We start from the raw sequence: 121,896 nt of genomic DNA on the forward strand, positions 1-121,896 counted from the left end.
GGCATCTAAAATTAATTTATTTGCAAGTTTCGTAATACATTAAATACACTGTAAAAAAAATTTCACTCAAATTTCACTCAATTTTACTCAATGATGTATTAATTTCTGTACATCCGATTAAGTGAAATTTTCACTATATTAGTATGAGTACAACTGAGTGAAACTATTGCATCAGAAATTAGTGAGTTTTACTCAAATTCGAGTTACTGCTAACTACCAATTGAGTGACTTTTGACTCTATTCTGAATATAATAACCAGTTTAGAGTTGACTTTTTCTCTAATATGATGAAATTTAACTATTATTCAGTCATTTTTTAGTCAGACTTAGTTTTTGATTAATTAAATATTGAGTGCAAAAATAAATCACTCGTAAATGATTAATTAATATATGTAGTGTTGAATTTAATTAGACGCTATACAGCGTGTTCTGCAAATGATGAACTTTCAAATTAGAAGTAATATTGTAAAAATAATGGCTCAAATCTACATTTTTTATACGAGTATATTAACCCTTGAAGTTAACAGATGAAAATCGGTATTTTGCAATAACTTTTTTGTAATTCGTTAAATTTGTATAATTTTTGGGTAAAAGCCATGTTATTTGAAATTAGGTCTACTAATGTGTACAATTTTCTTAATAAATGCTTCCATATTATTAACGTTTGGAAATGTTTTGCACCTCTATATTTTCTTGAAATTTGAATTTAAATGATCATTGTCAACTACTAAACAGTCATGGTGGTTTCAATACAGATTTGTTTTAGAGACAATAATTTAGGTCTCAATTGGTTCACTGATCATATAAATAAATTGCCATAAACTATATTGTATATTACAAATACGTAATTATAGATAACAATTTAACTATCTGTTTATTTAACCAAATATTAATCGAGGCTTAATATGTTGTTTTTAATTATTGTAATTAAATCACTGCATTTAAATACAATTTTCACTAGAATAACCAAATAAACCGTCTACTTGTCTAACTCCAAAGCACACCATACGCCATACTGCCATCCACCACGCCACGGTCACGAGATAACCTAATGAGTGCACCAAATACGACTTTACGTGAAGAATTTATTTAAGGAGTACCTATATTTGAGTGAAAGTACTCAGCTTTAGTTTAAATATAATCGCAAAGAAGTAAAATGATCAAAATGCCCAATATTGAGTGAAAATGTACTTAATAATTTCGCTCAATGGATTCACCCCGACCCTTTATTGTTTTCACTCACACCCATTTTTTTACAGTGTAAAAAGGAATTGAAGGGGTTGTTACCAAGTTATTTCCAGAGCAAGAATACCGAAATATAGCTAACAATAGTTTCATACAACTTTAAAACGGTTACTGTTATTCACTTTTCACTTCAAGTCTCTGAGTAGACATCAGTGATAGGTCGCGAAAATAAAAGCGATTATATTTTTTGCGAAATAAAAAAATAAAATAGGCTTGGTTAACTCTGAGGGGTTGATGCACATATATCTGCAAAATATATTTTTTTCATAATCAACTGATAGATACTAATAGGAGTTTTCTGGTTTAACACAGATTATAAAATCTATGAAGGAAAATTAATTTTATAAAAAAATGCAGGAGGCCATGGATTATTATCGTAATTAGTTCAACTACATCTAAAATACTACCTACTATATACAAAAACAATCATTGAAATCATGCGTCCCAAGTAATTTTAGAAGGATGCACTGCTCCTAATGGGTTCATAGTTTTCGAGAAAAAACTTTCCAAAAGATAAGGTGTGGTATGAAAACAATGAGGTGAACTGTTTGGAATGGTTTTCTCTCAAAGGCAAAAGGATATAAATACATTTTTTTTAGTTACGATTTTAGAGTTATCCAGATTCGTTGTTAAGCTAAATATTTAAATTCTTTACTATTTATATTTTTTCGCTTATTATTTCTCCAAATAACTATCAATGTAGACATGAATAACTCTAAATCCTTAGAGAAAAAAAAACTCATGGTTAACAGCGGTAATCCAAACACGCGTAATCCATTTGGCAAAAAGGGCATTTAAATAGGATCCAACCAATGAGAAGGTCCCCATTAATTTTTAATGTACTGATTAAAAAGACTAAAAATTGTCTAAATCGAAAGGTAAAATAAACATTATTGAACAGAATTATTTCTATAATATGCCGGATGCGCCAGAAACAGTATAAAATTTTGAAAAATGTCCTTTGTCTTGTTGTCAAACTTAACAAAAAAGAAAGCAGGTTTTGGAAATGAATTTGTCCTATTTAACCACAAAATTTCATGAGTTATAGCTAAGCTAGAACTTGTTTAAAATAAAGAATAAAAGAAAGAATTGATGTAAAATGAAACATTTTATTTATTTTGAGCGTAATAGTGTAAGCTAAATCTTTAAATAACTAAGTCTTAAAAAGCAATCTACAATCGTGATACCTGTGTGTAAAGGTTAAATAGGTCCAAAGTTCCAAATAGGTTAATATTGATGTTTCTCATATATTCTTTAATAACTTTAACTGAAGATTTATTTTACAAGATTTACACAAAGTCGTATTATTTACTAACCACAATATTTATTTATCATTATAACGAGCGTTCAAATAAAAACGTGGTCAAGTTGGTTCTGAAAATTTGGACGTAGGGCGTAGCGTATAGCAAATGAACTTCATCTGTCAAAGCGCTATATCGCCGCTATCAATTTCAATATTTTCGTTTTAAAAAGCGTTTAAAATGGTGTTTTCTCAAGAACAAAAAGTGTTTATCATAGAGTCCTACTTTAGAAATGGACGCAAGATTGATGGAATATGGAAGTATTCTATTGAGGAATGTTTCATAGAATTTCAAAATCAATTTCCCGGCGTTGTTGAGTACAAAATTTTTCAAAGTGCAGTTCAGCGTTGTGTTAATGTTTTTCGTGAAACGGGCAGTGTAACAAGAAAAGAAGGAAGCGGCCGACCTAAAAAGCGGACTGAAGAATTAAAAGAAAATGTCCAACAAATAATGGAAAATGCGCCAAGAACTTCTGTACGTGTTTTATCACAAATGGTGGGAGTATCAGTCGGTACCTGCCACACAGTGTTAAAAAAAGATTTGCGTTTGTTCTCCTATCGTTTAACTTGTCAGCAAGAACTTCATGAAGTTGATTTTCCGCGACGGGCTGTATTTTGTGAATGGTTTTTAAACAACTACGGTGAACTTCATAATATCACCTTTTTTTCTGATGAAGCCTGGTTTCATTTAAGTGGTTACGTAAACTCACAGAATATGAGAATGTGGTCTTCTGAAAAACCAGATAACTTTTTTGTCGAGGGCCCTCTACACGCTCAAAAAATTGGAGTTTGGTGTGCTCTCAATCGAAGGAGGATTTATGGACCTATTTTTTTTAATGGTACTCTTACTGCGCAAAGGTATAGAGAAGAAATTATCGCTCCTTTTGTTAACCAGCTGGAAGAAAACGAAATTACAAACTTTTACTTTCAACAAGATGGCGCAAGGGCACATACGGCAGGCGAGACGATGAATATGTTGAGGGAAGTTTTCCAAAATCGACTAATAAGTCTCAATGCTGAACATGAATTTCCACCGAGGTCATGTGATATTACGCCGTGTGATTTCTTTTTGTGGCCTTACCTTAAAAACACTATTTTTGAACTGCCTATTCCTGATTTAAACCATCTGCAGGCTCGACTTATAGACAAGATTCGTGAAATTAACAATACCCCGAGCATCTTAGAAAATGTCTTTAATTCTTTGAGGAACAGGTGTGAAAAGTGCTTGGAACAAGGAGGGGGACACTTTCAGCAGCTGCTTTAATTTATTGTTATAACAAGGAGGGGGACACTTTCCGCAGCTCCTTTAATTGTTTGTTATTGTTATCACGATTATTCTTTAAAATAAAGTTATATAGTCATTAACGTTATTGAAACTGACAGCTGCTATACAGCTCGTTGAGAAATGAGGTTAAGTTGGTCGCTATAAGCTACTCCCTACGTCCAATGTGTCAGAGCCAACTTCGACCACGTTTTTATTTGAACGCTCGTTACTTAGGTAATTATACAGGCTGTTACAAATTCGCTTCTCACTACAGGGATCTCGAAAACGGTAAGAGGTACGAAGTAGTTTAAATGGGGACAAAGTTGCGTAATCAGAGGACCAACATTATGCCTATAAAAAATCAAGGCTAACATGATTAGTTTTTGAAATATTTGAAAAAAAAACGAAATTTTGGGAATCCGTTTTTGTTTCATTTCAGCCTGTATAATATGCTGCATTACTACGCCACAAACGAATGTGATGACGTATTTAATCAGATTGGTTGATTCAAATCAGATTATTTCTTAAAAACTATTACCGCGGTGATTTAAACAAATGTTTAGCGATTTATCATTGTTTTAGTGTCTAAAGATGGACGGTATTCGCTTGGCAACCCCGTGCGACTCAGTTTATGACTGGGATAGGTGGACCCAAAACTAAATCTACATTTTTTTTCTCGCATGCCGGCCCGGCCGGGCCGAAACGCGCCACCCAGGTGTGCCATGACTCGGGTTTGTTTTTCCTATGTGTGTGTTTGTTAATGACGCCGTGATGAGTGTGTTGGTCGGCCTTTGTTCCGAGGAGAGATGATAAGTGAAGGGAGCAGCGCGCATTCCTCTCTCTGCGGCGGTTATCGGGCTCCGGGGTGGCCGCGGCCGCTTTGCCACTCGGCCGCGGTGGGCGGCCGCCTCTAATAGCTCCTCCACAAATCAATCAGGGGTCCACCAGCTCGCCGCATTCCCGAATTCGGAGTCGGTGCCTGGCCGCGGCGGCCTGCGAACTATTCGGCTAATCGGTGCTCGGCTATTCTCATTCTGCCGTTCCTATCTGAATGCCATTGCAACTATTTTGGGGGAAACGTCCCGAAAGTTTTTTAGGCTCTGGCGTGCCAGCTCTTCGAACTGCGCCAGTTATCTTAAGATATACAGGGTGTCTGACACTGGTTACCGGTTTGTCTTCCACCTTTTCCAGAATTTCTTCTTCTTCCACAATGGGTGATCTAGCTGAATTTTAAACTGACCAGTTACTGGAAGACGTCTAATATTTCTGAGAGTAATGATTTGGGATTACGAGTAGACGATTCTTTCATGATACACGCATACGCTTCTATGGTAGTTTCCTTCACAAAAAATAAGTTTGGGTGGCTGTAAATAAGTGCTTTACCTAATTAACCTAAGTATTACAAGAAAAACGAGAGGAATTCGTGGATGAGGCTTTAAGATATGCTAAAAGTTTATGTGAAGAGCTTGAAATTTCTTTTGAACCCCCAAGACGAATCAGAAGGAAGCATATATTTGGGGACGGAAGTCAAGATGTTGAGTTATCATACGAAGATGACTTGAGGCGAACAATGTTTTCTTCAATAGACAAAGTAACTGCTGAAATTCGAGAAAGATTCCAACAACTACAGAATCTAGCGCAAAAATATGCTTTTTTAAGACCTGCAGTGATATTGAGCGTGAACGAACTTAATTTAGATCAAGCTCGTCAAGACATTAATAAAGAACCGAACCAGACTGTGAAAAAAAGCTCATTAAGTCCGGCTCTCTGGATTTATTAAAATATATTATTGAGTCCAAACTTGAAGATGGCTTATCAAACATTGTCATAATGTTGAGAATCTTTTTTAACATCTGCCAGTAATGCCAGTTGCGAGAGAAGCTTCTCTAAACTATTTGAGGCTATCAAATTTAGCTATTCTGGCAATTGAACATGACATACTTATTAATATTGACAATTGTATAAACGATTTTGCTATGAAAAAACACGAAAAGTACATTTTTAATTAATAAAAAAATTTAAAGCTGCTTTATTTGACTTTTACTAATTTTTTTGACTAATAATTAAAATATGCGAGCGTGGGCTTCTACGCCACTGGGTGTGCCAAATGAGAGACAAATCGAACTTGAGGCAAATAAGTTATTTAAATAGAAATATAAAAAAATTGAACTTTTACAAGCTGCAACTTGCAAACAATTACCGATTCGAAAAGAACGTTCATTACATAATGCTATTATTTTAATCCGTAGAATTACCTCCCGGAGTTTCCTGACGGACTTTCAGAATACCTTGTATATCAAAAACACAATCTATAAATGCTAAGTCAGTTTATCTACATTAGCATAATTTTAACCATTGAGATGATTGTCAGGTGAAGTTATATCATAAAATGTTGTAACGCAGTAATAGGAGCTGCGGTACCCGACGTGTCAAAAGCGCGACACAAGAATTAGATGGGTTCGATCTTGGTATACTGTTGACTCGATTCCCACTGCAACAGATCTGTACCTCAGATGTCTGCATGGAGGACGATTGGGGTATAAGATCTAATATTGGAAAGAATCTTCTTCGACTTTATTTAAAGTTTTGAATAAACCTAGAACCATTTTAAGATAAAATTTTACTTTTTTTTTGGTTTGCCGCAGCATAAGTAATCTAATTTAAACCAAATTCGCAAAATTCACAAATTAAAAATCTCTTATATTCTAAGAAATAGTATAGAATCCACTCAGATAATATAAGTTTCAAATATAATGATGCTCCTGGAAAAAAGCACACTATAATTTATGCAAATTTTAGTAATCAGTCTATCTTCAACTTAACGCAAACTGGCATTAATGCTCGTTTATTAAAAATTAAATTTGTGGTGGGCTAATGATAGGTTTGGCGAATTATACGACTTTATGCAGGGTCTGTCCGAGATTATACGTAATAAAAAATGACAAACTCTAAAGAACACATCAACTCGGCAACCCTATACAAAAACACAACCTATACTTTGCCCAATCTCGTACCGGGTTAGCTACCAAAAATTTCATTCGCAGTGATCGTTACAGAAATGTTTTAATATCATTGGAGTTTTATATAACAAAAAATGGCCCCTGAAATTATATACATCTCGGCAACTGCTTATTTGGCCGGTCATAAAAAGACCAAATTATATTTTACGTGGCCCATAAATAATGTCTTTTAACTATCATCGATCATTATTTTCAAATTAATATTAAGTTGAATTTCTCCATGTTATGCACAAATGCCGTATCGTGTGAATGCAAGATCGTGCATCGTCTAGGAATATTTGCTTATATTTTACATCTGTACATCGTGTGTATGACATAACTTGGCGCTATAGATTTTAGCCAAATCCAAATAATCTGCAAATATTTGACAATTTTGACATTGTCATATTTTGACGAATGTTTATTACAGAACCGCGACATCTGGAAGAGGCTTTAGTAATTGTGTTGACAGCAGTGTTGCCAATCATAGCGTACAATAAATAAAGTAATCATAACATAAGTAAATCTAAATAAAATCAAGTTTTTCAAAATATGTTTCATAAGAAAATGGTAAATCATCATATTTAAAACCTATTAAACCAATCTATTCCAAAACTTACTTTATTTTGTTGTAGCGACCTGTTGCGGAATTTTTATGGCGCCGTGGAGACTTTCTTATTTTATGATTGGCAACACTGGTTTATAAAAACAAAAATTATATAAAAACAATATTTTAAAAAACGACGAAATACTATTTATTGTTCAGTTAAAAGTGAGTGCTATGAATGACTTTAGGTTTTAGGTAAATAAATAAGTTGTACAAATAATTTTACATACTTTGTATTTGTAAATCGTTTTTTTCTGTTTTGATTCAAATTTTCGAATAGTCACATTTTGTTTACAAACAATTAGTTGTATTAATTTTCTGTGCCTCAGTAAACAATATTAAAATTGACAAAAGGATAGATAAACTAAAAATGTATCATAAACGAATGCTTTCAAGAGGTAAGGCATGTCAGTGCACGACACTTGTTGGAAATATACTAAATATAGCTTTTTTTGTACATTTTTAGTAATTTCTGATAACAGCTGTGGCATTCTAATATCTCTTCAATGTTTTAAATTTAGATACAAATGGTAAACTGTCATTAAAAAAGGACTATTTTATTTTCACATTTTAAATATCAACAGTTTTTTAACTATGAAAATTTAGTTTTAATTATTTTTTCCAGATCGAGTTAAATGGGTTTGGAAATGGATAATAATATGAAAAACGTTTAAAACCTTGAGAACAACAGGAAAAGAGTAGCTCATGGGTACCTACTTTTGTATTATTCATTTCTGGTAAGTAGTAATATATATTGAATAACAAGAATTAATCACTTACCTGCAAGGCAGTTGCTGCAAAATATTTGGTCAGGTCATCACATTTCAAATATCTAGTGCTAAATGTGAAAATGATTTATTTATATAGTGACGTAATTGGATAATTTCAAATTTTTAATACCAGTAAGAAAAATGCTCGGTATAATATACAATAAAACACTTTTGGGATCAGGAGACATTTATTCGTCAATATACACCTAGCTAAGGATTATTACATATACAAATTAATATATTAAATATTACGGCAACTAACCCTTCCACATATAAAAATCTATGTACAAAACAAGTTTTTTCATCGTAAGGCACATTTATAACATTTTCTAAACACATACATTATTCAAGGGTAACAAAAATTAGTATCGTCATTACCTTTAGATGCCCATCATCACAAAATTGAAAAAACAAAACGCAATACAAGTAAATTTTATACAAATTAATTCTAAACGGAAACGAAACTCTTATAACCAAAAGCATTAGTTTAAATTAATATTTCATTCACTTGTAAAGTCCTTATATTTATAAAGAACCGCAATCACCCGCCATTTTGATACAGAATACCTATTACTGTAAAAACTGTAATTTTAATACTAATATAATTTGCATAAATACACGCCAAATAGTTTATTATACGATAAACTAACTTTTTATCTAAGATAAATGGTGTTTTCCTATAAACAGCAGTTGCATTAAAAAAATTAGTAGGTAATAGTTAATATGTAACGAAATACTTAGAAACATCAAACACCAACTGACTTTGTCACACTCCAATTTTGGGACAAAACGAGAATGATTGCGGTACTTTATCAATTTAGGGACTTCAAATCGCTTGTAAAGTCCCTAGATTGATAAAGTGCCGCAATCATCTGTGGAATATACAGAAACATCAAACACAAAGCGACATTTGCCAAGTCACAAAGAGGAACAATTCTTGCGGTACTTGATCAATCTAGGGACTTTATTCACGTGTAAAGTTCCTAAATTAATACAATGTTTACAAAAGTCAGACACAAAGTGACATTTGTCAAGTCACTATTTTGGAGCAAATGGTTACGGTATTTGATCAATCTAGGGACTTTATTCACTTGTAAAGTCCCTAAATTAATACAGTATAGTAATCTGTGGAATATTTAGAAAAGTCAGACACAAGGTGACATTTGTCAAGTCACTTTCGGGGCAAATGGTTGCACTACTTGATCAATCTAGAGACTTTATACACTTGTAAAGTCTCTAGATTCATAAAGTATCACAATCATCTGCCATTTTGGAGCAAATTCTTTGAAATATAAGATTAAATATTCAATATATTTTTGTAGGATGTAATATTTTATAATAGGTAGAGTTTTGATATACTTAGCAGCTAATTATGAAACAATGTAGGGAATAGTTAATATGCAGCGGAATCTTTAGAAATGTCAAACACAAAGTGGTGTTTGCCAAGTCCCCATTTCAGAGCAAAACGGGAACAACGGTTGCGGTACTTGAAACTAGGGACATCATTCGCTTGAAATGATGACAGCCATCTATTATGTAATTTAAGTACTTCTAGTCAGTTCACTGTTAGAGATTCGCTAAGGCTATTATTTAATATAACATATGGAAATATTATACAAATGTCTTTTGTTTTGGTTTAGGATTAAAAAAATGTTAAAATGGCTAAATGAGCTAAAATAAATAAATTACTAAATCACCTTAAACCAATAACTTACACAAACATACATATTTATACACCTAACAATATACATATGTAGCAAACTAAGAAAAAGAATCGTTTTTAAGAGGGAATTTTAAAAAACTTCCTTTTAAACGAGCAAATTAATATATTTATTAGGGTGGCCCAAAAAAAACGAATATTTTTTCGTGTTTCTTGTGAAAATGTTAGTTTATCTTGTTTTAAGAGCTCCCTCAAAAAATCAGCTCAAAAAATTTTTTTAGAGGTCGCTCAAGATTTTTTACAAATTTCCAAAATCATCAAAAATTGATTTTTTTTCTCGTTATTTTATCATTTTCTAGGTTGAAAAAAATATCGATTCTGAAAATTTCAAATCAATATTTTCATTTCTAAAGTAGTGTATCTAAAATGTTTTCGAGCGGCCTCTAAAAATAACAACATGGAACACTTAAATTTTAAAAAATTTTAAAATTGTAAATTGATACAGTACTGTAGTAAAATTTGCCTTGAGAAATTTTTTAAGTGTCTTGTGATTTATTTCTATTCTGTTGTTCATCAAATTCAATAAAAAAATTATTAGTTCGTTGACATTTATTTTTAGAGGTCGCTCGAAAACATTTTAGTACACTACTTTGAAAGTTAAAATAATTATGAGTGGCATTTAGAAATTAAAATATTGATTTGAAATTTTCAGAACTGAGATTTTTTTCAACCTAGAAAATGATAAAATAACGGGAAAAAAATTAAAAAAATCAATTCTTGACGATTTTGGAAATTTTTAAAAATCTTGAGCGACATCTAAAAAAATTTTTTTGAGCTGATTTTTTGAGGGAGCTCTTAAAACAAGATAAACTAACATTTTCACAAGAAACACGAAAAAAAAAATTTTTTTTTTTTGGGCCACCCTAATATTAGTAGTATTTGATATTATAAATAGTTTCTAGTAGTACCTTAACCATGTTTTAGAAACTGTTAGACTAAAAACAGTGTTTATTTATCATAAAAATTATAATCATGAAACTAATACCAAACATATTAGCTAGAGATAATATTTGATTGATTTCATATACCCTGCATGTTATTTACACGATCTACCTTCTAATTTATTCCCTAATATTTACGACTTTAATGGCTAGCAGTCCGCTACGTAAATATGTCTTAGAGATTATTACGATTACAACAAAAATAAAACGAATCCCACATTGAAAAGATCGATGCCTCAAAATTTTACCTGTTAATGAGTATGCTCCATGCATATTAGACAAATATTGAATAAGAACACAAACGTTCTATGAACAGCATTAATTTACTCAATTAGTTTATAAAATGTTAAACTGAAATTGGGAAACATCAAAATTTCGTTGGCCGATTGTTGGTTTATTCTACCTCCATTTCTCTTTTCAAATTATCGCTAAGGAGTCATTTCTAGAAGTATTTTTATCTGTCTCCATTAAAAAATTTAATGAACAATTACTGATTTTTTTTTAATAGGGATATATTAAAATAATTTTAAAATACACTGAAATTACAATTTGTAAAAAATGGAAATAGAACAATACGATAATCAGCTGACGATTTTACTTTACTAAGATCCAAATTCGGCACTAGTTTTGTCATTTTGCCAATAAAAAACGTTTACAGAATCTTTTTTGTATACATGACTGTAAAAATGAGAAACATGACGTTTTAATACAATCCAACAATTTTCAGTTTTTCCCGGCTTGGTACCAAAATCTTAATTTTTTACAGTACAAGTTCCAAATGGTAGTAGAATTTTTTTCCAGTAAGTATATTTAAAACTGTTTTTAAAATTACGTATTACAAACAGCACAGGATTCAATAAATACATAACAAAATATCAGGTTCACTGAAATGCTTTAAATCTGTTTGGAAAAATTAAAATTTTAGTATTATATCTTCAACTGAAAACAAAAAAATTAGCCAAGTATTTAACAACGGGGTGCTACATTTTAAACTGAACAATATCATCTGAAACAGGTAGAACACCATAAGAACAATGACAAAACAACTTTAAGATCATCAAGACATTCACAACCGAAAAGAACACGAATAACGTTAATTTCGTTGATAATCGGAAGAACAGTTACATGACTCACTTACGTATCTATACTTTCGGGCGTATCTCCTTAAATAACCACTGCTGATATGCATTGTTAGTGTCGCACGGCATCAGGGAGAGGTGAGAGGTCTGCGGGTGCAATGCCATACATTTCTTATAGGTCCTGTGGAATAAGGTGTGGGTATTCTCGTCGTAGATCCATGGTCCGTCGGCGGTACCTAATCGGCAGAATGCCAGTTTTATGCCCTGAGCATCCGCCTCGATGCACCTTTCGCCGACGCCGAGCTGACCCTTGAGGTTCAGTCGGATCAGTTGGTTGTTGCCGAAGCCGTGACAGTGCTGGATCGCCATCAGCGATGGCGGGGCGTGCCCTAAAGTGTCCAAGCACTTGCTAACTGCCACCGATCTATATTAAATAATATTACATTAAAAAAAATACTAGGTAAGATTTTAGTCAATAAATAAACGGGTATTTAACAATTTTTTGTCCAATAAATTGATATATAAAAACAATATTTTCTACTTCAATACAATTGACCAAGATTTAGAAGAGATAGAACTGATTCTAATTTATTGGCCAATTTTAGGGATTTTTAGTGGCTTTTAATATTTGTTCAGTAGCACCAATTTTAATAGCTATATGGACGAGATAACAGATAAAATAAGTACCCAGTTTATTTACCAAAAGTAAAGTAGCTGACATATCTATTAAAATTGTAAACATTGTAAATTTATTGCATCACCCAGCATTGTTAAAAACATATTGTATGAATTAAATACATAAGCCCTGGAAAATTTTAATCAGATATATATAATACATTTAAAAACTTACCTTAACTCTCCAAAATGCACGTTTGGTGGTAATTCGGGATATTTATCCAGAACGTCGTAAGCCACATTCTCCATAAACCACTCGAAATTTTTGCACTTCAAACGTTCCTTCAAAGCCAGCTGTTCGCTGATATCCCCCATGTCTAAATACCGAGCAAACGGCTCGCGGGTATAAAAGAATTCCTTATATTTAGTATCGAACCAGGTTTCGATTACACGTTTATAATTAATGGTGATAAGAGGCCCTTTCTTTTTCTGTGCTAATTTCCCGAAGTTATAGGGCATGAAACTGCGATAAACGTGGCCGACTCTCGAACATGGGACCCATTCGATACTGCCACCACACTGCCATATTTTGAAACTTAACTCAAAGTTCTCGCCTCCCCACACCAGCAGACCTAATGATAAGACACATAGAAACATTTTAACAGTCATGTAAAATGGGGTAATGTTAAATGCAAACTTATTTATAGCCTTTGAATTCTTAGATTACAAAAAATATGTTTAATTGCGGCTGACAATGACTTAGTCATACTGCAAAAATGTACTTTTAAAGAATGTCGCAATAATTCAGAATTAACAGATTGTAGACTGTAATAAACTGTATTTTAGAGGTAATATCCAGTTTTAGGGGCACATTTTTTAAATTTTTGGACCAGGAAAATGCTGCTTCGTTTTTGACACAATGTTGTGTTACATCCTGTATATAAATACATCATAAGCACCCATACTTTAGTATTTATTATACAAATGTATTGTTTTTTAGATTAATTTAGGTTCATTTTATGGCCTTCAACTAATATGGGAAATATTTCCAATAAAATATTAATGTGGTTTAAATAAAAGACTATTTGTGAACTCATATTTTAAACAAGCAGATTTACAAATTTAAAATTAATATGGCATTTAAAATTCACTTAGTTCCTCTTTTGAATGGAATAATTTGAAATTAGATTTCTAACCTGGATCGTATGCTCCTAATTCCAAGAAGTACTCCCTGTTGATGGCGAACAGTCCACCAGCATGTGTCGGGCTTTTGTAGGGTTCGCTATTATATTTCCTCTTACTCAACTCTCTCTGGGGTACTTCGTTCTCCTTATAGAGCATACCCCATTCAAATATTCCCCTAAAATGCCTGTCGTCTCCATAGACTGGCCGATACTCAAATGTTTTATGATCGATTCCATCGATGACGGGTACAGTCATTACCGTCTTGTCGCGATAGATTGGAGCTAACAATGGGGGTAACCAATTCGTGTTTACCTCACAATGTGCATCTGAAATATTACACTTATGATGTGTGGAAATGTTAATAGATAAAAATGGATTAGGTATATGTATAGATTGGCCCAATTTCAATAATTTTAAATATTTTCTAGTACTTGTAGTAAGACGTCTTAGGCTTGATTTTTAAGAGAAACACAGAAAGTGCATCTCCGCATTTTAATTTTTATCTGTAGCATTATTTTGAAAAGGTTATAACTATTTTTCATTATTCGCCATTTTCTAAATAGGTCGATAATTTTTTTGGACAACTTCAGTGACATACATTATATTCGGCTATAATAACTGTTCTTTTTTTTAGTAATACTCCAAACATATATCTTTTTAAATTAATAATGGAATTGAGTACAGCATACATTTTTTTACTCTAGACAGTAAACGTCCCTTTACTTGCACTTCGCGTACTATTATTTTTGGAGACAGATAAAATGTAAATAAACAAGTATAAAATTATTACATGTTAAGTAATTAAAAAGTGTCATATATATTCGATTAAAAGTTAAGCAGTATATTTAATCGTAATATGAAAATAAATTATTCCAATAAACACTTACCAAGAAAGACAATGACTTCTCCAAGTGCCTCTTGAGCTCCTCTAGACCGAGTCCGAATCAAACCTTCCCGTTGATTATTTCTAATCAACCTAACCTTCCCATGAAATTGTTCAATATAATTTTCCAGATCAGATTTAAGATTTTCCTTGTCGCTGAAGTCATCGACTAACAGAACCTCTTTTAAAACGTGTTTTGGGGATCTGTTTAAAACAGAATGGACTGTCCTTAACAGTACTGACCAACCTTCGTTGTGAAATACAATGATAACACTAGTCGTCGGTAAGTTTTGTGGATAGTCCCAGTGTTTACATTCTGGTAGCCTTGTGTCGAGAATTGAGCGATCTAAAGAAATTTCGTCAGAACATGCCACATTCATGCCATACTCCGACTCGGATTGATCTGCATCGTTCTGCTGATCCTGGCGTAAGTGGTGTGGCTGTCCCTTCTCCCCAGGTCCATCTCTATCCTCAAGTTCTCGGGGTTCGAAGTTCCCCAATTCTTTAACTAATTTAGGTGTCTCTTTGTGTGACAGTCGTGAGGCTACTGAATTATTTAAACGGTATTTAGACTCCTTATCATATGTAAATAATAAATAAAACAGAGCTAATATGATAATTGCATATATGCCTAGTCTAATAGTTTTTGATTTTCGTCCTAAATACAAATGGAACGACATGATATTGAATATTATTGGTGAAAGTAACACTGAAAAAAACAAATAATTCAATATTAACCCAAAAAAATTGCATTGGTAAAACAACTAACCTAAATAACCGTTATTTGCAAATCCTTATGCATAAAATGTATCTCATATGTTAATTCATTCAGAAAATTGTCCAAAAACCTGTTAAAACATAAATGATGTCAACTAAACACGTAAACACTACCGGTGAAGTTCATTTTTGACATTTCCGTTTCAGTAGGGGAGATTTTTAACGTCGGAAATAATTGCCCATCTACCGGTTGGTAGTGACATCATCGTAATATTCTGTTGGCCGTTATTGGCGATAACGGTATCGGGACTTTTTCGTTTTTACATATGTAGGGAATTATAATTTTGTAATAATATAAGAAATTGCCGAAATTGACTTGTCAGCACATATTCAAAATCATGTATCAAGCATACCTACATATAAAACCAATGGTATAACTTAATTTTAAATTAGAATTTAATAGACATCAATGTTTCCATCGAATTTTTTTCATAGAACTGTTAACATTTTACTTAGGCAGAATTAAGAGTTATGGATATGAAAAGCCTTATCTAAGTACATTTTTGGAAAAAATACAGTTCTATGGTTGGCCATAATCATCACCTTGTGGCTAACTGAAGGTCCAAAAATACTTTCTCTTGGAATTTTTTTGAAAAAAGAAAAAATCTCAGTCCTGTACTGTGATAATTTCTGAACTATGTCCGCATTCATTTTATTTGTACACCCCGGTCATTTGACATTTTCAAAAAGAATGTATGTAAGTAGGTATATAATGATAATGAAATATGTTCTCATTAACATATTTTTTATTTCATAAAATTAAATTGCACACTGTTAAGTGATTGACACCAATACACAGGTACCCGTGTTGGTGACGTATTTTACAGTTAACAAACCTGCGAATATCTGTGACATGGAAAAATATGGATATATAACAGCATACAGTTTACAGTTATAAATTGTGTTTTCACTCTTGAAATGACTGAGACTGACTTATGAATATAGTGTCAGGTTTATTAATAATTCAGGATGCATTAACTATATAGTCACTTTATTTCTTTGGTTATATTTTAACAGATTTCGGTCCAGCATATTTTCATTGTCTTTTTCTTAAGAATAACCTTGCGAAATGGATGTTTTTTTTTGTCTTCATATTAGTCTGCTTTTTATTCATCAAACTATATGAAATATTTTAGAAACTATTCGACTTTACTTCAACTAAAAAATAGCAGAGAAACTTTATTCGTTGGACATTTGTCTGGAGCCCAATGAATTTTTAGTCAGTGGTAGAAATTTTCCTAGAACGAAAAATGAAATAAACAATATTTTCGGATAGGATTAATTATTTCTATAATTTGCCGGATGCGCCAGCGATAATATAAAATTTCAATAGTCATTATTTTTACGATCCTCAAATAACAAAAATTAATTTAAAATTAATTTGGAAGTATTGAAATAGTTATTTTCCAGATTTTCCTATAGGAAATTTTTTTAAATCAAAATCATTGAAGCAAATTTTGATTTCCCAAAAAACGAGTGTCCAAAATCTAGGTACATGAAAACATCAAAATGAGACCCACTGAACACTATTATTATAGTGTGTGACTTTTTCTTTGCGTTTTATAGAAATAAAAAAAATTAAAACTACGCTATAGAGTTATTAAAGCTATTATATTTATGTACCTACATTAATATAAAAACTTTTATTCACTTGTTACATGGGAAAATGTATCCTGTATATTTTTCCGAAAATTACATTAGTGTCTCTCTTTCAGGAAAATACTCAAATATACAGTTTGTCCAAGATAAGGATGGGATAGCATTAGGATCTAGGAAACAGTAAGAGATACGGAGTGGCTCAAATTAGAAAAAAGTTATGTTTTTTATACCTAGCAATACGCCGTTTAGAAAATTATAAAATTCCGGGTAGTTCCGAAGATATCCGGAAAAACCCAAATTTTTAAAATCGTTTTATTTTTTTTCTGGCTTTATTTGAAAACGAATGTTAAAATAAATTACATATTTACAATGCCACTTTTTTCGCTTTATCCAGGGGCGTCTACATTTTTGCAATCCGACGTTTCGTCTTCGAGGGGCCATCATCAGGTTAATTTTTTTAAATACGTTGCTGCTATTTTTATGACAAACTCTAAAGTCATTTTTAATTCTGAATTAGACGATATTACTATTGTAATCAGTAAAAAGGTTTTTAACTATCATTTTTTTATCAATAATTTAAAAAGTTGGACCTAATAAAAAAATAATACGAATTTATGAAATGTTTTATTATTTCTAATTAGTATTGCTAATAGTAGTAAAAAAAATTGTTGGATATTTTGTGCGGTATTGACTTTTATACTGTTATGACTTCTTCCAATAAATATTTTGAAAGCGTTCAGAGCCGTACTCAGGAAAAATTTTAAAGGATAGCTAAAATAAGCTAAAAACCTTTTTATATTATTTACATTTACAATTAATTGTAATATCATCTAATTCAGAATTAAAAATGACTACATTTTGCCATAAAAATAGCAGCGACGTATTTAAAAAAAAATACCTGATGATGGCCCCTCGAAGACGAAACGTCGGATTGCAAAAATGTTGACGCCATTGGATAGAGCGAAAAAAGTGTAAATATGCATTTTTTTAATTCGTTTTCAAATAAAGCCAGAAAAAAATTAAACAATTTTAAAAAATTTCGGGTTTTTCTGGATATCCGGAAATATCCGGAATTTTAAAACTTTCTAAACGGCATATTGTTAGGTATAAAAACAGATATACCGAAAAAATTAAAGTTGTGCCAAATAAGTATTTTCAAACAATGTAAAATCTATAAAACTACAATACGAAGCCGAGATTATGTTACTAGTTGAAATATGAATACTTATTATTATTATTTTTTCTTTTTTGATAAAATAATATTGAAGAAGTGAAAAAAAATTATATCATTAATTTTAAACATGTGACAAAAAAATCAATTGTATGATTTTTATCAGTAGTTTCAATATGATAGAGAAGTAGCAGAAAAATACAGTACAAAAACGCGATACAAAATTTAGTGGAAATATGCAGGGAAAACTTTTCTGAGGCCCCCCACAAAAAAGGATATTTTTGAAATATTGCTTAGCTATTTTGGATTTCTGGTTTCAACAGGTTGTTGGCCTTCAGTAGCATTTTATGTGTGCCAAAAATAAATGAGTTCTAACAAATGGTTCGAAAGCTACAGCCAAAATAAGTTTTATTGAAAATTTAAAGGTAGGTATACCTACAAGTTTTGACCCATGACCTTTTTTAGTATGTACAGTTATGAAACACCCTGTACCTACGAGTAGTACGTCCTCCAGCCCTACTCACAGTTGGATAACATATCACTTATCTACATCTCTGGTAATTCAAGAACCAGTTGCAGTACATTATGATGGTATGAAATGTACGTTTTGATTTATTTTAAGAACACCAGTTATATACCAGTTAGGTAAACCACTATTGAATTTAAAACGTTCTACGATATTTCTAAAACAATTTCCCCAATTTGGAAACGGGAGAAGGACAACTCTTTGATATGAGGTAAAATCATGTAGAGGCAAATTAAAGATCATTTATATGATAATGTCACAATAAAATATGAGGCATGTGGGCAGCTGGTTTCTCCCTTAGACTAACCACTACGTCACATCACACGTTTCAGAATTTGCGTGTTCTGTAAGGCAGTGGCGGGACCTGGGAGATACAGTTAGGCTTTCGTAGTCTTCGTAACTCCTGAATACGTCGATTTGGAAATAAATAATAAAGTTGCAAAAAAGCTGAAAAGCAAGGTGCTTGTTATTATTGCTTAATAAGTATCATTGAAATAATCTAAAACTATATACCAAAGAAAATAATTGCTGTTTTTTTTTTAAAAAAATAAACTTGAATTTTTTTCAAATAGGAACATTTTTTCGCTACGTAAAAACCGTCGCTAAAGTTTGGCCAGGCATTTTAGTTACATCCTGTATACAAGGACAACTTATAACTGCAATCAAATAATTGTAAAACCATCCAGATTAGAAGCGGATAAAGATCATTCATGCATGTGGTAAGAAAAAATGAGGGATGTTTGCTGCTAGTTCCTCCCCTAGACAATCACTACGTCACATCACACGCTTCAGAATTTACGTGTTCTGCAAGGCAGTGGCGGGACCTGGGAGATACAACTACAGGTAGCCTTCTACATTCTCCGTAAGTCCGCTGAAAATATTGATTTGTTGATAAATAGAACAATTGCCGTGTTTCACACTATCCAGTATTCCGGTATTCCAGTATGTCCAAAACAAAAGTAGAAAGTGGAATAACACCTAAAAAATGTTTATCTAAAGAACAATTAATTAATTTATATTTTTGCTCAGCTGAAGGTGCTCATCAATAATATAAGTAATAACATTTATTAATTTTGTGTCTGATGAACATCTGATTGTTAATATTTTGCACATATTTCGAATAACAACATTTAACCAGCGACAGTAAACGCGGGGAAAAGAAGAATAATTTAAAATTAGAATTATTTTTCAGTTTAATTTTTTTATTTATACTATTAAAAAAAGAATATTGCAATGTTACAATGTATTCATAATCTATAAAAGATGTTACTGTTTGTAGAAATATTTATAAGTACCTATTCAAAATATATGTAGACATTTTCGAGTGGTATATTTTAATTTACCGAATATTTAATTTATTTTGAACAGTTAAAAGAAGTTTGCATCTATAATTTGTCCAATCTATATATTTTACAGTTGACACATAATTTTCTAAATATGGATTTATACATAGTACCCTAACATTACACATAAATTTAATAAAAGTTCAGATAACTTTTTTCAGAAAAGCTTACGATTATGTCGGTTTTAATTTTTCATTACCAATTTTTTTTGATAATTAAGTACAGATGTGTTAAATTTATGATGTCATCGATGGTTGTTTTAAATGGAAAGTGATCGTTTTTATACAACTTTTGAAAGTTCTTTGAGAGACTTTTCGGAAATAATATAAAAACACCCGTTTCTATTTAAAAAAAATAGTCGATGATGTCTTATATCGTACAAAATGGTCAAACAAAATTAATCAAGCATGCGAATTAAAGAATAAGCCATATAATGTCTTAAGATGGCGTCTTATTCTTACTGCCCTTTTACATCAGTGGTTAAAACAAAATGTCTGCTACTTGGTTATTTTTAATTTAGATATTCACTGAGCTGCTTGAATTAATTTTTGGAAGTAATAAAATATGGGAGATGTAACAACTGGAATTAACTGATTATTGAAAACGTGGTAAAACAACACAAATTTGGGATTAAATAAAAACAGAAAATTATACACAATAAATCAGATCAATCTCACCTTCGCCACTATCCACTATTGGAGAAGCAGGAGCAAATCGGAAATGAACAGTCACTAGACATGTATGTAAAAGAATATTTCCATTAATAATACCGCCGTAATAGACGCAGTTTGACTGAGCCAGTTCCGTTGCTGGTACAGAGTTCTAGTAAGTTTTCTGCTAACAAGCAAAATTTTTGCTTATTGTAGAAAACGCAGTTTACCGCCTGTGAGTATTACTTTGTTGCATAAATAAATTAAACAAAAGATTCCCAGTGCATTATTGCGGACTGACCTGAAAAACTTGTAGAAAAAATAATATACACACTAACACTACCCATACCTACGTAGGTAAATCAAAATTTTATTAGCATATAATTTATTTTTTTAAGATTGATACTATCAACGATATCAGTAAACACAAAATGATCAAACGGCGAATGACAAAAATGTTTACTTACTTTATAACATGCAATGTATTCATCGTTATCATATAAACTGAATATTATTTAAAAAAAAACTAAAGAAGCAATAATTTCCTGAAGAAATATATGTTTTTCTTCTGAATATATTATCACTAAATATTAGGCAGAAACTTTTGAAAAAGAAGAAGATGTGCGGAAAGAAATCCAGTCCAATCAATAATGTTTTTTTATTTCGTTTAGTGTTGATCAAATATTCTGAAAATCAAATTGAAAAATTAAATATATCTTGATATCTGTATTTAGGAGATTATTAAAAACCAAGTGCTCTAGCTGGTCCATGTACTTCTGGATGTATCATTTTCTTTAGAATTCAGTTAAATAAATACATACTTTCTTGCAATATCCTCATTACAAATAAAAAAATTTATTAGGATTGTTGTTGCACTCTGAAAATTCGAATTGTTGTGGAATTGTGGCAGATGCCAAAAAGACCAAGAAACATTTTTTATTTAAAATTGAAACTGTCAAAATAATTTAATCATTTTGTAAAAATAAATACTAATAATTACAAATTTCCATTAATTAAACTTGATCATTTGTATCTCGAAGATGAAGCATTTTTGGAAAAAATATTCGTGTGGAACACATTAGTTATTTTGAAAAGTAGTCACACATTCTTGTATCCCACGTTATATCTGATTCACCCTGTAAGAATGACATTACTAGAACTCTTATGAGACACCGTGTATATAAATACAGGGTGTCTCATGATTACTAACTGTATACATTGCGATGGCAGAGTGAAACAACTTACCAGAATAACAATTCCTGAATCAATTTGTGTGGATATACAGGGCGATCGATACATTTTCATTAAAATTATATTGTCTATAGCTATTGGACTATTTGTGAGAAATGATTTATGTTTGATATAAGCAAAAGACTGCTTGCCAGAATACGGAAATTAAAAACGGAATTTAAAAAGATCCTTTATTTTGTGACCAGTTAGAAACAATTCACTCTGTATAATATTTCCATTATTTCATATAGCATATTTAAAGTTCGGTGACAGAAAGAAGATATTCATTTTAGTTTTTAGTTGCACTTTCCTCTGCAAAGAAACGAAAATCAGTTCTATAAATTCTCTTTGCTAAAATAATATTGAAAATGATTTTTTATTCACATTTATGGTCAAGTGTAATATTAATACTTAATGTTTTTATTTTTTTTCATTCGTCTATGTATACTGTTCCTTTTATCTTCACCATATGTTATATACAGGGTGATTCACAAATGGTAACCAAAAATGAAACCTCGTATTTTTTGGTGAATTTTAAGGGAAGTTTTTCTTATAAAGTTTTTATCTAGGACGTTTCGTTAAAAAGATACAGGGTGTTAAACTTCAAAAAATATTTTTAATTTCTTTAAATAGTTTAAAAACTAGTAAGTGAAATAATTTGAAATTGGGCACTTGTGTTTATGTAAACATTGTCCAAAATATGAGGGCTTTTCCTAAAATTTACATGCTCCAGTGGCGGAGATACAGGGTATCGGTGCCATATTTTTTTAAATAAAATAGTACGCCACTGCTTTACGGTAACAATCATGATATTTTCGGATTCGTCTTTCAATTTTCTGCAAATTACTTCTCTCTTATGTTTTTCGAAAAAAAGCCTGATTTTCGAGTAAAACTTAAAAAACCAACTGAAAAAGTTTTACTTAAATGACATGACAAGCACTAATCATTCGGTTATTTATTCGAATAAAGAAATTAAAAACATCAGTCGTCATTTTAATGATTTTATTTGAGTAAACGCTCAAAAATACCTCGTTTTTCCACGAACACAGGTCCGACATCTTTTTAGTAACGAAAATGTAGTAGGTTCGAAATTTATTGTTGCTTGAATCTGATCAAAAGCATTATTTATTCTTTCTTCTAACTGCTCAGAATGGCAAAGTTGTTATCGCAGCCCACTATGTAATTTTAAAAAGCATTATATTTGAATATCGAAGTGTGTTCTTAGTTCGTTCCAAAGAATATGAGATTTCATTTTTGATCACCATTTGTGAATCACCCTGTATACCATATTCAATTCTATATGTACTTATACCTTATACCCGTCCATCATATAAATTTTCCTCTGTATTTTATAGGATGTTGACAAAATAGTTGTTGACCTTCTCTTATGAGAAGTTGATTTGAATTAGTCTTATTGCAAGAACTTGTTTTTGCATAAATTTGTTGATCTGATCTGAGGCTTGACTAAAATTTATATGGTATTAATAGGTATCTTAAACACCTAGGTCTGTAAATAATTTTATGGGGAATAGCGAGATGGTTGAATTGACGCAAAAAGGGAAATTGAGCATATTTACTAGTTTGGTATATTTTTCGAAAAAGGCTTAATTTTCTTATATCAGTTTTAACATTATTTGAGATTATTTTTTGTAGAATACACATTCGTAAGGCGTCGAATTTGACGATTCCATCATAATAGCGAATAGCAGTTTGAAATAACTTTGTAAGGAAAAAAGTGAAAGTGCAATTTACCATCCCTAAAACTACGCCCCTGTATTTAAAAAAAGTGTGGTGATAACACACACGTTTGTGTGCCTACATACGTTTGTTGGCAGTCAAATACTAAACCTGTATAGCAAAATTTAATTAAATCGCTTTAGTAGTTTTCTTATAAGTTAAAATAATTACCATTTTTGCTAAACTTAACATTGCAGCTAATAAAGTTTTGCCAAATAATTATGTACACCCTGTATCTCTAATTAGAAAATGATAAATTTTCTGTAAATCGATTTGAATCAATGTAGGTTCCATTTGCTAAATATCACAGGCCACAGGTTCTCTCGCAGGGCTCTGTATTTCGAAAGTGCCAAAATCATTTTTTTAATTTGGAATTTCCTAGCTCTGTCGCAAGATTTATTGCTACACCGAATGCCAGAGCTGCATAGTCAACAGGAAAATATTGAGTTACAACGGTGCAATGGTCGTTAACCTTATCAGCTTACGTACCAGTACAAAAAATATTGCCAATTTTGAAATAGTACGCTTGTTTCCTGTTGTGCGTTGACTAGGCAAAATTTATTTATGTTGAACCTGTATCGAGTTCAAAAAATTTACTGAAAAAGTAAACAATAATTACGTCGATAGAATGTTGCACATACCGTTCCACGTTTCAATGACATTTCAAACAATACTCAAATCGGAATCACTTTAAAAAGTTGCTTATTGGCGAACATTTTCGTAATCTTCAGATGTTTTTTTATTTATTAGATGTATATGAAACAATACAGTCCGCAGAGTAGTTATTTCCAATAGTGTCGTTAGTCAAAGACAATTAATGCTGTATATTATCGAGTTATATTTCAAAATATTTTTTCAATGCCAAAGGCCTTAAGGCTCTAAAATCCTTTACAACTTTAGTTTTTATCTTGTTTAATTCAGTTTTTTTCAGAAAATATATCTTAATTTTAAATAATTTTTACCTAACAATTTTTTGGTTCAATGCATTACTGAGAAATTAATACCTACAGTTCACCACATTCATTTCAATAAATTGTACAATTGTAGATTGCATTCGTACATCAGTTAAATGCAATATCTCTCGAGTATCAATAAATGAATTAGATAACGCAATAATCAATCTCAAGGTTCAAAAATATATAGTGGTAAGTTTTAATATGATATTGTTTATTCTCTCCCTTTGGTATTTGTCCAGCTGTCAAAAATGTTAATTAGCAACTTTTCGAAGTCGTCCGATTAATTTTTTCTATAAACATTTCAGAAAAGTTACTGTTTTTATTGCAATATTCTACTCGTACTACTTTGGAGCCATCGTCAGCAGAACTGACTCAGACCGCTATAAACAGGAAATAATTGATTTTCGGACCTACCTACTGTGGAGACTTTTGATCGGTAACACAAAACCAACAACTTACCACAATTTCAGGCAATTTGAAGGAGCCCGTGTGGGGTCCTTTTTGATTTACATTGATGGCAAAGATTCTTTAGTTATCCCTGTTAATTCAGTGGGAATAAAATATGTTTAGGAGGATAGAAACTATGTTTATATGAGAAATAATTTTATTGATTTAAATTTTATCAAATTTAATACATGGGTACTTTTAATAAACCTTTCCTAACTATAGGCATCGATTAAAATTATTTACAAACTTGAATAGGATACTTACATATTATGTAAAAAATCGTATGGCCTGCTAAATAGAGTACATCTAAAACTTACAAACAAAATTCAGCAGTAAATATTACTTGAGGTCCAAATACATACCTACGGTAAAAAACACTATGTTACATGTTTATGTTTAAAAATTATCAAATCAGTATACCTAAACCTACATTGCGAGTATTTTTAGTAGGTATATAGTTGGACCAATACTTACTAAATTTTGAGAAATGTTTTTCCAAGTTTTCACTTAATATACACATTGTTAGGAGTAATATTTTTGCATTTGAGCAGTAGAAAATAGTATAAATAGAATAACTTTCAGTATTTCGTTTCCTTACTTTCTGCCTTTTTCCATGATGTTCAAAGTGAAACCTTTGAAGTACATAGATCTTGACTAGTTAACCATAGTAACTGTCTCGTGATATTTCATTTTTCATTCCCAAGCAAAGTTTGGGTCAAATTAACTTATAAAAGCAGTTTTTCCCATAAAATACCAACCCAAGTAGAATCTGAAGTTAGACGCCAGGTTGCAAAGCAGTAGTGTTGCCAAAAACGAAATACAAAATTAAAAACAATCGTCCTAGTTTATGAACAGGAGGTGCAGCGTACTAGTCCGACTTCATCACAGTTCATACATTTTAAGGCAACGAATTCCGCTGTGAAGTGGTTTCTATGCACCGATTTCTTGCTTCCGTTACAAATCTGGCACGGCAGAAGTCTGAAGCCTCCGCAGACTTTGCAGGTCGTACAAACGTCCATACTCTGGAATTAATGAAAAATGTTAAGTAATACTGATCAAAATACACAATTGACTCCAATTTCAATACTGATTTTTTACTAACGGTAAATCTGGTTCTGTCGGTCTTTGTTTTAATTAATCTTTTATTTTAATGGTCTCTAACGACCCTGTGCTAAAAACTTTTAACTTTAAATGTTAAGGCGTACAAAAAGTAATTTTTTTTTCTCGAAATTGCAAACACTGTGAGGTGTGTTAGCTAAAATAAAATATCTCTTTGAATCAAACTGTAACGCCATTTTTTCTGAACAATTTATTTTTTGATATACAGGGTGTCCGTAAAGGTCATGTCAAAAATGAAGGAGTATACAGGTGAGGTCAAAATAGTTGTAGTACTTCATGAGCATTTTTTTCCTATCGGGCTTCCTTGTGGAGTTATTCGCCTTCAAAGAAAGAAGTTTGACAAACATATTCCAATTATAACTTCTAAGTCGTTACGTTACCATGACAACGATGAAATTTGGGTAATTATAGTAACTCATGGTATACTGTATACTCCTTCATTTTTGATATGATCTTTCCGGACACCCTGTATATACGTCATTATCTCTTTTATTAATTGATATACACAGTTAAATTAAATACGATTTTACTTAATTAAAAAGCTTAAACATAACAAAAATAAAAACAAGAAGAAATAACAAAATTAAAAATTAAAATTAAAATCAATCGACACTTCTACTACTAACTTCAACTTCAAAGGAGATATGTGGAGGTTTTTAGCTTGTTTACTAATATTGTCGGAGATTTATGTCATTGTTGTTACTATCATATCCCAATTGTTTAAATTACTACAATAAACTGGTGTGCTTTAATTTAACTGTGTATTGTGCAAAACCGTACTTATCTTATCAACTTCCACGTCACCTGTTACATGAGTGTTGTATAAAAATGAAAACGTAATATTGACAGTTATAAGGAAGCACAAAAAAACAAGCACTTAGGTAGGGAATGCTGGAAGGAAGTCTAAGTTAGTTGAAGATAGTCAGTTGAAGTGCGAACAGTGTGGAGATCGGCAGTAAGACGATCGGCGGGCAGTGTGACAAAGTAGTGTAAAATTAATTGTTTAAAGTGTTATTAGTTAGCAGGTAATATTCTTTAAGTACTTTGTTGTTAATTGTTCTATGTAATTTTGTGATTGTGATGGTTATAGATGTTTCATGATAATGATTCTGTATATGTTTGGCCTTCATTGTCTTACGCTCAGGGGCGTGTATTTTCCTAATATAAAGTTGTCACAATTATTATTGGAGATTGCTCATTATTTATTACATGTTAAAATATGTATATTGTCGTGACTGCCCAGATATAGCAATAGCAACTTCTTTGTTTCACATTTAACTTGTTTTATCATGATTAGGTTGTTCTTTGATTTCTTGTGCTTACTTTATGTCATACGTCTATACGAGCCTTGTTGAGTTTACTAACATTTTCGCCCGTGCGGAACGAATCTGGATTAAGCTCGATTGCCTCCCGTATGGGACTCCAGTGTTATGAAGGATCTTCCGAAATCTCAACTATAGCTGGATTGCCTCCCGTATGGGACTCCAGTACCTTCCGGCTCTGCCGGCTAACTAACACCAAACCTCTTCAGTTTTACTTGGAAGTGTGTATGACTAATATGAGGTAACAGATGACATTTAGTGACACATTAAATGAGACAGGACTTATTTATCATTAGCAAAGGTTCTTAATTTATACCTTTGGTTAGCGGTTGTTTTGCATACATATTTGGGTGGTAAGAGCAACGATCGTGGGTTTCTCTGCCATGCTCTTTCCCCACAGGAGCTCTAGGTGAGCCTGGCACTCTCCTTTTATGTTTAATGGTTGTTAATGTTTTTGTTGTTCTTTCTATTTGTCACATGTTTAATTTGAATTGTATGTAAATAAAGGTTAGGTGTATTTACTCTGCTTTTGTTTTATATAATTAAACCATACATCCCCTCTACAAAGTTAGTAGCCAGTGCCTTCCGGTCAATTAAAAAAATAGATACACACAACGTAGGTAGTCCTTATGACGATCACATATTTTTGGCCACAACTACGTTTACTTATTTTTTTTGTCGAACCTAGGGTTGTTATACTACAGTATATCAATTAACAGTTAACCAGCGTCGCTTTAAAATTTTGGGAGAAAAAATGCATTTCCTTTTTCGTCCTGTATACGCTAAACTCTTAAGTTTCAATAAAAACTGGTATTTCAGCGTTATAGTTGAAAAATAAACCTATAATTCGAAAAAAAGATCAACAAAATTAGATTAGCTGTTCACGAGAAAATCAACTTTGAAATTGGGCCCCATTTTTAGTAGTGTGTTAAATTTGATGAGTTTATTTCATATGCGTAGTAAATGTGAGTTGTGAGTTAGTTTATTCTGAAATAAAAAAAAAATGTCACCGTAGATTTGAGTCGAATGTTTTTGTGAATACAAAAAATACGTACCTAAAACTGTTTAATACCAATTTTTAAGTAAAATATTTACTAGGTAAAAAATCTATCAACAGTTTTTTTTAATTAATAAATATTTGAATATAATTAAAACCATATAATTTGTTAAAGCTAATTAGGTTGTCGAAATAATAAATAATTTGTAATTAATTGCAACTATTTACGTTTTGCATTATTTTGTAAAAAGTTATCATCGAGTCACTCACCTTAAAAGGTTTTAATATTCTTCTTAATTCCCCGGTTTCATTCAATCTTTCTATTGTTTCAGCATCCTGTAAACAACAAGAATATGTAATTACATAATGTGTACACTTCATCGAGAAATTTAAGTGAAAGACACTGCGTGAATTTTATTAATTAATATTTGTTGACTTTAGTTTCGTTTTGGTTATATAACTGATAATTAAAAATTTCAAATGATTCGTCATAGTTTAAAGCTATTGTAAAATTGTAAAGAAATTGGCCAGTCAAGTACTAATATCGTTAATAACGAACGTATTTAGTATTTTTTAAAAGCGACAAAATCTTCATTTCAATAGATATAACGTTTTTTTAAAATGAGGGCTTTAAGGACAAATGTTTATATTAGAAAATATTCCTAAATCTGGGCCAGTAACACCCTCCTTCATTTTCAACATGTCATTGTGCTACACCTTGTATATTCTTAAAGCATTACTAATAAAGGTGAAATCAAAATGCACGTCGCGTTCATCTTGACGATGCATCGCATCCTTCATTAAACACCTGTCCCAGATTGTCATACCCCGATGTGTTGACCGTCGACGAACATCTGCGGCACCAAAATGTCTTTGCATTGCATGCGCTCCTGGATCTCCGCCTGGTACTCCGAGCTCATGAACACATCCCTCTCCTCGTATTTCACCAGAAGAGTCCGCAGGATCTGCTTCACTTTCATGCAGGCCTGGTACGTCTCTCGGACTATGCCCATTGTCGTCGTGTACACGACCACTTTCCCAGCCTCTTTTTCTTTGTAGTTCTAAAATGAGAAAATTATTTAACAGTTTGAATATTCCGTTTAATAAAATGCACCAAACTATACAATTTTTTTATAGTCCTTTTCAAAACTGCGTAAAATATTTACAGTTCGTTCCTGGATTTTGGTTTTCATTTCTTGCGATTGCCAACATAGTGAGAAAAAACATGACAGAATTGCCTAGAACGGGGGATTTTCCTTCAACCGCAAAAAAAATTGAAAATTTGTTTGTTTTGGGGAGAGAGTCAGTTCTGACAGTCTGCCACATCGCTGTTACGCCCTGTATAATTGTTGAGAACCACTCATTTAATTGTAATTATTGTATCACCTCAATTCCAGGATTCATAAAATAATGGACCTGTTTTTTATGTACCAAATCCGGAAAGTTAACAATATTTTATACTGAACATTCGAACGAATTTGCGGCGCTCGTGCTAGAAGTCTGCCGTACAATAAAAACATTTTCCGGATATGTTACAGCAACCGTTTTTCTGCAACAAAATAATTCGAAACTAATTTAGAAATTAATTATTAAATTACCTACCGCTTGAATGATTATATTTTTCGCCAAATAATATTATTATCTGAACTAGTGCGAAAGATTATTATTATCTAGTTCTAGTAATAATTCTATATCGCGACGTTTCAAATTATAACTGTATTAAATATTAATTTGAAATAAATCATAATAATTGTGCCACATAAGTATTGCAGGCAATAAGGTAACTTTTACTTTCATATATTATTTTTCTTATGATAATACTACCCAATTACTACTAATGTATGGTTGTCAAATTTTTAGAGTGTTAATTAAGAAAAATATAAAAGATATACCCCCCAAAGTGGGGGCCTAAATTTCGAAAAAAATTAATATCTCTGCAACACTTAACCGTAGAAGAACCAAATTTGGTACATAATTTAGGTTTACTACTGGTCTTCTTGGACTATGATTTAAAGTTAATTGAAGCACTTAAAGGTGTTCATTGGGGATGACTCACCGCTAAAATTGTACCGAACTTTTTTTTATTAACTGAATTAAAAAATAGTAATATTAATTCACAGCATAATTGAATTTAAATTTTTTTTACTCTTGTTAAGTTTTAAAAAACTTAATAACAGACACAAGATTTTAACAGTGTTCATTAGAAAATAAAAGTCAGTAGTAGGCTTTATCTTTCAAATTTGACAATTGGCCAAATAAATTTTACTTCACTTCTCTCCTAATTCTACAAAAGAAAACAACTATGTACTTAGGTAGTTTTTAAATAATCAAATATTGTATTAAGTACATTAATTAAGAACACAAATAAATAATAAACATAATAATTGATATTTTTTCAACAACAAACAGAGGCAATTGTTGAAATAAAATATTTTTATTACTAACTGACAAGTTTGAAACATAAATTCATTGCCTACCACTGACTTTTCGATTATTTTCTAATAAACACTGTTAAAATCTTATTTCAGTTAATACGGTTTTTCTTGAAAACCATAAAGTATTTTAAAATTTAACAAGAGTAAAAAAAATTTTTAAATCAAGTTCTGCTATGAATTAATATTATTACTTTTCAATTCGGTCAATGAAAAAAAAGTTCGGTACAATTTTAGGGGTGAGTCATCCCCAACGAACACCTTGTAGTGCTTCAATTAACTTTAAATCATAGTCAAAGAAGACCAGTAATAAACCTAAATCATGTACCAAATTTGGTTCTTCTGCGGTAAAATGTTGCAGACATATTAATTTTTTTCCAAATTTAGGCCCCCACTTTGGAGGCTAATAACTCCTCGGGGGTGCAACTTTGTATATAGGTAAGTTTGGTTAAATTACAATGTTTTGGACACCTCTACATGTAGCTGCCTTTTATCGGTTCTTATGCGGCATAACCTGTATTTACACATGTTAATATTAAATATCTTTTCCCACATAACTAATTAACATAAAAGTGCTACTAATTTATAACCGTGTAATATAATATCAAAATGTGAGCACCAAATAGCTCATTCGGTTCAGCTGGTCTCTAGTTGTTAGGGGAAGTACTCCTTCGCGTTGCAGCAGTTCCTATTGAAGGAAAAAAGTTTGGTATAAAAATATTAGAGCAACATCACATAAAGTATTTACAGTTAAATACAGGTTGGAAGGTAAAGGAGGCGAGTGTGGGTACACACGTCTGCAAGTGACCCATTAGGGTATTAGGTTACAAGCGCCAGCCTGACACCAGATCGGTCTAACCATAGAAACATACACTATGGTCACGGAAAAGAACCACGGCAGATTGGCGAAAGGGACTGAATACGTATACTTGCGAGCGACTCCACAAGAGGAGTTTTCAGCGACAACATTTCTTTTCTAATGATTTTGGGTAAATTAAGCCAGTAAATTAAAGTAGAAACGGATGAACTGTGGTGATATACAGAATATCCAGAGCAAACAACCAAAGACATCCATGAGATAAATTTACGTTTATCAATATGTTTTCGTTTGGATATTCTTATAAATAGAATTGGACTAACTTGAACCTTCTTTCTCTGTACCAAGACAAACCTTATATCTTCAATATTAAATCAAAACCAATCTCTGAAAGACTGTAAATTACCTACCTTTCCAGTACTGTGAATTTGAAGAAACGTGGCAATCCCAGCGCGAACCCTGTTCTTAACACCCCTCACCGTCCCCTTGGCACTACGTATGGTAGCAGCACCGCCATTAAGCATGTCCTTATACCCAGCGAACGTCTCGTCCTCCACCACGGTCTGAGGCTTAACGTTAATCACGTGTTCGTTTATGTGAAAATTATAGAACATGTCAGCAGTAAACTTCTTTTCTATTTTCTCCTCCCTCTCTTCTTTCTTTCGTTCCTCGTAGGATTTCTCGATGATTACCGGCGGAGGTTCAGCGGGAGAGAGTTTCTTATTTCTCTGCCTGATGTCCTGAAGCAACATTTGAGGTAAATATGAGGACTTGTCTGATTCGGAGGAAACGACGGTCCGGATGTTCACTGGGGATATTTTGCCGCTGTTGAGGGAGTCGCAGCTGATGTTGCTCTCATCGTCGTCGCTGTCGACCTCAGCTCCGCTGCTGGAACTTGGCGCCCTCTTGTGCGACTCTGAAAGGAAACTGGCGTATTGAATTGTGAAATTTTACAAATAAAGTGGCGATTCAAAAAATACAAAAAAAACAGCTACAAAAAGCTTTGTTTTTGTCAGTGGATACTTCGATTAAATTTTTTACACCCTCTGTACTTAACCCCTTCAACTGATTTTTTTCATTTTGATATAAACCATATCTTTTCAATAATTTTGATTATCCTGTATCCCGAAACCGAAGTTCTTCGAAACATATGTTTACAGAAACTTTCTTTGTTCATTTATGACATAGGATTCGTCATTAGGGTTTGTCCAAACATTTTCACCCTGTACACTTACCTATTTTGGCTTAAATTTCTTAAAATGCATGCTTTTTAATTCGCAAGCAGCTGAGATAGATAAATAGGATATTGTCATAGACAAAATATACTTAACAGGCAAGATATAGATTCTGAAACGTTTGAATTAAGGTCAACACTAATTAATAAATAATTCATTAAAATGTTGTATTAGATAGTTGCCTTTTAAATTTAATATTTCAACACGTATGGGAACTAAACAAAAAGTAAATTTCTCAAGCAGATATGAAAACATTCATGTTACTAAAAAGTAACTGTAATCGCAAATCCCAAGAGTTTAAGCATTGTAATATAAAAAAAATATTATTAACCTCTTAAAGAGAATAAGATACATCTTAGTTGTCGATCAAATGAAAATTGTGAAGAAATGCAAAATGTGTTTCAAAATTAATAATATACATACGTATATGAAGTCTGGAGGAATTAGTAGACATTCCTCTTCCATCTAAGATCGAATACAATTACAAAGAGTGCATTATTTTCGTTCCATATCAATTATAGTTTGATTTTTAAATACAACGTGTGTGATGAACTATGCAACTGATCACTGGAAAATTGACACCACTTAACTTAATAACGCCTTAAAAGTATTGAACATATGACTCCACCACGAGAATTTGCAAACTGTCTCTGAAAAATACAAGAAGTACGTAACTAATTGGGGTTGTCTAAATCAATTCGAATACATTGAAATCGACCTTCATCGCTGTTAACTTTTAAGTTACCTTCTATTTAATTCATTGTTACATTCTTAACAAGGAATGTACAACTGTTTCAACACATCGGAAGATAAACTAGGTATCTAGTTGCTACTGGATGATTAGTGTAGAAAAAATGATCACCTATATGTAGGTACGTACAATAAAAAATTCCGTTTGATGAGATTTGTGATATAATAACTTAAATTTAAATAAAATGGAACTTATTTTGGTAAGTTGTTTTTGCGTAAGCAAATGTCATGGTAGTGAATGTAATCAACCACGAATCGTAGTAGAAACGATTAGGAAAATTCTCCACAATGATGATTTTCGTACTTTTAGATGTGGTATATCCTTTAAAGTTACAATTATTTAATAATTACCATATATGCAGGCAATTATTCTCTAAACGAAAACTCCTTTCAAATTTTTTATCAAATACATCGATCAAGAAATTGGAAAGTTATGCTGATATTGGTACATGAACTGAAAGGAATTATTATACATGTTTTTTACATACGTTATTCGGCAACTTTTATGCATAAAATTCATACAATCGTGTATTATTCAGTAGCAGTGTCTTTGGTTTATGGCTGAACGATTTCAGGACTGGTTGCCACGTCATCGGTTTTTGTTTTTTGACTTGATTTGCTTTGCGCATTTAAATACCAGACTCCAGAATTTTGTTGATTTTTCATTAACAGAAGTTTTGAAGAAATCGCTTTACCCGAAAAAGTAATAACAAATTATTAACATAAAAAATATACCTAACTGACTGCTTTAATATTGAATTGTCTAAAAAGTATCGTAGAAATTTGTATAGTCTTCCCGAAGTCGGGTGAACTTGTATAAAAACGCCTAGCGATAAAATTTAATGAGTTTCATAGGCGTCCCTAAAAAGTTTTCTCCTAAAGGTAAAAAATTATAATAATTTGTATATAATGTGTAGAAAATTTCTATTATATGCTCATTTGACCAACAACACTAATTATTTATGTCCTTAAACAATTTTATTATATCGATGGTAAATTTCGTTTTGTTCCGTTTCAAAAGGTCTTCAAAATGCCATGTTATAATAATATTAGTAAAAAAAATATCCCTCGTATTTCTCCCTGTCGCAATTAATATGTTTGATTAATAGAAGGTGTCTATAATAAATTAAAATTCCCTATATCACATCAAATTCCGCATTGCTGCACTGCATTGCTAGGCAATTTGTCAGCTACTTGTCAACAGCTAAGATTTATTGCCCTGCCGCCCAGTTCGGCTATCTGTGTACGCCGTTTGACCGCGCGCGCATTCTTCAACTGGGCGTATAAATTTCCATCGCCTCCACGTTTAGTTCGACCAGACCTGTATATAGGTATGACGCTAAATAAATATGGGAACAAGTTTTTCAAATATTTCAATGCCGAGTTGCTGCGTCAGCGACCAAACCTGGTATATACTGCCAACCTCTTGGTTGTTCAATTGAGATCGGAAAGACTATACCAGTATTCTTATGAGTAAAAGCGCTCCTTAAATTTGTTGCACTTTTTTTGGAATCACCCTGTATATTAAAGTACTGTGAGATTAAGTAGGTAGTGTTTTCAAATAAAAAGTTTGGACATTTAAGTGCTCCTTTTGTAAATTTAACTATGTACAATTTAATGAAATTGACATCTAATTGGATGTTACCAAGGGATTTACTTAAAGTTCATATTCCCATAGATATACCGAAGTGACTAAACGATAAAATGTTAATTTTGTAATTTTACTTTCGTACAATTCTTTCAAATATATAACCAAAACCCCTCTTCGCACAATTTCACATTTATGCTTATTAATTTTGTGATGATGGGTTTTGATTTCTTTTAAGTGCAAATAATTGAGGCACACATATCTCTTTTAAAATGTTTTCACATGTATGCCTACGAAAGTGTAGATAATTATTGGTTTGTATTCCGCAATCTCCTAATTGTTGTTTTCTTGTAAGACTAGTTTTAATATAAACATGTAGCTGGCTAAACAACAAAAATGGTAATGGATTTTTTTTACCGGGTTTGGTCTGGTAAGGTTCCATAGTAACAGAATGTTTTATTAGCTTATAGAGCGCGATTGATTCGATACACACATGCATGCTATTTTTATTTCTTGTAAGGTCTCTAATTTTTAAGAATAACTGTTACGGTTTCGTAAATACACATTTTTAATGTCATTTGTTGGTTCCAAAAGCGTACGTACGTCTTTTCTTAAGCAGCGTTATATAAGTGACGTAAAAAAAACAAACGTGAAATTGTATACCACAAAAGCAGATTCATCTAATGTTATTCTGAGGTATAATTGGGATATCTGATGCGATATTCAGTTTTGTCAAATACCATGACTTGTCTCTTAATTTGTTCCGCTTTCGTTTTGCATAGAAATTCAAGAAATGTCTGTCGGAACCGTTACTCATGCAATGATAAGTCCGTAGACCTTCCAGACATTCATCTTCGTTAAAACTGTAAAAATGAATATGAATAATATCTGAGAAAGCGTCAATTTTTCGCAATAGTTAGTTTTAATGCTGAAATTGTATTCCAGTATTATATTTCGAAATACTTCATTGGTTGGTATTTCAAAAACCGTCAAAAATAATTTGAGTTATACCTACAATTATTATGTTCTTGTGTAAATTTACTAAAATAAAGCTTAACTTAACAGTTAATAACTGCCAGAGATCATTTACTAATAACTATTTGAACATTTGCTACTTTCTGAAATTCAAATGATGTTTTCTCACAATTAGTTTACGGTTTCTGGAATGTAAATGAAACTTTCTGAAATGCGATTAACTAATCTGAATTACAAATAGCACCTACTTAAATATCTTTAAAAGTAGATGTATGGGCGGTTGCAATGAACTTCAAATAGTATACTCATGCATGTGTATAAGATTTTTTAAATAATTTTGGTTAGTATTTGATTCATCTGCCCAGATATCTTTGGAATGTCACCTACGAAATTCACGGTTAAGGATCTGAATAAGTTCAATTCAGTTTATCTATGTTTATGCATGTCATCCATCCTTACATAACGTAAAGTGATATAATCTATGTAAATAAAATTATTTACATTTAATCCCAACATGTAGGATGGTGGGGATAGTCTTTAGAATACGTGGAATTTATTGTTATTGTTATTGTATTGGTATCATTATAACGAACTGTTCGGAAAAAAACAAAGTAACTTCGGTAGCTTTATTTTAAGAAGTGCTAATGTATTATGAGTTATAAAAATGTTTATTGACAAACGGAAAATTATTTAGACGTCAAGAAATATTTCAAAATGGATTCTCGGAATATATTGTATTTATGTCTCTGATACTTCATCAGTGAAATTCATGTAATTTCTTGTTACTTTAACCAACAGCATAAGAAATTACACTTTTAAATCCAAAAATATTTGGAAACATTAGAGTGTACATTATAAAAATACTAATTGACGCAGTAGCAGAGATATTTTGTTTACTTTAGGTACTTTAGAAACATTGCTATAACGTCGTATGTATATGATTAAAATACATACTATTTTGCATAAAGAATCAATATTGATTAACTAGAAAAACTTGTAATATGCTCGTAAGCATTAGCATGTATTGTCACATTCAATTCCTACAAGTATGCAAAAGTTTAAACAAATATTAATAGATTTTTTTTACCTACTGTAAAGGCAAATACACGATATGTTCTAGGATTCTGATAGACGTAATCAATTTACGTTTCGTTGCTATTAAATCTAGTATATTGTAGATTTACACTCAAACGGTTACCAACTTCAAAACAATAATTATATCTATTAGAGAAGGTCCATCCAAATCTAGAAAAAAAAAATTCATTTTCCGAATAACTTTTCGGATAAAACCTGACAGATACCTTCCAATTCCGACGCCACTGATTAGTTTTTAAAGAATTTTTACATTTACGTAGCAACTATGAGAAAACTGAACTTCACCAAAGAAATCTATATCTTTAATGATTATTGAGTGATTAAACCAAAAACGTGTTTCACATCCAATCGTAGAGGTTGGTTAAAATTTTTTTAATATAGTGGCAAATTTTACAAAAAAATGAAGTTTAATTAGAAATTTAAAAAAAAGTCGTGAGAAAAACTGAAAGCGATTTTTGTAACTATCAGTTTTAGCTAAATGCAATAAGTATACATTTTTTGTAGATAGTTTTCTCAAAATCTCTGCCGATCAAAAAAGAGCAAAAGACCATATCTTATGACCCCCATTTTTAGGTAAAAAAAGCTTATATGTAAGTTTAGCTATTAAGATTCATTAAAATATCTTTAAAAAATGACGTAATTGTCTTAAAATATATCCTTAATAGGCCTATCTCTCCACCGAAGGTAACTAGATCTAAATCAGTTTATTTCCGCCCATGGCCCATTAGCACACCTTGTATAGCATTGCACTAGTGAAATGAACCCTGTTCTGTATATATTAACAAGCGTGTTCTCTAAAATCATAGTTACATTTTTATACTTAATTTATTTTCCAAGAGACAAAACGACGGTCCCCTTTCTAGACAAACGGACACAAGAACAAAAGAATGAGCGGTGCATTCCGCCAAATAAGCAACTACAATGCAGCAATTTGTACTAGCTCGGTAATTTGTAAAATAAACTAATTTTAATTGCCGCTCGTACCCCAAATATTTATTTTTCGAGGGCACATTTGCCGCACGAATTAAATTTGTGGTCGTTACCATTCCTGTGGGTAAAGAGGTTAGATATGTAACGGTGTCGTGGAATTGTTAACTGCAGTCGATTTGAATTGGTACTTATATAAGGGCATGTCGCTATTATTATCTACTGTTATTTCTATTTTATTAGTTAAGCAATGCTTGACCAAACTTAGAAGTGAATGTTTTCAACACACATGAATTACCCTTACAGTAACAATTCTCCATAAAGTGGCAAATTTACTTATTTGTTATATCGAGTACCCGCTTTTTTAAGTCATAATGGGGAGTAAGAATTAAGAAATCCAAAATTTGAGAGATGTTTCAGGTTTCTTCTCGACATCATTAAATTCTAAAGCTTCGGGCAAAATAGGCAGCCATGTATAGAAACATAATTTCTTTAATTAAGTTGTTACAGGTATTAATCTATGCGGTTGTATGACACTGATTTTTTGCCAGTAATACCGTTTGCTTGCCGATCTAATGATAACAGCTTCAGTTTCTCTTAAATAATTAATTAGCGATAAATAGCACAATTCGATAAAAACTGTCCTTTTCCTTATTACTATGCGGAGATATAAATAAAGTAGGTAACATTTCCATATAACCGTAAGTACACCTTTTACTGCTAAAATTTTATTTGTCTGGACTATTAAATGGTTTTTATTATTCAAAAGAGCGTAACAAAAATTTATTTAATAATTAAATGCTCCTAACATTTTAATTAACTGATTATATTATGCTAAATTACGTTAATACCCACTTCATTTGTATATAGAACATTAGAATAGTGATAAATCTCTTTTTTTTTTAATAATTAATCAGATTTCATTAAGTTGCAAGAACGAAAATATGTAAAAAAAATTTGAGAAAACATGCTTAAAATATTCATACTAGAAACTATACCTTTTTCTTCTCATATTCGTACGACTTAATCGACACGAAAGTGACATTTTATCTTCTTTAAGATAAGAATGCTATTTTCCGCCGAAATGGAACACCCTTTAAAGCTAAAAATATTTTCTTTACATAGCCCACACGATCCAGGCAACTTTTATTAAACCCATTTTTTTACAGTTGCCGAGTTACAGAAGAATCCCTCTTAGGTGGAACACCCTGTATGTCTAATTTATGTTTTAGTATTTTTTAAATTACTTAGAATACAATTTGAGAATCTCTTTTCTATTCAATCACGTAATTTATGTGTGAACAGTGTAGTATTTCTGTTAAACAAAAGGATCTCAATTATTTTCTGGCGATCAATTTCTCATGATTTTAATATTTTAAATATGCGAATATGCGACTGTGTAATTCGCAATTGATATTGCGGTTTAAGATGTAATTTTACCTCAATTCGAAGAATTTTATAATAAACATGCAAAAGGCTACAAAACCGTTATTATAGAAGGCAATGTATGTTTTCTTTCGACAAATAATATAACCTTTCGATATGAACTCACAGACAATGCCGAAGGACGACTAATAAATGTTAAACGTCTGGCTGAAGCCGATGGTAACCATTCCATGTGCTTGCCTCGTATGTAAGAGAAAGAGGCTTTGTGATCTCTCTCTCTCTTGTCATATTGGGTATGAGGTCATATAGAAAGGTGTTTAAATCAATATGGTCGGTCATGTCGATAGTTCAAATGCAATGAATTTATTTAATGATGCACATATTTACAATTTTCTTCTTTTTACAAGTAGTAACTGAGCTAACTACCAATTATTGAAATTTTTAACGTTTCCAAATTCCCATTAACATTAATTAAATATTGATTGGAACGCAATATGTACATTTTAGTGTTAGCAATAATAAAATGTGTCAGACAAAAAATATAATCATCACGGTACATTAAAAGTTAATTTAGAAGCTCAGTTATAATTAATGTTTCTCATAGCAATTGCGTTGATTAAAGACACAATCATCACCATAACAGACATAATAAGTCAGGTAATGCAGTTTTTTACCGTATAAGTTATGTACTGTTCAGATCACTTCTTTGAAACATGTCAATTTTTAATTTTAGATGCGGTATTTCTAGATATGGAAATGAATAAATAGTCCCTTAAATTCAATTTGAGGGTGTTATACAGAAAAATAAAAATCTAAAGTTATTGTTCGTTGTTTAGTTCATACAACAGTTGGATGTTTTTTAAACAAAATCTTTTCAATAATTTTCATATCAACAATTAGCACTTTCCTTAAAATGATGGAAAATCAACATTCCTTTCCTACGTCTAAATTCACAAAATCTGGATAGTGATCTCTTAGCATTGTGTAATTGAAATATTTAAACATTTATTTTCCTTGAGAACCTTATAGGGAATACAAAGGTATCAAAATTATAATATCAATTAATTTTCCAAAGGACCTTGTAGACGATAAAGCATGTTCAAATAATTTATACTTAAGGATGTGTGTAAAAAAGTACAGATGATTTATTCTCATTGGAATTGTAAGCTTCATATGCAAATTTAAAAACTAAGATGTTGTGTTATTTTAATTTAGCATCCTACATAATTTCACAACATATTTAATGCATATCAAAATCGCATATCATTAGAGATTTTTTAACTGACATTTCTTGAATATATTTTTCTTCTTTCTACATACATAACATAATTATTTGACTTTTATTGTATATACGAGGTCTGTTCAGAAAATAAACGCACTTTTTGAATTGCCCGCTAATGGAGATGTTTAGTGATAGTTGGCAGCATTGCATTGCATAACTTCCTCTGTAACCACATGTTCTTTAATTGTTGATATCCCATTTAGTTTTCGTGATATTATTATTTGAGTGCCGATTTTTGAAATGTGTGATTTTCTGGAACAACGAAAATTTTGCGTGAAACTACTTCGCTTTCGCTTCGCGAAATGGAAACACCACTGGGAAAAGTATGTGAAATGGGGGGAAGAGGGAGTACTTTGAAGGTGACAAGAACTAATAACGTATCAAATTTTAAAAAAAAATGTGTAAAACTATAAATTTCGGCAAATTATAATGATTCTATAAATAATATTAAAATGAATCTCTATTTTGCATAGTATTTTTCAGACTTCTTTTTGAGTACATTTTTAATCGTATACAGTGTATTTTTTTTAAAACCTGACAGGCCATTTTGTTTGCTTGAACTGATAGACTATTATTTTCAATTGCAAAGTTGTAGGACATAACTTGATTAAGAAAAATTTGCAAATAATGCTTTCCCATGTTGCAAGATTTCAATAGCTACTAAAACAATCTTTTTTTAAATGGCAACACTTAATTTTTTTAACATAATTTGACAAATCTTCAAATTTTAAATAAAAAGTGTTATGTCACATTTCTTCAGCAAAAAGTAGGCCTTGGAAATTAAACAAAAATTGTGTTGTTTGAAGGGAGCCATCATTATCGTTGGGTTATTTGATAACTGTTTATTTGAATGTGTATAAAAATAACGTTTTAATTCAGTTGCCAAGATGATTTTGAGCCTTTTGGGGATCCTTGAGCACACACTACTAATTGTTTTTGTTTTACTAAGTTATTTCTTAAAAACTCCAGATTGGAAAAGGTTTATCGTTATATCTTGCATCGAATTCAGCGTACGCATTGCGTAGATTTAAGCCACCAACATGAAGAAAAATTAATTGAACTTTCTCTTTTGAATTAAATAACAGATTCATCTTAGTAACTTAAATAAAACGATATTTTTATGTACATTCAAATACAACAGCTGTCAAATACCACAATGACAGCACATTAATGATGGCTCCTTTCAAACAACACAATTTTTGTTTAATTTCCAAGGCCTACTTTTGCAATGTTAGCTTTTTTTAAGGCCTGCGGACTACAGATTATTTTCGTTGTTTTTGCTGATTGTTCTAAAACGTCTACTCCAATAAAGGAATCTGACATTTTTTATTTAGAATTCGAAGATTTGTCAAATTATGTCAAAAAAAATCAGTGTTGCCATTTAAGACAATATTGTTTTAGTAGCTACTGAAGAAATCTGGCAACACCGAAAAGCATTATTTGTAGTCAAGTTATTTCCAACAAATTTGCATTTGGAAGTACTAGTCTATCACTTATTATTAAAACATGTATGTTGGCATAATCTTATGATAAATAACAAAAACTATATAAATAAGAGTGGAAATTTCAACTTCTAGAACAGGTTTAAGTGGGAAAATTGTACAATATTGAAAATTGGACTATGAGAATATGATTAAAAGTAACATTTGGCGAATCAAAAGTATGAAAGAAAGTTACTTCCTTCCAAAAACATTATAATCTGATCATCAGAATCTAGTTGCGTAACTGTACAGTCTGCAGCGTAAAGATGTGAGTATGATAAATGCAAAGGTGTTGTGAAATTAGTTCCTTAACCCACTGAGTAACTCGGTGCATTATAATTATTAACGTGTTAAATTTGTGGAATTACGAAAGACGTTTATTTTAATGGTCACTGATTTCATAAACATATCAAGAAAAACGTATTTCCTACATACAGTATGTTGACGACCCCGTCCATATGAGTTAATCTAAATACTTTTGTTCTGAATGATAAATCAAAAATACCGGAACGATATCCATCGTTTAGAGACAGCATGTGCAATGTAAATAGTTCCTTTGTACAGTTAAGCTGCGATTAAATCCAGTTTCGATCCATTCTTTATGCAAATAAAAGTTAAGTTAGTCAGTGTCAGCGTTGTAACGGGGTCACAGAAGCGTTTACTTAAATTTGACATTATACGCTGCTTTGACGCAGTATACTTGTAAAGTCTTGTTGCAAAATGTCAGGCAAATGTGAACGGCCGTTCTTGTTCTTTAAAAAATCAGTATACAGAGTCATTCGCGAAACGACCTTTAAAAATTCTGATAATTTTTTTTGAAAATTTAGCAATGTGTATAATCGTTTAGAAAGTTTCAGTTTAATGAATTTTAATAGATTTTATTCATCCGGCTCTACTAAATTATTCAAATTGTAAATTATATTTTTTTCACTTTTTTATGTAGTTTCATATTTTAATAAAATTACCATAAGACTTTCTTAAAGTACTTACGGTAGATATGTATTTTTTGAAAAGAATGTTCAATTCTACTAAAAATATTTCAAAAGCAATTTTTAAGCGAAGCATTTTTGGAATGACTTGAATTTTGAAAGATTTGTGGTTGCAGTATAACCATTGTTTTTTGAGACACCGTGTATATTTTTTCAGTAACACTTCTGTGCACAGGTATATTCGCATAATATTCTACCCCTTTACCCATTTGTCCCTCTCTAAGAAAAAATAATAAAGACGAAAGTCTCTTGCGATCTGAAGGAAATATGTAAAAAAAACTATTGAGTGTTGCATTTCGAAGATGTAAACCAAATATTGATTTTTAAATGGTATATTTATTACTTTTTTATTACCCTTTTTTCTCTGATTACAATAAATGCGTCAACCCTATGACATTTCCGACAAAAAATACTCGCGTTAAACAGTTTATCTTTTTACAAATTCATTGTAATACATTTATTTTTTTTTCTCATAAATCCTTAACTTTTCGAAAAAACTTAAAGAGATCATAAAGTTAGTAAATGAATGGGTCTTTTTAGACATATTTTTTAAAGGGAAAAATTTTCATCGAAATAAAATATAAAAAAAATATCAGGGGTTGATTATTTCAACCACTTACAAAAAATACTTCAGGGTTGAAAAAATTTAAAAAAATGTAGTTTTTTTTGACAGATAATGTTCACCAAGTTTGGTTTCTTTAGCTTGATGTACATGGAAGATAAAAAAGAAAAACAATTTTTTTTTTAAATTTTTGGAGGTACGTAACTTTTCAGGGGAAAGTTTTTTCACAAAATTTTATACCAAAGACCCCTATTAATTTTCATCAGAGAATCGTCCTTTTTCGGTGTTATATAGATACACCCTGTATAGAAAAAGTTTTAGGAAATTTTCCAGCGATTTCAATAAAAATATGAATACAAAAACAAATGAATATTACATTTCAGAAACATAAACCAAATTCATGTACATTTTAGCATATGTATAACATTCGGTGTTATTTAGATACACCCTGTAGAGAAAGCCAAATTACAGGAAAACGTAAAGAGGAAATAGAAAACCGCAAGAGGGAATCGCAATAGCACGATGACAATAAGTATTTCACATAAAATTTCATCTAGATAAATCTGTTGCTCCAAGGGCTGTGACGTCATTGATATAATGTTTTCCCAATTTCATAAATATTTTTTGCATCGTGTGAATGTTCTCTTTTATGCAAAAAATGTAGCGATATCTCTTCTCCGATACGTACAAAGAAACTACTCACTAACACGTCAAATATGTGCTGATATGGTCAGCATTGATGACGTTTTCATTATTTTTGTGGAAATTTCCTACATTTAACAAAAAAAAAATTACTCAATGAATATGTAGATATGATTCTGATTTTCGAGAAATCTCGATAAAATCCGTAATTAGCAGATTGGCTATATACCTAGAGAAAGATTTATGTCTGGTTCGATCAAGTCTGCTACTGACAACAAGATATTTTCAACGTTTGCATTATTGACATAAATCATTTGTCTCTGTAAAGCTCTATTGCTTTATAGAGACCCAAACTTCCCAAAGAATCTTAATTTAAATTCTTTATACGTATCATCTTATACAGGCTGTTTCAGAAAGACCTCCCGTAGACACAGGGGGTGATAGTACGACAAAAAATAAGAATTTTTTGTCTTTTGAACTATATGTCTCTCTCCCTTTGTTCTCGAGATACATAGCGACAAAATAAAATTTTTTAAATAGAATTTTTACGAAAATTTCCAAATGGTTCGAAATATTTTTATGAAATTTGGTATTCCCGGGTTTTTAAGGATGCCAAATACGCTGGTCTAATTATTTTTTGAAATTTCATAGAGGGCGCTAGTTATACTACACTCCTATTACATTTTAAGTTCTAATTTTTTTAAGGTTCGGTTTTTTAACATTCGGGCTTCAATTTCTAATGTACAATTTAATTTTCTAAATATACATAACGTACTCTTGTTAGAACTTCCAAATGAGGACGGTTTTCCAGAAAAATACTTTTAATTAAACTCTTGCAATATTACGGTGTATAAAATAAGTGACTTTTCTCGAAGTAGGCTTATGTCAAAATTTATTGATAGATGTCTCAACGCATACATTCTTAAACTCTAATTAACCTTATATCAAAATTTTAGTAATTGTTAGTGACTGTAGTTAGTAATGACTAATTACGATCACTAAAATTTTGATAGAAAGTTAATTAGAGATATTACTAAGAATGTATGCGACATCCATCAATAAGTTTTGACATAAGCCTACTTTGAGAAAAGTCACTTATTTTATACACCGTAATATTCTAAGAGTTTAATTAAAAGCCGTTTTTCTCGAAAACCGTCCACATTAGGAAGTTCTAACAAGAGTACATTATATTCAGAAAATAAAATTGTACATTAAAAATTGAAGCCTGAATGGTAAAAAATCTAACTTTAAAAAAATTAGAACTTAAAATATAATAGGAATGTAGCATAACTAGCGCCCTCTGTGAACTATCCAAAAAATAATTAGACCAGCGTATTTGGCATCCTTAAAAACTCCGGAATACCAAATTTCATAAACATATTCCGCACCGTTTGGAAATTTTCGTAAAAATCTATAACTCGAAAACAAGAGGAGATAGACATATAGTTCATAAGACAAAAAAATTCTTGTTTTTTGTCGTATTTACGGGAGGTCTTTCTGAAACAGCCTGTATATTTCCAGAGAAAATTAATAAAAGTTGTTGACAATAGAGAGGGTTTTCACACGAAGGAAAAAATTGTTTATAATTAAGATCCCCGCTTGCGGTTTCCTATTTGCTCCTTCCGTTGTCCTGTAATGGCGCCCAACCATTAGTTCTAGCACACCCTGTACATATAAGAGTATCTATGTTTGTTCTTGTATTACTTTTATTGTTTTTTTGTTTGTTGTAATAAACGCTATTGAAATAAGAAAATAAATTGAACACACCTATGAGGGTGATGGAGATGCCGTCGCCCTTCTTCTTGGGGAGCGAGGGAGGCGCCCCGTCTAGGTCGCTGCAGGTGCCCGAGTCCGGGGTGTCGCTGAACGGCGAGATCTGCCCGCTGGACTTCACCCCACAACTGTAAGTCCCGAAACAGAAGAAAGAACCGGACGTCTCGGACATGGTGTGGTTCTCGATCATTTCCGAGTCAGAGTTCACGCTGATCCGAACACACGGCGCCACATCACAAACAACACTGTCCGTCTGTCTGTCCCTGACGGCGACGGCGTCGCCATTCTGGGAGACCGCGTCGCTCCGGTCCGTGGCGCTCTTGGGGTTGATCAGGATCTTCACCACGTGATTCTTCTGCTGGTGGCCGGGCTCTTCCGAGAAACTGTTAGAATGGTGGCGCACCACAAGAGATCCCGATGCAACGGATCTCGCGGGTACCGTTGGAGGCGAACCCGTCGGAGGTGGGGCGCAGGCCAGAAATTTTGCTCTCGAAGGCAGCGTCGATGCAGCTACGGTAGTTGCTTCCATTCTACCAAGTTACCTGGAAATTATGTTACTTTATAACTCCTTTCTAATGTTAATCGGCGTGAATGTTGTTTATGTCCGAATAAAACGCAGGCATGTTTAATATTACTGCGAATTTTCGGTTGATGGAAGCGAGAATATTTGCCCTGTCGCGGCAATTGCTTATTTAGACTTATATCTGTCCCAAATTGTATTTATAGCTTTAATATTGTGTACAGGCTGGTCCATTTTCGGTGGGATTTCAGGGTATTTCAAAAACTACTAAAGATATGATAAATCTGACACCACGCTCTCGAGTTCGATTTTCATAGCAAACTCAACTATTAAATCAGAAAGTTGCTATCTTCATTTGTTTCTGAGTTACAGGGCTTTTCTCGTTATTGTGACACTTTTGAATATGTCTGTGTCTCAGCAATAATATAGAGTTAAAGAGAAAACTGCTCAAGACTAATTCTTTGGTGTAGAATGGAATGCCGGTATTAGATTTTTAGTAGGTCTTAAGATTCCAGAGTTATGATCCAAAGTTATATTTTTTTAAATGGAAATCGTAGCTGGTCATGACCTAAAAAAAATGGTGATTTTTTTTGCTTTTCAGCAATATGTCACTTGCTATAGTTATTTTTACAAACACAGAAGATACGGGGTGTTTTATATTTGTATTTAACTTTGAGTCATAACTCCGAAATCTTAAGATCTACTAAAAATCTAATACTAGCATTCAATTCTACGCCAAAGAATTAGTCTTGGGCAGTTTTCACTTTAACTCTAACTTATTTAACAGCTGAGATACAGACATCAAAAATGTGACAATAACAAGAAACGCCCTGCAACTCAGAAACAAATGAAGATAGTAAATTTCTGATTTGACAGTCGAGTTTGCCATGAAAATCGAGCTCGAGAACGTCGTGTCAGATTTATCATATCTTTAGTAGTTTCTGAAATACCCTGAATTCCCATCGAAAATGGACCAGCCTATACATTACAGCGAATATCGTTATATTTTTATTAGATAATTCTTAGAATTCATTGAACTCATAACCATACACTGTCGTGGTTTTATATCATCTTTTAATTCAATTTGGTTTTATGCAGGTGGATCCAAGCTAAAGTCGATTTACATATATTTACATATAAGTGGCATGATGTGGGTGTTAAGAGAAAAATATTTTAACACTGATGGCCTTGTCAAAGACATTAACTATATTTTTGTCATTGTGTAAATGTGAGATGTCATATTTTATTTCTTTCTAAGTTAGAAACTACAAATATACAATTTCAGATGGACTTTTTTTATTCTAACCGGTTATTCAGTTAAGTTTTTTGAATCGGAATATTGGAGAATAGTTAGAATGTACTGGTAAATACATATATTAAAGTTGAAGTATTTCCAATTAAATTGGAGACGAACATTGTGTATATCTACGATCGACCAACTTCCCAATATTTGAAATCAATTTCTTTATAAAACAAATAACGTTATATAGTAATCTAACAACCGATTTATTTTGTTATCATAGATGAAATTTTTGTATAATTGATTCAATGATAAACCGGTCTACCTAGTATTCTTCCACTGGCAAATTTATTGGTCACAATTTAATCAAACATAGTAACTGATAACAGAGATGTATTTTCAACGGTTTTGTTCCATTGCATTCCATTGTTTTTCAACTGTGATATCATGACCTTTATTTTTTACATATAATTTGATAGAGCGTACGTAAGTGGGAGCTGTTACCTATCTTTTAGAAATTATGGAGAAGTTTTACCCAGAAAACTTTTTTGTGATTAGAGATCTCAGTTTCGAAAATTTTTCTCACCCCGTAGACCGAAGAAAGCGATGAAATGGATTGACCGGGAGGGTCTCCAGACTTAACGTCACTCGATTATTTTTTTGGAATATTCAAAACCTAGAGATTACCTGCACTTTTTAGATGACATAAGAAGATGTAAAAGATGCTATTAAAATCTTATTCAGTTAGTTTGTTTTTCTTATACTGTTACTTACTGAGGTACCTGCATTTTATCACAAAAAAAAAAAAAGATTTTTAAACAGTAGATAACTTATAGTGTTACTATTTTCGAAAAAATATCAAGAGGTTGAAGCTCTTCAAATCCAATTGAACACAAAATTAAAAAGACAATTGAAATCAATCAATCTGCATTTATGTTTTGCTCAAAACTTATTTGTTTTTATTTTGCATTCAAAATTAATTATTTCTGTTACACACTGTATAATTTCATTTGTACTGTTCATTATCATGCTATTTTTTTTCTTTCTATAAACATTTTTCCTGGTAAAGCAAGCCAGTTGATACATATGTATAAGTTTCATTATAATAAGAAAACTGTTTATAAACTACTAAATATGCATAGTTTGACTTAATTACACGAAAACTAGAAACAACGCTCTCTTTTAATACCGCTTACTGTTTTATTAATTCACCTCTATAGCAGTGTGGGAGTATGAACGAACAGTACCCAATTACATCTGTCCTACTCGATCGGGAATTGAACTCAAGCCATATGCTCAGCGGGCCACCAAACGATTGCACTAAACTTAATCTCCTTTAAACTTTCAGTGTTATTTTTATAAGTCGTTCTTATCAACTTACTTACATTATTTATATTGAGTTATAGCTACACGATGCAAATTTTCAACGACGCTTTAGTACTAGTAACAATATTCTCATACTATACTGTTGTACTGGAAACATGCTAAGAATCGTTTGTATTGAACGAACGTCTTTTACTGTGTGAAGATGTTCGTCTTCACACAGTAAACGACATTTCTCACAATAGGTAGCGCCTTTCTCACATGTAATTTCTTAACTTTTCCTTTGTGAAGAAATTGAACGGTATACATTTCGCAGAAGCACATGTTCTGACTATTTTTCTTAAGTAATAAGGTTTCATGCTTCGTGTGTAAGGATAACAAAAAAATCTACGCAAGTAAAAGTTTTTTAAATGAATATTAGTTTGGAAAATCGACGAAAGATGCTTATGACAAATCCGGAATAAATATAAAATGACATTGTTTTCAAAGAGATATTTTTAAAATTTATTTGATCAAAGCTTTTAATCAGCTAATCAAGAATTATTTAAGATACAGACATGAATATTAATAGAGTATATTTCGCATAGACAGCACTTAATGCGCAACCGCGAACAGAGCGGAACATCATCAACCATTACTGTGCTTGCATAGTGTAAGATGCAAATGTGCATTGTTATGGATGAAATGGATAGCTTTTTATCCGACTAAGGTTTAGAAAACCTCACTGCAATTTAACTGACATATTAAGGCAACAAACATTTGTTTATTATTTATTTGTTCATGCATGCTAATCATACACCACAAAGTTGATTTTTTCCTTAAATTTGGTGCTCAACTATTTATTGGGGCGTAGAATAATCTTTTGAATGAAAACTCGTGTTTTTCCTCAAAAATGCACCATTGCAGGCCATAGGTTCGCAGCAAAAGGAAACCAATAGTTGTCAAATGATGACCTTTCAGGGCCACACCCATAAAAAAACAATCCCAGTTAGTTCCACCAGCCTACTTGCATTTAAGGGAGCGTTAACACGAAAAACCAGACACACCGTATATCTGTAATCTACTATGAAGGAACAGCTCGGTACCAAATCTGCATCTTCGGTAGTAATAACTGATCAAAAATTGTGTTACACATTCAAATGTTGAAAGATCGTAAAGCGCTTAGAAAACATTTTAAGAAAAAATGTGTTTTGTTTATTTTGCTGAAGGGAATCAGTACTGGAAATTTGTGGCAATGTCGCTGCCGTATCTTGTATTATAGGAGACTATATTTTGCTTCAGCAAGTGTCAACCTCTTCTGCAAACATTTAGTCTTGGTGAAACCTGTGCGACAAAACGTTAAAGCCATTGCGAATATAAAAGACCTGTTTTAAAAGTTGCTTATGTTTCGATTCAGGAAATGACGGTGCTCTTGTTTATTTTTCTGGAAACTTTCACTGCAGATTATTTGAAAACCGTAGTTTGGAGCTGCCTGTAACAGCTAATACCCCATTATTATAAAAATACAAAAAGTAAATATTAAAGCGTAATTAAAAACAATACCAGGTTTAGTGAAAGTGAAGTAAATGTAACTTAAAAGTCAAATAATACACAGGCGAAATGCACTATTCGTATTCAAATCCTCAAATTTAGGAAATTGCGAAAAATCGATAATACGGAATTCATTTTGCATCTAGAAGTAATTGTGTTATTTTTTCATTCAGCTATATATTCTTACCACATTCAACAGAAAAATAAGTGAAATTATTTTAAAATATTTAAGTGTTCAAATAAATAACACGTGATGTTAATAGATTTAGTCACTTTATTTTATTTTCTTATATGACAGATAATATGCAAAATACATTTATAATTTTATAACATTGTAAAGGAGGCTACTTAATTCGAAAGTCAAATAAATCTGATTGTGAGTAGGTATCGATGTTTTACACGTTTTTGAACAAAGAGTTTGACACTTTTTGCAAGGATGTTTACTTATAATTAAAGATAAGGCAAAAAATCTTATCCCAACCTAAACTTTAAAGCAAACAAAATGTTATTCTAAAAAATGTTTTATTTTATAACAATGCAATGGATAATAATTATTCGCAACCCGTTTAAAGTTAATAGTCACATTTTTTAGAATACTGTTACACTTTTTTGCGTGCATTCTAAGATAACTATTTAAATTTTAATATAAACGGAAAACCGTGAAAAATTGGTACACTTTTTCGCATACGAAGAATCTTCGGAATGCTCCTCAGTTTTTAAGATAAATGCAATCAGTGTGAAGGCTCAATAGGTACCGTTGCATCCGATAGTAGACAGAAATAAATTGTATTGTTTCAGCATCAGCAAAGATAAAGCACTCAAATTAAAAATATCCTTTCTACGTACCTAATTGGTAGTCTTACCCTATTTTATGCAATAATTTTCAATAATATTTGTAATATAGATATCGCTAATCATATAAGTTGCGTAAGTTTTGGAAAATATACAAGTGGCATGTGACAAATGCATAAATGTTTCCTACCAAGACCACAAAATTTTTAATATTTTATTTAAAAATTACAATAAGAGGCACTGCAATAATATCGACAAACTAAGTAGTTGAGAACAGTGTGTTCAAAAAGAAATAAATAGTTGCGGAAATAACTACAAATATAGCTGTGCATAGTATGACAAAAAAAATTAATGGTGTAGTTATAATTTATTTAGTTCAATTTTTTCTGAGAAGCCACAAAAAATAGAAATTTCCCGAATACGGTCCTGGAATTTTACAGTACTGTCTTCAGGAATCTATTGACCTTCATTTGTGTGTGGTGTATACCAAAAATAATTGAATTCCAACAAATGGTTCCAAAACTAAAACCAAAATAAGTTTTAGAGAAAATTCAAAAATCTCCCTATATTTTCACAAATACTGATCCAAGACTTTTTAAGTAGTCATTCCTTCATACTCGTCTAACAATAAGTTGTGCCATTACGGGATGCACATTCCTTATAAAAATACATATAAAATGAAGTTAATAAATAGCATAATTTATTTTTTTTTTTATGATTCATTGCAATTTCTCGAAATTATATTACTCGTAAAATGGAATAAGATGCAATTTACTGGAATTTAAGAGTGATAATTTTCATAACATTTACATTGGCATTCTGTAATACTTTTTAACTTACTTAGTTGACAGTTTTGTTTATGTCTTTTATAATTGTGGTTTTTATCATTTATGTCCTTTAACCTATGTAAAACTTTTGGTTGTAAGCATCAATAAATTTTCTTATTTACGTACATACCAACAACTGCCAATAGTACCCGATTCATGGCAAATCTTAGAATCGATTGTTTTTGTTTTTGCCTTTACAGTTGCTAGAAAAAGAGTACTAATGCAAACGCTACTTGATATGGTGTAGAAATTCTTGATTAGATAGTTCGTACTTCTGTTTCTTTGCCCAAAATTGTTTGAAGACATCTGTATATCCTCTTAATATTCGATATAACTGTGACATCATCCATATTTTGGACAACGAAACTTTTTATAACGTATATTAAGAGAACTATCAATATACGCCACAAAACTGGGAGAGTCCCACATATAAAATTATGAATGGCGCCATAAATTTATCAGGTATTGCAAAGATCAATCGAAAACGTGCTAAAAAGTTGTAAATTTACTAACAAATTGAAAAAACTTATGCAAATTTTATTTTACTTTATTGACGCAAATAAGTAATGAATTATAAAAATAAAAAATATTTAATAATGTAATTAATTGCTTCTACTGAATGAAAATTGATAAGGAAAAACAATCAGTAAATACATGAGTATCTACATGTAGGTACCTAAAATTATTGTGTAAACTTTATATAACATTTTCAAGAATTATATAATATAAAAAATTACCAAGACAACTTCACTTTCGAGCATATTCACAAGATCAACCACGACTCCATATCCTTTTTACTGGCATCACGAATTTCTACAGAAAGAAAGCAGTAGTTGTTGGCCAAACAGTGTCACTTTGCTGCATAATGTAAATATTTTCACTTTTCCGTTTCCCAATTAGATTACTAGAAAAATACCACTTTTAAGGAATAATTCTCGCGACATACTGCCAAATTCGATAAACTACTATTTATAACTGATAAAGAGCCATCGAGTCATAACAATAATAAATAGATAAAACAAAAATCATTTCTGAACGATTACTGATTAAAAAAAAACAATAGCTTAAGATCGGATTATCGTATCATATCTTTATTGTTTATTTTTTAATTATATCTTTTAATCCAATCGAAATTGTTCCTAATTCTAATTATATGGTGCTCATTACTAGATTTATTTAATCAGTAATCGACGTGCACACTTAAATGTCTTAAAAAGAAGAATCAGGGACTTTTTATTAAAATTTTAAAATTGCAAAAAAAATGTAGTGCCTTCGTTAGTTTTATTATGCTTAAAAGTTAAAGTTTATTGAAGGAATATTTATTATCAGCAAAATCCAATAGTCTAAAGTTTTATAGAGATAATAACATTTAGTTTGCAGAGGATTCCATGTTTTAAGTGTTGGTGAGATCTAACCTTCAAAGTACATTATATTAGTCCGGTCAAAATAGACATTTNTAAAGTTTATTGAAGGAATATTTATTATCAGCAAAATCCAATAGTCTAAAGTTTTATAGAGATAATAACATTTAGTTTGCAGAGGATTCCATGTTTTAAGTGTTGGTGAGATCTAACCTTCAAAGTACGTTATATTAGTCCGGTCAAAATAGAGATTTCAAATAACGAAAATTCCGACAGAGCTAAATTTTGGTGGAGACCTTAGGTATACCATTAGAAATAAAGTGTCAAAAGTCCCCATGGATCCCATGTGTGCTAAAAAAGTTATTTGGAGTCAAATGTCAAAATTTGAGGTTTTTTGGATTTTTTTCGAAAACGGTAAGTTTTCTATAAAAATGGTCCTTATATTTTTTTTTCTAAGAATCACCATTCCTGAGATCGCGATTCTAATATTTGAAGGAGTAACTTTCTACATGATATGCACACATTTCCACACCACCTGTGAGGTAGTGTACTTTGACGCGTTTTTTTAAACGTGATTTCCCCGGTAGGCCTACTCCACGAACTGTTATGACGGAATTTTCAGGGACAATACTTTAACTGCATGATGATTATTGATATTGGTTATTGACTAACTGTAGTTCTGATTTCTTTTGATATTTTAGTCTGATTCATCCTCTTCAAAGTCGACTTCAACAGTCATGTCTTCTTCGATTTCTTCTTCTTCCTCATCTTCTTGCTCTTCATCGAAATCACATGAATCTTCGTCTGTTGTATTCAATTGGACATTTGAGCAAGACTGACTTTGGCAATTAGTACACGCTGGAGAACACAGTAGCCCTACTCTTCTAAAGCCACATTTAGCACTACAACCTTTTTTGCAATTGCAAAAAATAGTGTTTAGGAGTTTTTCCGGAGCAGGTGGGAGTAAAGTTTGAATCGGTTCCAAAGTACCTATTATCTGTTAATTTTCAACCCCAGTCTTCTGGGTTCAGTTGATTGCCTAGCCATGTCTGAACTTGATAGTATATTCATACAAGTGTTGATTAGCAGAAGCCGATGTTGGAGGAAGTATTCAAGGCCATGCTGGTAGAGGGGATCGACTAAGGGACTGAGTGAATATTCCAGAATAGTATAGTTTATATATATATAAGAGAGACAAATAGGCATTTTTACTTGTATTAAGTGCCTGACTATGTATATATGTGGCATATATTATGTGCATATCATGTAGAACGTGACTCCTTCAACTTTTAGAATCGCGATATCTCAGGAATGGTGATTCTTAGAAAAAAATGTATAAGAACCATTATAGATAATTTTAAGATCCATAATTTTTGTCAGAGCTACTTTTTTGATAAAACTTACCGTTTTCGAAGAAAATCCCAAAATCCTCAAATTTTTACTTTTGACCCCGAATAACTTTTTTAGCACACATGGGATCGATGGGGACTTTTGAAACTTTATTTCTAATGGTGTACCCAAGGTCTCCCCCAAAATTTAGCTGTCGGAATTTTCGTTATTTGACCACTATTTTTATGACTAATTTGACCGGACTATATCTCACCCACACTCGCAATTGATCTAGGTACGGTGATTCTGTTGACGAATGATTTTAGCTGTTTAATAGATATTGTAAGTGCACTCTCATGTAATCCTCAGAGNCTGTCGGAATTTTCGTTATTTGACCACTATTTTTATGACTAATTTGACCGGACTATATCTCACCCACACTCGCAATTGATCTAGGTACGGTGATTCTGTTGACGAATGATTTTAGCTGTTTAATAGATATTGTAAGTGCACTCTCATGTAATCCTCAGAGTATTGTTTATTGCAATATAATGAGGTATTTAAAAAATATATCTACTTTTGTTACTACACTCGTACTATACATTTCAACGTCGTTTTAAATCATTCTTCTATTCTAGAATATTTCTCATAAATAAAATAAATCAAATATTGACCCGCTCTTTTAGTTAGCTGCCTCGAGTTCACTACACCGAATTTTTTATCTTTAGTATCAAATATTTTTATAAAACGTTACTGGTATTTATTTTATGATAAATTTGATAAAATCAAATTAACAAAACCATTTTCTTTACGCTTGCAGTAATAGTAAACCAAGCGTATAAAACTATTCAGGATAAAATAATTTTTAATTATATAACGCAGTTTAAGTACCTTGCAACTGAATTCCATGATTATTACTTATAAGTCTACAATTTTTATAGAAACAAACAGAAAAGTCATCATCCTTTATAACTTTTTTTCAGGTTATATTAGCATGACTCTTCAGGTAATTCCAAGTATTTCTTTAAGTTTTCAAGGACGTCACCTTTTCTACTGAAAGATGATCAGGTTTTAAACATTCGGCGCTCTATCCGCTTTGTGTAGCGTTTTAGCGACTTATTTTTATTCGCAGATCAGAATTTTGTTCCTTTTTCTTTCTTAAAAAAGAAAACCACAAACCAGTTCAAAATCTAGAGTCTTGGTTTTGTGTTATACACTGGTCAGAATCAATTTAAGCTGTTGTAATTTATATTTTAAAAATAGCACGCAAACATTAGTTCCAATAAAAATTGATTAAAAAATAATTCGTAAAGAATTGTTTTTGCAAATTCAAATAAGTTTCAAAATGAAATTTGATGTTAATATCGTTGTTCAAAAGTAACCTCTTTTAGGGTGTGTATGCATTCTATTAAAAAAGTATCATTTAAAAATTCCGCGTAAAGTAGATTTAAATTTCTTTTTGACAGAAAGTTGGTAGCATTGTACTCTACTTTGACGTTAAGTTTGAGCACGATCTATCTAGTAGTTTGCGTAAAATTAGTTGTTAATTTTGTTAGTCTATCTAAAGTGTATTCCGAAATTTTTGCTATGGATAATGTTATTGAATGAATTGAATGTTATTGCCTAAAATTTTGTGCGACCAACGGAATTTCTTGTGCTGAATCATTGAAAAGTTAAAATGTTGAAAACCATACAGGTCGTGCAAAGCATTCAAACATGGTCGATAAGTGATTGATGACTTTGCACATTCTAGTTGTCCTTCAACGTTTTAACTGAAGAAAATTTGGATAAACTGAAGAAAATGAGGCTTGCACAGCAACATTATAATTTGGGATAGCTGGCATATAAACCAAACATATCTCACGAATCAGTTCGCGGATATGAAACTCGTCGCTGTTCGGCTGGTTCCAAAAGAACTGAATTTTCTTCAACAAGATCATCGAAAACTTGTTGCTGAAGACATGCTTGAACGACCTAGTTCGGTCTTTACATTTATGTAAAGCATCATAACGGTTAACGAGACATGGGTTAACGACGAACCAACAAGCTTTGGAATATCGCTTTTCTAATGAGCTGAAACCAAAAAAACCACGTCAAAGTCGATCAGAAATCAAAGTCATGCTGACTGTTTTCTTTGACTTTGACCCAAAATCCCTTTTGGATGGAGAAACAGTGAACAACAAATATTATCTGGTCATTATGAGGCGTTAGAAAGAGAGTATCCACTGCAAAAAAATTATGGCAGGACAAATCTTGGACTTTGCACCACTATAATGCACCATCACACAAAGCGATCATTGTGAATGAATTTTTGACCAGAAACTCAACGAATGTCATCGAGCAGCCACTCTATTCGCCGGATATGACCCCTGCTGACTTTTTCCTCTCCCCCAGTGCGTTTAAAAAGTGATTTTACGATTGGATTGTTCGTTGAAGACTACTTTGAAGGAAATAAAATAAATTTTGAAGATTAATTGAATATATTGTGTTTTATTGACAAATTCCGGACACTTTTATGACATAATGTATTAATTCAATGTTTCTTGGCCACTGTTATGTTAAACGAAATAAAAATCCCTCCTTTTGTTTAACTTTAAGGATTTTGGTGAAAATAATAATGAGTACAAATATGTAGTTACATTCTTTTAGTTAAAAACTATAATGTTCCATATGGCACCATATAACTAAAAATTTCACTAGCGTCAGTTCACAATAAAGACTAATAAAGTGTGTAATTAATTTCTAGAATATTATATTACTTTATAATTCTTTATATTAGTTTAATGCTTAATCCACTGAATGATTTTTTGCAACAGACGGTGAAGATATTGCCTCCGAGGAATAGAAAGACAGAATTGAAATACGAATATGAAGACTAATTGAACAGCTGTTTCTCGGCTTCTCCAACGGACTTCCAGTTAACTGACCTAAAGGTCACTTCAGCCAAACGAACTGATTCTGCTTTTACTCAAATATTCTTAAAATGTGCAACACAACTTTTATGGCCCACGTCAAGAAAATCACTTTTATATCAAGTTAAAAGATATGCTATTAAAAATTAAAAATTATTTTTAAGTACTGACAATAATAAAGATTTGGCAAAGAATCTTATATTAATTTATTAAGTTATGTTTCTTTTTTAATGAAATGTCCTGTATAAAACTGCATATACAATTATTAAAACAATATAAACTAAGTATAAATTATTTCCAGATAGTAATAAAAACAATATAGTTATGAGAATACGTCATGGTTTAAATCGATTTGTAGTGTATTATTATCGACACCATTTTCCTCCGCATATCTAACTGTAAATTATAATTATAAATTTAAATTCCAAACTAAACTTATTCACGTTGTTCTTGTTTTCACTACACGGACAATAGAAATTCTGCTGTCACAATTTTAAAACTTAACATGACAAAGCAATATTTGGCAAACGTAGCGCCACAAAGGCCGCTTGAATTTAATCTAGATAAAGAAGTTCCCATCGGGTCGCAAAGAGTTAACTCTTGCTGCACGATTCAAGATATTTAACTTCTTTCATCATCACTATATCTTTCGATATGGCGAGGATGGTAACAGCAAGAGTCACATGCGACTGCATGTTTTTATTGTTATTTAAGTGACGCAAAACCAGCCTTTCCAAAACGGCTGCTTCTTTAATAAAATGTTCTGCGGTTTGAGGTTTGTAGAATAAATCTGTGCAATAATTTTTTTGTGTAGATGTGACAAATCCAGAATACTTTTAAAAAATGTTGCCTGTAAGGAAAAATTGAAATAGGTGTATCAACAATGTAACGTTTTCTTATATACAGAGGTTTTGAATAAGGTTTCATAAAGAGTGACCGCAAAAACAGCATATTTTTAGCCTATTTTCTGACCCTTGCCAGAGACCTTAAAAAAAATTACTTGAAAAATCTAGGAAAAAGTACTAGGATATTCTAAATTATTAAAAATTCAAATTGTGTACTTCTCACTAGTATCTATAAGAAAACCACCCCTGTAACGAAGGGGTGAACTACCCCCGACGTGATAACATACGAAAATATCATAGCGATATAAAAAAACTGTCGAATATTTTATAATAGATCTTACTTTTCCGATCAGAAAGATTAAGCTGACTTGACCTAATTATTCCAAAATTTTTTTTATAAAAATCCCTCATAGAGGGTGAAATCCCCTAAACATAAAAAAAATCAAAAAATATTTAGGGGATGATTTAAGCCCCTTAGCGAATTTAAGGGTGGACTTACAACTATATCACGCCCTTATTAATCATGAAAATAAATTATTTCCTACTTGTAAGATTTCATTTTATAGAAAAAATACAATAAGAATTGCTTTTATTCTATTGATATTATTCATACATTTCAGTTTTACGTCATCATATCAACCCCTAATTAGGGGCGATTTTCGACATTTTTCGAAAAACTAAAAAATATGCTCATCTTGATTTTTCATTACCAATAATTTGACATTGCAGAATATTTTTGGGATTTTTTTAAGGTCTCTGGCAAAGGTGAGAAAATAGGTTAACTTTGCGCTCACTCTTTAGCGGTGACAGACCATCAAATAAGTCAACTTAGACATATTTAGACCCTCAAAACTTATTTGTACCAAATTTAATTTTTTTTAAAGATACTGCCATAATTTGATGTAAAAAATGAGTCTTCGACACCCTGCATATCAAAATCAAAAGATAATAGACCATGGTTCATAGGAAAAACCCGTTGATGTTCTATGAACCCCTGAATTTACGCCCCTTTTTTCAAAACACCCTGTATACATGGAAATAATAACATTTCCGCTACGACGATTTTATATTTCAAAGTGCAAATCGCTTTATTGTGATAAGTACGTACAAATCGCAAAAGGAATTTACTTTTCACGATAACATTTCTCTTTATTTGCATGCGCTGCCGCCGTTTCCAACGAAAAGTACGAGGAATATATAATGTTACTCACTTTCTTGCTTCATAAGACAGAAATAAATGTACATTGTCATTTCCTGCAAAGGAGTCCATAGCCCAAATAAAAAATTTACCCGTATCGGTAAATTTTGTTTACGCGGAAGACATGGATTTTCTATTTTTAACTTGGAAGTGGATGACGTACGACGACAATTTCCTGCTGCTAAAAATTTAGGTCTCAACCTACATAAGTCGGCCAACACGGACTTCGAGCTTTACGAGTTTCCTCTAATTGTGATTCACATGCGCTAAGAGTAGTTGCTTTAATGTATAAAAAATGGTGGACATACCAGCATGAAGTGAGAAATAAAGTACCTGCGTAGTACATTTATTTAGGAAATTAGAGCATAATGTTGTCTCACGGGAACCGATTGTCGATTGAAAAAAATGCATTTGCGGTAATGAAATCTTTGTAGAATATTTTTGTCCTAGATGCTTATTTCGGAGTATCCGTAAAATAGAAATACTTTATACGGAATACTTTTTATTTGTTAATGTCATCGCTATTTCATAACATACGATTTTAAGACAAAAAGTTCTTATAAATATTGGTCCGCAGATGATTCGTCTTCAAGATACAGGATGTTAAACATTTGTTGTTTCGTAAGTATCCTAAATACCCTTTACCCAATTTTGTTGTAATTTGGCAGTGTTATTTCTAGTGTTAAGGGGTTAAATTAACCCTAGCTCGATTAGATTTATTAAATCCAGTGGCGTCCCGAGCGGTACCTTAACGAATATTTTTGACAAAAAAAAATGTACGGCACTGAGCAACTAAAAATACAGCTTTTTGGTATCTTGAACGATTTTCGTATCTTGATTAATTTTGGTAGAAAAAAAATAAAATCCACTTAATTGCATATGCCTGGACCACACAGGAAACATGGGGAAATGTTTCTTTTGGATATTATAATTTTTTTATAATATTTTATAACATGTAACATCTAAATAGCATACAGTACAAATGTATAAACGGCAAACCCAGTAATCTCACACACATGTGCGAGAGAGATAGAGCTAGTGCAGGCTTATGCTTCGTGCACAGAACAGTGTAGCGCGCTACTTCAACTTTAATTCAACCAATACTAGATTTCTTACCCCTTTTTTCTGTTGGGCCGTATTCCTGTTTGAAGTTAAAATGATTTTAACTACATTTGTGTGGTGGCTACACTGAAAGTATGGTTAAGTTAAAAATTTTAAAAAATTATTGATTAGGTTTTGAATTATATTTAGATGAATTGCAGAAGGGACAGCCGACGAATTTCTGATCTACAAAGACTTAAAACATTAAAAATGTGTAAATATATCAATTCTGAGTAAAACTACACTTATGATATTAAGAATTCTTTATCTTAACTCAAACTGAATTAAATTTAATTTCTCTTCTTTTAACAATACATATTTGTACCAGTAATTTTAATAATAATTATTAATGAATAAGAGCATAAGCACTATTTGTTTATATGGAATTTCTGTACAAATTGGAGGTATTAACGGGGGAATGTAATAATTAGAAATTTAAAGTTAAAGATATTTCATTATACATATTTAAAAAATACTCAGTTATAATTAATTTTCCAAATAGTTTTTATAATACAGTCTTTATGTATTTCTTCATTTATTTTCCTCATATCGTAAGATCGATCAGTTAAAATTGCTGCAAGCTCTTCTGAAGTAAATAGTTACTTTAAATAGTTCATAATATATCTTGCTTTGCAAACTATATCGATGATTTTTCAACATATTATTTAAAGAGAAGTTTTGCTGAAGCTTATTATAAGCACAATTCCGTTGAAACTGTTTATTTATATGTATTTGGTTGGATGATAAAAAGTATTTTGAAGAGTGACACATTTAAGGGGGCAAAATTTTGACATTGACATTGACCTAAAAATTCAAAATGATAATTAAGGTGATATCAATTCGTTTCTACCTGTTCTAAGTGATACAAAATATCGAAACTTAAAAAATTAGTCGTGTTCCACGAGCCTGTTAATTGGGAATTTCAAACAGTTTTAACACTTGGTGAAATCGTTTGCTTCAGTAGTATCGTCATTAATTTGTACTAATTACATCCCCTCGTTTTTCTCGAGGTGCTATAGATTACACGTTTAGGTCTGTCGCACACGAGAGAGTTTGACACGAGTCACCGCTCGTCTCGTGCCATCAAAGGTAATCTCGCAAATGCAGCTGGAACTGCGCTTCTTTCCGTGCATACTTCGGATATTTTGTTGTTCGCAAGCATGTTTCATTGCCAATGGTATATGGAATTAGTGAAATCAATTGTTTTCCGCCAATAAATATATTGTATTTCGTTTTCGTGCGTGGCACACCATAAAAAGATTTAATAAGTTCTCACTCAAATTCAAAACGATCAGTTCTTGATTATAAGTAAGTAAACGTGTTTTTTGTCTGACTGCGCGCCGGTATCTGTATGTACACAACTTTGTTTTCCCCCTGCGAAATATTAGCAAAGAATAGAGTGATTTTTACACAATATGTTCATATTCTGGCATATTTTAATTTATCTAATTGTTTTTATAACCTCGTTGCTTTGTTAAAATCTTAAATTCACTCAAAATTCAGTACCAAATTAATTTCACTAATTCACCTTTGAACGTACACTGTTAGTTTTTACTGTACACACATATTCATTAGAAGTCATTTCAATAAAGTTTGTACATCAAGAAACAAAAAAAGTTGAAGTTTGAGGGAAAGGAGATATGCGTTCTTTTTTCGAAATTTTCTCTTGTGATACGACAACCGCTTGTTCCAATGGTAGTCCGAGACCAAATCTAATAACTAGGATTTATTAAAACGCTGCCAGAGTGTAAATGTTCTACTTTTTTTCGATTAATTATGGAATTATTAAGGATAAAAACTGATCACCAGTATCACCACGATTTCAATGAATTGGAATACCTATACAGTTCGATGTTTTTATATCGATTGTGTAATATTTGGATCATTTTTCCTTGGGAATTTTAATAAAACAATGTTAAAACCTTGCATAGGGAGAGGGGGTAGATTTAGTATACAAGTGTGGACCATTTTGGTGATGCATGGTATTGGTATCTTGGAAACTATAAGATAGGAAAATGATTAGATTGGGAAAGTTCTGTTGCTAACTTAATGGCGCTTGCAGACCGGTCCCAGGTTTTTGAGTTATTTTGAAAAAAATATAGGAATTTTGGTGTTTTCGAAAATCGTCTGTAACTTTTTTACTGAGAGGAATTTTAAAATCTGAAAATTTTTTCACAGCAAGTTTTTTCGAAAAATTTCACTGTGTATTTAGATTTTGATTGCGACGTTTCGGGGGCGAGAAACCGTCATCAACTTACTTCTTTCTTATGGGCGCCATATTGAATCTTAAGCTGAGCAAACAGAGCATTCTTTTGGCTTTTGATTGATATAATAGAAATAAAAACAGCCTCAAAAATCAATATGTTGATATTTTTAATAAATCTGGCAACACTGCATAATTTTTCGGAACTATTATAGAATAGTTTCAATTTTTTTAAAAGCTTATCATTCGTCAAAAATATATCTTTGACAAAATTATCTTTATTCTTTACACATAATATTTCAATTTAATGATAGTTCTATAATTTTAAAAATAGATAATCTTACAATTAGATCAGATCCGGAAATAATACTAACACATCCATTTTCTGTTTGTATTTTTCCAATAAAGAATTCAACTATTCAATATTAAACATGTTTGCCTATAAGTAACGCGTAATCACTATTAAATTAAAAATTACGTCATTTTAAATTAAAATGCTCCCGCAGCAGATATGATTAATGTATTTTATAATTGAAGACACGCTATGATTACTTTTTGATTGGAATTTCTTAGGGTTTTGCTCATTTGAACTCTTGGTAATTTTTCACAAAGAAGTAAAAACCAAATCTTTAAGTTACGAAGTTGATCTACAGTGAATAACAATTATTCCTAAATGTAAATAATATACCAAATTATTGTTTGTTGAATCATAACTTGTGTTTTTATAGAACAAATTTATACGTACAGGGTGATTCACAAATAGTGACCAAAAATAAAACCTCACATTCTTTGGTGAATTTTAAGGGGTGTCTTTCCTATAAAGTTTTTATCTAGAACGCTTCCTTAGAAAGCCTTTTTTCGAATAATATAAGAGAGTAGTAATTTGTAGAAAATTGAAAGACGAATCCGAAAATATGGTTTTACCGTAAAGCAGTGGCGTACTATTTTATTTAGAAAAATATGTCACCGATGCCCCGTATATCCGCCACTGGAGCATGTAAATTTTAGGAAAAGCCCTCAGATTTTGGACAATGTTTACATAAATACATGTGCCAGATTCCAAATTATTTCAAATACTAGTTTTTATATTATTTGAAAAAATTTAATTAGGTATATTTTTGAAGTATCTTGGAAGCGTTCTAGATAATAACTTTATAGAAAAGACTCCCCTTAAAATTCACCAAAGAATGCGAGGTTTCACTTTTGGTCACCATTTGTGAATCACCCTGTATATAAGAAAAACTAATGTAGCTGTGATCAGATGGAAAATTACAATGAGAACAATAAGCTACCCAAAACGCACCTCAAAATCCATTCCTTATCTATATTATCAGAATTAATTTTATTCAGTGGACAATACAGATAATCCAAATAGAACCTGATAACCTCAATAATATTGTAAAGTCCTAAGTTAACCCTAGCGAATAAGCTCAAAATAATCCAAATGCTTTTGATTATTGCAAGTATATGATTCAGTAAACAATTATTTCGACTTCAATAGAAGTCATGTCAACGTGAGATCGTACCGTTTTGAAAAGGAAAGAAAAAGTGTTCTCACAGAAAAATAACAGAATTGTGAGAAAATGACCTTTCCTTTAATTTACGTTAATTAATAAACAAGAATAATAATTCAACCAAATCGCTATTGCAATGCCTGAGTATTCCTAAAAAGTGAGATGATACGTTTGTACCGCCACGTACCAGATTTTTATCTCTATTTAGCGCGTTCTTCATTTTTTACTGTTTTTGTGTTACTCAATATTTTTTTAAATAAAACACATGAATTTTTGGAAATTTGCCTTATTCTACTCTTTTGACTGCTTGAAAATAAAAATATAACAGAAAAATTTTGGTGCAATTATCAAACAACAGGTTTTTACTGTGTCTGAATCGGAATAGTAAAAATTTAATTATATTACGAATATAATGGTTAGCAGTGTAAGAGACGAAAAAGCAATGTTGCTTGCACCGGTTTATTAATTGCTGCATAGTTCAAACTGTTCACAGCAAGTATTTTTGCTTCATTTCTAGTTTCACTATCATAAAAAATCAGGGTAAAGTAATTTTATAAAATCTTAAGAGGTAGTAGTTATACACATCCTCAACAAAATCGGTTAAAATATCACCGAACAAGGTTATATCACTTGAAAGTCTTAAGGTGGGCCACATATTTTATAATGTCAATCAAAAAAACGGTGTCTTAGTCTGTAATAAATGTTACGTACTTCTTAGCTTGGATCCTTGTTACCGCTATTTCGACTGCAGACATTTCTAATGGTAAACAATTTAAGCCAGTTTCAAAATAATATCAATACAATTTGGGTTTCGATGACAAGTGCTGGTTAGACGAAATTTGGTTAACGATTTTATCAAAAACGCTGGAGAAAGCTACGACGTGACTTAATTTAGGAACCGGAATAAATTACGGAATTTCTTAAGTCAAAGTTACCTCAGAATTGATTGTATTAAATATCAAGGCGCAGAGAAATATAAAAAATATTGGTGTATTATTGCTTACCTTAAAATATGTATTATTCCAAAGTAATCATGTCCGCTAATGGTTGACATCAAGCGAGATAAAAAATTGAATTCATAACATCTGCCAAACGGCGCGTTCAACTACTTGTAGGGTTTAAATTTGCACAGTCTGTTTAGGATCAAGTCACTATTTCAGTCCACTAAGGTTAGAATAATACATTAATTACTAAACAGAAAAATTCTGGATTCCAGTTTTAACGGTGTATACAGCTAATGACTGAAAGAATTTAGTCAGGTAAACCGTTGATACCACAGCACACATAGAGGTTGGATTTAAAACTATCGGCACCAACGACGTGTTCCACTTGTAGCCTTTGTGAGCGTTGTAATCTCCAAGAGGTGGGTCTTCAGACTGTCTCTGGCTTTCTCAATGACATTGAAGTCTTACACTCTCTCTAATCGTAATAAGGTCTTTTCTATATTGACAAAGTCTAACCCAAATCGAAGTAAGTTATGTACGAGGACGAGAAATTGTTTACCCAGATTTTTTCCCAATAAAAAAGCAGGTGCGACATTTTTTTAATCAGTTTCATAACGTTAATTAAAATTGTTCCAAAATCCAACTGCCGGCTTTCTGTTCGAAACTGATATCTTATTCGTAACACATTGTCTCTAAATTCATTAATTCTGAAATTGCATTTCTATACAGGGTGGTCGCGACGTAATGGGCCAAAATTCATGGGTAGATTCCCCAAGTAAAAATATTGCGATTTAGCCGAACTTACCTTAGTCCAAAAGTTGATAGTTAAAGAGATACAGGGTGTTAAATGTAAAATATTATTTCAGTTTTTTTAATTTATTCCTTAACAAATGCAAATATCCTCACAAAATTTTGGGGATTGGAGTTCGTTGAGTAGAGGAATTGAAATCTGTTCACATTTTGGTTAAAGTTCATAGAGGGCGCTAGCTGCAGTAGATTGAATGTGTTAAAAACGACATAACTTTTTTGTGCTTTAAGGTATCTCATCTTTGGTTACAAATTCTTATTTTCCAACTTTTTTTACACAAAAAAGGTATACTTTATTAAAGTAGCTATCTCGCACCGTTTTCGAGATATTTGGCTTTGAAACTTCCAATGCTGTTGCATTAAATTACAATTAAGTACCTACAGGTATTATTAATTTAGCGGTAAAGTTTCTTAAGTAGGATTTGGACGCAAATCAAATAATTGACGTCTTCCACTTGTCTTATTACTGTCATTTGTATGCTAATTTCTATTAAGTATTATTCGTATCTAATTAAAATCACAGCTTACAAATTAAATTGTATACTCGTTCATAAATGTGAGATAGAATGCCGAGGTTTTCGTTTTTGGAGTTACATGAAATTAGTTGTTTATGGAGACACTATAAACACTTGAGAATAACTTTAGTAGCATGTTTTAAATGCTGCAAAGTCATTTCGCATTAAGGATTTATACTTTAAAATAAGACAATCTTTTAATAAACGTGTTGATAAATGTATTGAAGTTAGAGGTGGATATTTTAAGCAATTATTGTCAAAAAGGCATATTTTTTTACTAATGTTTACTATTTTACTGTTCATTACAATTTTTAATTCTAAATAAACCCTTGTTTTTGACATTTCTAAATTATTTTAATTATTTCAACTATTAGCATTGGAAGTTTCAAAGCCAAATATCTCGGAAACGGTGCGAGACAGCTACTTTCATAAAGTCTACCTTTTTTGTGTAAAAAAAGTTGGAAAATAAGAATTTGTAACCAAAGATGAGATACCTTAAAGCACAAAAAAGTTATGTCGTTTTTAACACATTCAATCTACTGCAGCTAGCGCCCTCTATGAACTTTAACCAAAATGTGAACAGATTTCAATTCCTCTACTCAACGAACTCCAATCCCCAAAATTTTGTGAGGATATTTGCATTTGTTAAGGAATAAATTAAAAAAAACTGAAATAATATTTTACATTTAACACCCTGTATCTCTTTAACTATCAACTTTTGGACTAAGGTAAGTTCGGCTAAATCGCAATATTTTTACTTGGGGAATCTACCCATGAATTTTGGCCCATTACGTCGCGACCACCCTGTATACACGAGTGTACACTCATAAAAGATTTATGTAAAATTACACACATTATAAACTACTTTTTGCCCGGACTTCACACAGAAAAATGCAGAATTCTAAACACCAATATCAATCAATTATAAATTACATAAACATTAAAATACATGCAAGCTGCGCATATACAGGGTATCCCACCAGGAATCGCCACTATCGATATCTGGGAAAGTACTGATGCGATAAATCTGAAAATTTGGCAACCCAGCAAAGGCAGCAGGGCCAACACAGCTAAAATATTTAGGAAATATACCGGAAGTCGACTTTCTTATATAAAATGAGACACCCTATATATTATTGCATTTTCGGATTCTAGAAAGTTAACGTCGATTTCCGGTAAGTACAACCGGACGTGTCATAAAGTTCTAAATATTTTAGCTATGTTGGCCCTACTGCCTTTGCTAGGTTACCAAATTTTCAAATTTATCGGATCAGTACCTTCCGAGATACCGATAGTGGTGATTCCTGGTGGCACGGATACAAGTGTAATTTTACAAAAAAACAGTAAAAGTACATATACAGGGTGATTCACAAACGGTGACCAAAAATCAAGCCTAGTATTCTTTGATGAATTTTAAGAGTTTTTCGTCACCTTAAAAAAATATTTTTAATTTTTTTAATACTTTAAAAACTAATAAGTGAAATAATTTGAAATTGGACACATGTATTTATGTAAACATTGTCCAAAATCTGAGGCATTTTTCTAAAATTTAGTTGCTCCAGGCAGAGAAAAAGGGTACCGGTGACACATTTTTCTGAATAAAATAGTACGCCATTGCTTTATGGTAACAATCATGATATTTTCGAAAACACTTTTACTTAAATGATATGACAAACACTAATCATTCGGTTATTTAATCGAATAAAGAAATGAATAACATTAGTCATCATTTTAATGATTTTATTTGAGTAAATGCTCAAAAATACCTCAATTTCCACAAACACAGGCACGACATCTTTTTAGTAACGAAAATGTAATTTGTTCGAAATTAATTGTTGATTGAATCTGATGAAAAGCATTATTTATTCTTTTTTCTGACTGCTCAGAATGTCAAAGTTGCTATTGCAGCCTACTATGTAATTTTAAACCGAATTTTATTCGAATATCGATGATGTTTTCAGTTCGTTTTATAAGTTTTACTCAAAAATCAGGAGTAGTAGTTTGTAGAAAATTGAAAGATGAATCCGAAAATATCATGATTGATGACCGTAAAACAATGGCGTCTATTTTATTTAGAAAAATATGCCACCGATACCCTGTATGTCCGCCACTGGAGCAACTAAATTTTAGAAAAAGGCCTCAGATTATGGACAATGTTCACATAAATACATGTGCCCAATTTCAAATTATTTCACTTACTTGTTATTAAATTATTTAAAAAAATAAAAAATATTTTTTTAAGTAATACCCTGTATCTTTCTAACGAAGCGTCCTAGATAAAAACTTTATACGTAAGACTACCATTAAAATTCACCAAAGAATACGAGGTTTCACTCTTGGTCACGTTTGAGAATCACCCTGTATAGTATTTAATTAAACAGCATTCGTAAAATAATAGTACAATGAAACAGTTTGTATAGAAGATTAAATTAACAGTCAGTAAAAATTACTGCTTATTTAAAGGACAAAGTATATATTTAATTTTACAAACCTTTTTTTAGTGACATTTTCAGTGTTTAAATTTTAAAATAAGCTACCAAATACGTTTTCATACTCTCGTAAACCATATAAACCTTACGTTAATCTAAGACTTCTTTAACTGTGAGGACTAATTACATAAACAATATATACACTTATCTAAGACAAATGATACATTTTCTTCCATAAAATTGACATCTAATTTAAAATAATTAAATATAAAGAAAAACATTTTCATGTATTTTCTGGGAAAAGTTTTACTATGGTTTTCATTTATAAAAAACCCTAGTTCTCGCACCCAGGTACATATTGAAGTGGAATCTTTGAAACATTTCGAGCAATGACTTCTACTTGAGAACATTATATTTGAGTGGTTAGATCACTATGTTATAATATTACTCCACAAACTAATGTAAACATGCCTAGTGAATAACTAGCACAATTCTAACACATGCGCGGTAACACCTCACAAGATGAGCACATGATTAATCTGATTGGTTGAGCCAAATCAGGTCTTGTAAATTCACACTTTTATTGGTATATTTATATCAGTTATAATTAAAACATATAAGATTAGGAATAATACATTTTAAAATGTAAAAAGTATAATATAAAACGTAAGAATACTTCGGAAAAAGAAAATATAAACTCATAACTTATAATTCTACACAATATATCAATGTATGTTCAGTTCATTTACATGTTTCGTTCATAAAAACCATTTCCGCAATTTTTATCAGTGTATTTAACCATCTTTAGACAAAATTAAAACATGTTTACCTACTTTAAAAAATTAATGAATTTAGTGTGGAGACAAAGAACTTTTTAACATTTAAAAATAACGGTAATCGAACTATATTACTTTATTAAGTTCAAGTTAAGAAATATTCGATATAATTAACAAGAACCAAAAACAAAGCAATTTTATAGATCGTCAGATCTAATTAAGGAAAAAACTTTCTGGAAATGTCTCAAGAACGGTAAATCTAATAGGAAGTATTACAAACATATGGCTGTTAAATTTTTAATGCATTCAGGTCAGTCCCATCTGAATAGATATTCATATTTGATCGAGAAGAAAGAAAAGAGACTTATCTCACGAAGTTATTTTATTCTGTTTGGCGCGATTGTTTTCTTTTTTTATTTATTAAATAACTCCATCACTTTTAAAGATATTTCAATGAAATTTGATTAGGTGATATGTGGGGTAGCCGAATATGAATATGAGACTACTTTCAATTTTTTACTACAATCATCGGTTACGGACAGCTGAATATTTGGGATTTTAGATTTTTTCCCAGTAAATAAGCAGGTAGTTCGACATTTTTTAGTCGGTTTCATAATGTTAATTAAAAATGCTCTAGAATATTAGTTAGCTTTCCGTTTGAAATTGGTACCTTATTTGTAACGCAGTATTTCAAAATTGGTTAATCCATTAAATCTATAACAATCATTAAAAAGATTAAAGCATATTTATTTAGAAAACTAATTGTACCTAATTTCAAGACTATGAATTTAATGGCATTGAAACAAAGGAATTTTTTAGTAATCAAACTACATTTCTCTGTATGCCTAACAATCGTTAAACAAAATTGAAACATAATTACCTACTTAAAAAAACAAGTGACGTCGTTGAGACAAAGAACTTTTTAATATTTGAAGACAAAGGTAATTGAACTTTCAGTATAGTTATTTACAGCTCTTTAATTTTTTGCAAATCCTGAGGTATTCAACGCAAAAAAATAGTGACTACTAAAAATAAAACAATTTCATAATTATTTTTAAATAGTACGTAATATTTTAAAGGAAAGGAGGGAAAAAAGTAGCAAGTTCACAGTAATTTTCTTGTTAAAAATACTTCTGTAGATAATATTCAGAAGACAACTGACAGAGAAGTATATTTTTTTTGTTTGATTCGACACATCCATAATTACAATGATCACACAATTTTAAATTAACATTAGTGTTAAAATATTTGTCACTGATTTCACATAATAGTCTTTCAAACTGGACCATCAGATTGTCAGAAACATCGATGAAGCCGATGAAATATAAATAAAACTGCATTTATCTGTAAATTAACTGAAAATAAAAATATGTTATAAAGGGTGATTCACAAACGGTGACCAAAAATAAAACCTCGTATTCTTTGGTGCATTTTAATGGGAGTCTTTCGTATAAAGTTTTTTCTAGGTTGCCTCGTTAAAAAGATACAGGGTGTTAAACTTGAAAAAATATTTTTAATTTTTTTAAATAATTTAAAAACGAGTAAGTGAAATAATTTGAAATTGAGCACTTGTATTCATGTAAACATTGTCCAAAATCCGAGGCCTTTTTTTTAAATTTAGTGGCTTCATCAGCTTCATTTCAAGATTACATAGTTTCTTATTTCTTTTTTGTTATTTTTAAGATTAGTTTAATTTTTGGATATTATTCTTTGACATTATTTTCTGTTACTTTAAAAAACATTGCACACACTTTTCTAATTCTCTGTTTCACATTCAATACTAAACTGAAACCAATTTTTTAACAACAGGAAGATTGATAATATGTTTAATATTTAACAAATCTTCAGACTGCAAGACCTTTACCTGACATTCAAGCTGAGTTTATACTGTCCTTGTTGGGCTGATGATTCAGTGAGAGAATCGCAAAATACCAATATTATTATCATATATTTAAAGAATGTACATAAATATTATTTTTATGAAACGGAAAATTCTAAAAAGTACAATTGATATTCAATAGTAATAATAGGTATAATAAAATAAATAGGTATACTTATGCAGCCACACATTCTGAACCAAATGCATCTTTTAATCTAAACATTTTGTTTCTCTAGCAACGACTTACAAGTATTAGGAAATGTTCTATGTAATAAATGAAATAGCTAGCATGAAAAATATAAATATCCACTGCAGAATAGCGAAGCTTGAAATGATGTTTATGTCTAATTCTACGGTATCGTCTCGGAAAGACTTGGATAATAGTAGAATCGAAAAAACATTTTGTAAGGAACAATAACCGTAGAAAATTAAGTAATAAATCTTGTAACCACTTGGGAATCGTTATGTAGAAATATTTTGAGAAGTGAAAAGAACTTGTATGATTTTGTAATACAAATAGATTTATAATGTGTAGTTACTTGGAAGGAATTTGAAACATAACGCATGATTTGAGGAAAAATTATTTTTTAATTACACCACTAGCTGTATACTTTTGAATAAACGTGTAATTTACGTTTTCTTAAAGTAATATACAAAAATAGAAATCCTGATAAAATGTGAACAGGGCGTTTTCAAGACAACGTAAGGAATCAAATGATTGAGAATATTTAATTCTGGCCAAAGAGATGTTAGGAAATAAAGATGAGGAGTGTCTTATAAAAAAAAGTTTGGTTCATCGTGGAAATTTCACAGTCCTAAAATATGTATCATGCACATATACCCGATACGGAGGAAGTTGTCTTCTGTACGGAAGTTCTACGAAATATTTTTTCATCAGTTGTAAATCGTCTTTTATGAAGGAGTTTCAATAATCTTGGTCAGTCAGTCCATGCAAGTATACAAATAGAGGTTCCTTTGTGATTATTCACATGTATTACCTACTTTTTGACCTTTATTCGGGAATGTATCATAATGAAACGTCATAAGTCCCGTTTTGCGGTAATTATTATCTATTTTTATGTCGAGGAAAAATGTAAAAAGGAAAAGTTTTTCCGCTGAATTGTAGAAAAACTACATTTATAACACAAATAAATCTTTCTGGCGGAAATAATCGGTATCGCAATTATATGCATGATTTAGCAATACATGTTTATTCCGATAAATCCACATGCCGAGTAATATTCATATTTTAGAAAGTCGTAAAGTGGGTATTCAATCGTTCGATATAAATAACGGTACCGAGCGACCATTAATGTCCAGCTGTATTACATACATGTGTTTTGCGAGTTCTGAACAATACTTTAACTCAGTTTAACTTCCTCAGTACGGATAATTTACTTAAAATAGTGGAGACAAAGCGACCTTTGTACTTTTTTTGAAATCCGAAGGTTTTAAATCGAGACAAAAGTCGCGATAGGTACCTGGATATCTGAAATGAAAATGAGGCTGGACACTGGACTGGACACCTGAGCAGGTAGTCGTTCTACCACACCAGTTTACAGGCAACAAGTGACTGGATTATACTGAGCTGGTTTACCTTGCCGCAGGCGGTAGTTCTTGTCTTGGTGTTTTATTGTAGGTACCGCTTTCGTACAGGATTTTTATATACAGGGTGTTCACTATTGATACGTTAATAGTTCGAGCAAGGGTCCCTATCAATTTTGACGGTGCTGTTTGATCTTTATCGTAAAGTGTAAGCGGCCTTGAATCAGCCGAGTTCAGATTGAAATATGAAAAAATTTTTCGATTCGATTCGAACTATTTTTAATTACACCGCGTGTAAAATCGCATTTCTAGAATTTTGTGCTTAAGAACTTAATTTTGTGATACTAATAATTCTAGAGTCGTCTCATAGTTTAGATAAAAAAGTAATAACTCGAAATTGGTTCCTTTTTCCAATGAAACGCAAGAAACTTTTTCACCACTAGAAGTTCAAGTAATAAGTAATCAAGTTTCCAAAACACCCAGTGGCTTTACATTTCTGGGATGCCCAGTGATAGAGAATCACGGTATTTCCGCCACTGGTTGAAGTTTATTTCGGAATTGTTTAATTGGACATTTTAGAAAATGTGATTTTTTTCGGAAACATATTTGCAGGGACTTATTTTCTTACATGGGGTCGCCACCTAAAGATTTTAGCAATATGTAAGCAACACTGAGTACTATTTGAGTAATACTTCGGTAATATTTCAATTATTTATGTCACAGGTAACAATAGTTTAAAAGACTTTAAAATGACCAAATTTCAACGTAAATAATCCTCACTATACATTAGTATCTTTCTTATCTTTTTAACTTTCTCATTAAAAACCGCAGCCACAATAACTTTTTTATTGTTTAACTGTAAGAATTGAATAAGCGATATAAGTAAACTTAATATATTTATATTAACGTCATACTCCTCCAATTTAAATTGGTAGATGTATTATTAGTAGGTACTGCTGAAAGTAGAAATTTTGGTACAACTTCCATAATATGACATAAAAATGTTATTTAATGGAGTAAATAAAAAAGGTAGGTATTCAACGATTTCTCTCTTGTCTTTATTTACAGTTACAACATTTAAAATATGATTTATAACTTTTTCTAAATAACACTTTCTTCTGGGTGCAATTACTCGGTAAAGTGATGATTGTTTATATTGTTTCCACACAAAAAATGTATATTTATTATTTATTAACATAAACATATTCATGTATTCATATATTTTCATAAAAATATTTGTAAAGTACCTACATATGTTTTGTGTTTACAAATAATGACAGGCATAGGTTATTCTGAAGAAGTTTTTTCTATATCAATTTATTTACAAACATTCTCTTTCCTTTATGTTAATAATATCTTGTTACAATTCTACAATTCCATACAAGAGTTATTTTTTATTAATTACTACCTACTCAGTGTCTCAACTGCTTATATTTATTCAACTATTTCAGCATAAATAAGAGATTTAAATATATTTCATGTGGAGAATACAATTTTTCTCCAGTCTAGTCTCCCCCCCCCCCTAGAAATCGAATCACCGCTCGATACAGTTACCTCGAATGCTTCGATTTGACGCACCATTAAAAAATGCAGAGATAGCAAAAATGGACCACAGTATTTTTTTATTGAAAATATGTCTTCTACTTCAGTCTGTAAAATGAACGCACTCGTAGAGAAACGTTTTTTTTAATTCGCGTAAAAATGCCAGCAATCGATTCATGTAATAGACATAATCGAGAAATGAAAATCGAAATATATTCAAGAAAAACGCAACCAAAAATTTTTTACTTTTTTTAAAATCATTTTTGGACACTTGAAGTGAATAAAATAGTTATCACTCTTTTTTACCATGAAAGTACAACTCATTCGTTTCTCTACGACTATTCGTCAAACAAGAAGAGCCGATTTTCGAGATGAGCTTTTTTTCGAAAAATCGATCTCGGAAAATTTTTAATTTGAAAAAAGGCACTTTTTTGCTTGCTGAGGACATTTACAGCAAGTAACAAGTTTCAAAACCTTAATTTGCAAGAGATACAGCAAAAACAGTCGATTTTTGACGGTTTTTTCGATATATCTCGATATATAGCAATCGATATATTTAAAAACACGAATCGATAGGTTTTTTTAATAGCTACAACTTTCTTATTTAACTTTTTTCGATTGGATTTCAAGGTTTTTTTAATTATGCACCACAGGAAAACATTATCTTTCTTAGATTTTTTTTTCCTATATCACATATTTTTTGTTTCCAGGTGGTATTTTTTGTAAGCTTTTTTACCTATTGATTGGACTATAAAGCTATATATGTAACACACCAATTTTATATATTTTATAATTTTCGTTGAATTTCTTTATTTTTTTAGTTATTTATATTTTTTCTTGATTGATTAAAAATATTTCTAAAAAAAATTAATTCACTGGACCTATTTCCACCTATAATTTATATTTCTCCCATCCTCTCTCATCTTGCCCTCCCCTAGCCCATTGGCTGGCGGCGTCCTTGGTAGTGGTTACACTTGTTTTAACATTTTGTTGCAATTTGCGCCCTAACTATAGAATGTAGAAAAAAACTACTAGCTCCAGCACAGCATATCCAAATAGAATGTTTCTACTAGACAGAACATGTAGTAAAAGTAAGTAGTTATTTTGTACAATATAACTAGNTTAAAAAATGCAGAGATAGCAAAAATGGACCACAGTATTTTTTTATTGAAAATATGTCTTCTACTTCAGTCTGTAAAATGAACGCACTCGTAGAGAAACGGTTTTTTTTTAATTCGCGTAAAAATGCCAGCAATCGATTCATGTAATAGACATAATCGAGAAATGAAAATCGAAATATATTCAATAAAAACGCAACCAAAAATTTTTTACTTTTTTTAAAATTATTTTGGGACACTTGAAGTGAATAAAATAGTTCAAGCAAGAAGAGCCGATTTTCGAGCTTTTTTACGAAAAATCGATCTCGGAAAATTTTGAATTTGAAAAAAGGCACTTTTTTGCTTGCCGAGGACTACATTTACAGCAAGTAACAAGTTTCAAAACCTTAATTTGCAAGAGATACAACAAAAACAGTCGATTTTTGACGGTTTTTTCGATATATCTCGATATATAGCAATCGATATATTTAAAAACCCGAATCGATAGGTTTTTTTAATAGCTACAACTTTCTTATTTAACTTTTTTCAATTGGATTTCAAGGTTTTTTTTTATTATGCACCACAGGAAAACATTATCTTTCTTAGATTTTTTTTTCCTATATCACATATTTTTTGTTTCCACGTGGTATTTTTTGTAAGCTTTTCTACCTATTGATTGGACTATAAAGCTATATATGTAACGCACCAATTTTATATATTTTATAATTTTCGTTGAATTTCTTTATTTTTTTAGTTATTTATATTTTTTCTTGATTGATTAAAAATATATCTAAAAAAAATTAATTCACTGTACCTATTTCTACCTATAATTTATATTTCTCCCATCTTCTCTCATCTTGCCCTCCCCTAGCCCATTGGCTGGCAACGCCCTTGGTAAGGGTTACACTTGTTTTAACATTTTGTTGCAATTTGCGCCCTAACTATAGAATGTAGGAAAAAACTACTAGCTCCAGCACAGCATATCCAAATAGAATGTTTCTACTAGACAGAACATGTAATAAAAGTAAGTAGTTATTTGGTACAATATAACTAGATAAAAAGTTTTTTTCGCCTACCGAGAAACATGTTTTCATACACGTAGGTCACTCTATGGCAGTATGCACTGTGTAGCAATGATATTTAAGTTATGACATACGCTTTGAGGTTAGTTATATTGCTCCCTCGCTGATTCCTATTACTTTTTTATTACTGCTCAGGAAAAAAATTAATATTTCTAGTAATTTACCGATTTTGTAATAATCCATACAGCTCCCAGAAATATTGAAAAATCTATTATGAATAGCACAGGAATATCTGGAATAAAAGGAGAAGATAACCCTAATGAGAGGAAAATGAAAATATTTTAAGGCCGGTGTTTTATAATCAAGAAATCGCACTTTTAGCAAGACAGTAATAGAACGAGAAAATTGCCATCTTTTCGACAATATCTAGATCTAGACTATAGTGACAAATCATAGGAAACATTACCACCCACGTAAACGTCGGAAAATGTACTTGTCCTGTTTTGTCGAGAGTTTTGTAGAGACTACTTAATAATTGTGATTAATTCTTGTGTTAATATTTTCTTAAAAGCATTCTGCGGGGTGTGATTATGTTTATAGTACCGTACGTGATTGTCTGTATGTTCAACGGGCAGGCAAAATTCGGGAAACGTAATGATAAACGTAAGGGGTAAAAAGATGCTTTTTTTTTCTTATTCTGAATGTGTTGTCAAGTTGTAAACTATCTTATACCCTGGAGAGAACTTGTGTAAATAATATAATGAAGAGATATTGTTCCTAACTTACCTCGATGTTTTAAAATGCTCGACAAAAACCTGCTATAAATTAAATAAAAATTTCGGATTAAAACAAAATATTTTTCCTTTCAGTCTTGAATAGGAGGAGCATTTTTAATAAAAATTTTCTAGTTTTAAACAAAAACTGAATTCGTTCAAGACTGGGCTCCACATTTCTGTGTTTTTCAAATTCGCTATCGTAGATCTACTGGTAGAAAATAAAAATCATTTCTAAAAAACAATTTTTTTATTATTTATTAGAACCATATATATATTTATCTGTTTAGAATGTACCAATATTTTTTAAAAACACGCTAATTTATTATACAAATCTAATACTAATGTAATTACTATTTACATATAATACAAGTAAAAAATCACGTAAACTATATGAAAGCTATTTTAATAACAAAGATTCAACTAATGTAGTTGAGATAATAAAGGGTATAATCTTCCGAAAATTTGAAATATAAAACTCAGGTATCTAAATCGTATAGTTTCCGATATTCCAAATTCCCTCCGAATACCTGAATATTATATTTTTATAAATGGCAAAAGACTATATCCGATAGTAATAAAGTAATAAATTTTTTATTATTCATAAAAAAATCCCAATTTCTTATGAACAATGTTTGTTAAATATAAATAACCATAACATTTAGTTTGGTAACAAAGTTAAAAAGGATTGTACTAATTTTAATATATATCAATACCAAAATTATACATACCTATCTATCAATATAATAAAGAGTAGAAATATAAATAAAGAACAGTCAAGTGAAATATTTGAATACATTGTCTGAGTATTTCTATTCGATCAGATCTTATGGTGCAACATCACATCATTTATTCAAAGTTAGCTCTTAAAATCTCTAAAACATTCGTCGCTAAGGAATAATTTAAACGAAAAGTGAGTTTCGCCAAAAATCAATTCCTGAATTTATTAAACTTTTACTGTTGAGATAACAAGCGTTCTCACTTGCTCTTTTCTACTAACCCTTCGACACTTTCGCTACTTAACTGTAACTTTTGACAAGATATATTTGATTTTCAAGTTACCAAACCAAAATATAATCTTTACATACATATAGGGAACGATTTATAATTTCAATTACTGCAATAACACCGTATAAAAAAATATGAAAACAACACTATTAAATATCTGATAACTTTAATACCCCTAACTGATTCCAATTGTTACAATCATAAATTTCTTTTTGTCGCATATAATAGTCATCCACAACCTTACTTTCAACACTAGTATTAGTATACAATTGTTAATCCAGTAAATAGATAATAAAATATATATGTAAATTGTCATAAAAATAATTCTGTCGAACTCATGATAAAATGCAGGTCCACGTTATAATACGCAAACCGCAATTTTAATTTTTTAACTTGTGTCTCATAATTCTGATTAATTTCAGTTGTTAGGACCAAATATAAATGGAGGCTATAAAAATTTACTGAGGGAACAAATTTATACTTCCATTTTAATTGTTTTACTCCCATTATAATATACCCTTGGCATCAAAATTAATGCCCAATTTCAAAGTAAATTTTGTGGAAAACAGCTAGTCTGATTTCGATGAAAATTTAAATTTTTAGTACTTATATACAGAGTGCAAGTGAATACTTAAATGCCACTATAGTTCCTTTTTTCTGAATTACAGTTGACTCACATCATTATACAGGGTGTCCCAAATTAATGCAACAAAATTTGGTCAGATTCTTAAGACAAATTTATTTTTTATTTTTGCCAAGTGGGTCCCTCTTTTGGAGTTGCAGCCCCTTGAAATCCGCCCCTAAGAATAGCCTTTTTTTTAATATCTCAGAACCCTGTTGTATGAAAATCAATAAATTTGATAGACAGGGTTTTCATCACATGTGGCATCTGATAATGCTACGCTTTTTGGCGGGGAATCTCCTTAAGACAATTTTTCGTGGGTCCTCGTCTTTGGAGCAAAAAAAATTTGGTTGCATATTTAAATTTCTTACATTATTAGTCCACTAGAAAGCCATTAAATTTAGAAATTTTTTTGTCCCTTAATACCTTTTTTGTAAAACGCAATGTTTTTGAGAAATAAATATCAAGAGACAAAAAAGTTTCTGAATGCAACAATTCTCTAGTCTAATAAATTCAAATACGCGACCTGATTTTTTTGGTTCCGAAGACAAGGGGGCCCACCAAAAATTTCCTTAAGGGTGTTTCCCGCCAAAAAGCGTAGCACCACCAGATTCCACATGTCACAAAACCCCTGTGTACCAAATTTAGTGATACTCGTACAACAGGGTTCTGAGATATAAAAAAGACTATTCTTAAGAGCGGATTTCAGGGGGCTGCAACTCCGAAAGAGCGGGCCACTTGGCAAAAATAAAAAATACGGGTCCCCTAAATTTGTCTTAAGAATCTGTGACCAAATTTTGTTGCATTAACTTCGAGACACTGTATGAAATCACTTTTTCTTTTATTCACATCATTGTTTTTAATTGAAACACATTGTTAAATTAAATAGCAAATTTAAATGAAAATTTTAAAAATTATGAACAACAGCAATATGGGTAGACAATTTAATCAAGCTCTACTTGCCTCCCTCAACGATTTTGAAAACTTGCAGAAAAATATGGAAAAAACATAAAGTGTGATTTCAAGTAAGAATCGTAAGAATTAGAAGCACTGATTTTTTTTTCTTCTTATGACTGATTTTTTAAAAATTATTACTGTTACGTCTTAAGTTTTTAAATTTTTGCAATAAACTGGTATGCTTTAATTCAACTTTGTATCTCAATCAGTGATGGCTTGTAAAAATTAAAGTGGGACCCATAGTATTTTTTACAGGATGAGTTCCAAAGAACTTACATGATGAAAAAATTGTGAATTTGCAAAACAAGGAAATTAAATAGGATGGCCGACCCTGATGTCTCAAATTTATTTATTTATTTTTTTTCATAATCAACTGACGGATACAATCAGGTGTTTTTTATTCTCCTTTGCAAAATTAATTTTTCTTTAGTGATATCTAATTAAATTTTAATTTGATATTAACAATTCAATTTCCAAACTTAATTAAACTATGAGAAATTAAAATTTTGTGGAAAATAAGAAAACTCCTGTTTGAATCCAACAGTTAACTATGAAAAATATTTTGCAAATATACATGCAACCCTTTTCGAGATCTCTGGGTCAGCCACCCCTATTTTAATTTTTTATTCTGCAAATTTCATTGGAAATTTAGAAATCATCCACCCAAAAATAATATGGATTCCATGTTCATTATCAAAATGCATCACTATCATTTTCGAGATCTCGATAATGATCTGAACCGACAGAAAACGGCCCAAAAAATGTGAAAATATGTTTATCCTCAAATTATCAGCTCAAAAAAAAAATTTTTTAGAGGTCCCCCAATATTTTAAAAGATTTCCAGTCATCAAAAATTTAATTTTTTTTTTAAATTTTTTTTCTTGTTATTTTATCATCTAGGATGAAAAAAATTCAATTATGAAAATTTCAAATCCATATTTTCATTTGTAAAGGTCGCTCATAATTATTTTAACTTTCAAAGAAGTGTACCTAAAATGTTTTCGAGCGACTTAAAAATAAATATCAATGAAGTAATAATTTTTTTTATTGAATTTGATGAACAAAAGAATAGAAATAAATCATGGCACTTAAATTTAAAAAAATTAAAAAATTATAAATATTTGATACTCATAGTCCGGTAGTAAATTTTGTGTCAAGAAATTTTTTAAGAAAATGATAAAACAATAAAAATTCAATTTTTGACGATTTTGGAAATATTTAAAAATCTTGAGCGACCTCTAAAAAATTTTTTTTGAGCTAATTTTTTGAGGGGGCTCTTAAAACATGATAATCTAACATAGACACGAAAAAAAATATTCGTTTTTTTTGGGCCACCCTAATGACTACTTTGGTTGGAAAAACATATTCTATCACCCCTTGTATCTACAGAAAACTCAAATTTCAGTACCAAATTCTGTCTTAGCATCACTACTGATCCACAAACCGATAATTAGCAAAACAAACTGCCAAAATCGCATTAGTCATTTGCATTAATTTTGATTTTAAAGTGTACATATTTGATTAGTGTTAGGTCAAGCAAAATTGTGTCCCTATGGCCATTATTGAAACCATGTTTAATATTTACTGCTACGTAATATAAAATCTGTTAAACGAACCAAGTCAATTTAGGAATTTTACGACTTTGCACAAACAATAATTTCGGCATAATCTTTCCCACTGTTGTCAACTAGTGTGTTCCAAAGAGAATTTTTTTATCTTCCAGTTCATAAAAGAATTTTATATTCGGGTAATGACACCGAACGATTCACCTCAATAAAGAGATTTGGTAAAATTATTTTAATTTTAGTGGTCTTGTGTAATGAGGTGCGAAATTAGAATCGACCAACAGTCTCTGGGACAAATCTAAATAATAATAAAGATGAAACGCAAACAAAGTCGATTTTCTATTACAAACAAGACCTCTTGAAAATTTGATCTGTTACGGTATTGCTATCAGAAAAGTCGAACAAAGGTTGATGCCTGCCGTCAAATATCAATGTTTGTAGGCCGCCAGGAACCAAAGGGTGTTGTAATTGATGTCCTCAGATCTAATAAGTTATGCACTTACCATTATTATTTATTAAGTAACAAATTGACTCTTTTTGTGGCACATGTCCTTAGATCTGATGACATCGTCCCCGCTACCCTCCGGCCATCGACAGCCTAACTTCCCCTAAATTTGTAGGCAAAGTCAAGAATTACCGCTCGTTTTATATGAATCTTAAAAATTTATATTTTAGTCTTCTAGATAATAATTATTCTTTGGTAATATTTTCAATATATCATTCGCATACAAAAAAATATTGAACTAGACACTACTAGTGAAACTAGAACATTCTTAAATTCTTTTGTAACCGATCGAATGGGTTTTAGTTTTTATAGTATTTTCTCATATTTATTTATGATTACTGTAAATATGATCGTTAATATTAAAAATATTTTTGTATATCTGCACAACGCAGTTCGATATATTTTTTTTAAATATTCCTTATCTAATTTAAATGGTTTTTAAATAGTACCATTTTCAGGAAAAATATCAAAAAAGTTCCCTTGCTCAACTCGAAAGAATGACCATTTTCTCCATTTTTCAACGCCCTAAGTCTAACCGCCAAAGAATCCACCAATGTTGAATTGCACCACGCATTTCAGTTAAAAAAAACCTTATATTAGTTATCAGAGTTATGCCCTATTATCTTGAAGATTATCTTCTAATTTTCTAAAGCACGTATGTATGTGTATATAGAATTCAATAAATATTATACTTCAACTCCTAACACTCTATCTTTAACGTAATCATAGCGACTTGAAGAATCATTTTTACTATCCCCAATCTCACCGTTCTTGCCGACGTCCCTCTTCCTATTATCACTATTTGTACACTGATTTTTTTCCTCACTTAAGTGTTGTTGTGTGTCGTTTTCCGAATGGCACTCGTTGCTCGGCAAGAAAGGCACATTAGTGTTGACTCTAGTAAAGAAAGCCATCTTTTCCCTGTAAAGAAAGACCGAGACGGTTAGAAGTTTCATATATCCTAAAGGGAATAAAAAATGCTGTTTACCACTTCTGTTCTCAATGTATCCAAAATGCTCGCAAATCTCTATTACAACATATTCAGAAAAGTCTGTATTATTTGCAGATACGTTCTAATAAAAAGAAAATTAACAATTTTGACATTTTTGACTCACTAAATCACTAAATCAAAAATCTAGCTGTGCTTATAACATATGCACATTGGTTAAAGAGGATTTTTTGTTAATTGCCAGTGTTGCGAGAAACAACTACTGCAACAGCTAGGATCGTTCATCAGTTTTAACCCACCAGGCACAGATCGGTTTCGGGCTTATTAGTCCTCATCATGTCATAGGTGAGACAACCGAGGAACGATCCAGCCGTTATGCGGCCATATCCTCACGAAAAAGAGGTACATTGTACACGGAGCACAGTTAGGAGTCTGCACAACAGATGGAGCCATTTGGACTCCGCGTACAACGGTTAAAGAGGATGTTCCCAAAGTTGATGTTTTTTTTTACCAGGATGAGGAACTTGTAAAAAATATTTTTATTTGAATGAGCCATTTCTTTTTAATTTAAAATAAGCCTTTGACTACATTAAATACACTGAAAATCCTAAACTGTAATATTACAAAAAAAAATTGTGAGAATATTTCATTAGAAATTTGTTTTAGCGGGTTATTATCCCTTAAAAAATTTAAAGTCCCTATGCCAATGATTTTTGTGGACTTTCATAATTAGATATACAAAATTTAATTTCTAACAAAAAAATTGTATTTGTAGTTTTGTACAGTCTTTCCGATCTCAATTGAAGACCAAAGAGCTAGGAAGTATGTACCAGGTTTGGTCGCTATGCAGTAACTCGGCATTGAAATATTTGAAAAACTTGTTGCCATATTTATTTAGTCCATACCCATATACAGGTCTGGCCGAACTACACATGGAGGTGGCAGAAATGTATACGCCCAGTTGAAGAACGCGCGGGCGGGCAAATGGCGCACAAACACAGCCACACTTGGCGACTGGGCCATGATTTTCAGTTGTTGACAAATTGCCTAGCAGTGCGGTGCAGCAATGCGGAATTTGGTGTGATTCAGGAAATTTTAATTTATTATATGCACCTTCTATTAATCATTCATATTACAATTGCGAAAGAGAGAAATAAGAGGGATATTTTGTTTACTAATATTTTTACATGGCATTTTGGAGAGCTTTTGAAACAGAACAAAACGAAATACCGCCAGATAATATTGAATTAGTAGAATTGGTTGTAGATGAAACGGATTTAGAATATAAAAATAAAGATTTGCATGTTCAATGTCAGCTTCTCATTTTAAATATTTACGATTGTTTAAAAAAGGAAGAAAATGAAAAATCAGATGATGAAATTATGAATAAAATTCACATATTAACTAAAGTTTCAGTGTCCATAATTTTTTGTGTTATTAAACAAGGTAGATCATTGTGTAGAGGAAGCGACAACAAAAAATTTTAAATATCGATGACATGACGAGACGTAATTCGGCAGACAATTTACAATTTATATAAAGAAAATAAAATAGCAAGTTTAGAGATGATTAAAGATAAATTGTGTTCTTGCCGAGCAGTAATATATTTGAATGAAAATGTAAATGTTTTTTGATATGTCATAACCAAAATTTACTATAAATATAATAAAATTGTTTGAGAAAATAAATAATTAAAATGTGTTATTTTTTACCTTTAGCAGAAAACTTTTTTAGAGACGCCTATGAAACTCCAATTTTTTTTGCTAGGCGTTTTTATACATGTTCAACTGACTTCGGAAAGACTATAATAGTAGTAGTAGTAATTACTTTTGTATTTACTTTCAATTTATTGAACTATATCGGAGGATTATTTTAGATTAACAAAAAAAAATTACCCAAAACATTTTTAAAAAATTAAACAATTTTTCCTCGAAATACCAACCAAAATTGAGAGCGTTTATTTAATTTTCAAAAATATTCATACGCATCGAAATTCTAAGGTTCTTAGTGATGGTATCTCCCAGCATCTTTCTTTGCCAATACATGCCATGTCATACAAATTTATATTATCAACTCAGTAAATTTTTGCCCATAAGCCATTACCTCAAGTATTATTAACATATGTCAAACATTTTGAGATATGGAACCTTCATAAATGATTACAAGCTTCGTGACCGCCAATCTTAGACAACCAGCCATGGCTGGTACTGTCAACTAAATATCCCTAAATCTTAGCGTCACCAATATTAATTATTCGTTTACAATGAACAATGACGAACTGTTACATCTACGATTGAAATAATGCGACCGCCGATTGGTTGAATAAAATTTAAACCAATCACCAGCCGGTGAAGAAGAATGTTGTGTTTTAATGTAATCTTGATCTTATTGTTTTAATTTTACCGAAATTTTATTGCCAACGCGAAGAAAACAAAATTACTGAAACTTTACTATATTAAAAGTAAAAGAAATTATTTTGTTGGCAATTTGGGAATTATTTTCGTTCTCATGGCTAGGAAACATTCTCCAGAATACACAAACATTATCGGAGAATAAATAACAAGTTTTTCGAGCACAATCATACTTACTTAAACGAAATAATGTCAGGTTTCCCATTTCCTGCCTTGGATTTTCTTAATTTGTAGATCTCTTTGGAAACCTTCCTAAGCATTTTCTCCACTTTCCTTTCCTCCGGCGTTTTGACCGTCTTACAGTTCTCCGCTTGAGCTATCAAATTTTGGAATTGCTGGTCGTCTAATAGGTACGCCGCGAGTTCCGTATCGCCCTGTTCTTTGGCAGTCTCCAGTCTTTGTTTCAACTCTCTCAATCTTTGCAATTCCGAATTTAGCAACTCTAATCTGGTGTGCTGAGCTTGCAGATCTAATTCTAAGTCTATCGATGTCCTGGCCGTCGGGAATAAATGCGTCTGGGATTTGCTCGCGAGGTTCACCACCGAGCCAGACTGGCGTCTGAAACGTAGTGACCTCCTCTCGACGGCGTGACGTTCGAAGGGTTTACTGCCCCTTCTGTATAAGGGCATCGCACTGTCGCTGTCGCTTCTGTTTAGCTTGCATATGTACTTCGTTTTGGAGACGTGCGCGGTAGGCGAGAAAGTTTGGGATCTTTTAATGATACCCTGATGATCGTCCAGAGGGTTTGGAGCTTGTAACTTCATTTGTTTGGCATGCTCCGGGTAAAACGCGCATTCGGTGTTCGTTTGTTTATCGGAGAGGGAGAGCTCTTTGATGCATATCTCTGAAATAACGTCTAGTTTATCATTTGAGCTGTAGACGACGGTAATTCCCTGTTCTTCGCATTCCTCTGCCTCTTCCTCTGAATCCTCGCTGCTATACGCCTCCGTATTCTTTAAACAATTATACAATTCCTCGAAATTAAGGTTCGCCGGCGGTGAATATACGGTTTCCTGGTTTCTCGTTAACGTTGATGTTTGAGAAGATATAATTGTAGAGTCATCGGAACTCTCCTCTTTTCCCACTTGTTTGTATAAAATGTCACTTTCGCACTTCTCTCGGAGGGATAAATCGGACTCCTGTTTCGAATGTGCCGTGTTAAGTTGTACTTCTTCTTGTAGGCATAGAATATTGTACCATTTCTGCGAGAGACTGTGAATACTAAAGTCAGCCAAACTTACTTGTGTGCAACCCTAAAACAGAAGATTACATGAACATTTTTCTATAACCCAATTTTTAATTACACTTACCACACACTTTTCCCGCTGGTCTTCGCTTTTACACCAGACATTGACTTGTAACGTTTTCGTAAAGATTTTATTTGCAGGTACAGGAATAATAAAAATATCACCAAAAGTTGCCTTTTTAAAATCTTTTACCAATTTTGTACAGAACACAGAAGGAAATGCAGGATTTGCTGGCAATAATGCAGTTTTTATATATCTGAAAAGAAATACGGTATTAATCAAATAACGCTCAGGAACTAATTATTTGAAAAATATTCAAAAACTTTATCGATTCTTTATCTTTTTTTTTTCTCTAGAACAGTTTAATTTAAGATATATGGTACTTGAAACATAATAAGGGATTTCGTTGAGTTAGAAAGTTAAACCAAAAGTGGGAGTTTAAGTTTAAAAAAAAAATAGGTAGGACACTATCTTTTTTTGAGCCACCCTGTATATTTGAACATTAATTTGAAAATCAACAAGTAAAATTAAAGTAGACGGATCCGAGTATTTTTTGAAAGAAAAAAAATTTATATGTGCACTAGACGGCCAAAAAATCGACAATTTTTTTTTGAAAGATATATCGAGAATATCATTCAGAATAACGAGAAAAAAATATCGTGAGAGTTTGAGCTCTTAATAATAGTTTTAAGAGATCTATCATCGCTAGTTTTGATTTTTTATTCCTGATCCCATTTTTGCGTCGAAACTGCCAAACCATCGAGGTAAACAAATTTATCTACATATATTTTTGAAGGAAATTGAATGCCCTACAAAAAAGGTCATTCTGAAAATTTTCGGCAGACAAGCTGTTTCCATGTAATCGAACCTTGAAAATTGATGTTTTTTCGATTTGACTTTTTAACTTTGGAATTAATTTTGTAAATATCGAACAAAGTAACATCTGAAAAAGAACAATACAGATTTTTAAAGGAAATTTAATGCTCTATAAAAAGGTCTCTTAACATTTTTGCATACATTTCTCCTTCAAAAGTTATTCACGATTGAAGTTGAAGTAAAAATTAAATTTTTGTTTTTTTTTCACACCCAATTTTTTTCACTCAATAGAACAAATTGTTATTATACATCATCAACAATTATTATTCTATCAATATAATCACCAAAAATATCCAAAATTCATAATACATTCAAATTCATTCTCGCTCAATAACTATTTTTTCTACAAGAACATAGTTTTTCTGTTTCAAAATAATTTTAAAAATAACAATCATGTAGTTTTACTACTGAAGATTATTTATTAATAATATTATACTCATTAATATATATACAAATTCGCGTCTATCAATTTTCCTCCCTTACCCCTCTATTTGTTTCGCTTTTCCTCAACTTATTAAGCGCTATGACGGGTGAAAATGTGCCTCCTTCTCCTTAATAACCGCAACGTCTATTATGAATACCGACTGAGTGAAAATGACCTTGAATATGTTTATGAGCCATAATCTGATTTTTCTTTCATATAAATGTATACAATATTGTAAATAAATAATTCTCAATAGAAAAACCACATAATTGTTATTTTAAAAATTATTTTGAGACAGTAAAACTACGTTCTTGTAGAAAAAATAGCTATCGAGCAAGATATTGATAGAATAATAATTGTCGGTGACGTATAATATCAATTTGTTCCATTGAGTGAAAAAAATTGGGTCCAAAACGAAAAAAAACAAAAACTTAATTTTTACTTCAACTTCAATTGTGAATAATTTTTGAAGGAGTAAATTTATGTAAAAATGTTAAGAGACCTTTTTTGTAGAGCAGTAAATTTCCTTTGAAAATCTGTATTTTTCTTTTTCAGATATTAATTTGTTCATTATTTACAAAATTCCAAAGTTAAAAAGTCAAATCGAAAAAACATATTAATTTTCAAAGCTAGATTACATGGAAAAGGCTCGTCTGCCGAAAATTTTCCACCTGACTTTTTTTGTACAGCATTCAATTTCCTTCAAAAAAAAAATGTAGATAATTTTTTTTACCTCGATAGTTTGGCAATTTTGACGCAAAAATGGGATCAGGAAGAAAAAATCGAAACTAGCGATGATAGACCTCTTAAAACTAATATTAAGGGCTCAAACTCTCACGATATTGTTTTTCGTCATTCTGAATGATATTCTCGATATATCTTTCAAAAAAAAAATTGCCGATTTTTTTAGCCCAGTCTAAAGTGCACGTATTGTAGAAAAGTGTTACACCCCTCGATTTTTTTCTTAAAAAAAATCCCTAGCAGTATGTTTCTAAATTGTAAACAAAAAAAAAAATTATAAAATGTATAACATAGTTACTTACACATATGAATTTTCTGCAACAAGTAGCGCGCTTAAATTCCTTGCTTTCTCTATAGTTACATTGAGCACGTTTTCAGTCAGAACATATTTCAGTTTAATTTGTACTTGTGCTGTCTCCGAGTCCGAATCTGGAGAGAAAAGATTAGATAGCCTCTTTCTGTTCGAGGCCTCAAAAACGCCCGAGTCCCCAGCGACAGATTCGTCGCTGACGGCTGCCGAGATTGACCTCGTGTTCGTACCAGAGGAAGAAGTTCTCGACAGTGCCGTTCCTTGCAGCATCTCGTCGTGATCGATGGGCGGAGGAGTTTCCGATATAGGAGACAACGGAGGATCGCTGGCGCTTTCGTACGAATATCTACTCGGCCTTCCCAGACCGGACCCTTGCGACATATTACTGGCTTGCGCTTCGAACAGATCTGTCAAGGGAGACAAGCTTGGAATGGAGGTTCTCTGCGAGATGATATTGTGAACAGATTCGGTGCTTCCGCTATAAACAGAAAGGTTAGAAATTCTCGCATCTGCCAACCTATCTTCTATTTGTTTTTGATCAGACTGTAACATTCTATCTCTCTCTACTTGTTCGTATGTTGGAGGTGGTATCATACAGGGAAGATTTTCGTACATTGGGGAAACCGGTGGTGACACCGACGACAGAGAACTCCTTGGCGACAAAGAAGGTTGCGACCTGCCAGGAGACGGAATATGTGGAGTATTATCGTTGCTCTTCAACAATCTTTCGACCCTTCTGTGCAGATCAGCCATATCTATAGTTTTTTCCGCTGTTGGTACTCCACTGCACTGTGGTCCACCGTAAATGTCGGTAAAACTCAGTCCCGAACTCAACGATCCTTTGCTGCTAGTCGTGGATAAAGACCCGAGACTAGAACTGCTACTGACAGAGAGTGTGCTTGCAGATAACGTCTTTAACTGTGATTCCAACTGAGTCATTTGCCACAAAGCATCTTTTAACTGTTGAAGTAGCAGTTGCTTTTCTTCGTGTAACTTTAATCTGTCGGCGATGGCTCTATTCGACATTTCGAGAGCTTTGTTTAAGTCTTGTTCTAACCTCATGCATTCCATTTGTATGTCACTCATCTCCTCCTTTGACCTCATACGGGGTGTAATACTCCTTAATTCTCTCAGAAGTTGTTCTTTCTCTTGGAACAACAGAAGTCTATCTTTATCAGATTCTACTTGCCCGGGTTGCACCTTTTCTTCCAAATCAGCTAATTTTTGTTGAATGTGTTGAACTTTCTTCCTTGCTTCGTCATATTCCAACCTCATTTTAGCCATCTCCGCCAATTTAGTGCCTATGGGCACCAAATCACATGAGAGATCTGTCTGGGAAGCAGTACTCAACTTTTCTTGCGGTAGATTCAATGTTGAAACATCCGGTGAGCTTTCAGATAGCTGGAGCCTTGTCAAATCATCCTTTAGTTTCGCCAAAGATTGCATAAGTTCTGCCTTTTCCTTCTCTCCAGACGATAAAGACTTCTGTATATTCCTCAGTTCTGACATGATCGCCTGGGCTTCTGATATATTATAATACGTCTCTTCTTGCATACTCAATTTTTGCTCCACACTAAAATAAATTTAATAATAGTCATTATACACTTGTCTGACTTGTAGTAAAAGGAACTTACTTTGCTAACGTTTCAACCCCTCTCTCAGTGTAAGTCATTTCATTTCGTATTTGCTCCAGTTCTGATTTTAACCTGGAAACTCTATTCTTTGCCAAAGCTACATCAGACTTAAGAAGATCTGGGTCATACTTCGTACTAATACTACTACTTGAAGAACACACTGTAAAATAAATTTAAAATTATTTCCACGGTAAAATGAATAATCAAACACTTACAGCTGGTTCTGGATGTCGTGAGAGATGCTAAGGCATTATTCAAGTGGTTATACTCATCCTGGGCAAGTAATAATCTTTGAGATTTTATGTGATAAATATCTTTTTTTGCCTGTAATAAAAAAAAATGTAATAAACTAATAAAAAATTCAAAAACTGCTTTCCCAATTTCATATAGCTTTTAATGATGGATTTGCTGTATTAAAGGGAAATAATTAAAAAACGTATGTCAAGTGGAAATTATTTTTGCTGGGCGCCAAAAAGTCTAGACGATTTTAACCTGAAATCACAGCAGCTGCTCCGATTTCATATTATAATCTAAAGATCAGGAGCGAAAAGACTTGGATATAAACAACTGCTATATTTAATTTATTTTTCACACAAAAGTAGTTATCTATAATTTTATTTACTATGTTCCTATGATTACTACTTTTAATAACTATTATCTGTTTGTTTTTTTTTTAAGTATTTAATTTTAAAATATTAATTAAAGAGGATGGATACTTTTTATCACTTCTGTCATATATAAAGAGACAAAATAACTATTAGTAAATATTGGTAGGTATTCTGAACATTTCTGCATCGTAATGATTAATTAAATTTAAAATGGAAAGAGGAAGCCCTAGTATGCGCTTAATATAAACACTATTAACTCGAAGCTTGCAATTTGATATGATAAAACAGCAAAACACTGTTCTGGAATTGGTATGGTCACATTTCAAAGGCAATTCTAGACACACTGCATCTCATCAATGCATATCATCTACCCGTAATATTAATGAGTTTTTTAATATGCGGAAAGCAGCAAGTTTTATCAATATATATTCGCAAACAGCAATTAAAAAAAGTTGGTTGCATACCACTATGACGACAACTCGGATTAACAAAACAAAGCGTCTTAGCACATGGTTTCACGATAAATTTAATTTCGTTATAGCAAAGTTCAGAGAAATATGTAAATATAATTAATAGATTTAAAAAAACTTTAATCCCCTAGGTTTAAGGTAATAGACTTTTTAGTAGTGACGTCACATGCCAAATAATAGGCAACCCCATAGTGCACATTTGTCATGAGGAATTTCCCAATTTATTTATGTGCTTTGAATATAAGTGCCAATAAAATGTCTTTTTTGTCATGACCTTAAATAGCACGATAATCTGGCAATATTAGAAATATTTAAGAAGTTTCAAACCTCAAGTGACAAACTAATATAAGGATAGAATTTATATATCTTTTATAGAATAATATTGACTTTTATAGTAATTAATAAATTAAAAGAATATCCATGTTACTGAGCATGCGCATTAAAGATAATTTCATGTAAGCGAAGTAGCCTCGCAACAAGATATCATTCAAGAAAAGTTTGGTTATGGTTAAGAGTACATCTATAATAAACCACTTAAAGAAATAAACACTCGATAAACACACTGATACAACACAGCACCAAGAAAAACAATAAAAACACTTGGTAGAACTAGAAAATGCCCAAGATTAAACAAAAGAAGAGAAAATACGTTAATGATGACAGCCATAACATATCAATAAGATCTCACCTGCATATGAGGCTATTCTTCCGAGCATGCGCATCAGGAATATCACGACTATTGTTAAATTTTTACTTTATTTAAATTGAGAAACATTCTTTTATATCGTTTTTTGTAAGTTTTAAGCACATTAGTGCATCTATTTTAGCAAACACGCGTTGTTTGTTCTTAAATACTTCTAAATCCTTGTAAAAATAATTTAATTTGAAGTTGTGCATTTTTATAGTAGGTATGTATGCAAATAGTACACAAAGTAAACAAAAACAACTACATAATTACAAAAACAAAAATTATGTACAAAGAGAGAAATACGTTGTTTGCAAAATGACTGGAATTCGATGTAAGTATACGATAAAAATGTTATACGGAAACCGAAAACTGACCCAAATAAAATTAGCTTGTGAATATCAAAAATGTGTATAAAATATAAGATACTATTTGCAAAACTAGTATAAAATATGGGCAAATATTTATAAGTATAGAAAATAAATTTGTGAAAAACATCAATGACCCCCATTTTTAAAAAAAAATTGATTTGAGTAAAGTTGAAATCCAAAACAATAAATTAAAAATTTTAGTATCGATATCTATGACGCACGTTCTTTATCTCCAGACAATGCTCGTATTTATATGCTCATTTATCTTCTTCATATTAATCAACTACTATTCTTATAAATAACAGCGCCAGGAGAATGAATACAAAGAGGACAACGGGCTAGATCAGGCTTCCGACTTTTTTCTTCTTTTAGAACGTAAAAGTACAGGGGTAAACATTCTACCCCCTTATCTGTTGGTTTCCTAATTAGAAAAAAATATATATTTTGTATTGTAATTAGATTAAACAAATACGTATACAAAAAAGCGATAACCCCGCTAGTTTGGGATGACCCCGATTAAAATTTGGAAATTCATTTGTTTACCATTAAATTCGTAATATTCATTATTTATCTTGAAGGATTTCCAAGATATCTGGAAAAAAAAAACAACTTTCATAGGCTCACTTTAAGGGGCTACACCCCCTTCAAGAGGTATTTCTCCGCCTATGTTCGTATAAACTCTTTCTCTTATTTTCAGTCGTAGAACGCGCTGATAAAATACCGCGGGCCAATTTCGGAACACCCAATAGTCAATGATTTCTTCTCGTCCGGAATGACTAACTCGCAATTACTTTACATTTAAAAAATTTCACTTACAGGTATGTAACTACCGTGGCATGCCAGAGGGTACCTCTTCGAGTCGTTCAAAGCTCTATTTAAAGACCAGCCGATGAAATACGATGCCGGCATCGTCCGAAACGTCGGCCGTACGTGCAGCGAATAGACGTCTTGGTGCGGGGAAAAAAACGACGCAGGAAAGGTGTGCACATGACGAGCGGGAACGGGCACGTAGCACAAGGGCCACATCGTGACTGACAAAGTATTCCGACCGGTCCGAAATCGGCCTTGGATTGTCCTTCGCACCCTGCCAGGGCCACTATAATTTCCGCGTGGCGTGCATTCCACAGGTCATGCAGCCGTGCGGCCCCTGGCCCCAACAGTAGCGAGTTCACAGCATCACAGTCTGGAGCCTGCATTGTTTCGTCCCACGGACGTCCGCCCGGGGAGGCGAAAGGGGCGCGCCCGCCTACTTACGCTCGACGACCGTGGATGTTTTAAATCGCTTCTAGGGGGTGTCCCGGGCAGTGGCGGATACCAAAGATCGAAAGGGTGCAGAGTCTAATACCAACCTTAGAGGTAGAGGTAAACGCATAGCCACGAAAATACGCAAAATTTCTAAGTTAATAACTTTTCTTTTTAGAAATGCCAATTTAGGTATCCTTTACTGTATTTTATACGCTTGCAAGATACTCCAAATCGAAAACGCGCTTTTAAAAGTAACCGCCCTGTATATTGCGTATTAAGAGCTTCTCGACCTTCATTACTAGAAATTTTTTCTTTAAATCAACCGTTTTGGTTTAATAGATTAGAACTGGAACACCTTGTATACACAAAGTAAATGGTGTTTGCTTAAATAATAAAAACGTATCCACTTGCAATAAAAACACAAAGTTTTGAGCACCGATTAAAGCAAGTGAACTAGTCAGATGATGAGACTGAATTATATCTGTACGTCTCATGCTAGCGCGAGATGTAATGTTAAATAGTGAACTACTCAACTACGGTTACATAAACTTGATTCTCTTGCAATTTTAATTAGAGCACTTTTTATTTTTATCAGTCACTGATAGACCAGGGCGTATCTGTCTAAATATCCCACTCCTTGGATGTACGAGGGAGCAAGCTAATTTTTGATAGAATACCTTCAGTGCAACTCACATAATAAAAGTGTAGATCCCTAGATCTAGACGAGATCCGGAACATTTTCAAAATTGAAAAATGTTTAAAAAATTTAAAAAAATACCTATTTTATCTTAGTTTTTTTACTTATATCTTGGAATCTATGCATTTTGGAAGGATATTGAAGAGGAAAAAAGTTTTAGAATTGAATTTTGCACAATATACTGTAAGTTAAAAATGATTGTTGCACAGGCTCATATAAAGCATATAGATAATTGAATATTTTTTCACATAGAAATGACCACTCAACCTTTCAAATAGCTTTTGAAAAATTGAAATCGGTTGATTAGGACGGCCACAGTAAATTTTTAAAGTTAACACTCTTTTTTTTTATTTTTAAACAATTAGATTACATTTATCAATTTGCAATTTCGTTTTTTTCAAAAATTATAATTTTAAAGTACTCGGAAAGACGCTTCTTTAAAAGAAAAAGTTAAATTCCGTTTATTGGTTCTCGAGATATAAGCGTTCAAAGTTTATCGGTATTTACCGTTAATTTATAAACAATTTAGCAATCAAATTTGATCCAGTGGCTTCGTTTTTCCGAGTTATAAGCCGGAAAAAAAATTCGTATCCATAAGACATCGGCAACATAGATAAATCAGCGGAAAAGCTATCGCACGCACACGCGAAAAGTGACTCAAAACACGAAAAGTCGGGGGAGGGGGCCTTCGCTCCGAGACTGAATTCGGATGTTTAAAATGCGAAGGTACGAAAAAAATTGCATTATGTCGGCTTCTAATGGACCAATTTCGATCTTTTTTTAATCCGATGTCTCGCGAGCCAAGGAATATTCGAAATTTTTTCAAAATATTTTTCAAAACATTATTTTGCGAAAACTATCGAAACGATTTTAATGAAATTTAGTGTTTTTTTACCAAAATTAGAATGCCCTGAGAGCAATTAAAATATTTTTAAAAATTATCCGGAAAACTTGATTATTTTGTCTTTTTTTCACCAATTGTTATTCTGCAACATCGGTAATAAATTTAAACATTTTTAACTTCCAGTATATTGTGCAAAATTCAATTCTAAAATTTTTTTTCCATTTCAATATTCTTCCAAAACGCATAGGTTCCAAGATATAAGTAAAAAAACTCGATAAAATAGATATTTTTAAAAAATTTTTAAACATATTTGCAACTTTGAAAATGTTCCGGGCCTCGCCCAGATCTAGGGATCTACACATTCATTATGTGAGTTGTCCAGAAAAAATTTGCTTGCCCCCTCTCACATCCACCTCAAAACAGATCCGCCCTAGTCTATGACAAGTTTAAATAAATAAAACATTAAAATCAAAATAAATAAAACATTTTCTACAATATAAAAATTTTCACAGACGCCCATGGCTCGACCTCTTAGCTTAAATAGAACGCCAACCAAGTCCAAACATAAATAAAAGTTACGATTAAATCCAAAGAATTCATAATCATAAACTTGTAACAGCAGCGTATTACAAAGAAAATATAAATAACGAATGAGATAACTACATTTAATCCAAAAATACTGATCTCAAATGCACACGATTCTGTAACACAATATTTTTCTCCTTTAAAAACTGCCTTCCTCTTAAAAGTAAATAGATATTGTACAGATCCGTCGAAGGCACGGTGTGGAACGGAATGCAAAGAATTTTAATTTGGTGAATTATGGTCAGCGCTGCCACGTTCTATTGAGTATACATCGTTTTTTCTACAAATATTTTTAGAATATGGAAAAAATATTAAAATCGAAAATTCCTATTTACGATACAACAGTTTTATCGATCCAGTAAGCTTCGGACTATATCTATATCATTTTTTTAATATGCCTACATTTGGAGTCGTCTTAAAGTCAGCGATGCTGATAAATTGTGATCGAATGAGTAATACAGGATGAATACAAATCTATTGTTCTAAGGACAACGCTGTCTACAGCTGAATAATATCCTAACAATTTCGATTAGTTACGAAAAATAACATTTGATTATTATTAGTAAAAATATAAGAAAAAATCTGGAACTTAGATAAAAAATCATTTTGACAGGCCCCTAAATTGGTGTTTTCTTAAAGGTATTATATTTTAAATCGATTCTAGAAATGTGTTGAGCATAAAAAAAATTGAATGCATCAGACAGAGTTTTAGGCAATGTTTTCGTTTACTCAATTCAACTCAACTATTTGTCAGATAATGGCAATTTTGTTTATTGCTTTAACAAAGATAACATTATTTATTTTTTTAAATGGCATGATCCATCTGAAAATAACTGTAAATTGACACTTTTTCATTATTTTTACGTGATGCTAGAGACAGATCCAACAAACTTTATATCACTGTAATCATAAGCGTTGTATCCAAATAAGAAGGGTGTAAATAAAGACTCCTATCATATTTCCGAACAACAACAAAAAAATAGAATATTTACTTTTCTTTCCTATTCTAAAAAATTACCTTACCTCTAGCACGTCTTGAGCAGTTAGCAGGTATTCTCGTAACATAGCTTCTTGTATTGTGCGCCATTCTTGCCTTGGATCCTCTAGTTGTGTTGTTTCTGCAAGAATTAATTGAGGATCAACTAACGACCAACTAAACTGAATATTAATAGAAGACGATAATTTAACAGGTTTGGGAAATATTTGTTATAACAAGAATAAATTACGTATTTTGTGTCTCAAGGAAATAAAAATACCACGAGTCATAAAAAGGGGCCTCATGGTAAGTCGAAATAAGATTATCAGATAGATTCCATCGTATATTTTAATGAAGACATTTTTGAATGAGAACCAGTCGTGGTTTTGAAGAATAATAAATAATGCTATTTAAAATATTGGAATAGTAATGTATCTATTTATAATCAGTTACATAAAATGAATTTGTTGAATTAAAATTTCAGATTACTAGATTTGGAAGTGAATTCTTCATTTAGTGATAGAATAATAAACTAATTTAATACACTAATTTATTATTCACAAATCATTTGGGTTTAAACTATTCTAAACTTCGTGAACTTCTTTTAACCAAAACCAACTGTGCAACAAATAGAAAATTTTCTTGAATAATTTAAAAATTGTAATTTTTTTATTAAATAAAGTGAAAATAAAATTATAATTCTACTTTTCTAGTTCAAGTATCGCTCTTAAAAAAATTGCTAAGGTACAATTGGACCAATTTCACTTGAGACGGAGCAGCTAACCAATATGGGTTTCGCTCCCCATTGCACTACTTTGCCAGTGCGCATAATTAATTGCCCCATTTCACTACTACTTTGAGGAATTGCAATAAAGTAGGATAAACAAAAAAATTATTACTATTTTTACTCAGTTTCAAATGTACTATTACTAAAAATCACAAAATCATAAAACTGGTTTTCTATTTCGGTGTAGTTTTGTTTTGTCTCATAAATAGCTTTTTAAATGAACTTTCGGTATAATGAACTGCTATATTTAGTTCGCTTGAAACTAAAACTCGTTTAAGTTTTTTGTAATCCCCCATTTGGTTGGAATTTAAAAGTATGCAGAAAGCAGTTAACTTGGCATCGCATTATTTGAACTAGACATGGAAAAAATATTGATGACATTCTGCATCTCGACAATATGCAAATTATAAAGCCGCTGTCGACGACACATAGGCACTCCCTTCCTTTGTACATGGATATATGCTTAACTTTCCTCTGCTGAATTTAATAAAATCCTTATGCCGCGTAGAATACAGGAGTTGATTTTTCTAAGCCGTTGGATCCAGTTGTACAACCTGATTTGACCGCATTATATATAATTTGAGTTTGCTGTAACAGTAGCCCCTGTTTTGATTCTTTATTTTGCATTCAGCGCAGGACAGAAGTATTAAAATAAGAAAAAATATTTTTTGAGTATATTTTGTTATTCACTACTACCGAACACAACCGTTATTAAATAAACTACAACAGTTAAAGGCGATGCATACGCCTGGATTAGAATGTACATACAAATTCATGTTTTTGACCTTCGTTGAACACATGTAGGAATTTAAATTTAAATATTTTCAGTGAGGTGTTTTAATTGTGAAATATGCCATTGCTTAACGAAAATTTTTAAATTAGCACCTATCAGCAAATAATAATATTAAAGGATATGCCTTATTTGGAAGCAGAACAATAATTTTTCACCGTAATGGGGAAACATTCTTATTCGTATTTTATAATTATTTCAGTATTTTTCTATTTTTTACTCTGTTAGCTAATTCAAATAAATTCAGAAAACATATCCCCTCAAATGAAGTGTTCTTTGATACCAAAAAACTTGGTATCTAACCTCACCGATAATAATAAGTAGCCGTTTCCTGCAATATCAAAAGTTACGAACCTTATCTGTGAGGTTAGATATCTCTAGCATACCTAGGTTTTTGGTATCAATGAACTCTGTTTGACTTCATTTGTTCATGCGAAAGGAAAAATAGAAAAGTAGCTGATACTTATTAAAGTGAAATATTACTTAATTTCAATTATTATCTTACATTACTATTAAATGTCATGTCTGGTAAATTATGTTTAATTAATTTAATTAGTCATTTAATTGCATAATTGAAGACCTCCCTGGAATAACGTTGTGAGCAACAACTACTTAAGAGTTTTTGTTTTTAATAGTGGCAATATGTTTAAGTTCAACACGCGTTTAGTAAATTTTAAACTGATACTTGATACAATACCTAGATTACATTCATAAGAATTTCCAGTTTTATTACGTGTAAAGAATTACAACACGGAAAATCGTTGTAACTGAGTCACAACAATTTTCTGCAAATTATTAAGAAACTTATATCACCAATTGTCAATAATAAATCATTTCAAATTCGCCAGCTGGTAAAATCCTTTTTGCGTTGTTTAAGAAAATATGTTCCAATTTAATACTTTTAGGTTCGGCAATTTTTGTCTCTAACTACGAAATCATGCGTGTGTACCCCTAATTTATTAATGTGCTACAACAAAACCGACGATTTTAGTTACAATATTATTGACGGAAAACCTTCCACTAGGGGACGTGATACTTACGGTTTACGTGATTAATATAGTAGGGGCCTATTTGAGCATCAAATGCCTCTTCCCACCCTAAGGGCAACTCATCTCCTATGCAATCAGCAAATGTCTGTGGTTTGGTATATCTGAAACAAAATTAAATAAACGATAATAAACACCACAATATTTACCTATTTGTAAAAAATAATAACTGTTTGTAAAATAGTTAACATGTACATATTTCGTTTTGTCAAAAAATGAGGAATACTACTAAATTTTAATATTATTTTGAGAAATTCCAGTAAAACATGGTAACACTTATTTTATACGTATATATTTAACATTTAACGTTCTAATAGACCTTTTTAGTAGTAACGTCACATACGCCAAATAATAGGCAACCCCACAGTACACATTGTCATGAAGTATTTTTCGATTTTCGACCTTATGTACTGAGCATGCGCATTAAATATAATTTCATGTAAGCGAAGTAGCCTCGATACAGAGTATCATTCAAGAAAAATTTGGTTCTGGTTAAGAGTACGTCTATAATAAACCACTTGAAGAAATAAACACTCGATAAACATACTGACACAGTACAGCGCCAAGAAAAACAATAAAAATACTTAGTAGAACTAGAAATTGCCAAGATTAAACAAAAGAAGGGAAAATAGGCTATTGATGACAGCGATGGTATATCAACAAGGTCCCACCTGTGTATGAGGCTATTCTTCCCGAACATGCGCATTAGGAATAACACGACTAATGTTAAATTTTTACTTTATTTAAATTTAGGAATATCCTTTTATATCGTTTTTTTGTAAGTTTTAAGCACATTAGTGTACTACTATTTTAAAAACACGTGTCGGTTGTTAAATACTTCACAATCCTCGTAAAAATAAATTAATTTGAAGTATTTTAAATTGTACGCAAGAGTCAGATTCGGTCTGTACAATTTCAACTATGACAATTTGTTGCGGGTTGCCTAAATATGTGACATCACACTAAAAGAGTATATTGCAAATATTTGTAAGGGTGTTTTCTAAATCCATGCCATAACTTGGGATTGTCGTTCTTCGACTCATTTTAGATCTTTTTTTTTTTGGAATTCCACCATACCAATTCTTAACCCAAATGTGCTATAGCTACTAACTTGATCCCCAATTTGGCAAAACGAGAGAAAATTCCATTTCATTGACTAATTCGATGTTTTCGGTCGTTTTATTAAACAAGTCAGCAGAAATTAGTCGAATACCAACGGAAAAGAAGGGTGGGGCTAAATGTATTGCTACACAACAAGGCAGTATTGCTGCTAAGATTCCAGGTAAAAGCATTAATCATTTTCCTTTTTTACGGATGAAGTGGCTAGAAAATAAATAATTTAATACTTATTCAGTTATCTTTGAATACATTGAAGAAAAACAACAAAATAACTACTTAAACCTCATTAATAATCTATTGCTGAAAAAATCTTTTTACAGTTACAATTTCCTCATACGCAAGAAATTTTTTTGTAATGACGGTAACGGCATACTGAGCATACCATTGATCGTTGATTTGTTAGTGTCAACAACATTTGTAACATCCCCAAATGATTCATTCGTTCCAAGTACATACTTCATAATATCACCGCATTCCACAAATAAGATAAAAGATCTAATATATCGCAACTACAGCTCTTTCTATTTTTCCTCATTTATAAGTATTTCTATCTACCACTTAAATCGCATAAAAAGTGAAAATGAAGAAACTACCTAAATCAATTCAGAAAACCCTAAAATACAAAAAATTCATCAAAATGATATAATTACGAAAATACATATAATTATTGTAATATACGTAATGTAATGAACAATAATGCAAGTAGTTAACTGAAATTATGAACTGTTGTAAAAATTCAGATATTTAAATATTTTTTATAACCTTCAAAAAACGAAAATTAGTTATTCGTATAGCTCATTCCTTATCTCGGACACTGTTTTGATCATACTTCCTCTATTATTTCTTCAAATCCACTTTACTTTACTTTACTTTTACTTTATAAGTATGACTAAAAAATCCTCTCTCATTTGAAAATATTTCAGAAAATACCTATAATACCCTATTATAGGCATTAAAATAATTTTAATAAATCTTACAAAAATTGTATGCAATATGTGGTTAAGGTTGTACATACATGTGTGCAAAAACTTATCACGTGACGAAAAAATGCTAGATTCAAATGTAATTTGGTTGTCTTTCAAGAAACTATAAAATTAACAAATATTTTATAATTTTCCGCAGGAAATTCATTTTTCTATATAAAAAAAGAAAACAATCTAAAACCGCATTCCAGAGATATAGATACCACTTTTTTCAGGATAGTAGTGATATATTTATTGGATCTATGTGTAATAGTACGGGAGATGTGACCAAAAGAATGTGCAACGCCATACGCCCAATATCATTGTATCTGTAAAGCTCTACTATAATATACAAACCATATTACTCTAGTGTGGAGATATCGGATTTAATAATTATAAATTCAGTAGTTTTTAAAAATTTCAAAGAAGGGAGTTCTGGTGAAAATAGCAGCAGTTCTAAATTAATTCAATTTTATATCTCCACAACTAGAGCAGATAGAGCGGAATCCCGAGATTCTGGACTTTTTGTAGAGAACTGATCCCAAAATCCCGAAATAAAAGTATTTGCAGGAGTCTCTTTTATTTATTGCGTCAAACCAAGTGGTAAAAGTTCCCAAAGCAAAGATTTTTTCAGCGGAATCCATTGCAACTACAATAGAATCATGTTTAAGTGACAGTGGCGACAACACTTGGACGTGTTTATGATAAGAGTATTCTTTAGTACAGTATAATTACCGGATCACAATTTTTTATCTTGAAATCCCAGGCTTAATATTTGATCTCGAAAGTTGGATTTTCTAATCAATTTTTTAACACAATACGTTTATGGAAAATTTTTTTGACCTTATCTTCAGTATTATTAGATATGGATATAAGGTTTAGTAGACCTATATCACAGCAATCCTGAGAAGCCATTCTAATAACATCTGTATACAGCGTGTTTCATAATGCTACTCTGAAATGTAATGTTGACTTTTTTTATAAAAGAAATTCGTGAAAAATTCATCAATAGGTAAATCATATTTTTATGTTCGTAGACAACGAAATACAGTCGAATCTATTATATATATACAATTATTGTACATTACATTTGAGATTATTTAATCAAATAACCACTTTTGTGATGAAATAAAAAAACTGAAATGAAATTTAAAAATTCACGTTTATTTTTTGGGACAAAATGAAATAAAATATTATAAATTGGAGAAGCTCGTTTTCTAACGATGTCCAAAATATACACATTAGCATTAGAAAAATTAGATCTTTTTCAATAAGAGACAATTAGGCAGATCTCAAATTCCAGTTTACCTTTTAATATACCTATACTTAAATAATCACTTTTTCTGAATTAGCTTAATGAAGGCGACGCCACTTTTAACGTAATTTATTTCCTAGAATATATATAATATATATCCTAATGCGCGAAATTTTCAAAGTGGTACTTCACTATTTCACTAATTAGGTAATTTTATTAAAAAATGATAATAAACAAACTGATAATATATTAAAAACAAAGATAAGGATAACGGTATGATTATCAGACATAATCCAAAGGATTAAATAATCCTTTATACTTTGACCTATGACACTACCAAGGAAGGGGAGACCCTCGGGGAGACCGCATGAGGCATTTGGTGTACAAGCTGGAGTAATATTTAAATAACACTCAGTATTATTACATTATCCAGTTGTTGCACAAATAATAACGGATGCCTGTTCTCACATTTAATATTGAGTTAATTATTGAGAATTGTCGGTTTAAATTTCAGTGGGGTCTATTAAATGTAAAAAATCAGTTCCTATGGGGATAATACTAAACTAAACACTTTTAAAACAAAATTAGGTACCTATTTTAATAGTTAGTTATAGCTTGTTTATCTTATACTTCTATAATTTATTATTATCAATTATTATGATAATGTCATTTTTTTCTGACTAAAATGACTAGTTATAAACGATTACATTCATTCATATTTTTTAAACGTCAAATAACTAAAATATTCAAAGAAATATTTAAAAATACAAATTCCACAATTAGTGGCGTCGCCAACTATTTCAGTCATTTACAATGTCACTAATCGAAAACGGCGGTCGAAACTTCGACAAAAACATTATCTGGATGCCAATTGGCTAGAAATAATCGGAAATATTTAAATTTATTCTGGAGCTGTACATACGTTATAAATGGTCTATTACACAATTCAGAAAAAATAGGTACTTTGGTAGAAATAAACAGACACCTAAATTTCTGAACATGTAACTCATAATAGGTACAACAGTTAATTTCATAATTATAAAGTAATAAAATCTCAATTAGAAATTATTCTAACTTGATAAACGGGTACATAAAAAAGAAAATGAAAGGTAGGTAACAAATATATTAATTGACATTTTAAATGGTTAACTCTAAGTTTGAATGCTAGACAGCATGAAAATTGTAGGTACCTAACAATTTTTTAAGTTTGATATGGAAATGCGGGGAAATTATTCAAACTACAAATTAGAAAAGGAAATTGAAGCCTGACAAACCACATAAAAATGCATTTACTGTTATATACAAATGTTATTAGAACTTATTATTGGTCCAAATGCGTAGGCTTACTATCCACTTCATAAGGATTAATATATTATTGCAAAATATGATCTTGAAAAGGAGAGATAGAACGGTAACGTATGTAATGGGACTTTCTTGCATTACGACAAATGTTAAAGATAGATTTACCTAAAAGTGAGAGAATTAAAGTAATAAAATTATTTAGTTGATAAAACATTATAAAATCTGTATTTATGGAATGTCCAGCATTAAATAACAATGAATTTTTTAAGTAAAAATAATAGGTCTATTTTTAATTATACAGTTTAAATGTCACTATATTAACCAAGGTTAACATACCATTTTTTATTAAAATAGGTATGCATTCCGTTTCTCACGAAGTCTACCAGTAACAAATCGAGAATAGACTGCGAAATATTTAAAAAATTGAACATTTTTATCATGTTTCGAAAAAAGTATGGAAACCGTACTTATATTAAATAAGATCCTTATGCATATGTATATCCTAATCCTTTATAATCAGTATTCATATGTGGCACATATAGAAATATGTATTTTTTTAAATTATGTAATAAATCAGCTTAGTATTTATTCAGTTACAGTTTAATCACCTCTCTTGCCTACCTACTTCATTAGGTATCAGTAACTTTTAACAGTTACCTGTTCATAATTATGATTAGGTATTATTCTAACTGCAACTATATCTAATGTCTAACACCTATGTACAAGCTACAAAAATAATAAAAATGATAAAAAATTCAATTTAGGCGTTAAGAAAACTCCAGTAAGATACTTGTATTGCATTTAATTCACTGACGCAAAACGTATTCGCGGAAAGATTGTAAATATTTTTAGACACAACAATCTACTATTTATTCTACATTTACGCATATTTTCCTAACGAGGGCAGCACATTCACATAAATATGTTTTTTAAATGTGAAATTCCTAGCGAGCATATTTAAATCGACGTTCAATTTTCAATTCACTGTTATTTTTTCGTCACTAGTAGAATCACGTGTTAAGGGTGCGTACATTACTCTCTCTACAGAAAATTTGACAGCTTACCGAAAAAAAATAACAAATAAAACTAAAGATATGCTATTAAATTCCTCAAGTTAAATGAAAATATATGTACCAGAAAAGGAATGTATATCTACTATCCAGTTTTAATCTTTCGTATCATTAAAATGAATTTAAAATGTTAATGGGGGTTGTTAAAGTCCTAAAAATTATTACATCAAAAATATATGGCTGCTATATGACGCCACATTAGGATTTAATTAAAAATACACTTTTTTTACTTTTTATTGCAAACACGCATAGTTAAAAGAAGGTATGTGCTCAAACATACCTGTCTCTCGGATCTATCCACGTAGTTTTTTTAGAGATGTGGTCTATAAAATATATTTTCCCATCTTTGTCCCGTCCGAAATCCCATCCTTCAGGCAAGGGTATTTCACCATTCCGTTTTCGAGGCATTATTTCACTATTTAATCCATTAATGCACAGTAACTGACACACACAACACTACACGGCCATGTTGAATACCACATTATCAAGAGCGGTCTCAAGGATGACGTCACTAAGTTCCACCAATCCGCTGCGTTTAACCTCGAAAGAGGAATGCGACTAGCGTACTAACTTGGCGTACTAAACATATAAATTATAACATCATCGACCACGAACTAAGTGCAAATGCTTGAATTGGATAGCATCTTACGAATGCTTAGCCAAGTAGGTATCCCCAAGACGTGTGACCACGAAACAATACTGCTTGCTTATATCAAACTATCAGTCATGTCACAATCTACTAGGTATGCAAAATTAATTTTGCGGGTAGGTATTTCTTGTACAGCCGGAACGGAAGATTTCACTTTGCGTAGAAGAATTTAACATTTTTAATAGAGCCGCATACCTATTTAGGTGTAATATCTAGTTAATTTGGAAAAATGGGTGTAGAGGTACTCAGAAACTCGTCTATAGATACAAAATATTTAAGTTTTTGAAAATTATTTTTTCTGTACCGAAATTATTAAAATTAACATTGTACACAATGCCTGGTAGGTATATGTTTAAAAGTCATACCCAAAATAAAATGGAAAACTATAATTTTTCTTTTCAATTGAATATTTTTACTAGTGCGAGTTTTTTTAAACTGGAAAAAAGAAAAATTGAAAATGCATTAGGTAGATAGGTATATATTGAATTTTTTTGTTATAACTTTTAAGTCTGTATAATTTATGTTAATATTTTTAATTTCTTATGTTTGTAACAACGCAAAACTTGGATATTTATGTTATTATGTTATTAGGTAGACCATATCATTTATCAACTTAATAAATATATGTGTATACTTATGCTTACCAAATATTTAATTGTACTTATTGTTAGATATTTAGTTGCTTCATATTTGAACAAATAATGCTTCACGAAAATTTCGTATGAACTCAAGAAAATAAAAAACTTTTTGAATGTTGTATTTCAGAAATATACCTACGCAAATCTATGTTTTTTCTATACATATTTACAGTTTTTTGAAATTCTTCTGATTAGGTACAGCAGTATATTTGCTTTGACAGTCTACAGAATGTTTTACTTTATTTACTGACCTAGAACAATAATAAAGTCAATATTGTCATAGAATCAGTGGATTTATGTAACATGTTTGTATGCTTCATTGAAACTACAGGTAAATTTTTCAAAACAAAAGGATAGATTTTAAATTATTATATGATTAATATCCCATTCCCTTTCACAGTTAAATATATAAAATATACATAGTATACATTTTTAATATGTATAATTAATGAATATATATACAGGGTGTATATACATACATACAGAGTGTCTTAATGAATTATGCCATAATGATGGCACCAACACGCTTCCTGTTATACTACTTCGTGAAAGAATATGATTTAATTCACACCTAAAATCTTCGTATGTCAAGTTTCATTAATTAACAGCTCTCTCTATAATTTTTTCATATGTTGCGTTTTCGCTAGTGTTAAAAAATTTAATATGTCTTGAAAGGTTTTAATAGTTTTAAAAGTTACAATTTTAAACTTCAAATTTCATACCAAAATTAACCATAAATTAATAAAATTTGAAATGTGGATATTATAAAATTAATCCACGTTGTCAAATTTTCCATTAAAAAATACCTAATGATTTTACAAAGATGACTTCAAAAAAAATTACAGCAGATCGCATAGTGGTACTTTTACGTTCTATGACATTTGTTTATGTAAAAATTTTAAGACACCCTGTATATAAAAAAATAATCATATGGAAGTCGTACGACTTATTAAAATTGAATAGTGGTTTCGTATCAAATCTGAACACACGACGTCAACTGATAGTTGATGACAGTCGTATAACATTCTTCATATAATCATAAATAAATATCAGTTTTTACAATAAGTACCACAATATATTAATCCCTTCACATGGTACGTCGTGACAACTCGTTATTCCCAATATCTCAGCATTCTATTTGATAACTCGTATTCCGTCCGAGTTAATTTGCAATATTAAATTATACGTTCCCCTGTATAAATATGCGAAAGCAAACATTCAATTTGCATTCATTGTTACCACGAACACTGTCAAAATGATATCAATGCACCTCACAAAAAGAAAACAAAACTTTTATATAAATATTTTTTAGAACGACAATCAGTTTTTGTGGATATTCATTCCAAGCGTGTGATCACATTTAGATACTGAAACGTTGTCTCTGCTGAAGCGATTTATTCACTCATTTTCATTGCTCTATGCTACATTTCAAATTTGTAATAGAAATTAGAAATGTAATGAAATTAGTTCTTAGTGTGCTTTTACTCTAAAGTTTTGTGCACGCTATGAGATAGAACTTACTCGAACTTGCACTCGAGTCAGTTTAGAGGCACACTCCTCCTTGAATGAATATGTTTTGTGAATTGTGATTGACAGATAGACAAATATTGCTGAAGGAAAAGCAGGGTTATGTGTAATTTGTAATGATATTTTAGATAGTGTAGTAAAATAAAATGATAAGATATTGTAAGAATTATTCTAATTACATAAAACACCATTTTAAAAGAAACTGTAGCACAAAAACTACAAGTGTTATAAACATTCTGAAGCTTCCTAATGCCGGAGAAAAGATTTCAGTTAAGGTAGTTGATATTTTTATAGTGTAATAATAAGTATATCATTTATCGAAATATTGAAATTGTACAAGTATTTATAATTAATTAACAAAATTACAGTAGTACCTTAATATATCTCTCATATGTATATCATCACAATATAGGTACCACATAAATGAAATGCCTGTTCCTTTACTGTTAATTCATGAGAATTAATATAGTTAATTTTTTTTTAATAAAATGTGCTTTTTACCAGGATATACAATGTTTTTTAAAAGGAATGTATGGGCATAGTTATGACTGAATTGTATCTAGATTTATATTTGAGTAGCATGTCCATTTCGAGATAAAATACTTGTTTTCATTCGTGAATTGTTCACTCATAAAAATGACATGTTCATCTTTTACTGCAAAATGTATGGTTTGATCCTTAAAATAAATTAAAAAAATGTATCACTTAAAAATAAATATTGTTTCATTTTTTATTCACTTTTTTAAATTGTCCAAATAAGAAGTGTTGTATTTTTTGTTATTTGAATGGTATATGCACCTTATAAGAAAAATATGAAAAAGAAAAAATATATATTGCTATTTCTGAAATAATAATAACAAACTGACATTTTCTCATTTTTGTCTCATTTTTAAACGCAATTCTAACAATAATTTTTGAAATTATTTTTCAGATCTTAACATGAAAAATGGCAAATATCACTAGCCTTGGTTATATAAAAAAAAAAACAGTACAATAAAAAGGGGAATAAAAAATGAGATGGTATGGAAATAAATTAATTCAGAATTACATAATGGGGTAGGTATGTATAGCAAAAATTTAATAAATGTCAGCATATAGTTATTAATTTCATAGGTCTTACATTTAAACAAAAATTTATGTTTTCAGGGATGGGTGAAGGCTATACGAAAACAAAAAGAAAATGTTTTTATAGATCTAAATGATGGCTCAACTGAAAAAAAATTGCAAATATTAATACCTCATAAATGTGTTCCCAAAGGTTTAAGTACTGGATCGTCTATATCTGCTGATGGTATACTACATTTCTCTCCAAAAGGGCAAATTGAGTTATCCACTGAAAATATTAACATCATAGGCCCTTGTTCAGTTGCCGATGGCTATCCTATCGCGCCAAAAAAACATTATTCGCCTGACTACACTAGGCAATATCCGCACCTCAGGCCAAGAACTAAAATATTTTCGTCTTTGCTAAGAGTTAGAAGTGAGGCAGTATTGGCTATAAATAACTATTTCAATTCTAGGGGTTACGTATATATACATACTCCAGTTTTGACGTGTAATGACTGTGAGGGTGCTGGAGAGGTATTTAAAGCCATTCCTGATAACGTGAACTTGTTAAAGCAGATGGCGAAAGAGGAAACACTATTAGAAGAAGCATTTTTTGATAAAAAAGTTTTTTTATCAGTTTCTGGGCAATTACATTTAGAAGCCGCAGCTCATGGATTAAGTAAAGTTTATACGTTAGGGCCTACTTTTAGAGCAGAAAACTCTAGGTCTAGACTGCATTTATCTGAATTTTATATGCTCGAAGCAGAAGTTGCATTTCTTGATAAAATAGAAGATGTTATGGTAATAATAGAAGAGTTCATGAAAAATGTAACAAAAACACTGTTAGAAACATGTGAGAGTGATATTCAAGTCTGTCGTGAAAAAACCGTGGATATGTCGTGGGTAAACAAAAACTTTGCTGTGCTGGATTATGACGAAGCTGTAGATATATTAAGAAATAATAGGCAAAAATTTAAAGATGAATTTTATGAACAGAGCGGCATATCAAAGGAACACGAAATATTTTTAGTTCATTACTGCGGTGATATTCCCACTTTTATAATTAACTGGCCTAAAGCTATCAAACCGTTCTATATGAGAGAATGTGAAGGTGATAATGAAAAGGTATGTAACCCTTCTATTTTCAACAAATCCCATAAACCGTCATTCAAATAAATATCAAATAATTGCTATCTAAGAATTACATGTCCCACCGCAGCCTGTTTTAAACAGATTGCAGCGATTGCCGGACTACAGATAAGATTGCAACCAATTTTCTACAAAAATCTGCAGGTATTGCAAAAAATGGGTGTATTTTATTAAAATCATTAAATAGAGTCAAGAAAACGTTACTTTTCTTAATTTCTTCTCTATAGAACTACTTCTTATCTAACGTTGTTGTTACTTTGCACCGTGGTCGCAGTTTATTTAATTTTAAATTTCAGGTGGCTGCACTGGATTTACTGGCTCCAGGAGTTGGGGAAATAGTTGGAGGAAGCTTACGTGAAAATGACTATAACAAATTAAAAGAAAAACTACCTGAAGCTGGAGCAAAATTGGATTGGTATTTAGACTTGAGGAAATTTGGAGGTGTTCCCACTGGAGGATTCGGATTAGGTTTTGAAAGATACCTGTTATTTCTTTTAGGAATAAATAACATTAAGGATACCCTACCTTTCCCAAGGTGGCCACATAACTGCAATTTATAAATTAAAAATTTCCTTTTATTTTTTTATTTATTATTGAACCAGTAATTATCCAAAAAAAAAAAAATCCCGAAAAATAAAAACATCAATATTCAGCAATAATAGATGTCCGGAATTGCATCTTGAACATTGAAAGGTCATGTATAAGTAGACGGATGTCTGTATTACATATTTTATGGATATTTTTGGCATAGATTATTGAGAAATAAAATTACCACGACCTTGAGGAGGGCGCCACAATTGTCTCGTGGTCTATGAATTATTTAAAACAAATAAAAATGTATTGGTTAAATATTCAGAATTTCAAATTGAATATGAAGTTTATTATTTTCAGGTATTTTAGAGGTGATGTGTTATTGAGGTAAACACAAATATTGACCTACCAATAGAATCATGTTTACTTTATGTTCCTAAAATTTGAACACAACAGTAAACAGTATTTTGTATATATTCCATTTACTTTAAAATAATTTGGATATAATTTCCTTTTTTTTGCGGAACAATATAATTGTACTATGCTATCACTGAATTTTCCGAAGCAACATTTTATACATAATTTTCATTCTAATGTAGTAAAGTTTTCTTTGACCTAATTTTGGAAATGTACCAAATATAACAAAAAATGAAACAGTAATTTATTGAGTATTGTCCAATTTCCCCAGAAAAATATATACAGGTGTCCCGTTCATGTTTCAAAAAACTTGTGCGCAAGTTCATCATGGAAAATCGAAAATGGTACGTGCTACCGAATTTCGACAAGTATACCTTTTTTTGTAGTATCCAGATATGCTTTAGAGTTTACAGAACCATTTAGAAATGTAATAAATATTTACTTTTAACATATTTTTTTTGCAATTGTACCCCTTCAATTACTTGTATCGGCGACACTATTTTTCAGAAAGAAACAGTTTGCACATTATTCTTGATGTTTACTCGTGTACAAATTTTGACATTTTTATCTTTAGCCGATTTAAAGGCAAGAAAAACCATTTGGATAGTAACAACTTCAACACACTGTATCTCGAAAACAGGGCGTGTTACATGAACTACCCCCATTATTTTCCCATAAGGAATTTGGATACAAGATTTTTTGAAAAATGAACAGGACACCTTGTATATAAAAAGCGTCTCCATAAACTTATTCTGTAAACCTTAGAGCATATACTACTGGAACGAAGGTGCGTTACAAAGCAAAGAGAAAGATAGCTGCTATGAAGCCAATTGCTATCTCTCTCTTTCTTGCGGAAAGTTATTGGCTGTTCTTATCACATGGGATCAGGCGTGAGCCAATCATGTTCGGTAAGAGAAAAACAGCTTGTACCTTCATAGCGGCTATCTCTCTCTTTACCTTGTAAGGCGATTATTCCCAAAGCTATAAACAAAACAATAAAACATTACTTGTTTTGTGATAATTTTAGTATTTGCCATTAGGTAGCGACAAGAATGATGGAAACGCCGAATTGCTATTAGCCAATACAGTTGGTCATTTTAGCTCCCTTGATTCCAGGATCATTCAAGGATTTTTTACACAAAAGAACCCTTGGGGTCTTTTGATTTTATAAACTACGCTATCAGTCAAAGAGCTGACACTTGCCCACAAATTTTGAGGTGTAGTTTTCATTTGTGTTTATAACAGAGAATAGTGTTCTCTGTTTATAATTTGTACATTAATAATAATACAGTATTGTTTATAAATAATAATCATTTTCCGACAAATTTTTGAGTCTCGGGTAAATAATTGATAGCGCTTCGAGCGGATCATTTGCTCGAAACTTGTGATTTTAACTTCGGTTTCGGTAGTTGTATAAATAAACTGTGTTTTGGTGACTAACAGGTGTTTGGTACAGGTGTACCAAACCATAACGTTCAATCGAAAATATCTAAACTTAACCTAAAACAGAGACAACCCACTAACCCAGGTTGTCTCTGCTTAAAATTAAGCACATCATGTAATGGACACGACGTAGTTGCAGTAATTTTTACTTACGTTTGTTTACTATCCCACTTTATTTAAAAAATCAGTGGTAGTAGATAATAAATAACTATAACAGTTTCCTTTGAAAATATAAGATTCGGGAGACAGAAAATGGTTTGTGTCCTCTTACAACCTCGAGCAAATTAGCCACGCCCATAGAAACATAAAAAAAGAGTTTATATTTTTAAGTGTGTGGTACTGCACACAGTTGATTTTCTTTTGATCATAAAAAATTTGGAATGCCCTAGATACGTAACAATTAAAAGTAGGCCATAACAATTTATTAGCTGCTCTTTATCTCGAAAATGAATATTTTTAGTACCTAGTTAATGTTAATTATTAAACTCGACTAATTAAACATATAGAAAGGGCAAACAAATAGCAAAACAGTTGTTAAGTTACTGTTTTGAAACAATAAGACCTTTAGTTTATTATTATTTATATACAGCACTGTTGTTTTGTTTAAACGAACAGGCAATTATATAGAATTTAGTACCTAGCGGGGCAGAGAATAAGACGGTCAGGAGAAAGCTGTAGAATACGGTTACTTATATTTATTTACATTCTCAACCCATCATCGAAGTAAACGCATCTCGCAATATTTTTAAACGAATTTTTAGTTTCACGGTTCTTACCGCAAAATAACAAAATGCTGGTTATAATAGGGTTTTCAGCAATCGTAGTGGTAACCGTTATTGCCGTGGTCAGATCCAAAAAACCACTTAGTTTAATATTGTCGGAAGCGAAATATGAATTTCTTTATCAGATTGAGGGCACCAGATCTATGTGTCAAGATTTTATAATGAAGAAGCAAAATAAAATGGGTAAGTTAAATTTACGATTAAATATATATACTTATCTACTTTAAAATAAGGTTCCAAAAGAACGAAGGTTGAATTTTTAACTTGAAAACTGTCGGCAAAAAAAGATATATTTAAGACACCTGCACGAAAATATTGTTTCGATTTATTTTCTAATGATCTATTTCATTTGGTACTTTTAGGTAGATAAAATTAAAAATGTATGATGTATACTATACAGGATGTCCGGAAGCTAATGGGTCATACTAATAAATTTTTTTAGTTCACTTTTAAAAATATTTCACTGAAACTAATTTTTGATGTAGCCGAAATTTGAATATGATAAAAATAAATTTCTTAATTTTTGCTTCATTTATTAATAGGCAAATACTATTAAAACTGTTTTTTGACATTATGTATGCGAGCAGGGTAGTAGAAGGTGCGGGGAGATCGTTTTTGAAAGAGAGAGGGGGATAACACCAAATATGTCGTGTTGTAAAAGTCATTTATATAATTTTTTGGGCTGTAGTAAAAATAAAATAAATACTTGATGCAATGAATAATCCGAATAATTAACACATATGTAACTTTTCATAAAAAAAAAAATTTAAATCACTTGTAAAAATGGGTATTACAAAATTACAGATTTTAAAAAATACTTCAATGAAATGAAACTTGCTTTTAGATAAACTAAGAAATGTTCATAATATGCTTGAAATTTTTCTGATATACACCTCGTATATAAAAGTGATAGCTTCAAGGGCCAATGTGCATAAATAAGGAATTATTCTTAAATTTGGGTGAGAAAAATGCTTCTCCATTTTTACATGTTGTGTTACGCTCTATACATGTGAAGTTTTTTATCTTGTTTATTTAAATAATGTAGGTTATTTTTGCAACGAATACATTACTGAGAAAAATAATTGCACTCATTAAAAGAAAAAATAACAATACTTCGATAAAACCTGGCTTGACCCTTGACTCGTATATGTGGTGATATTTTTTCTTCGCCTAATGATAAAACATATTGCAACTTTAAAATAATGTTGTTGAAGATACTAAAATAAAATATGTTTTATATAGGAGACATTTTTTTTATATTATCAGTCTCACTTGTAGGATCAATGCATCCTTATTATGCCCAAATTACATAAATATTTACGTTTTATTAAATGAGAAATGAAATAATAATAATAATAAAATCTAAATGTTACTTATAAATATTCAAATTAAATAATATATATTTTCAGAATTATCTCCCAAACCTGAAAAAATTGCTGTAATTTCTGGAGGAACAAGAGGGATAGGTCTGGAAGTTATAAAAATGCTTTTAAAATGCGATATGACAGTCATTCTAGGTATAAATTATATATTTTTTTAAAATATTTTTTCTTATCTTAAATTTCAGGTTGTAGAAATACTGCACAAGGAGAAGCATTGGTTAATGTTTTTAAAGAAAATGATATTACTACGGGAAAACTTGACGTTTACAATTTGGATATCAGTGTAATGGATTCAGTAAAAAAATTTGCTGCAGTTGTTAAAGAAAAGCACCCCAAAATAAATTATTTAATTAATAATGGTAAGCACTCATATAGGGAGTTAGGAAGATTTCCCAATTAGAAATATATCCCAAAGGTCTTAAGCTACATGCATATGAAGTTACAAACATTTTTGTTACAGTTGCAGAGTTGCAAAGTAAAGCAAAATGTTTTTTCTATTTTTTGTAACAATACTTATTTATTTAATTACCTACTTTTTATATGCATCTAGACAATCAGTATGATTTTTAGCTGGTATAATGTTTGGGCCATATATCGAAACAAAAGATGGGTTCGAATCACAATTTGCAACAAATTATTTGGGGCATTTTCTTCTTTCGCATCTTCTTCTACCGGAATTAATAGCTGCAGGAGAAGAGGAATCGAAGTCTAGAATCGTAAATGTTACATCCTGTGCACACAGGGTTTTAGGAGATTTTAAAATTGAGGATATTAGTAAAAGGTATTTCCAGAACTTATTATTTCATCACATTTTCATTTTTTTCATTAACTTTCATCTGAAATTAATTTCTATTGTGGCTGGTCATTAAACTCTTAATAAATAAACATATAACTTCAAAAATTTTAATCCAATGATTACAGCAAGTCTAAAAACATTGTTCCCCTTTTTTCAGAAGGAGGTATATTGAAGGCGAGGCATATGCACAATCTAAGCTAGCGCAAATTCTTTTTACCAAGTATTTAGATAAACATCTCAAAGACGAAAAAATATATGTGCAAGTTCATTCAGTTCATCCTGGAATTGTTAATACTGAATTATTTGATGGCACAACATTGAAAAATATTGCCCCTTGGGTGCCTGCTCTATTTTTTAAGGTAAAAAAGGCAATATAATTTAGAATATATTAAAGAAAAAATAATTCTTTTTAGAGTCCCGAAGATGGAGCTACTTCAGTAGTCCACGCTTGTCTTTCCAAGGAATTAGAAGGAAATGGGGGGACTTACATTATGAACTGTCAAGTTTGTCCTACAAGTAAATTGGCTGATTCGATTTTATTGCAGAAAAAGTTATTTGAGTTTTCCAACGTATTGTTAAATATCCAAAATTTTATTGTAGGGAAATAGGTAGTACCAGTACAGTTTCCAACAAATAAGCAATTAATGTTGCCAATTATTTCTTTTATAAGGTCTACTTGAAAGATTTCCTTTTTATTTCAAACTTTCAGCAAACAAGCTGTTTACTTATCTTTTCTATTATCACATAAAAAAATTGTTATAAAATATTTAAGACTGACAAAAACTATCATTAGTAGCACTTTTATATTTTTTCCACTTTTATTAGTACTGCGCAAATAAAAGTATACGTCGACCAATTTCATCAGGCCGGTGAGATGCAGAAATGTGAGAGACTACAAATACAAAGTTAGAAGAACTACAACTAAAGTACAATCAAAAAAATAAGCGAAAATGGGTATAAAACCGTTGACATATTACCTGCATTAAAACATAATTATTCATAATGATGGATTTATTTAACTCTTGGGTAAGTAAAGACGAAACGAAATCATGAAATCCGCGGGACTCTCCTGCACTTTGGCGCTAAGCTACATAACACATTCACCGGCCAGATGAAATGTTGAACTGTATTTTACTAGAGATACAACGTATTTTTCATTTTAGTACTTATTTTTGTAGTGCATAATTCCAATGTAAGTGTATCCTAAAATACTCTAGGATTAGTACCTCTATATGTAAATATTAATAAAAAATAAAGTAAACTGTCAAAGCCTTGTTTATGATCAAAGTAATAAGCTTTCATTGTTGTAGACTATTTATATTTTAAATTAACTGAGAGCGACACCTTCCATATACCTATCCCAAACACGTACCAGTTTTAAAATGATAGTACCTCAACCAGCTTTACGAAATAGTGTAGCTTATAAGCAGACGTTTCTGTTTTGCCTGAAAAAAAAAATTATTTCGAACTTACCGTCGTGAAAGAGATAAACGCTTTGTTCCTAATTTATTAGCAACAATTTCCAACAGTCGGTAATCGCTTTTGATTCCAAACAATGAATTTTGAACCTTACATACGTACATTTATTTTTATTGATAATTTAAACCAGTTAGCGTATGCTTGCGTTTCGTATTATTCGTATTTGTATTTTGTATCAGTGACACGATGTATCACGCACTTGTACAGCCCACGAGTAGCGATACGAAACGTACGAATCTTTCAGTACGACTCCCCAATCCCCATTCTTAATGGAGTCGTATGATACGAATCTCAGAAAAAAGTCGTTTTACCCTCATACTACTTTACTTATTACTCTGAGGTTTTACCCATCTCTAATACATACATAAAGATTGGAGGTGGGGTACCACATTTATCTCTGTTCTATGTCACCACAGTCGAAATTCTGTAACAGGGAGAAGTCTCCATGTTCTGTAAGTTCCGCATCAATTGAAAATCGAAATCAAATCGAAAGCGACCATGCACCATGCACAAACGAAACTGTTATAGGAATGTCAAAGTCAAGATTGTCAAAATGTCAAATGATGAAATGTCAGAATTCATAATAAACGAGCTAGAAATGGCGACTGGCCCCAAAATTGCAACAACTCCACTGGGATTATTTGAAGGACATAGGGAAGCCCCACTTCTATCTCAAATATGGGCTCCTTCTATGTGTGCCACTGTAGGTTTTGTGAGTGTTATATTTGGAAACTGGGCCAGCAGAAGACCATACTTTAGCGGTAATGTATAATTATTTTGAATTGTTACAAATTATATAATATTTCTTATTAAATTTCAGGAATTCAGAAACACTTTATAGCAGCCGGTGTAGGTGCTGCATTAGGAAAAATCATTGATGATTACAGAAATCAATATTTTGCTGATAAAGATGCCGTTTTGAGGCATTACATTCAGTTGCATCCAGAGGATTTTCCGCCTTACGGTAAGAATTCGCGTCGTTGATTAATTTACATGTCAAACTATCCCACATCTAACCCAATTTAAAATTTCAGAACGAAGGAAAATTGCTGATATCCTCGAACCTTGGGTACCCATTCGTTAAACTGTAATTATTGTAGAATGTATTTTGTTAATAAATTATTTAGAATTTTCCGTTTTGTGGGTTACTAATCATTACATTAATGGTAGGTAGGACTGAAACTAGTTTTAACTATATTTAAGTTTCTACAATATAGATGGATCTTGAAGAAAAAGGTGAAACTAAAAATAAGTTTTATTATTTTACAATTGTGGTTTGTCTATAAGACGCTATTAATGTTTGGAGTGTTTTAATTAATGAAGGTGAAGTATGTATCGAGTTTTCCATTCTTTGTACCTAACCAATAACATCGTAATATCAGAGATAGTGATTGAAAAAAAATATATAAAATATTTATGCACTGTTTATTAATAGTGGGCGAAAATACATAGTTAATTCTAATTGTATACATAGTAAATAATTAGAATTACTCTAATTGTGTTGTACATTGTCATTTGTATTGAGAAAAACTTACAAAATATAACAATACTTATACAATTATTTCCAAACTTGAGAGTTAGACTTTTTATAATTCAACATTAACAAATAAAATGGAAGATTCTCATTTTATTTTCGATTAGAAAAATACATGTTTCAATAATACTTCTATCCTACAAATACATTAATCAATAAATACATTAGTCACCCTTATTTCATCACAGACTACAATAATTTTTAAATTTTGCTTCTATATTTCTCTTTCATAGGTATGCCTAATTCTAATACACTTATGTAACTTGATATTAAAATAAAACCAAGGAAACAATAGTCAACATCGAAAAAAAATTCGGTAACTTATTGCATTATGAATAGGAAATTTGTGATGTTTTTTTTTTGAAATTCAATTCGTGCTGGTCCGAGAAATTTGGGACATAAGTGGAAATACTTTTTTGTAAGTAAAATAAACTATTTCTGTTTTCACACGAAACAACAAATCATTTTTCCACCAAAATATAATCACTAACCGTTCAGGTATATAATTCATTGTTTTTACCGAAACATAAATTATTGATAACTATGGCAACCTTAATAATTATATTTACACTTCAACCCACAATATTTGTTAAATTGTAAATAAGCATATTCTATATATTTTTCTTTTTTTGATTTTGGTAAATTACTGTAATACCCGATTAATTAAATTTGAGAGTAAATATGTTGCCTGCAGAAACTGAAAACACCTCTAAGTGGCAATCACCATTGTTATAATCATAATTCATTAATTTTAAAATAAAAATTTTACTTTTCCGAAATATTTAGTGAAATTATTTAAGTGTTATTAAAATTAAACTTTAAAAATTTTCCGTTACTACAATAAATATATCAGGATCTTAATTTTTACAAATTTTTTCTTCGAGTTTAAAGTTTCACATAAAACAGAAATATTTTTTGATAATTAGGATTTAGTGACTGAATTTTAATTGACACCCGTTAACGCGATTTAAAATTTTAATTAATCAGGTAACACTTCTATAATAGTTAAACAATTGCACTGTTGAAACACCTAAGTGCTACTGGAAAATAACTATTTGCTTAACATCAATATGAACGAGGTAACAGCAAATAAAAAATGTCAGTCAAGTTATAAAAAATACTTGTGATGTAGCAGCTGCTGCTATCAAAGCCAAATATTTCGGATAAAAACCGACTGATTTACATATGATTCAAATATATTGCAATGCAACGACAATATATACCATTAAAAACTAAATCCTATTATTAAAATCACCAGCATTAAATCGTCCCTAATATTTAAAATTAAATCTTAACATATGTAAATAAATAGCACAATTTAAGCAAGTTGTTTTATTCATTTCAAGGAGGTACGCAATTAGGAACTTTATTACAAATTTAGCAGTCTATCTGTCCGTCACAGTTCCTTACATCTAAGAAAATAATTTCGCCAATTTATCACTATTAAGCTTAGAATACGTTTGGCACTAAAATATACAAGAGTAGATTATAACCGCGTTTCAAAATTTTATTTTATACAGTTCTAAAATCCTAATATCAAAAATAGATCCTTTACCAGCACCCGACATTAACTTTTTCACATTTAGTTCGCAATCCTATTGGAGTACCTCGCTGAAATCGAATAACGTAAATACCTCGCCATGCTGAATATAAAACATTTATATGCATTGAAATGCATCAACAAAAATACTAATATACTGTGATCTAATCACACAAGGAATGTATAACAAATATTGTAACAACTAATTTGTGAATAACATTTTAAAACTGTGTGCACTTATTTTCAATTAGATAAAAAACAAAGTGGTGCTTAGTCAGCAAGTGCATCTAACTTACGGGATACATTTGCAAAAATTTATATTGAGGTGCATCGAGTCTAGTAAAAATGACTTACAACTTAACTTAAAATTAATCACTGTTTCAGCACAAAACCTAAAAGACTCGTAGAAAATTTTATCTTTAATTAAAATAAATAAATGAAAATCATCAGTTCTTTTTTAAACGTAATACTGTTCATCTTAA

At 31.3% G+C, this 121,896-nt stretch overlaps 6 protein-coding genes across 7 annotated transcripts; 3 read left to right on the forward strand and 3 right to left on the reverse strand.

The window, feature by feature from the left end:
* Nucleotides 1–10,707: 10,707 nt before the first annotated feature.
* LOC108906395 (N-acetylgalactosaminyltransferase 7) lies at nucleotides 10,708–15,494 on the reverse strand. The gene is made up of 5 exons (XM_018709624.2): nucleotides 15,377–15,494; nucleotides 14,612–15,316; nucleotides 13,736–14,050; nucleotides 12,775–13,171; nucleotides 10,708–12,348 (listed from the first exon to the last, which is right to left on the reverse strand). Exons 2-5 carry the CDS (start codon nucleotides 15,285–15,287, stop codon nucleotides 11,988–11,990), a joined length of 1,749 nt encoding a protein of 582 aa, XP_018565140.2. The 5' UTR covers nucleotides 15,288–15,316; nucleotides 15,377–15,494; the 3' UTR covers nucleotides 10,708–11,987.
* Nucleotides 15,495–25,738: 10,244 nt separating this feature from the next.
* LOC108906486 (glutaredoxin domain-containing cysteine-rich protein CG31559-like) lies at nucleotides 25,739–66,464 on the reverse strand. Of its 2 annotated transcripts, none has more exons than XM_018709760.1 (6): nucleotides 66,115–66,464; nucleotides 46,410–46,957; nucleotides 32,141–32,646; nucleotides 29,309–29,542; nucleotides 28,752–28,817; nucleotides 25,739–26,065 (listed from the first exon to the last, which is right to left on the reverse strand). In XM_018709760.1, exons 2-6 carry the CDS (start codon nucleotides 46,942–46,944, stop codon nucleotides 25,889–25,891), a joined length of 1,518 nt encoding a protein of 505 aa, XP_018565276.1. In that variant the 5' UTR covers nucleotides 46,945–46,957; nucleotides 66,115–66,464; the 3' UTR covers nucleotides 25,739–25,888. The 2 variants fall into 2 exon arrangements, with proteins under 2 accessions (XP_018565276.1, XP_018565277.1); XM_018709761.1 differs by lacking the exon at nucleotides 66,115–66,464 and adding an exon at nucleotides 53,385–53,586.
* A 17,030-nt stretch (nucleotides 66,465–83,494) lies between these two features.
* LOC108906489 (protein kibra) lies at nucleotides 83,495–107,097 on the reverse strand. The gene is made up of 9 exons (XM_018709764.1): nucleotides 106,781–107,097; nucleotides 100,787–100,896; nucleotides 98,217–98,311; nucleotides 91,904–92,012; nucleotides 91,689–91,848; nucleotides 90,047–91,627; nucleotides 87,767–87,959; nucleotides 86,634–87,709; nucleotides 83,495–84,017 (listed from the first exon to the last, which is right to left on the reverse strand). Exons 1-9 carry the CDS (start codon nucleotides 106,906–106,908, stop codon nucleotides 83,783–83,785), a joined length of 3,687 nt encoding a protein of 1,228 aa, XP_018565280.1. The 5' UTR covers nucleotides 106,909–107,097; the 3' UTR covers nucleotides 83,495–83,782.
* A 2,306-nt stretch (nucleotides 107,098–109,403) lies between these two features.
* LOC108906426 (probable asparagine--tRNA ligase, mitochondrial) lies at nucleotides 109,404–112,088 on the forward strand. Its single transcript, XM_018709663.1, has 3 exons — nucleotides 109,404–109,589; nucleotides 110,461–111,486; nucleotides 111,807–112,088. Exons 1-3 carry the CDS (start codon nucleotides 109,461–109,463, stop codon nucleotides 112,068–112,070), a joined length of 1,419 nt encoding a protein of 472 aa, XP_018565179.1. The 5' UTR covers nucleotides 109,404–109,460; the 3' UTR covers nucleotides 112,071–112,088.
* A 1,897-nt stretch (nucleotides 112,089–113,985) lies between these two features.
* LOC108906409 (retinol dehydrogenase 11-like) lies at nucleotides 113,986–118,148 on the forward strand. Its single transcript, XM_018709643.1, has 6 exons — nucleotides 113,986–114,866; nucleotides 116,093–116,200; nucleotides 116,251–116,424; nucleotides 116,636–116,846; nucleotides 117,019–117,220; nucleotides 117,275–118,148. Exons 1-6 carry the CDS (start codon nucleotides 114,692–114,694, stop codon nucleotides 117,467–117,469), a joined length of 1,065 nt encoding a protein of 354 aa, XP_018565159.1. The 5' UTR covers nucleotides 113,986–114,691; the 3' UTR covers nucleotides 117,470–118,148.
* A 730-nt stretch (nucleotides 118,149–118,878) lies between these two features.
* On the forward strand, nucleotides 118,879–119,474 carry LOC108906417 (NADH dehydrogenase [ubiquinone] 1 subunit C2). Its single transcript, XM_018709653.1, has 3 exons — nucleotides 118,879–119,101; nucleotides 119,161–119,304; nucleotides 119,375–119,474. The coding sequence occupies exons 1-3, from the start codon at nucleotides 118,894–118,896 to the stop codon at nucleotides 119,422–119,424; spliced, it is 402 nt and encodes a 133-aa protein (XP_018565169.1). The 5' UTR covers nucleotides 118,879–118,893; the 3' UTR covers nucleotides 119,425–119,474.
* The last annotated feature ends 2,422 nt before the right edge of the window (nucleotides 119,475–121,896 follow it).

The sequence above is a fragment of the Anoplophora glabripennis genome, unplaced genomic scaffold (assembly GCF_000390285.2).
Source record: "Anoplophora glabripennis isolate ALB-LARVAE unplaced genomic scaffold, Agla_2.0 scaffold47, whole genome shotgun sequence".
Lineage (NCBI taxonomy): Eukaryota > Metazoa > Arthropoda > Insecta > Coleoptera > Cerambycidae > Anoplophora > Anoplophora glabripennis.

Coding starts and splice junctions, on each gene's coding strand:
- LOC108906395 (XM_018709624.2), bottom strand. CDS start 15,287: ATGTCGTTCCATTTGTATTTAGGACGAAAATCAAAAACTATTAGACTA. Junction 14,051..14,611: donor AGAAGTCATTGTCTTTCTTG/GTAAGTGTTTAT, acceptor GTAATATTTCAG/ATGCACATTGTGAGGTAAAC. Junction 13,172..13,735: donor ATTAGGAGCATACGATCCAG/GTTAGAAATCTA, acceptor TCTTATCATTAG/GTCTGCTGGTGTGGGGAGGC.
- LOC108906486 (XM_018709760.1), bottom strand. CDS start 46,944: ATGGAAGCAACTACCGTAGCTGCATCGACGCTGCCTTCGAGAGCAAAA. Junction 32,647..46,409: donor CATCTCCATCACCCTCATAG/GTGTGTTCAATT, acceptor GTTTCCTTTCAG/AGTCGCACAAGAGGGCGCCA. Junction 28,818..29,308: donor TCGACGGTCAACACATCGGG/GTATGACAATCT, acceptor TGTTGTTTACAG/GATGCTGAAACAATAGAAAG.
- LOC108906489 (XM_018709764.1), bottom strand. CDS start 106,908: ATGCCTCGAAAACGGAATGGTGAAATACCCTTGCCTGAAGGATGGGAT. Junction 100,897..106,780: donor TGGATAGATCCGAGAGACAG/GTATGTTTGAGC, acceptor ATTTTGTTTCAG/ATATACCAAACCACAGACAT. Junction 87,710..87,766: donor ACCAGCGGGAAAAGTGTGTG/GTAAGTGTAATT, acceptor CTTCTGTTTTAG/GGTTGCACACAAGTAAGTTT.
- LOC108906426 (XM_018709663.1), top strand. CDS start 109,461: ATGATAAGATATTGTAAGAATTATTCTAATTACATAAAACACCATTTT. Junction 109,590..110,460: donor GAGAAAAGATTTCAGTTAAG/GTAGTTGATATT, acceptor TTATGTTTTCAG/GGATGGGTGAAGGCTATACG. Junction 111,487..111,806: donor GTGAAGGTGATAATGAAAAG/GTATGTAACCCT, acceptor TTTAAATTTCAG/GTGGCTGCACTGGATTTACT.
- LOC108906409 (XM_018709643.1), top strand. CDS start 114,692: ATGCTGGTTATAATAGGGTTTTCAGCAATCGTAGTGGTAACCGTTATT. Junction 114,867..116,092: donor GAAGAAGCAAAATAAAATGG/GTAAGTTAAATT, acceptor ATATATTTTCAG/AATTATCTCCCAAACCTGAA. Junction 117,221..117,274: donor TGCCTGCTCTATTTTTTAAG/GTAAAAAAGGCA, acceptor AATTCTTTTTAG/AGTCCCGAAGATGGAGCTAC.
- LOC108906417 (XM_018709653.1), top strand. CDS start 118,894: ATGTCAAATGATGAAATGTCAGAATTCATAATAAACGAGCTAGAAATG. Junction 119,102..119,160: donor CAGAAGACCATACTTTAGCG/GTAATGTATAAT, acceptor ATTAAATTTCAG/GAATTCAGAAACACTTTATA. Junction 119,305..119,374: donor AGAGGATTTTCCGCCTTACG/GTAAGAATTCGC, acceptor TTAAAATTTCAG/AACGAAGGAAAATTGCTGAT.